A 106,570-nucleotide genomic window follows, 5' to 3' on the forward strand; every position below is an offset into this window, starting at 1 on the left:
GCCATCAGCCCATTCTGAGGTCCTGGTCGCTTTGGATCAGGTTTTCATCAAGGATATTTCCAGCGGTGCGATGCATTGTGCGATGCTTGTAGAGCTGCTATTTTCAAAAGATTTTCAAACATTTGATAACTTGAAACGGGACATTCTGCTATTTACTAGTACTTTTACTTTTAGTATTTTAAGTACATTTTCAAGCCAATACTTTTGTAACGTATTTCTTCATTGCAGTATTGATACTTGTACTTAAGTAAAATATGTTGAGTACTTTTTCCACCACTGTATATTTCTGTTCCATTCTGTTTCATTTAGTTTTATAGGCTAGCCATGCAGGCTATAGCCCTATACATGTATGTCTGGAAATGGATATGAGTAACAAGGTGTCCAATGATATTGTAGTGGTATGGATTAGTATACGGTATATTTACATCAACAATTTGTCACAGACATGGAGTCTTGCCATGTACACATTTGTCCACTATGGACAAATCGATGACCCACTGCTAGCCTATATTATTATTATCAAAATTGATCAAGTCTGAGGGTCATTATTATTCCATACACACACACACACACACACACACACACACACACACACACACACACACACACACACACACACACACACACACACACACACACACACACACACACACACACACACACACACACACACACACACACACACATCCCCTCCATTGTAACAATAATGGCCTAAAAACTATCATGCAAGGTCTAGCCATAATAGGCCTATGTTGCCTTGTTTTCTATCAATTTGGTGCACTGCCTAAATTCACCCCCAGGTGAAGCGGCAAGTAGGCCTACGTTCTCTTCATTATTTAGCAAGTTGGAAGAAAGCCAAGGAACTCAGAGATGATTGTCACAGGGAGATCGACTAACTCCCTGGCCTACCCTGTGTACATGAACAAAGGGTGGGTTAACTTATATGATTCATCATGAAAGATATATCTTCATTAGGGGGAAAGGTTTTTAAACAAACGGTAAGGGGTCGGACGACTCGGACCTATCAGACACCTTCTGTCGTAGGCCTACACATGCAGTGACCTACCGTATTCAATAACATTACAAAAAGTTTTTTCAGTTGCTAGCCCCTCTCGGAACCCTCTGTAAAGTTTCTGAATTTATTTTTTTGCATTTATTCCTTTGTATGTAATCGTGCCGCTCTAACAATCCAAGTCTTACACCTTAACACGTCTGTTTTCCTCACTGTCCGGGGCAGGGGTGGACCGTGTCGCCTGTCCCATTGTACACATGCAGATGAGGTATTGAAATGCTAATCTGGGTGCTTAACCTGCCAGGTAGGTATGGGTATGCATGCATACAGTACTGTACTCTGCTTCTTAGGCTACTTGTTCACAATGAAACCACCACCAGCAAGAACACCCTGGCTGCCAGCCTGCCGTTGAAACCTTCCATCGTCCCAGCGACAAAACACATAATCTGCTGAGACGGACAGGACTAGCCTGCAATCATGGCATTTAAACATGCTCTTCTGTTTATAAACTAAACACTGTGACACATTTAAAAAGTGTTACAAATAAGTGTTTAGAACCTAAACGCTTGAGTTTAGTGTGAAACGAAGAAAAAAAACAACAACCTTTTTAGCGGGGGGAGGGGCGGTGGGCCCCCATGACGATTATAAAAACATTTAGTCTCTGCGTTATGGTACACAGATGTACATAGCCTACCCTCCGTGCAGGCCGTGCTGCAGCCTTTTGGTGGTGGTGAGATGTTTCAAAAGAAGCATAAATCGGCTATAGGAGACAACGGAAACGTGAGAGAAATGTAATGTGGCGCAGAAGCTGTTAAGTAACTTTGTTTGACCGTTTTGGCTGCTCTGAAATTCTCTCTTCCTTCCTTATTGACTTCCCATTGTACCGCCTCCAGCACCGGGACTGGCCTCTGATCTGCTCTGTCTCAGCTAGCCAGTCCCGGTGCGGGAGGCGGTTTTATGCTTCTTTTGAAACATCTCACCACCACCAAAAGGCCGCAGCACGGCCTGCACGGAGGGTATGTACATCTGTGTACCATAACACCTGGAATAAATGCATAGGGACCCTACGTAAAGTAACATTCAAATTTCAGAAACTTTACGGAGGGTTCCGAGAGGGGCTAAGAAGTTGCCAACATGGGTTTACCGGCTTACTTCCTCTTTCTGTGTGACAACAAGATAAGAAGAATGATATAGCTCTGACGTCTGACAACGCCTTATTGCGGTTGTGTGTCGACTTCTAAAAATAGACTGTGTTTGTTTATGACTCATTCAACAAGGGAACAGCAACACACACATTTCCCCCAAACTGTTAACATGCAGCAAGCAAGGCTTGCCCAGTAGAAAGAAAGACAACCCAGAGGAGGAGCACCACCACCATGGCACCAACCAATATGACGTGCCCGCGCAGGTGTGGCTCATGCTCGTCCCCGCCACCCCTCCCCCCAGCTACAATCCCCGGCCGCGCGCTCTCGTCAAACTAATTCATTGTATCGGATTGGAAGCCAGTGCCACACACAGCACAGGGAGCGCGACACGACACCAACCGCTGCTACACCACTACACACATAAACTGCAGGTAAACTACTTCAATTAACCTTTTAATTATGTTATGAACACGTTATATTGGTGATTCACAGATGTACTTTAAATTATGAATGGCCCTAAATTGTCCACGAGCCACTTGGCTTTTAGGCGGACCCGGCTAAAAAGGCTAACTGAGTTAGCTTATTTTCCCCAACCAAACAAGAAACAACCAACCGACCGACCTCACATTTCAACGCCGCTTCCTTTCCTTCCGCACTTCATTAGCATTCTATACGTGTCTGTCTTCGTTACATTTAGGGGTTTCTCTCTTTGAACGGAGTAACGTTAGTATGGATGAAAACGTTCTCGAAAGTCTGTTAAGGACTGTGAAGTCACTATGAAAAGTTGAGTCAATGTTCATAAACTTGTACCGCAAAGATTATAGTTTGCGATCCGAGGCCAGTCAAACAAGGATCTTTTTAACAACGCTTATAAATGTAACGTCTGTTTAGTTACATTTGAACACACAGGGCTAGTAGATAAACACACGATTTGACTGTAGGTCCTGTGTTATAACTTAATTACATAATTACAGTCTGACTTTGTAACAGGAAAAGTGCTATTTTAAAGCTCATTGTTTATTATGTTTGTAAAGTAAACGGAGAGAACCTGGCTCTTCTTGTTCTCCCTTTCTCCGGTGGTGGAAAAATATAAGTTTCTGCCTACCCCCTCTCGTTCTACTATGGTCTATGTGCCAGGAATAAGTGTGTATTATTACCGTATGTGTATATTAAATACGCCGTTTGCTTGCCTTGGGAACGGGGGCCACCCACCCCATTCTTGCACTGCGGACACACACACTAGCCATCTGTTGCCTGTGTGATGACGCCATGTTTGTGGTGGTGACCCACCCAATGCCTAGGTGCTTTTCAAACCACTGTTCTCATGGAAAACAAGTAGCTCCTGTGACTAAAGCCCTTCGTTTGTATTGGGGCGTGTTCTTTGATAGATTATAATATTATACTGTAGATTATAAAATGTACTGTATTTAACATGAAAGTGAACCATATTTCATTCAATTATATTTTAGCCAAGTTCTAAATTAGCCAAATTCACTGTTATAAATGGTCAATGGTCTTAAGGTCCTTAACACACAGGGCTAAGGAAGAATGAGACCGGCTTTCTATGCTTATGGGTCAGCTTTACTGTGAGCTCAGTAAGGTACTAGGGTAATTCAAAATTTGTCAAGACACCATTCTCTAATAAATAAAACATTTAGTATTCTTGCATCTAGGAGGACCTGTATCAAAGTAGTGATTAACACTGAGTGAATCATGTATTGGTACTTTGGTAGGCTAAATTGTAGCCTAGTATGTCACTGTTATGAACTTATGACCTTATGTGTCATTGTGTGTAGCCTATGTGTCGCAACAGGCACCTAGAGCCGCTAGACACATTTTTGTTTGTTTCATAGTAGGCAACTGGCAAGCAGCTTATTGCTGTTATCCAGGTTCAGAATGACATATGACTGCAACAGTTGCATGAGCTTCCATCATCACCAATATATAAATGGTCGGCTGAAAAGAATGTAAGAGGCATAATAAACCAAACACCCACCCCAGACAGAAAAAATCAGACCCGTCTGAAGTGAGTGGTGCTGTACTGTACAATCCCTCCTCCCTGACCTCTGTGTGTTAGGTTGTGCAACAGTGACACTTGGTGGTGAACAAACGCTATAACACTGTTTTCAATTTACAATTTAGGCATTTAGCAGATACTCTTAATCCAGAGCGACTTACATTAAGCAAGAACAAAAAAGCATGGGAATACATCACATAAAAACATTTATCATGACTCTGACACAGGGACACAGCCACACACATAGCTGTCTATAGCCGCAATTTGCAACTCTAGATTTTTTTTACAATGGGCTGAATCTAGAGTTGCAACAACCTCCATCCACTTCATCTTTTTTGGTTTGTGATCTGCTTGTCTTAAACGACGTTAAACTCACCAACATTGCAGCTGCAGTCCAAGCTTGAATTATCCTCTTTCAATCTGCCAAGCTTGTTTTTCATAAAAATCCCCCGTAGACATGTTAAGAGCTACTTTCTGTCCAAAATATTCCAAGAGTGACATTTCCGAGCTGCCATTGTGTATTTTTTCAACGTGCCGTAAAACAAGACTTGAGGGGGAGTGTTTGTTTAATAGAAGGCTGTGCCTGATGGGGCGTCGCACTGCGTCAGCCTCTTCTTTGGGTGTCTTACCTGCGCAGGTAAGATTCTATTAAACAAGCGCTCCCCCTCACGTCTTGTTTTACGGCACGTTGAAAAAATACAAAATGGCAGCTCGGAAATGTCACAATTGGAATATTTTGGACAGAAAGTAGCTCATAACATGTCTACGGGGGATTTTTATGAAAAACAAGCTCGGCAGATTGAAAGAGGATAATTCAAGCTTGGACTGCAGCTGCAATGTTGGTGAGTTTAACGTCATTTAAGACAAGCGGATCACAAACCAAAAAAGATGAATAGGAAGTGGATGGAGGTTGTTGCAACTCTAGATTCAGCCCATTGTAAAAAAAAATCTAGAGTTGCAAATTGCGGCTAAGCTGTCTATAGGAGTGGTTGCACCACATAAAAAAATGGATGGTGAATAGCTGTCATGTGAATGAATGTTTTTTTGTAGACAAAATGTTAACTTGCAAATGGCATACTGCTAATGGCACAACACCATTGAACAGGAACAGGCATTTGTGGCACAGATGGATGTATCCTATACTTGCCAGTCTACACATTGAATCACAATAATTATCACTATCTCTGGGCGTGAATCGGCACAGACTGCTCCAATTATATGTACCCTACTGGGGAAAGCAATTTCTGACAGAGATTGAAGGAGCCATCGTGATATAATTATACTTTGTCATTACAATGACAGTGGATAATTATACTGAGCTGGGAGGGGGGGGGGATCCAATCACTAAATTGGTGGAAAGGCTGCAGCCACCCACCTCACTATGCACCACCTCTCTCTACTTTCTGTTAATATAATATCTGTTCAAGTTGTTCCATTCCCATATCTATCCATCTCGTTCTCTATTCATTCCATCTCACTCTGGTATTTCTTTCATTTAACTCTCTCCCACCCATGTTTATCTTATCTATCATTTTCATCCTGTGCTGTTTGCCTAAAGTTGCTCCCTCATCCTTTTCTCTCTCCATATCCATCTTTTACTCTTTTCCTCCCTATCTGTCTCAGTCCCCCAAATACATTTCTGTACCTTTCCTCCACCCCATCAATAATTTCCCCCTTATCTATCTTAGCTTATATTTTTTGTTTCCTCCCCTCCAGTGTCTCTTCACCACTTAATCTGTCTCTTCCCCTATTTTCCCTCTGCGTTCTTTCTCTTCCATTGCACTTTTGTCATGGCTAGTGCTACTTCTTCTCATTGTGAACAAGTAGCCTATTGCAGAGTACAGACTACAGTACTATGCATACCCTACCTGGCAGGTGAAAACAAGCCACCAGATTAGCATTTGAATGCCTGATCTGCATGTGGACAGGCAACGCGGTCCACCCCCCTGCCCCCGGGCCAGGACAAAAGAGGTGTTAAGGTGCCAGACTTGGATGGTTAGAGCGGCGCGATTACATACAAAGTCAATGCCAAGACGAGAATTGCGCGAACGGTCGCGGCGCGGTACAAACGGGACTGACCGAGGCAAATATATTAATAAAATATATTAGAGTAATGATTATATTCGGGTCTAATTCTTCATGGGGGCTCGAGCCCTGACGCCCCCACGGAGTCTACGTCACTGCCCCACTCAATCTCCCATCATCCCAAATCACACAGGGCTATATCTTGTGCCACCCCTTAACCCTTAATTCTAAACTAATTTGCCATTTTTTACTATTTAAAAACCTTTTGAAATAGTTCAAATAGCCGATCTGCAAGCTCACAATGTCTTGATGTAGATTGGCTAGTTGAACTATTTTAAAATGTTTTTCAAAATAGTAAAACATGGCAAATAAGTTTAGGGATAAGGGTGGCGCAAGATGGAGCCTATATAGTCTCTTTCCCTGTTAATTCTGTCCCTTAATGTTGGTGGACATAATTGTTCAGGTGGGTATTTGTACAGATAGTCCACTCCTTTATTATGATGGATCAGGGGTGAGCGACTGAGCGTGTCACATATGAACATGGGTGTGTTGTTGTTTTTGTTTGCGTTCCTGTTGCCAACAACCTTCGTAAGAAAGATGCATGTCGATGTTATTATTAAAACCTCACAACACCTCGCATCCCGATATGTTGTGAGCTTTTAGATCTGGTATTGTCACTATATATATTTAATCACTAATGTGAAATTATTTGATTTTGAAGAGAGAAATTATTTGTGATTTTTAACTAACTAACTAATCAATTGGCACAGTGACTAAATAATTGTTGGCTGATTCGAGGGTGCAGCAACGTCCTTGGAAACCCTCCTCAAGACGAGACAGGATTCAATTATTCTGCTCATTCACTCACGATCTCTTGCTTTCTTAAATTCTTGTGCTTCCTTGAGGTTAATGTAACATAAGGTTAATGTAACAAACCATTCTGGCCCTGGGTGGATCATGCTTAGCCTTTCATCCAGGACATCTTACAGTGCCATGCATCAATTAATGTTTATTTATTATGCTGGTACTATTAATCAAGCCATTCAATTAGGCATTCTTGCGCTACATGTGGAATTGAACCCATAACCAAAGTGAACCGCTGATATTTAACTATCCAAATCCAATCCATACAAGCGGACACAATTTCATTAGGGTTAAACCCCCTGGAAAGTGTTTTCCTAAATCCTAACCCAGTCCCACGCAGCCTAGACTACGGTGCAGTACCATTTTTAATACCTCTCAAGGTTCATGGTCTTCCCTATTTGTCCCTCCCCAGGTATTATGGCAGCCATCCGTAAGAAGCTGGTGATCGTGGGGGATGGAGCTTGTGGAAAGACCTGTCTGCTGATAGTCTTCAGTAAAGACCAGTTCCCTGAGGTCTACGTGCCCACAGTGTTCGAGAACTATGTAGCCGACATTGAGGTGGATGGCAAACAGGTACAGTGACCATAGTAGAGACTAAGGATTATTAAGCTATTGAGTAATTAACAAAGCAATGTAAGTTGTCATAATTTTTTTAGCCTGTATTAAAAAAACATTTATACAGAATTTGAACGCATGTGCAGCTTAAAGGGATATTTCACTTTCAAACATGTTTGGGGTCATTTAACAGCTACTTGGGCGTTTGTGAGCACCCCAGACAGGTTCAACTTCAAACATGCCCCCTTCCTTTTCAAACTCTGTTAGATTAATTGGTTCTTGGTTCTGGTGACTGATATTATGTGTGGAGGATGTGTTTTAATTATATATTTTTTACGAAGACATTATAAAAAAAGAAATGAAAAAAATATATATATTTCCCACGTCCGACACGGTCGAGAAATGAAAGTTACCGTGTTGCCGCTTTCCGTGCTCGGACAGACACAGGGACGCGCATAGATAAAGTAGGGACACGCATAGCTCCGTAATGGAGCGGAGGCACTGCTCAAAAATAATTGAAAAATTAAAAAAACACGGCTCACCCCTCACATAGGGGTAATGAAGTGTGTTGTCAGAGATCAACTTAGATATTGCATTGGCCACTGCTGTTCATTGGATTGATTCAAACCGTTACTGAATTCTCAACCAATGTTCCAGCGGTTTTGTTTGTTAAACAGACATGTAATTATGATATTGGACAATATCCTTCTTTAGTTGGTAGTCTTTATCATGATGTAATACAACTACTGTAATTTCTGTATAATAAAACTGTATGTCCTGATGAAGATCTGATTGATCGAAACGTTGACGGTAATACAAATATAGCAGAGCTTTTTTTTCCAGCATTACCAGTGTGCAGATTCTACTAGTTTTTGTGAACACCCGAGCACAAGCTAAATACTGGCACAGATCTGCTGTAAATTGTCTGAGCTACCAGCTATTTTAATTGCTGTCCAGCTAAGTCGGCAGAGTACTGATTAATTGTTAAATGTCTATAATACCTGATCTCCCCATGATCGTCTTTCTATCTCCCTAAGTTTCAACCTCTTCCTCGTCTTTCCACGCCCGTGCCTCTGTAAGCCCATATCGACACTCATTCATCCCGTCTTCTCACTCCCTCTTTCTGTGTTGTAGGTGGAGTTGGCTCTGTGGGATACAGCAGGTCAGGAGGACTATGACAGGCTGAGACCGCTGTCTTATCCAGACACTGATGTCATCCTCATGTGTTTCTCCATAGACAGCCCTGACAGCCTGGGTAAGATACAAATCCATTATAACGTCAAACTCATGATAGATTCATCAAACACCATTCCTTTTTTCTGTTGACTGACATTGTCCTAATACGTGAGGGGGTGTGTGTGGGTTTTTTTTCCTTTTCTTTTTGTTTTCATATATAATTATTTTGTTTTAGTTTCCGTCCTCCTTCTGGAGGAGGTTCTTTTACAAAATAATAATAATAAAAATAAATCAACCCACCCCCCCCCACATATTAGGACAATACCAGTCGCCAGTAAAAGGAGTTTAAAGTTATAATGGGCTTATATAGGAAGGGGGTGGACGCACAAAATAATTAAGCCAATGTCATAGAACCATCTGCTTCATAAGACGGCCTCTTCCTGAACCGTGTTTTAATGTTTCTCAGCCACAGTGGCAGAAGGATAAAAAATAAATCGCCAAAAAATATTTTTACAAACTAAAAACGATTTTTAAAAGACGTATGACCATGCAACGCGTTTTGAGCTTCTAGATCGGATATTGTCACATGTCAACATTGTACAACAAAGTATAAAACAGGGCTCAAGTGGTTAATCGGCGTAATTGATTTAGTCAAGTAAAATTTTTACAATTTCCTTTTCTTGAATACTTGAATACACGCTGGGAAAAACGTGCTTCACGATTATCCCATTAACCTAAATGAGCAAGATTAATTTGGTTGTTCTAAATGTCTGTTTCGATATAGTTTTGGTTATTCGCCCAGCCCTAGTATCAGCCATCATTTGAGCTTTCGTGCGTCCATATGTACAATCTTTAATCCCGTGTCCCTGCTGTGTCTGTCCTACAGAAAACATTCCTGAGAAGTGGACCCCTGAGGTCAAACACTTCTGTCCCAACGTCCCCATCATCCTGGTGGGGAACAAGAAGGACCTGCGTAACGATGATCACACGCGCAGAGAGCTGGCCAAGATGAAGCAGGTAAATTGGATCTCTCTCAAAGTTAGATAAGGTGTAAAAACATGACTAATGCATATGCATTAAATACATGCATATGTATTTCTGATATTAATGACTAGCCTCTGTCCCAGCCTTACTCGTATGCAAAGAGAAAAGCCTGGTCACAATGTAAGGCAGAGAGTGCATAGGCGGAAATTATGGGACAGAACATCCGTCAGACGTATTTCCCCAAGATACGATATTTGTTTTGACCAATCACAACACTTTGTAAAGCGTCAATGTCATTTCCTTGAGCGGTACTTCCGTCAAACTCCTGCTACTTCCGCCAAATTTCAGCAATGCACTCTACAGCGTATATTGTTCCCACCGTGGTTAATGACACGCTAAACATCTAATAGAACCTACATTTACTCCTAACCCTAACTTCTTCTTTTAATCCAATAGGAGCCTGTGAAGCCAGAAGAGGGCCGGGACATGGCCAATCGGATTCAGGCTTTTGGCTACATGGAGTGCTCGGCCAAGACCAAGGATGGTGTGCGGGAGGTGTTTGAGATGGCCACTAGAGCGGCACTGCAGGCCCGCCGTGGCAAGAAGAGCAGTAAATGTCTACTGCTGTAAAATGGCCGCTATATTTGGACTGTTTTTTACCCCTGGTTACTTACTGCCTGGGGCTAGGGGAAGGGATGCTGGGAGGGAGGGTTAGAAAAGAGTGCAGTAAATGACTACCGTTGTAAGATGGCCATTCATTGGACTCAATTTAACCTAAGTTGGTCCAGGACTATGGGGCTGGGGAGGGAGGCAAGGATATTGGGATGGAGAAGTGGGTTGGAGATAAGCCCCAGCTACCATCTGGTGAATTCTGGCTTGTGTCTGGGACGTTTGACTGCTCTACTGGCCATTGTGGCACGTAGTCAGCCAGTATTTAACAATCCTGTATAATGTTCTAAAACTATAGTTGAAAAGTGAAAGTGGCTGGTGCAGTTTGGGATGTACTGGCCACCGTGGCTGGTGAAGTTTAAAGTGTAACTGGCCACCGTGGCTGGATGTTGATTTCTTGCCTTGAAGGGGTGGCGTGAATGTTTGGGGATGGGAAATTAGCACAAACATGTACCGCTCCTAATAACCACAAATGGTCTCCTCACTCTAAGTTAGCATACCTGGCTGGCACTATATGGTGGGGTGGGCGGATGGATGAAGAGGGATAGGAATATAGTAATTGTTTGCTGCTATCAATGGCCATGACTGTATACGTTCCAGACAAGGGCAAAAAAAAACCAATTTGGACATTTCACACAGTTTGCTGTGTTGTGTGGTTGTTTTTCTTGCCACCAAATTGTGTTGGAACAGCCTCAACGGAAGAGAAACGACACAATCTACTACTGAAGCTCTCATCCAGTCTGTTCAGACAGACTCCCACTGTCACTTCAATAACTAATCGAACAGCTGTTTCAGTTTACTTTTTGTGGTTTCTAAGGACATGATACTGTAAAGATGTGTCATATATATATATATATATATGGATTGAAAATGACTAAAGGAAAGAGTTGGATCTAAAGTTCTGTACAGACGGTACAGTCGACATAGAATAGGTGACAGTCAAAAACAATAGAGGGAAGAAACATTTATAACAAGGTGAGCTGAGCTCTTCATCCGTCCTCTTCTCAAACTCTCCCTCGACAAACAATTGGAACAGATGACTGACAGTCAGTGAAATAATACAGCTGAGTGAATATTGGAATCAGCCACTGTGGCTGGTAATGAAAAGGAAAAGTATTTTTCCCCCCCTAATATTGTGCTCATCAAACTCATCCACTGGTTCCTTTTAACCTGAAGCCGATTCTAAAAAAAGTAAGTTTTCAGAAGAGCTTATGTTGTCAGTGGTGCTCAACCTTTTTCATGCCCCCTAGAATTATCTGCATTTGGCCACAGACGGTGAGATGGAATGCCTAAAGGTGGCATCTCGATTCACAATTAAACAGAATTGGCTTTTGAGTTGAGTTGAAATTCATACAATCGCTTGACCCTGGAGTATTCCAATATTTTCTGGAATACTGAGATCTGTACATTATCTTGGTACTTCTCATCCTTGTAAACTAATGGACAAATATCTCAACCTGTATATGAGATGCATGCCAGTGTCCTAGTTGTCAGAACAGGGGGCAGTCATATTTGGGGAATATATTGTAATGCATTTTTTTCCTTCTAACAATGGAGAGAATTCACCACTGGCTGGAAGGTTTGAGCGTGGTACATTGACCTTATTCAAGAAATCTGATTATTACATTGAATGTCCCAAATGCTGGCTCCTTGTGACATTGTATGTTGTACTCGTCGTCGTCGTCGTCGTCTTCCTCCTTGTTCTAAGTGAGGAGACTGACTCGGAACCAGAGACTAAAGTTGTTTTGTATGTATTTCCATCCGCTCTCTAAAAACTAATGTATATGTTGTCTTATCAGTATTTAAAATGAGAGGGATTGCTTGTGTGTCTTGAATTTGTTTTTTAATGCTTTACCTGAATTATGGTGATTTACATTTGGTTGTTGCTACCTGTCAATCATCCATGCCAAATGCTGTTATTGGGCAGTCAGGAGAAAGGCTGGCCTCGGCTGCCTGTCTAGAACTCTGCAAGGACCCACCCCTCTCTTTTCGATCTACCCTCCATTACCCAAATTAGATGGATGGTATTTTACCGTTTTATTATTTTTAACATAAATGGGCCAAAATGAATAGGAACTGATTTCCTTGTTTTTTTCTTTCCTTTTCTTTTCATTATTTTTTTTCTTCTTTAATTTTTTTTCATATGAAACATTTGTTTGTAAAAGAACAGGAAAACTAAGCTGTATGCAAAGTCTGTAAATATGAGAAGTGGGTTTGTTTATAATAGCCACGCACACACCACAAACGCAGGACTGGAAACTGTATTTGTAAACTAGCTTTGGTTTGTGTAATAAAATTACTTTATATATAATACTTGGGTTCCATGTTTGTTTTCTGAGCTACTGCTACATATGGGAGTTTGAGTGGTGCAACCACTCCTACATCCAGCAATGTGTACCTGTACCTGTATCATGTATGTATCCGTGAGCACGAGTGGTGTGCGCATGCGTGAAACCAACAATGGCCAGCAATGTCCGCGCGTGTGTGTACAATGCGAGTGCCATGCTGCGTGCGTGCGGTATTGCACGTGTGTGTGTGTAGTGTTTTATTAACGGTTCCCCAAACGGTTCTCATCAGTCGTCATTTAGCTCCGCTGTGTCTGTGCAATGTGCATGCATGCAAGCAGAGCCTGAGGTGACGTCACCCCACCTAAAGGAGTGTGTGGGGTCGGGGAGGATACGCCCACTGGTCTGTGCATTCAGCGACTGCTCACCGCCACGGAGCGAGTGATGTTGAAGAGAAGAGGGAAATGACTCTGAGGCTGAACACGCAAAGTGGAATAAATGTTATGCTATAGTTCCCTGCAAAGGTTGTTGCAACTTGTACCAGTTGCACGTCCACATTGATGAAACAACTCAAAATCAATACGCCTACACGAGTCCACAACTCAGAAGAATAATCTAGGCAAATCGCGTTTGAGAGCCATGCAGAAAGCCCGCATTCCCCGCAGCTCCACCACAGCCGGCGGGGGATGAGGATGATGCAAGGCTGGTTCACTTTCCCCAGGCTAGTAACGTTAGAAAATAAAAACTACTAATGTTTACAGAGCTTTTCATTAGGTGTATTGTACAACTGTTGTTAATGGTGTTAATTTAGAACGCCAATGTCTCGACGTCTTTCTGTCTGATATTTTATGAATCACGCCAAATCAATTTGTCTGCACTTATTTTTTACAACTTAAAAGCAACTCAACTGCTTTTGATTTGGCTCTAAATTAATCGCGTGACTGTTGAGAGCCCAGCGTTTAGGTGCATATACCTCCATAGATTGATTAGCCTACATTATAAACAGTTTGCAGAAAAAAGCACAGGAACGTAGCCTACAGTTCAATACAAGGTCTGCTAAAAGGATTTCATAATCCATCCAATTTGTTTCCATTAGGGTAAGGGGTCCTTCATATTAAATTAATCTGAACATTAAAGACAACATTTGTCACCACAACAATATCATTATTGCAATGTGTACTGTATTTAATATACAGCAAATTGCAATATACAGTACAAATTGCAACAATGATATTGTTGTGGTGGCTAGCTGGTGGTGGTGGTGGTGGTGAAGTTTAAATAATAGTGCCACCTCATAATTGTAAAGTGCATTTTCAATAATTGAATTAATTCATTTGTTTTTATTATGTACTTGGTTAGGTTAGTTATAATATAAGCATAATTTATATCAGAAAAAAAGGGGAAAAAATAATATTAGGATCCGTTAAGGGAACCGTTAGGAACCGGAACCGTTAAGAGGGATCCGGGAAGGATCCGGAACCGTTAAAATCCTAACGAATCCCAACCCTAGCGCCGCCGCAGGCAGGGTGTGTGGGTACTGGAGCTCATTGGCAGACCACTTCTGTCTTGGTGGTGTTGACAGACAGCCCCATTCTGCTGTAGGCCTTGACAACCACAGCAAGGATGGACTGGAGGTCCTGTGGGGAGTGTGCCACAAGAGCACAGTCATCTGCATACTGCAACTCAATGACCTGCTCTGTGGACAGTTTGGTCTTTGCCTGTAGCCTCCTGATATTAAAAAGGTTTCCATCCAGTCTGAAATCCACTAAAACACCACTGCTGGACTCAAGCTCCTTATGGAGAAGATGGGTAACACACATGTCCTCGGGTTGGACAGTACAGTACAGTACAGTACAGTACAGTACAGTACAGTACAGTACAGTACAGTACAGTACAGTACAGTACAGTACAGTACAGTACAGTACAGTACAGTGAACCCCTGGGGACCCCCACACGGTAACTCTGTTTCTCAACTGTTTCGGACGTGGGCGGCCCGCCGGAACCGGGCCAGCGCCCTGGGCTCGTTCCTGTGGGTCTGGAAGTTCCGGGGACCCCCTGGGGACCCACACACGGAGTTGCACCACTCACTTCACACGGGTGTGATTTTAAACAATATTAAACTGGCTGTGTAACATTTTAAACAATGGTAAATACCTATTATGAAAGAGGACAGTTAGTAAAGTGAGGTTCTATGCACACGAGAATAAAACAAATGACAGTATAGAAGAAATTATTTTTAAACTCATTAAAGGCAGAGGCAAACGGATAGCTCTTTGGCTTTGATTTAAAAGAACAGTTGTAGCAGACCAAACAGTGTTCTGGCAGTTTGTTTTTGCTGCATAAAAACGACGCATACGACCTGATATGTCTGGATGGTTCAGGATGTAGCACAAGATCAGAAATGCATTTTGGATCTAAAGTTCTAAACCAATTAATGCTATAAACCAACACAACTACTTTGGAATCGATTTGTCGACAGATTTTATAGAGACCTGTAAAGACACCATTAGTAGCCTTCAGTCACATGTCCAGGTACCCGTAGTCTGTCCTTTGCCTCATTACATCAGAGAAGAGAAGAGAAGGGGCCTGGTATAGAGATGAATGCATCATCACATTTTTCCAAATCCTGTTGACTGAGACATTAGTCCTAGTGTATCTTTGCTGTATTTATCCGTTTTCAGAAAGTTTCAGAAAGCCAGTGTCTATGACGGTGAAGATAAGCCAACAAAATAGCAGTGTCATTAATTGCCCTTCAATGCTCCTGAAATATATCATTGATGGACAGAAGGTGCTGTGAGACATGGTGTATAATGCTGGCAGATACCGTGGGTGGGAACGAACAGGAGCTGCATACAGTAGGCTACATGCAGTGCTGGCAGCCAGCATGGCATGAGAAGCAAAGCAGAGAGATGCGCAGCAGTGTTACAGGAGATACTAGTGTGAACTTGAAGGTTCCTGGGTTGAAACCATGGCTCCTCCTGGAACTGTCTTTGAGTGTCCTTTCAGTGTGAACTGAATGTGTGTGGATGGGTGAATACAATGCACATTTTAAAGTGCTTTAAACCACTATAGATATGCAGACCATTTACTTACTATTTTAGATCAAATCCAGACGTTGACGGCCGTGATCGTGGCACAGCAGATGGTGGAACTGACCAATATAGGCCAGGCTGAAAGACCTGCACTTAACCCATTTAGACCTGAGGACGATTCTAGAAATGTCTTCTAAATCAGTTTAAAAAAAAAAAAAAACTATGTTTCTATGTCAGTGCCTCAGTGGTGCTCAACCTTTCTTTTATTTTTTTAAGGACCCCCAAATATAATTTGCCACCGACCCCCATCTGAAAATATGTTGCTCCAGAAGCAAAGATTTGAGTTAAAAATGTTCGTTCTGAAAGAATATATATTCAAAGATTTGCGCCACATTTTCACGATTTTTCAATAGCTAAAGTATAACATAATGCTTAAAACATCAAAAGGGGTTCCCGCCCAGAATTAAAAGAGGCTATAGGGTGAGTCAGAAGTCTGAGTGGGGCTGATGGTAACTCAGAGGAATCTGGGAAAACTGAAGAGCAAGAAACTCACCAGGCTGTCCTCCTTCGACCCGATCTGAATGCCATCGAGGGAAGAGGTCACTGTACTGCAGGCACGATCAGGGCGGAGCAGAAACTAATCCGAAGGTGGCCTTCACTGCCACTTTGAACATGCACTTCCACTGAGGCAAGGTGTTCCAACTAACCAAATGTCCTGCTTCTGTTCTCTTAAGAAAAGATTCTTCTAAATCCCGACAGTTTTCTGAAAAATGTTTCTATGTCAGTCGTTCACTCGTTCTCAAACATTTTCATGTCAAGGACCCCCAAAAATATATGTAATTCGCCGCCGACCCCCATCTGAAAATATGTTGTTCCAGGGACCCCCCCAGAACTAAGCAAAAAAATTGATTTGAAAACTTTCGCTCTGAAAGAATATATATTCAATGATTTGCACACGATTTTTCAAAAATAGCAAATCTACAAGCTCATAGCGCGGCACAGAGTGCCGCACTATGAGCTTGTAGATCTGCTATTTTTCAATAGCTAAAGTAGAACACGAAAAGGGGTTGTATAGCTATGTTGTCACAATGTCACCAAACAAGGATAATGTGTGTTGTTTGTGTGTGTGTGTGTTAAACATTACACTGACTTGCTTGCATGTGTTTTGTACAACGTATATTATAAGTGACAACTTGATCTATTTCATATGAGTCTGACAACAACCCTGTCTGTGTCATAATAAAGAGTGAACTGGTGGTGAAGCGTCGCTGTTTTAGTTCTCTGTATGTACGGAGGTACGGATAGTCAGTATATCAGTAGAAGGATGCTGAAGTTGGAACTGCCAGGCAGGAGGCGTAGTAGAGGAAGACCAAAGAGATTTATCATGGATGTAGTGAAAGAGGACATGAAGTTAGTTGGTGTGAGAGAAGAGGAGGAGACAGAGGACAGGGTGAGATGGAGGCAGGTGACACGCTGTGACAACCCCTGAAGGAAACGGCTGAAAGGAAAGGAAGAAGCGGATGTCTGTCTGGGACATGTCAGGGTGAGACTGTAGGCCTGTCACTACTAGAGACACACTGCTCACCCATAAAGTCATCAGAGTTATGGAAACATAGGCAGTTCACATTGTTGTCTGAAACATGACAGTGTGTTTGGGTTTTGCTGTGGCTGATGATCAACCAGCAAAGTTGTGCAAGTTGTACATTTTTGTTCTTAGAAGATACCTGTGTGATCGTGATCATCGTACATCATCATATATCATCTCATTCCAGGCCAATCAGAATTTGCGTCCTCACCTTATGTGGCCCCTCAAAAATAAGGGCCTTCAGTCACATGTCCAGATACCTGAAGTCTGTCCTTTGCCTCATTACATCAGAGAAGATGGAATAATAGCTGGGGATCCACAAGCCCAAAAGCTCAATGGTTAAGGATTAACCTGTGATGTCATGCCATACTTTTTATTTGTGCTTTCTCTATTCACTTGGTCATTAAGGTCCACAGAATAAGAGGCCTGCTCTGCCGAAAACATCACGAAAAAATGTTATGGTCATTTTTGTATACCACACCATAGACAACCAATATAAGGCAAAGTTTCCCAAATTTCATCATGCTTTAAGTAGCATGTGACAACAAAAAGTATGGCATGACATCACAGGTCCTGTCCAATTTTGGGCCTGTGGCTCGGGCTATAAAGAGTAAAATATCAAGAGAAAGAATCAACTGAGAAAAGTTTGAACAGCCTTTGGCTTTAATCAAATGGTTATAGGGTTTTCCCTGTTTATTTCTGCCCATGTGTCAAATATGCCAATTATCTCATTAATTATGCACAATACAAAAATGTACATCAAAAATGGATTCTACAGGAGGGGAAAATACATAAGGATCAACTGAGAAAAGTTTGGCACATGACCCTTTTATCGAATAGTTTAATATACCGGGTTTGCCCTGTCTAGCACCATGTGAAACAAACAGGGAGAAAGTGAAAGGAAAAGGAAGGAAGGAAGCCTGTCAGTGCCTCCTCCACCCAGGCCAGCCAGAGACAAGTTGTGCCACTCTTTTCATTTCTGCTGCATCCCTCCATAGTCCATACAGGCACCATACCACGCTGGTGGGGAGAGAGAATGACATGGATGGATGGGTGCATGACGTTTTTATTCCCAGCTAGTGCTTTCCAATATGCGCCTCTCTCGCAGCTTGGCTACCCAATCCTCTGAGTCTGTGATATATATTCGCGTACCGTGCGCCGCCGGAGGAGAAGAGGACGGTGGACTCCGGTGGAGAGGGAGTGGAGTGGAGCGAAGCGCTGGCTTTATATACCAGTCTATTTTTAGCCTCTCGCGAGCCCGACTATTTTTAACCAATAATATGAGCTCATCGGAGGTCGGGATGAGAACTGGGCTTATCCAATGAGAATGAGGGAATGAGTGGAGTGGGCGGGTTACACAATAACCTATGATCTGCAGTAAAAGTAAAACACACTGAGTAAGTGACTTTGTAAGAACTGAAGTATTTTTCCTTCTCTTCTCTTTCACCCCCCCCCCCCCCCCCCCTTCCTCTCCCACGTCCCCCCACCATCTCCCTCCTCGTTTCGTTGTGCCTCTAGTAGCCTACTATCCATCTACCTACCTCCCTCTGTCTGAGGGGTATTTTCGGTCATGCCTTTTCCCCCAAACGTGCTGGTGCTACTGAATGCTGCTGATGACAGACAGGGATTGACCGTGAGTCACCCCACTCCTCCCAGACGCCCAGTACATACACAGTGTTGCTTTCCCAAAACAAGTTCTAGCTCTCATAGTCATACACAACAGTGACAACAGCACAGACGACACAGTAGACTTGCTTACACACACACGAAAACACTGCTCCGACCTATGGCTCCGACCCACACCCAGGCTGTGCACTGCATAGCATAGCTACGCGATTTAAACACTTGTTTAAGCTCCTAGGTACATTTTAAAACATCCGAGAGCCCAGGAGCGACCTCAGGCTTTTCCCTTGTACGATACTGTGTGTAAAATAAAAGGGTAGGCCTACACATTGGCCATATCCAGACCGCAGCCATCTTGCCAGCAAGGTCCTACCTATAGGTGAAAACAGAAACGTCCTCTCGACTCTAATTTTATTAAACAACGTCAAAATCACCAACATTGCAGCTGTAGGGAAAGCTTGAATTATCCTCTTTCACTCTGTAAAGTGTTTGTTTCATAAAAATCACACCCGTGTGAACCGAGTGGTCCAACTCCCCTCTCTCTCCCCCCTCCCCTCTCTCCCCCACCTCGTCCTCTCTCTCTCTCTCTCTCTCTCTCTCTCTCTCTCTCATATTAGCAGGCAACAGTGCCCCTACTGGTACTCATTATATGATGCTCATAGGTGAACGTCACATACAGGTGAACACGGACAAAGCTGTTCCTTGGAGTGGTTGCACCACTCAAAGATCCACCATAGACATTTTATGAGCTACTTCCTGTCAAGAAATTCCTTGCATGTGATTTTTTGGAGTTTGGAATCGCTCGTTGAATATCACTCAACGGCCCATGCGTATTGCGTACCACCCGTTTTGAATGTGCACATAGTGCAGCAGGAGGTTGCTTTACTGATAACGAGCGCTTCCATACTCTGATACTCTGAAAATAATCATCTGCAAGGAATTTAGCTCATAAAATGTCTACAGTGGATTTGTATTAAACAAAAACCTTACAGATTGAAATAGGATAAATCAAGCTTTCCCTGCAGCTGCAATGTTGGTGATGTTGACGTTGTTTAATATAATTAGAGATGACTTTTCTGTTTGGATGAATGGGCTGTCTTTGGGAAGTAGCACCTAGGTATCACCTAGCCCTAGAATGTCTGCTGGTGTTACATACAGTTGGCACAGTATTCCACATACAGGAGCCATAGAACACCCTGATTCATTTCTGGTTGGGGGCAACATGCGCAGCATTAAATGTGATAAATGCTCTGTTTGTACTCACCCATTAAATAATTCCAAAGACGTGGAGTGACATTTTGTCCTCTAGTTTCATATCCATGTGAAAGTTCTGGCCCAAAACGTGTATTTAGTCAATTATCTCCACTTTCTCACGAGATGCACACGGACGTCTTTCTCTCCGGGCAAAGGGGCCCGGAATGACAGCTGGACTTCATTTATCAAAACTTCCTCAACCAATTGACCAGGGAAGCACAAATGTTTGGGACACACAATTGGCAGGTGCCTTGCGATAGATTGCTGGGTAATTAATCACACCACCTGCCAATTGTGTGACCCAAACTTTTGTGTTTCAATGGTCAATTGGTGATGACGTCTGCAGTAAACAACAGGAAGTATTGCTAAAATCAGTCCATCGATCATTCTGGGCCTCTCGCCCGGAGAGAGGCGTCCGTGTGCATCTCGTGAAAAGTGGAGATAATTGACTAAATACACGTTTTGTGCCAGAACTTTCACATGGATATGAAACTAGAGGACCATATTTCACTCCACGTCTTTGGAATTATTTAATGGGTGAGTACAAACGGAGCATTTATCACATTTAGGCCGCGCATATTTCATTTCAACCAGGAGCGGATGGAAGGGATCTATGCCTGTGATACAGAATTTACGAAGTATATGAATGATCACAGACATTCTAGGTCTAGGTATCACCTTGCTGGCAAGATGGCTGTGGTCTGAATATGGCCAGTAGGCCTATTGGCCAATTTTCACCGGTGTGCAGTGCACTCTACTCACCCGAGTGACTCAACGCAGGAGCGGAGGGAGAGGTTCCGATTGGAGCTATCACCAACTCAACTGTAGAATTGTTATTTGTTTTAGAACTATTTACTATTTTCAAGCCCCTTGTGCATTTCTTTTAAATTACATTTTAATTTATATATAGTCTTGTTTGAAACTTGGGCTTGGTCAACTCAACTGTGAATTGCAGGCGGACTTTCACGTCAAGCCCCTCTACTCCAGGACCTGGCTAAGATGCACTTCATTTAGCGGAGACTATCTCAACTGTTCTTGGCTAATATGACCGCTGCGAACAACTTAGGAACTGTGAAAAATTCTCTATCCGGGGCGAAATACCCCAAAAGTACCACGCCCTTTTTAAAATAATCGCCACTTAAAACATGCCTCTATCTTCTAAAACGTTGGAGCTACAGATGTTCTGAGATCTTTCCCCTGAGCAAAGTGTTTTTATTGATTGGCAAATAATGCTCAAAATGTTCAGAATACTCATGTTTGAATACTTAATAGACCATATGCACACGGCGGTCATCTTTCCATAAGTTAATGGCAGGGTGGAAACTAGCCACAATTTGCCAATGACCCATTAAGGCTGTACCCTAGCCCTTGCTGTTTTTAGGACTCGAACTTCGGTAGGAACATCTGAACCATTCATTTCCAATTAATTTAAAAAATAAACTTCGAGCTCCGAACCTTGGTGGGGGGCATACGGTCGTTTCTACTCTGCCACAATGTTATGCTTCCCACACACACGGGCAGATGCAAAAGATAAAGATGCTCACACAGACAGTGTATTTGTAGCAGGCTAGTTAGGCAGAATTTTTGTAAACAAGATTATTTTTACAAATATGTTTAGATTTTTATTATCGTGGGAACGATGGCTTCCATTTTCGCATTGCAACTTCTCAGAAGAAAGCCCGAAGTTTCTATTAGCTTGGATTCCTCATCGATGATGTCACCGGTGGACGGGTTTCTGAACTGCCTACAGCCCTCCTATGAGACACAAACTGAGTAGAAAAAAACACCTGGCATTTTATCATGATTATTAGTGAGGACCTATTATATGAAGATAGGTTGAAAAGTGGTGAAGTGGTCCTTTAAGCAGCAGCATGAGGACGTTTGTTAGCAGCAATTATTGGAGTTTGGAAGTGCTCATTGAATAATCACTCAACGGCCCTGCGTACCACCTGTTTTGAATTTGAACATAATGCAGGAGCCAGCAGGATACTGAAAGGGAGTGCTTCCAAACTCTAACACTTATGTCAACACTTTCTTGACATAAAGTAGCTCATAACATGTCTATGGTGGATTTTTATTAAACAAACACTTTGCAGATAGAAAGAGCATGCAAGCTTTTCGTACAGCTGCATTTTGAGCATCTCAGGAAATCTGTCACAGTTTAGAAGATAGAACCATAATGTTTGAAGTGGCTGTCTGGTGTGGTCATTTCCGGGTATTTCGCCCCGGATAGAGAATTTTTCACAGTTCCTAAGTTGTTCGCAGCGGTCATATTAGCCAAGAACAGTTGAGATATTCTTCTAAATGAAGTGCAGTATATCTTAGCCAGGTCCTGGAGTACTGCTGTTGAGCGCGTTCCCGACCCGCACCTTAGCTTTCCTGAATCCTGTGAGTATTTTAGTCAATATTATACTGACCTCTAGCGGCAATGTCTACTCATTGCACAATGCATACGTCTTTGGAACTCACATTTATATTGTTGTTTATGAACACAAAACACTCTTTAATGGCATTTTCCTACTCGTGAGTAGACAAAAAATACCTGTATTTGAGTGACACATTGTTCATTTTGGTCTGATGGTAAAATCGATGCAACCACAGAGCCTTCTCCCTTCTGGACACAACTAATGAACATACCGGTAATCGAATAAACTGCCACGAGATGGCAGCATAGTCTAACTTTTCAATGGATCCAGATAATGGGTAGATGACTAATATTGTGCATAATAATCTATTCAAGCCAGCATTATTATTAGAGTGGAGGTCAGTCTTAGGAAATGTGTCACTTAATTAGACCACGGTCAGAGCTGAGGTGACGTCAACACCCTATGTAAAGTTTCCTTCAAATAACACCAAAATATTTAGCCAAGGCTACGGATAGCCTACTTTGTCGATTAAATCTACAGTTGATTTAGTCGACTGAAATGTATTTTGGTGGGCCTTGGTGCCGTCGTAATGACTGTTTTTACACTTGCTGAAAATAGCCGATCTACAAGCTCACAACACGATGCGTTGTGAGCTTGTAGATCGGATATTTTCAGCAAGCAACCAATTGTAAAATTACTTATACTGGATCTCTTGTCCACTAGTCCCTTCCTAACAACACTGGTGGTTTCTATGGAATCTCATCTTTTTTCCCCCCTTTTTTTCCTCATTTGACAGAAACCGAAAGAAGGAGAAAAGACAGCAGAAGAGAGCTAGAGCCATGATGTCCTTCAAATCATCTGATGCAAGGAGGTCAGTAGGCTATAACCCTGGAATACCAGACAACTCGCCCCTTTACCAACTCGCCCTCGCCAAAAGTGTTAATGTAGTTAACAGTTAATTTAGTATTTCCCTCCCTCCCCTGAAATCTAAAATTACCTTGTATACAGATTTATTTGATTTTATAGTAGTCGATCTCTATACTCTGTAAAATTAAGGAAGAATAACATGAGACAGAGACGGTGACTTAATTAAGGTGGTTAAGTTAATTTAGGACCTTCTAGCAGTTAATTTTGTTTTATTAAACATATTTCTTCCATATGTAGCCCATGTTTTGTAATGGCATCATGATGCTATTATGCCCATGGATATACAGATTGAACTTAACAATTACAAATGAATATAATACCTTTTTATATAATCACCAACATGAATTTATGTTTGTTATTTTCAGCTAGATAGAGTAGTGGGGCGAGATGGAAAAGGGGCGACCGTACCTGTTACCACCCCTGGGCCCTGATGGGTGCATAGGTTAGGTTGGAACTTGGCTGTTGTCAGTCAGTTACAATACGTCTACACGTAGCCTACACTTCTGAACCGGGCCCTTTAAAAGCAGGGGCATCTACTAGAGAACCTGGGGGTCTTTAAACCATTGTTTATATAATGTATTTCTTTGAAGAAAGGTGGAATTATTTTCTTTCAGCACAAAATGGGCTTCAGTGTCCCACTCACAGCATGCATGTATGTCAAATTGTCAATATAGTCAGTGCTGCCATAGGCAATATTGCCTGGGTGGCCTGTATGGAAGCACTGGCCCTGAATATAGTCGCCTAAATCAACTACGTACATTTTGGACTCTGTTTCATTCGATTATCAAGAGTATTGGTCTTTATGTGATAAGTTATGTGATTTAGCACAATACTGTTTGTTGCATTAGGCTACAATTTACTTACTCAGTCACAACTCAGAAAAGTAAGCCAGCCGTTCTTCATCCAGCCCAAACTTGAACTATGTTTTTTGTTTTTAGATTAGATTAGTTTTAATAGGGGCACGGTGGCACAGTTGGTAGTGCTGTCGCCTCACAGCTAGAAGGTCCTGGGTTCGATTCCTGCTGGGGACGCTGTGGGCACTGGCGGCGTGTTCCCTCCTGCCCATACCCGAGGCGGGGGTTGGCGATAGGGCCTTTCTGTGTGGAGTTTGCATGTTCTCCCCGTGTCCCTAGGGTAGATACCCTCACAAAAACATGCCGTAATCCTGGTCTCTAAAACTACCTCCCCCTGGCCAGCCGGGGCGCCTGATGGAGGGGAAAGGAACTGGTCGGAATAACGTGTCCCTTCCACGCGCTACGTACGGCCGGGGAAATTCCCCTCTGTCAGGTGAAAAGAAGCAGCTTGGATTCCTCATGCATAGAAGGAGGCATGAGGTCAGTCCGCTGCCCCCACAGGTTAGCAGAGGAAGTGTAGCGCCCAGGATTACATTAGATAATTGGCACTGGGTGAAAAGAAAAACTGGGTTACAAAATCGTGGGATAAAAATTTAAAAATAAAAAAAGATTAGTTTTAATAAAAGAAAAATCACCCCCCGTTATTCACACATTTCTGTGTTGTATATCCTACTGACTCTCACCTGCCAGTGAGGAGCCCCCACCAGGACGTAGTAGAGTGAGGAGCCCCCACCAGGACGTAGTAGAGTGAGACCTGCCAGTGAGGAGCCCCCACCAGGACGTAGTAGAGTGAGACCTGCCAGTGAGGAGCCCCCACCAGGACGTAGTAGAGTGCCAGTGAGGAGCCCCCACCAGGACGTAGTAGAGTGAGACCTGCCAGTGAGGAGCCCCCACCAGGACGTAGTAGAGTGCCAGTGAGGAGCCCCCACCAGGACGTAGTAGAGTGAGACCTGCCAGTGAGGAGCCCCCACCAGGACGTAGTAGAGTGAGACCTGCCAGTGAGGAGCCCCCACCAGGACGTAGTAGAGTGCCAGTGAGGAGCCCCCACCAGGACGTAGTAGAGTGCCAGCCCGTATGAATACATGAGTGACAAATAACACCCTCCCTGCTCGCACACAGGCCATTTGTGTTCACATAGACATCAAAGTCGTACGATTTGTCACACATGTTACCGCAGTGAAATTTGTTCCCCGCATTTGACCCATCTCTTGGAGCGGTGAGCTGCAGCCGTGCCGCGCTCGGGAATAATTTGTTTAGTTGATTTGACTCCCCCAATCCAACCCTTTGATGCTGAGTGCCAAGCAGGGAGGCATTGGGTCCCATTTTTACAGTCTTTGGTATGACCCGGCCGGGGATCGAACCCCGACCTCCCAGTTTCAGGGCGGGCGTGTGTGTGTGTGTGTGTGTGTGTGTGTGTGTGTGTGTGTGTGTGTGTGTGTGTGTGTGTGTGTGTGTGTGTGTGTGTGTGTGTGTGTGTGTGTGTGTGTGTGTGTGTGTGTGTGTGTGTGTGTGTGTGTGTGTGTGTGTGTGTAATTATACAATAGCACAAACTGGCATGGACAGCCACTACTGAATAAAATATTTTTGCGCTGAAGATAGAAAAGTCCTGGGAGAAAGAGTCTTACTTGTTCATTTGCACGCAACCTAAATTAATTATTTATCCGGAGAATGAATAAATTGTCGCCTCTAGCCCGTGATTGAACTTGAGCTTGTGTGAGAAATACAGCCCGCAGTGCCAGCAGCTCCTCTGGGTTACACTGTTAGACAAGCTTGTTGATGTGGTTCTCAATAACAATGAAAATGTTAAACCATTATACTACTACACAATGTCAGAGTTTTGTGCCCAAAACCGAGATAGACATGATTTGAAATACCGGTAGTGTCTTACATACACACAATGACGGAGGGCTGTAAATCTATGTGAGTACTGTTTTACACACACACACGCACGCACGCACGCACGCCAGTTTGTCATGGAACATAACAGGCTGCCTGTTCATGTGATGAATGTTTATAGATTTATAGACTTTTATTTATTCATTTCTATGTTAATAATGTATTCATCATTGAAGCGTTGAGTTGTCTAGGTACTTTTGCTCTCATTGGTGTGTGTGTGTGTGTGTGTGTGTGTGTGTGTGTGTGTGTGTGTGTGTGTGTGTGTGTGTGTGTGTGTGTGTGTGTGTGTGTGTGTGTGTGTGTGTGTGTGTGTGTGTGTGTGTGTGTGTGTGTGTGTGTGTGTGTGGACTCATTTAAAATGGATGGTGGGGCTGAGGGGAACGAGAAGGATGGAAGGAAGGAGGAGGGAGGGTGGGGCCAAGAAGAGATGGAGAGAGGGAGAAAGAGAAGGGGGGAGATGAATGGAATATAAAGGAATAAAGATGAAAGCTCAATTGCCACGGTCTTCTTTCCACTTGAAGCAGGTTTGTGTGTGTGTGTGTGTGTGTGTGTGTGTGTGTGTGTGTGTGAGAGCATGTGTGTGTGTGAGAGAGAGAGAGAGAGTTTGTGTGTGGGCAGGTGTAATGACAGCATGAAATAAATAAATAGAGAGAACGGTACAGAATATAAAATAGAGAAACAGTTTGACAGGGGAAGTTAGAGCAAAAGAAAGACAGATCTAGATGGGGAGAAAGTGTGTAGTTGATGGGGAGAGAGACTGAGAAAATGAGAGGGGAGGAGAGACAGAGAGAGAGAGAGAGAGAGAGAGAGGGAGGGAGAGAGAGTGACAGAAATACATAACAGAGTGAAGCACCACAGACAGAGTCACAGAGGAGCTGAGAGGAGGCAGTTTGTGCGTCTAAACTGTCAGGCTGTAAGCAGCAGTGGGTAGTGCCTTGTTTACTTGGAATACGTTCACTTTCAAGCCCACACACACACACGCACACAAACAAACAAACTCACTCACACACACAGGGCAGATGGACTCATACACACACATACAGGCAGTGTGTTTGCGTTTAAATTCAGCACTTACCATCTGTGTTGATCACAGATTAGAAACTTGAAATAGTGTGTGTATGTGTGTGTGTGCGTGCGCTATCCTGGGTTTCCTACACATCAACACATGGACTAAGAGCACATGTGCTGTGCTTCTATTTGGAGTTGGCCTGCGCTGATAGATTTTTGGACTTGACACTTGGAGATCAAGACAGGAGAGCGTTTTTGGGTGTGTTGGAATTCTACCAACGCTTTGGCTCTTCAGTCTCACTCGGGAGCTGAGATTTTTGTGTATGCGTGTTTAATCTAAGTGCACGTGTGTTTACAGTGTGTGTGTGTGTGTGTGTGTGTGTGTGTGTGTGTGTAAACGAAGAGCATGTCGCGGCTAAGGGCAGCAGTGGTCCTACTAGCCCTCCTGGGTAACACCTTAACAACGGCATGGAGAGCTGCTCAACCCAGGTTACAGTTAACACATTCAGGTATGGGATGACACAGTGTTTGTGTTTTTTTATGAATGTTTTGTCTCTCTCTGTTCTTTTTCTAACGTATCTCACACAGTCAGGTTTACACCCTCTCCTTCTTGGACCCTGATGGATATTCTTTATATATCCAATAAAAAATGATCCATTCTGTGTATCTGCCTGTCTTCTGTTTCTCCTCTCTGCTTTATTCTGTCTGTCTGCCTGCCTGCCTGTCTGTCTGCCTGCCTGTCTCTCCCTCTGACAGATTCCCATGTAATCACCTGTATTGAATTAGACCGTCTTCCTTGGCTCTCAGCTTGTCTTGAAGTGTCTCTCTCTCTCTCTCTCTCTCTCTCTCTCTCTCTCTCTCTCTCTCTCTCTCTCTCTCTCCTCAGTGTCTGTTTCATTAGGTTCGGTTCCTCTCCCTCTCTTTCTCCTTAAACATTCTCTCTGATCACCAGTACACTGTCAAATCACAGTGTTCATTTGACTAATTCTCTTGAATCTCGCAAACAGTACATTTTTGTTAAATTGTTACACTCAAACGCTTACTGTGTACTGAATCTGGTCAGGTGGTCTCGTCTCACACTATAAAAGTTAAACTCAGGATGTTACATTTGGTAGCTAAAGAATCCCCCCCCCCCCCCTCTCTCTCTCTCTCCCCCCTCCCCATCTCCCTATGTGGTCTCCATAATGGTGACGCGATTCTTCTGCCCAGTTTGTCTCTCCCACACATTTTAGTAGTTGTCAGGGATATATGCCGGCGGGAGGCCTTTTGATGGTGAAAAGCATTGTGGGAGTTGTGAAATATAGATGTAGATACCATGGGGAGCTATAGCTGTGTTATCTCCCTGTGTATGAAATGCAATTAAATTAATTGACTGGAGGACATGCTTGACTTCTAACAGCCGGTCAGAGGGCGGCATGATGCTGACCAAAACAAATCACATTGCTGTATTTGCGTTATTAAGTATTGCGATTGTATTGATGCAGGTGAACTCGGCTGTGTCTCTCACACATTTCCCTGTTTCAAAAATGGGAATTTAGGGAATATCGATGGATAATATTTGTTAAAGTATCAGATGTAAGAATCCCTTTTTCTGAGATTCAAGGTAATTTGTAGGTATGTGAATGTGGATGACACCAACATACTCTGTAGAGGATATAATCTGAAATTCTTCTCTATGTAAAATGTACAGTATTGTTGGGGTATAGCCAATTGATACCTTTTGAAATGTGTACTGTAAATACACAGCAAAAATCCTGGTTCCTTAGTGAACCGTCAAGGGAATGGAGGATTGTACTGTGTAGGCATAAGAATTGTTCCCTCAGTGATTTCACCCATTATTTATCCAGTGTGGCTTTTTTTTTTTTTTTGCTGTTTCCGCTCTGGTTCACATCCATATACTGTACAGTCGTAGCATTCACACCTGGGAGTGAACTGTACAACCACAGTCCTCCTATTGTTTGGCCCAGTAACCACCGTCCTTTACTGTGGGCCACAGGGAGGTGGCTAGTAGTAACCACCGTCCTTTACTGTGGGCCACAGGGAGGCGGCTAGTGTGCAACCACATTGCTTCATTGTTTACTATTGAGCGGCTCCTCCAGGACAATAAAAGGTCACATGCGTTGCTCAAGAGCACTCTAGTGTAGTGGCTGAGAGAGAGATTAGGGCATTACTCTTTCACTCCTCCCACCCACACTTTCCACAGGGCGTCCGAGAAATCGAACCGCCAAAACTAAACCAATGTCCCGTGGCAAAAATAGCCGATCAACAAGCGATGGTCTTTTTTTTCAGGCTTCACACTCCTCCCACCCAAAACAGTTTTCCCAGGTCGTGTGGGAAAACGAACCGCCAATCTTCTTGCAACGAGCCCCGAAGTTTCTAATCTAGCTGGAAATTATATGAGTGTAATGTGGTGTTGCCGTGTTGATAGAACTGTACATAACAAGAATGTGGATGTTGGTTGAGAATGATGATGACAGAGAGAGGCAGACGGAATATCTGCACATCCAAAGGCAGAATTTACACTCAACATTCAGTACGAGATACACCTTCAAATTAAAAGATTGTTCTGACTGAGGAACTTTTTCCATTAGTTTGCACCAAGACACATTCCATGTTCCTCTCTCCTTCTTTAATCATGTTTATCAAAGAAAGAGACGCATGCACGCAAGCACGCACGCACGCACACACGCTAGGCTAGGGCTTTCACTTCTAGTGATTTTTACTAGTTGTTTAATAATATTTGTACATTTAAAAACTGTGTACATTGGTGACTGTAATATAGCATTCTAGCTGATCTTGAGGCCTACAAAAAAGAAGAAAAATTAACTTTTTCTTCTTATCAACTAGTCAACTAGTACCAACAAGATCGATAGTGGATTTACTAATCGACTAGTTGAATAGTCGCTTAGTTGCTTAAAGCCCTAACGCACGCACACACACACACACACACACACACACACACACACACACACACACACACACACACACACACACACACACACACACACACACACACACACACACACACACACACACACACACACACATACAGTGCAGATTGAGAAAGCATCTGTTACTTACACGCCCTTACATAAGCCAAACGCAGACATTCTGTCAAGTACAAAATGATAAGATTGGATCTGAAGAATCATGACCTAGAAAGTACAAAGAGAGACCGAGGGGGGGGGGGGGGGAGAGAGTGTGTAAGAGAAGGATGGAGAGAGTGAGAGAAAGAGAGAGAGAAGACAGGGGAGAGAGAATATGTTTCAAGGAACTTCTGCTGTGTGTGTGTGTGTGTGTGTGAGAGAGAGAGAGAGAAACCCTCAGAACAGTTTTGTCAGGTGGAATTGGAATATGGCTCCAATTAAGTCAGAATGTAGAGAGCCACTGAAAGAGCTGTGTATGTGTTCCTGAGTTTATTTGGCTGTCATTGGATTTGTTTGTGTGTGTGTGTCTTAGCTGTGTCCATGTCTTTGAACAAACTTTGTGTCATTGTGTGTGTACTTGTGACTGTATATAGTGCATTTTCTGTATGTCTGCATGTGAGGTTGCTGATGATGTTGTGTAGTTAACAATCATACAGCGCTCCACACAAAGCAATGTGTGTGCGTAAGTGTCTGTCTGTAGTGTATATATAGTTTGCATGCCTGTGTGTGTGTGTGTGTTTATGTTTCTATGTTTCATGCATCTATTTGCTTGTACTATTTCACTAGTAAGAGACCACACCTCTACTCAAGTGCGTAATCTCTGGAGCTGACAGCTATCGTTGCTTTACTCTGGATGATCATCTCTGCTCTGTCACTTAGTTACTTAGTTATGTCACCAGAAACAGGGGGTGTGGGGGTGGGGGGAACCAGCCTCTCAGTGGGAGCTGTATTCTGTGGTCACTTCCCTTCTGGTCAGCCCTGAGATCTCTCCATTTTTCCCAGATGCACTAAAGCTGCATTCAGACAGTCAGCCCTGGAGATGCTGGCAAATGACGCTCATTTGACAACTTCAACCCCAGCAACCCAGTCTTCTGGTGGGAACGTTGGGAGGGAACGTGACGAGGTGTGAGCTTGTAGATCTGCTATTTTTGCCAAAGAGATTTGGTGTAGAGGAACCGATTTCATTTGGTGTGTAGAGTGAACCAGCTTACAAGAACAGTTGCAATTTAGGTCTGTTTCACTAAGACTAGAGGGTTTAAATTATTAATGTCTAGTGAACTATAGTTCTACCCTCTGTAATTCACTGTTGGATATGCCAGGAAGAACGTCACATTTCATACAAGACGGACACATAGACAGACAGACAGGGACAAGGTGTGAGAGGTCTGTGATTGACAGAATGAGAGGGGGAGTGGTAGAGAGAGAAGAGTGAAAGAGAGAGAGATGTGGAGTATAGACAGAGGTGTGTGCACTTTGAGATTGATTGAATGTGATAGGTGAAGTGAAACAGTGTCCGCACAGCTCCATGTGTCTGAGAAAACGCCTCCTATACAGACTTAACTACATGCCTGATTACCTCCCGTTCTCTGTCTCCATCTGCAGCAGTCTTTTCAGTCTCATTCGTTTTCACTCTCTCCCTCTCTCTCTCTCTCATGAACACACGCATGCACGACTGCACACACATACAAACGCACGCACGCACGCACGCACGCACGCACGCACGCACGCACGCACGCACGCACGCACGCACACGCACACACACACACACACACACACACACACACACACACACACACTTTCTCTCTTTATCCCCTCCTCTCCTTCCTCTAGCTAGCCTAATGACTAAATTATCCCAGTTATCCACTCAAACTTCATGTCTCCCACATGCAGTTCTGGTCTGGAACTGGACACACACACGCACGCACGCACGCACACATGCACGCGCACACGTGCATCACGTACTAATGAGTCTATGATGGTGGCCATTCAGTGATTGGTGATTTAGTGGTTTCACTGATGGTAAATGGCAGATTGAGATTAGGGTCTGCGCCCCCCCACACACAAAAGAGACATTTTACTACAGGGATTATAGTTGAAATGTATAGTGGTGGTGGGGCACACAAAGGGACCAATCATGTGAAATGACTGGCGGGCCAGACACACCAGACACATGCGCACACGCAAACCACCTGGTCGTTTGGCTTGTTGTTTTCACTTCTGTGTCACATAATGCAAACAGTGGAAATTCAGTGTCTGTTTTCAGTTGTGAAAACAGACACTTGGAAAAGAGTATACGCCGGTATGCTATTTATTAATTGCTTGAATACTTTATTAACAGGCTTTGGGCCAAGCCCCCTAGGGCCTATAGGCTTGTTTCCATTGGGGACTGCCCATAGATCCGAAGTCCCGTTAGTGGTCCTCTATATTATATCGGAATCGGTCAGAATCCGCATCGGCAGATATGACCCTGCAAAAGAAATTGGTCATTATTTTCATAATCGTGCACCCCTAATGCAGATGTAAGTGTGATTCAAAGCTCTGCCCACTCAAGGAAACACGGCATTTGGTGAGCGACGCCATTGGCTGACTATCCATGGTTAATAAATCAATAATCTGGGGTGGGTCCCTGGTTTGCATAATGATGTTTGAGGTCAATCGGTCGTACCGTGCCCGAGTTTGCTCGGGACAGACACTCTCCCCCTCTTCCGTCCTTGTCTCTCTCCCCCAATATCACATCATATAAATGAGAACGTCTTTAAAATCATGTAAACTTTTATAGAGGAATTGATTTTTCATCATTCATGAATTCTATGAGAGCTGTATCTATTATGTATGTAGGCCAGTGTTTTACAGGCTAGGGGCATGGGGACGTTGCTTAGAAATTCACTGTTCTCCAAGGCAGGTTGTTTTGCATAGAAATAGGCTATTCTCTCCCATTAATTTTAATGGAGGCTGTCTATGAAGTTGGCAGTACCATTGCTTGTCACGCCTCAAAGCGACAACTGTTTGCTAGCACCGCGGTAGACAGTATACGCATTCTCATTTAGGACAGTCATTTCCTCTGGAAATCTTATTTTCAAAAGAAAAGCTGATTTTGCAGGCTATGTTTATGCTAATTAGGTAAAATGTGTCATGTTTTGGACCACTAATGGCGGTTCAGTGTTGTGTTCGCCATGCCTTCAGGCTGCCGCTAAAGGATCTTCAGAAGAATTTGTTAATCATGATAACATTCTAGACCTGGCCAGTGGAAGACCCCTGCATGTTCTCCTTACAACTTGCAGATTATAATATTGGTAATCTAGAAACTGCAGTTTATTATTATAGCATATAGTCATATTGGTAATTAAATTATCCAAAAGTTATGTAAAGACAAAACTATTCTTTTAACCTCAAAACAAAAGCAAAAAGAGCTTCCAATTACTTCAGTATATTCCAGAGACCCATGTTAATCATTTTGTGAAGCAACCTATACCATTTAGTCCATAAAGCCAGACATTGGACAACATTCGTCCAACAAAATTCTGCCTCATGGTGTCGGTTCTCAACTTGTTTGAGATATTCTGCTTTGGCAGTGAGGTATGTAGCTGATCTACAAGCTCTCAACGCGTTGTGAGCTTGTAGATCTGCTATTTTTGCTATTTGTACACTCTCTGCATGTCCCTGAGACCCATGTTGCAACTGTATGGCTTCTGGGTTGAGAGAAACACTGCCATAGAGGTTTTCCGCTTGGACATGGAGTGTGAAGGGTTCTGTTATGCCTTGGTAACAACACTCCTATTAACTCCTCTCATGGTGTCGGTTCTCAACTTGTTTGAGATATTCTGCTTTGGCAGTGAGGTATGTAGCTGATCTACAAGCTCTCAACGCGTTGTGAGCTTGTAGATCTGCTATTTTTGCTATTTGTACACTCTCTGCATGAGGTTTTCCGCTTGGACATGGAGTGTGAAGGGTTCTGTTATGCCTTGGTAACAACACTCCTATCAACAGCGGATCCTCCTGGGCTTCCTGCCGCTAACATCACACACTATCTTTAACCACACGACACCACTGTAATTAACCAAAGACCACAGGATTCAAGTTTCACATCTGTTCGTTGAACACAAGCGCAATGCTCTGATGGAGTCACTTTCATGTGATGATTGAAATTAGAGATGTCCCGATACTGTATCGGTATCGGCCCTTATTTGTCATATCGGGTCATATCGGTATCGCTGAACATGCCAGTCTAACCAATGATCTGGCCGACACAGGGGTAAGGGGTTGACACTATGGCATGTAAATAAATTGTTGGGGCATGTGGAGTTTGCTTTGGAGTTGCCCAAACTGCAAAGTGCACATTTGAGTGAGGAGTCTGCTATAAACACAACACGAGATCAACACTGGTATCGGTATTCGGTACCGGTATTGGCTAACACAGAAATTGTGGTATCGGGATCGGGAACGAAAAAAGTGTATCGGGACATCCCTAATATTATGAAATATAGAAATATTACTAAATGACTACTACTGTAGTAAATGACTACTATACTACAGTACTACTGCACTATGGAATTTCATGTACAGAATAGATTTCATGCCGAAATGTTGTAGCACTGAGATGTTGACCCTTTCTCTACCGGTTTCTCGTAATGTATGTTGGTATTGGTAATCAACGTTTCTAGGCTTATCTGTGTTGTCCTCTCTCTGTAAGAGCACTACACAGGCTAGAATGTAAAATGTAAGCATAGCAATACATATTTGTACCATTTTCGACGGCATTATCTTGAAGTTGCTTTTAGGCTTTATTTTTCATGAGTATTACCTCTGTTTCTCTACATTCCTTTCCCTTTAGATCCATAAGGGAATGTAATCCACAAAGACTCACTTGACTTTGTGGCTAGTGGCTACCAGGAGGGAAAAGAGATCAGCAGTATTAAGACAGACTCTAGAACTGATCCACAACCACTCTTGTTGCTCATTACCTCTAGATTAGGAGCTAGTGATTGTCTCCACCAGGCCGAAGGCATGGGGGGAGAGTATGTTTTGCACTCCGTCCGTCCGTGTGTGTGTCCGTCCGTCCGTCCGTGTGTGTGTGTGTGTGTGTGTGTGTGTGTGTGTGTGTGTCCGTGAGCAGCTAATCTCGGCCACCGTTAACCCGGTCGATGCCAAATTTAGCACACACACTCCCTGGATGCCAACGATGAACCTCTGCCCCAAACTTTCCAGAACGGCCTGTTATAGCGCCACCAGGAGGCCGCTTTGTGCAAAACAAGTTTTTGCACAGTACACCTACAGATTTTGTCCAAACATCACGCAAATTGGTACACAGTCTCTCTAGAGCCATTCAACGAAACCGGTCTTTCAGATTTCTCAGACTCCATCCTGATTGGTTAAGATTGGCTTCCAAAGTTCACAGGAGTGCTCAGTTTCAAACAGATGTCCTACATTCCTATCCTGGTGGAGACCTGTGCCCAGAAGGGCACTTTTTCTAGTTATTATTATAATTATTGGAAGGCATTTTGTTTTTAATGATGAGATGCCTTACCTGGTGTCCACGCAGGGTGCGCATGTGTCTGGCCCCAGTGCAGTATATGAATTAGAATTTGTATATACAGATTTTCGTCACATTTTGCCATTGACAATGAAAGGAGAATTTACGTCATATGTGTACGAGCAAATGGACTTTTCTAAACACAGTGCAACTGTTTTAATTCAGCTCGGGGCTTGACAAATGAATTAATGATTAATTATTGGATGATGTACGATGATAAGAGCTCCCCTCACTTCACACGGGTGTGACTTTTTTGGAGATGCGCTGATCCTACTCCCCACACGGCGCATCACACTCTGGGCTCCTGCGATACGCAGAATTAATTTGAAGTCGGCCGGTCCCATATCGGTCGGATCGGCGGTTCTGGACAACCGTATAGCTCCTGCTCCTATAGTCCGGCCTGGTTGATGGTGAGACAACAGAACGGTACTGTTTAACCCATTTAGATTCTACAAATCTAAAAAGTCTTCTAAATCCTGACAGTTTTCTGAAAAACCCTATGTTTCTATATCAGTGGTCCTCAAACATTTCCATGTCAAGGACCCCCAAAATGTTTATTTGGCCGCCGACCCCCCATCTGAAAATATATTGTTCCAGGGACCTCCCAGAAGAAAAGATTTGAGTTAAAAACGTTCGCTCTGAAAGTATATATATTCAAAGATCTGCACCACATTTTCATGATTTTTCAGATCTGCTATTTTTCAATAGCTAAAGTATAACATAATGCTTGAAACACTAACCATTCCCGACCAGAATGGGCTAAAATAGACACCAAAGAGATCTGATCTCTGGCCCTTCCATCATCCCGCTCTCATCTTCTCATGGCTGCGAAGCAAGGGGCGTCTCTTTTTTGACAGCTATGAAAAGATCCCATCTGTACCGCAAAGGGCTTGAAGTCATATTTCCTGTTCCTGTGTGTAAGTGTAACCCGGGATGTTATCGCCAAATGGGAGAGGGAGGATGTATATAGCCTATACAGCGAGAGTGAATGGACAATGGGAAATAGTGGGATCATGGAGAGTCAATAACTCTCATCTACAGCAGTGGTTCCCAAAGTGGGGTGCGGAGACCCCCAGGGGTCCTTGAGGGAGTTCCAGGGAGTCATCAGCTAAATGATAGTTTGGAACCAAATGGACCCTTATGGGCCTGTAACTCAGAGAGTGTACAAATGGAACCAAATGGACCCTTATGGGCCTGTAACTCAGAGAGTGTACAAATGGAACCAAATGGACCCTTATGGGCCTGTAACTCAGAGAGTGTACAAATGGGACCAAACGGACACACGCCAGAATAGTGTCTCCCAGTCCCGGCAGAGTAGTTCCAGAGAGGTTCCAATGGATTGTGTGGCCCTGATTTTTCCCTAATGGGACTGATCGAGGGTAGCTACTGGGACGTAAGTCGGGACTTGATCACCCCGGCTGGGTCACCTGAGTGAGGGGTATGATGTTGGGAGACCCGAAACCCAGATGACCTTGGGATACATCACTGAGGATATGTCCCAGGTGCATCCATGCGGTGTATTTTTGTTTTTGATAGACAGCTGTATAGGAGGCCAGTGTGAAAGGAAAGCAGCAATATAGTATAGTAATAGGACGATTATAAAGATCACAATTTAGGACAACCATCTATTATCCACATGAACCCCATATACCGTAGCGTCCCTATTCTGGGATATAATGGAAAAGCATTCTGTGAAAAAAGGCAGACATTCGGCCAAAATAGGCAAGCTCACGGTCACAACGCGTTTCAATCAGGGGGGCAGTCAGCCAGATATTTCGTGAAGCCTCATTTGAAATCGGTAGTTCATATAATGGCCTGTTGTGGCGCTGGACCGGACCCAAAAAGCCCCATAGCTCCATAGAGGCCCATGTATTTTGGCCCAACTTCACCTAGACTGTATTACCTTAATAAACATGGTCATGAATACTTTCTTCTTCCAGTCACTAGTTTAAAGTCTCATTTCTAATGTCATAATATTCTTTTTGGAAAATTATGGTCCCATTAATTAAAAAAAATGACCATAAAGAAAAAAAAACATCGCGTATGTTCTGAGGGGCGTGGCTACCATTACAGTCTATGATCGGGATTCCCCTCCCACTCGAGTCAAAATAAAAACCAACGGAGAAGAAGGGGGGAAGTCCCGCCTCGTTTTCTGGGCAGCCAATGACCAGCTGGTATACAAAACGGAGCCAGCCAATGGCCAGCTGGTACCAAAGATGGCGACTTACATCAGGAATTAGCATATTATTACAGGCTTCATTTTACGTTCATGTTAGACCCGGGGAACGCTTTGTCCATATTTTTTACAGTCTATGGTTTCAATGCTATGCATTATGGGCTTGTGGATGAGCTATTTAAAAAATTTCAGGGGCGCTATAGCCCCTCCTATATACAGCTTTTCGTACCGTCACGTCTCACATTTGCCATTGACAATGAAAGGAAAATTCGCGTCATATGTGCCTGAAATATGACGTACATTTTTGTGGCAACACAAACATTTAATGTCATTGACAATGACAGGACAATTTACGTCATATGTAGACGAGCAAATCGGCTAACCAATTACATTAATTCAGTTGTCATCGTAAATGATCATGGTGAAAAGATTCGTTTTTTTAAAACATTGTATCATCACGGTTGAAAGATAATAACATAAATTGACAAATTAATTCATGAACAAGTATATTCATTTTTTATTGGATGATGTACGACGACAAGACTAACCTCACTTCACACGGGTGTGATTTTTGACGTACAAGGAAGTATACAGGGTTATAGTGGTACAAGGAAGTATACAGGGTTATAGTGGTATATCAGATGTCAGCACACAGACATCTCATCCATGACTATCCAATCAACAGACATCTCCTCCCATGACTAGCCAATCAACTGATCAAACCAGTTACTCTTTAATCTATCGGCGTAGGCACTGTTGTCTCGACCAACCAGCTCACTGATGATACAGGTCTTGGCTGGAAAAAGGAGCTTGCCCAGTGAACCTTTCCCTGGATAAATAAAGGTAAAAAACCCCAGTTTAAATTAGACTAAAATAGGAGCAGATCTTAATGTGTATACGTAGCTGGTATCCCAGGCTGATGATGATGATTAATCATACGCACATGGAGGGCAGAGGTCAAACTGTACACGTGGGTCTGGCTGGCCTCAGACACAGTCCAGATGCCAGTGTGTGTTTAGATGTAATTGTGTGTGTGTGTGTGCGTGCGTGCATGCGTGCGTGCATATGTGTTTTGCGAGAGGATATAATTCATAGAAGTATGTGTGTGTGCACGTGCGCAACTGTGCATGTGCATACATGCACGTGTCGTGTGTGAGACCAAATGCCTACCAGTGTGTGTGTGTGTCCTCTCTAGTGCTATATGAATCATTCCCAGGAATCCACAACCCTCCCAGTCTAATTGCGACAGTAATTGGTGAAGTGATAACCCCATTTCCACAGGAAATGTGCCCCGGTTTCCGTGTTCCCCCTGTAGCGCAGCCAACTAAGTCTTCCCCCTGGGAACACCAGTACCAGACAGCTAGAGTACCCCGAGGCTCCCCGAGAGAGGAACAGACAGGCAGTCAAAAGGACACACACACACTGTGTGTGTGTGTGTGTGTGTGTGTGTGTGTGTGTGTGTGTGTGTGTGTGTGTGTGTGTGTGTGTGTGTGTGTGTGCGCGTGTGCGTGCGGCGCGCAGAGTGACTTATATAATAATGTCAGCTTGGGTTTAAAGTTGAGCTCAAATGGTATACAGACTATAGAGCATAGCAGTGGGTATGGATTTCTGGACCCACTGAAAAAACTGCCATTCATTTTTCCCATAGAAGAATATTAATATCAATTATTTTGAACGTAGAATTAAGCCACCCAGGATCCTGGTGAATCATGACCATAACACCTTTGATTCTGTGAATAATAATAATAATAATTAGTTATATCATTATAATCGGATCGGCCCTTATCGGGTCATATCGGTATCGGCGAATATGCCAGTCTAACCACCGATCCGACACAGGGGTAAGGGGTTGACACTATGGCAGGTAAATAAAATGTTGTGGGCATGTGGAGTTTGCTTTCGAGTTGCCCAAACTGCAAGTGTATCGGCTAACACAGAAATTGTGGTATTGGGATCAGATCGGAAGATCTGCCTGAAGAAGGTCAGTAGACCGAAAGCTTGCCAAATAAATACATTGATTGTGTGCAGATCTGAGTGTGTGGAGCTTCCCTTTATTTCTTTCATAGTCAAACATAAAACAGCAGACAAATATGCAGCCAAATCAGTTTTATTTCATTTTTACTGTAAAAGACATTACTTTAAACGGGCCTGCTCATATAGCCCTGACAGGCCTCACCTCACACGTCGTCTCGCTACAAGCCTCCTCTATAGCCTGGAGCTGTGTGACCCGGCCGGGCTCGGTTCTGTTCATAAACCTCCAAGCTGAAAAGAACTCCTCAATGGGATTCAGGAAAGGAGAATGTGCTCCTGGAACCACTCGCACTTGAGCAGACCAGTGGAAGCTCACATTGACAGCAACTTGCTCAAAAGACCTGAATGTTTAGAGATTTTAATATTTGTGTGTTGTACTTTGTAGGTTGATGCTTTGAGATTTTAAGTGTGTGCAACAACTGAACACTGTGTGCAGTGTTTGGACAATAAGGTGATAGGCTGATTGACATCAGAGTGTAAAGAAGGAAGGTCAGAATCTAATGCAGTAAAGGGAGTGTGATGTAGTGCAAATTGATAGAGTGATTAGGTACATGAAGTGAAGGTTGTGCAAATTGTGCCAAAAGTGTGTGTGTGTGTGTGTGTGTGTGTGTGTGTGTGTGTGTGTGTGTGTGTGTGTGTGTGTGTGTGTGTGTGTGTGTGTGTGTGTGTGTGTGTGTGTGTGTGTGTGTGTGTGTGTGTGTGTGTGTGTGTGTGTGTGTGTGTGTGTGTGTGTGTGTGCGTGCGCGTGTTCGTGTTTGTGTGTGCGTGCGTGCGTGTGTGTGTCTGGTGATGCAGGAATGTTCTTAGCTGTATCACACGCCACACATTTGTTCTAATCACATCCAGGTCCATCTGAGCTCCCATGACCGGTAGGGTCTAATTTAATGTTCACCAGCCAGTTAGACTGACTGACTGCAGCATGAATACAAATACTTAGCGCTAACACTTCAAACACACACACGCACGCACGCACGTGCGCTGTCACACAATAGCAAACATACATTGACTGTTTCAATGTACACATGTACACACTAGTGTCAAAATACTGCTCGCGCCTTCTCACTCACTCACTCACCCCTTCTTTTGATCTCTTTCTTGCATGCATATAGAGACACACCCTGCTGTGTGTGTGTGTGTGTGTGTGGGTGTGTGTGTGTGTGTGTGTGTGGTGAGAGAGAATAGTTCTCACACATTCATCTCTCTCTGACTCTCTCCCTGGTCATGTTGTGTAGCTTTATTAGTAGGTTTCTGTTCATCTTATATATGTTTTCACCGCGTTCCCTTTGATTCACAGTGACAGGGGTCAGGGGGCAATTGGCTGGGCCTTAAAGGTCACCACCCTCGTTGACCTCTCCTGTCAACTTGAACCTGACAGGCATGGCTGCACACAGCAGGCGCGTGTTCCTGTGCGTTTGGGCATGCATGTGCGTGCGCATGTGTGTATGTGAGAGACTAAGAAATGGAGAGAGGAGAGGGAGTGTGTGAGAGAGAAAGAAAGAAAGAAAGAGAAAGATCTTGTATTACAGGAAGACGAGCCCTTATTATGGTTCCCTCTATTTAGACTTTCATATAAAATGAATACCTTTCACTGTTGCCAGACTCTTTCATATAACCAATTTAGGACCTGAGGCCTCCTAAAACCTAACCTAAGGTTTTCTGAAAACCTTCAAATTCGTATCCGTTACACCAAGGTCTAAATGGTTTAAAGCAGTGGTGTTCAACCAGTGGTCCGTGGACCACCAGTGGTCCTTGAGGGGGTTCCAGGTTGTCCCCAGCTAAATGATGGAGATCTGGTAACCAAATGGACCCCTCTAGTTTAACCTTTATATATTTTTAACTCTTGAGAGCGTAAAATAAAACCAAATGGACCGACCCTCTCAAGCTAAACTATTTTTAAACAAGCAGTCTACACAATTAGAGAATGTAGAAGAATTGTCATCGTTTGCCTGTCATCTCCTACCTAGAGCATGGAATGTGGACAAAATCATATCCAACATCACATCACATGGTGGTCCATACGTGGCTCAAATGCTGAATAAATAATGGGCCTTGATATGAAAAAGGTTAAAAACCACAGATTTAAAGGAGTAATAAATTATTACTCTTAATAATGACATTATTTCTATTGTTTACTGTGATGAAGAAAATGGCTACTTGAATTGATGTAAAACGGTTGGTTCCAAAACAAGGTTCACAGTCTCTCATATAGTAAGCCTTGCCGAGCCATGAGGCTCTTTGACCATTTGCAGACCGCGGCCATCTTGCCATCAGAGTTTGGAACTTTGGAAGCACTCGTTTTCAGTAAAGCAATGTCCTACTGCACCACTTAGAAAAAGAATCACCTGCAAGGACAGAAAGTAACTCATAACATGTCTACAGTGGATTTTTATGAAACAAACACTTTGAGGATAGAAGTAGAATAATTCAAGCTTTTTGTACAGCTGCAATGTTGGTGAGTTTGACGTTGTTTAATACAATCAGATAGGACTTTTCTGTTTGGATGAATGGGCTGCCAATGGGAAGTTGCATCTTGTTAGCACCTTGCCATTAACTTATGGTAAGATGGCCGCGGTCTGCATATGGTCCATAGGGGCAGGAGCCTATATCTCCTGTTTCTGTAGCATGAGGCAGCTTGATGTACAAGTACACCCCCTGGACAACCCCCAAGGCCCAACCCTTGATGCTGAGTGCCAAGCAGGGAAGCATTGGGTCCAGATATTACAAGTCCCCTATAACTGGGTGAACGTGTCCATTAAGTGTGATAATATAAACACACTATATCTGGAAAACTGATGACCAGCTCTGAGACAATAGCTTCTCTGTGGCGTGTGTGTGTGTGTGTGTGTGTGTGTGTGTGTGTGTGTGTGTGTGTGTGTGTGTGTGTGTGTGTGTGTGTGTGTGTGTGTGTGTGTGTGTGTGTGTGTGTGTGTGTGTGTGTGTGTGTGTGTGTGTGTGTCATTCAGGCTTCATTACGTAATTTATGGTCTTTGAGGCTGAAAGCAGACATTGCACTGTTTTGGCGAGATGTGTGTCTGCCCAGCGTGTAACCACGTATGTCACACTGCATTAGTCTGTGCATACATGTTTCCCTTCGCCATTATGCATGTGTGTGTGTGCGCGTGTGTGCGCCTGTGTGCGTGTGAAGAAGCCAGGCCAAGAGACAACACCTACCTATCCCCACTCGCTTCACAAATTCTGTTGGCATGGTTGCCGTTGTCAAGGCAACTGCCCCAAGAGTAAGGGTGTGGTGGGCTTGGTCTGATGTTTCAGGATTCAGTAAGTCAGGATGAGCGTGCATGCCTGTGTGTGTGTGTGTGTGTGTGTGTGTGTGTGTGTGCGTGTTTGTGTATGTGACAGGAATGTATTTTTTTGCCACACTGAATACAATGTGAAGTTGAAATGGTCCAAACCCCATGACCAGACTGACAGATTGTAATGTCTAAATATGTTGCTGACTCACTGGTCATGCTTGCTTGTGTGCATTATGTGCCATTTTGTGATTTGCGTGCGTCTGTACATTTTATTTCATAGTTAGTTTATCGCATTATCTGCACCTTTATATATCTGTGGATGTCTGTCGGCATTATGCTTAATGTATACTATACTGTTGTTGATAAGCTATTTTCAGCAGAAAGTTAAATCTGGCTTCAGTCTTTTCACAAAGCTGCTTTTATTTCTCATACCACGTGGTCATCACATCATCATCAGCCACTTTCCTGTTCATAATGCTGATCTCATCAGCTTTCAGGAGCACATGCTTTGAATGCTGTTGGTGTGTTTTTGATTGCTAAGGAATGGTTCATGTTCAATTTAGCTGAGCTTGACCAGTTATGTCAAATTGAGCTGAGTCGAGCTAATTCTGGGGGCATATTATGCACAGATGTAAGCAACTATTTAGAAGTCCGGCTATTTCTAAATGCACTGGTGCTGCACTACTGCTTGACCCGAAAGAGGAATTGCTTGAAAAGTACTTAAATACTACTGTATGTATGCACTATATTATGATGCAGGGTGGAGGAGGATATTATACTGTACTAATGGGGGATATATGAGGACTACTCTATTCTATTTCAGTTGTATTTTCTATTCTAAAGGTCCTACTGAGTTTGGTTTTAATAGGATATCTCCCTTTGCAGCATAGAGTGCTGTACAGTATATACAGAACTTTATGTCTCTGTGGTAGTTTTTCCCTTCTCTGTTTCACATTAGAATTTCCATTTCCACTGACTCATGTCTTCCTCTCGTTAGCCTCTCTCCTCGTTTTCCTCTATCCTCTGGCTCATCCATCTCTCCGGTTTTAGCCTGTATGTCATTGTGCTGTGGTCTCTTCTCTTCTCTTCTCTTCTCTTCTCTTCTCTTCTCTTCTCTTCTCTTCTCTTCTCTTCTCTTCTCTTCTCTTCTCTTCTCTTCTCTTCTCTTCTCTTCTCTTCTCTTCTCTTCTCTTCTTCCTTTTCACTCTGTCTAATTATCTTACTTCCATCCATCCTTTCTTTCGCCACCTGGCTCTTGGTCTCCTTTATGCCTTTATTAACAGGGAACAGTATACTGACAGCAAAGGGGGAGAGAGATGGGCAGAGTAAAAGGCCGTCGGGCTCGGGAGTCGAACCCGCGGCACGCTGTCCGGCTATAGGCAGCCTATAGGTGTCCAGACGGTTGAGCTAACCGTCCGGGCCTGTACAATACAAATTCTACTCCCTCATTATGTTCCAGATTTCTTTCCACTCCCTCACTACTCCTCTTTCTCTCCTAATCATCATCATCCATCAAATGGTCGTTCATGGTCTGTCAATGCACGGCAGTCCTCTCAGTCTCTATCACTTCCACCGTTCCTGTCGTGTTGTTCTCTCATTCCCACTGTCTTCCTCTCTCCCTAATTCATCCTTCATCCCATTACAGTATGAGGTACTTCACTCACTCATCTCTCCCTTCGTCTCTGTCCTGTCCATCCATCCATCTTTCCTTCATCCAGTCTGACACCTTTCTGTTCATAATCCTCTTGTTATATATCCAGTCCTGCCATCATGCCACATGGTTCCTCTCCCTGCAGTCACGTCTCATTTCTCTGTCAGTCACTCGGATCAATCACATCTCAGCATTTCACTTCTCTATCCCACTGTGTCCATCTGTCTGTCTCTCCCTCACGTCTCTCTCTCTCTATATATATCTTTAATTGTTTCATCCCTCTCTCTGCTTCTCAGTCTATGTAGTTTTTTCTTTCTTCTTTCCATCTCTATCTCCTATATTCCTTCCTTTCTCTCTCTTTCTGTCTGACTTTCGCTTTCTCTGCTGCTCTCTCATTCTGACTTTGTCCCTTTTCAGTCCAGTCCATCCATCAGTGTACAGTATGCCCCCATCTTGTTCCTATTCCTCTCAAAACCACATTTCTCTTACATCTTGAGCTAATATACAGTATTACTGTATATATAATGGATCACATATACTGTAGCAGAGGTTTTAAAGTAGCTCGTATTGATGTTTTGTTACTGGCGTGACCTATAATAGTATACTAAGCTCAAAGACGGCACATCTGCTGCAGCTTGCAGAAGTTGCCACGCTCCTGTCAGACAGCGTAGCGCTGGTTCCACAGGCAAAGTTTGTCTAGAACATCAGTCAAGATTCTGGGCTTAACAGCTGGTATTAATTTAGGTTTGGCATTGTTTATTGGCACTATTAGAAACGCATTGTTAATGTTGACTATGATACTACAGTATGTTTACGGAGTTCAATGTCTCCTAATACATTCAAAACTGGTTTAATAAGGGGTGTCCTTTGTAACGTTGCTTTAAGTTAACAAAGTTCACACGTTGCTGGTTTTTGCATTTCATTCTATTTCTTGTCTTACTTCAGACCTCAATTTCCTGTCATAGGCTATATGGGTCGGCAACCTTATTGACATGAATTGTTTTTCTCCTTCTTATATGTGTTTGTTTGTTTCACATCAGAACATTCATGTAATGTAATTCATGTAATACTAAGAGCAATAAGCCCAATTTGCCTCCCCAGCCAGGGTTCAGAGTTTGAATGAATATAGAATTATGTGCAGGATGTAATTTGCATACAGATATTTTATTTGAAATAAAAAATCACTCTTATGCCTCATATATAAATATATATTATTTTTTTCCAGTAGGTGCAGGTGAACAGTCTGATTTTCTCTCCTCTCTCCCAGCCATCGCCCGCACCATAGCTCTCATAGTTTACATTGTGCAACAGTGTAATCATCTGAAAATACATTTTATCTATCCGCGTGCTATCTGTGGCCTCATATTCACCCATAATCATACCATCTGTCTGGAGATGTCGTGTGTGTGTGTGTGTGTGTGTGTGTGTGTGTGTGTGTGTGTGTGTGTGTGTGTGTGTGTGTGTGTGTGTGTGTGTGTGTGTGTGTGTGTGTGTGTGTGTGTGTGTGTGTGTGTGTGTGTGTGTGTGTGTGTGTGTGTGTGTGTGTGTGTGTGCGCGCACGCGCGCACTGTGGCATGTCTCCAATAGATACTCATTGTTTGACGTGAGTGTTCAGGACGATAAGAGTCTGACGATTAACTGATAGACAAACTCACCTGTGCTCTGAGTGAATTACAGCAATTATAAAGGACAGAAAATACATCACGGGAGAGGACAGGCATTCTGCAAATTAAATTATGATTATCAATCATAACATTATGATTCATTTTAATTAGCCAGCTTTGATGATAATAATGGCTTAATTAAGTGCACTGAGACTGAAGAAGCTCTTTGACAGAAACATTCTCGAAATAACAGCACAGTTCAGCTAGTGTACAAAAGAATAGTGTGCTGGTATTTAAAAAAAATCCTAAATTGTACCGATTAATGTTTTTGTATACTTAATTCTTAGCTCGAAACCCAAAAGAGAAAATGTATGTCTCCCCGGGACCCAAATTAGTGAAAATAGCAGATCTAACGCAATTTTATAGAACCCCAGCATCTCCGCCAGAATGAACGCCACAATGATAATATTTACACTGTCATGTCAAACTGCACCACCTGTCTCTCTCTCTCTGTCTGGTATACTGTTATGTCAAACTGCACCACCTGTCTCTCTCTCTCTGTCTGGTATACTGTCATGTCAAACTGCACCACCTGTCTCTCTCTCTCTGTCTGGTATACTGTCATGTCAAACTGCACCACCTGTCTCTCTCTCTCTGTCTGGTATACTGTCATGTCAAACTGCACCACCTGTCTCTCTCTCTCTGTCTGGTATACTGTCATGTCAAACTGCACCACCTGTCTCTCTCTCTCTGTCTGGTATACTGTCATGTCAAACTGCACCGCCTGTCTCTCTCTCTCTCTGTCTGGTATACTGTCATGTCAAACTGCACCACCTGTCTCTCTCTCTCTGTCTGGTATACTGTCATGTCAAACTGCACCACCTGTCTCTCTCTCTCTGTCTGGTATACTGTCATGTCAAACTGCACCACCTGTCTCTCTCTCTCTCTGTCTGGTATACTGTCATGTCAAACTGCACCTGTCTCTCTCTCTCTCTGTCTGGTATACTGTCATGTCAAACTGCACCTGTCTCTCTCTCTCTGTCTGGTATACTGTCATGTCAAACTGCACCTGTCTCTCTCTCTCTCTGTCTGGTATACTGTAATGTCAAACTGTAAACTGGCCTGTGCGACGTCCGTGCTGTGCAGTTTTGGGGGTATACTAATCCACCAGTTGGCTACAGAGGTTTATATTGTATATATATTTATTATATAATAATCTAATTTTTTTTCTTTGCCCCACTTCTCTTCTTTTGCTCAGAGTTGATCCAGAATGGTCGTCTGCTGACACTGCCCCTAGTGGCCGGGGACCTGCACTCCATCTTGCTTGATGAGGACAGTAGGCGCCTGTACGTGGCCATGAAGGACAGCCTGCTGTCAACCAGCCTGGAAGACATCACACAGAACCCACGCAAGGTTAGAAACACTGTGGAAGACATCACACAGAACCCACGCAGGGTTAGACACACTGTGGAAGACATCACACAGAACCCACGCAGGGTTAGACACACTGTGGAAGACATCACACAGAACCCACGCAGGGTTAGACACACTGTGGAAGACATCACACAGAACCCACGCAAGGTTAGACACACTGTGGAAGACATCACACAGAACCCACGCAAGGTTAGACACACTGTGGAAGACATCACACAGAACCCACGCAGGGTTTAGACACACTGTGGAAGACATCACACAGAACCCACGCAGGGTTTAGACACACTGTGGAGGACATCACACAGAACCCACGCAGGGTTTAGACACACTGTGGAGGACATCACACAGAACCCACGCAGGGTTTAGACACACTGTGGAAGACATCACACAGAACCCACGCAGGGTTAGACACACTGTGGAAGACATCACACAGAACCCACGCAGGGTTTAGACACACTGTGGAAGACATCACACAGAACCCACGCAGGGTTTAGACACACTGTGGAAGACATCACACAGAACCCACGCAGGGTTTAGACACACTCGTAACCTTTACGACGTTTAACCTGCTGGCCCAACATACCCTATATATATAACTAACCACAACCAAGAGAGATTCAAGATGTTTATTGTCACACAGATGTACAAGTACATGCATTGTGAAAAACTTAGGTTGGGGGTGCTCCACAATACACAATAAAACATAAATTACAGTGCAACCCCATTAAAACGTTATTTAAAAGGTTAAAACAACTCAGATAAAACCCATTAAAAGGTTTTAAAAGGAACACAGACAGCACACAAGGCCTTAATACATACCACAACCTTAATACATACCACAACCTCAAAACTCTAAAACTAACCAACATTAACACAATCAGTCCCGGGATTCCTTCAAAATAGGAGCTCTGGGGTGCCGGGAAACCATGGCTGCTTTTACTCTGAACCCCCCCCCACACACACACACACACACACACACACACACACACACACACACACACACACACACACACACACACACACACACACACACATACGCATTCTACTGATACTTGCTTGCTATTAAGGGTTAATATGTTCTACAGTTCTTTCCCTGTTCCTATTTGCGCTTCTGTTGCAGTCAGTCACACAGCTGGTGTCCATAAGGGCCGTTATTAGATTGCCACACCGACAGAAAAGTAGCCAACTAACTAGCAAATAAGATAGAAAAAGAGACATGCACGCAGACAGACAGACAGACAGACAGACAGAGAGAGAGAGAGAGAGAGAGAGAGAGAGAGAGAGAGGTAGACATAAACACAGAGAACCACTCTGTTGGCCAAGTCACCAGCCTGCCAAATATAGAAGGGTCATCAGACATGCAGCTCCATGTTTCAGGACAGCCTAAAGGCAGACAGACATCCAGAGAGACAGACAGACAAATGGATCGTTCTGCAGACAGACAGGTCCTCCAGTCTCCCTTCAGGCAGGGCAGATAAACTGACAGACAGCCAACTATAGCTGACCAGCCAGCTGGTCAACATATACTGTGTATTTCTATTAGTCCAACCTGAAACCTATAATTCATGCTTGGGGAAAAAGTGGTGTGTGAAAATATGTATTTTTCTAAGTCAAGTCAAATGTATTTACAGTACAATATTGTCCATTTAAAAACAACCGCAGTTGACCCAAAGTGCTTTCCAAAAGACAAGAGCAACACATAGACCTTAGTCTATTCACAAAGCAATACTAAAGGCATCAAAGGTTCGTGAAGTGTTGATGCAAGTCTCTTTTTCTCTGTTGAAAATGTTTATGTCATCGATACGTATCACGATACATGGTTGATGATACGATACATGGACGTTATTGGTTCATAATGACGATACGATTCAATGATTTGAAATCGATACAGTAATAATTTAAAATACAATGACATTATTTTAAACTAAGTAATTAATCCCCTATTTTTCTTTAATCTTCAAAAAATTGCTAAACACCACGCACAAAAATATAGTACTGATACAATCGATTATTTGCATAGCAAAACGATTCGATACCGATTGTTTGCATTGCAAAACGATACGATACATAGTCAATGTTGCCGTTTTCATTTCGATATACTTCGATTCATGAAATTAAAGTCGTTTTTTTCGATGCAGTTACTATATCAATACACCCTATAGTCATCGACTATACACGTGACACATCATGTCACCTGTTTGGCCAAAGCCTCAGTGAGGCTGGAGGCAATGTATAACAGTAGGCCTATAGTCTTGTTTCTTCTTCTCTGATCAAACCACAGCCCCCTGGAGGCATTCCTTATGTCTGACGATCCAGCCTGCATCCACATCACACACTGCCGCAGAGGGTCACCCTGTGTGTGTGTGTGTGTGTGTGTGCGTGTGCGTGTGCGTGCGTTCGCACGTGTGCGTGCGTGTGTGTTATACTTCATTCATTCCAGCCACAACCACCCATATCCCTTTCCTCACCCCTCTGCTCCATATGCTTGTGTGTATACAGCATCAAAAACGGCCTACATTCCTCTCCTTCTCCACTCTTTCTCTTAATCTTCACCAATTGACTCCGTTGTGCTCTTGAAACAAAGCCTCTCATTTAGCCTCAAATATCATGTAATGACTGGTGTCAGGGGTCCGTCTGTGGCGTACCGCTTAAGACCCCCTTCCTCCTCCAGACACACATGTACCCCAGGGCTGCTGCTGGTCTCTCGGATATAGAATCCCACACCACAGTCTTCCTCTCGCTGCCATGTCTCTCCCTCTCCACTTTCCCTCGACTGTCCACCTCAATAAAGGACACACAATGGAAGAGTTGACCGCCCAGCTGTAAAGAATAGCTCACTGACGGGGCTTCTGTATGCTCGTAATGCCATGGTATATGGTGTTTCTCTTTCATTTCTCCTTCTCCATTGTAAGGACCGTCAGTCGACATATTCGTCACTCGCTGCAGTGAAAAGGCATTGAAAAAAAAAATAACATTGCTATAGGATTATCAGCATGACGTGAACGTGCGCGCACACACACACACACACACACACACACACACACGCACATACATTAAGCAGCGCCATTAACAACAGGTGCACCTCATTATTGGTCACCGTCTCCCTGCAGGGCACGCCTACAGCCGGCCGTTGGAGACCCTGGGCTGTCACTGAAAGGTTACAAGTTCGATTCCAGACCCGCCTGAGCTTCTTCTTCATGCTCGCTCATTATTATAGAGAGAGAGAGACGTGCACGTGTGTGCTTACATTACAGTATGTATGTGTGTGTTCTCTCTAGCGGTGGTCCATGTGAGTGTGTTTTCTGATAAGGGAATGCAGCAGGCCTCTTATCTCATGTGATCAGCTCTACCATGCTCTGGGCTGTGGAGCAATGACTGTGTAACACAAAGATTACTGCATGTTAGAATGGAGGCATTCCAGAGTGCATGTACTAACTACAGTACATATGGTTCAATACATTCCAGAGTGCATGTACTATTAAACTACAGTACATATGGTTCAATACATTCCAGAGTGCATGTACTAACTACAGTGCAGATATGGTTCAATACAGGCTGTCCCTCCCAGTAGGAATGGAACCATGGCCACAGGGAATATAGAACCACTAGCGGCCTCATTCCAATTTAATTCTAAGGATGTCTGGAGACGTCTTGGGTGGTGATCTGTCCACTTAGCAGCACGCAGTAAAATCCTCAGTGTTAAGTTTAGTTGTATAAATGGAACCAAGTGGAACAGTATAAAGGTCCATGTCGTTCCATTAGTACACTCTTATAGAAATGAATAAACTAGAAATGCACTCTGTCGAGGTGCCAACTTGCGCCTTGCACACAAGTAGGCCATGTGCACAAGCAGAGCGTGCAAGTACTGCTACTAACTAATGTCTATTACACCTGCTGTTCTAAATCCTTTAGACCTGTTATTGACCTTTTACCAACCTTGAAACGTACCGTAGTTACGTCACAGCCAACAGCCAATAAGGGACCACCATTCTTACCCCGACATACATACATACATACATACATACATACCCATAATACACTTGCAAAGTTTGACTGACAGACAGACAGACAGACACAGATACGTATTGATGACGTTACTGTGTATACAGCACAGTACTAGACACACAATACTTTGAGGCAGTGTAAATGACAGTCACATCAACTGTTATAAGTAGAGTCAGCACATGTTCTGTGGGAAAATGTGCCATTTTCTCAGTGCTTTTCTCAGTGCTATACAGAGATAAGTGTGTTATCTAATCAGATGATCTGTGTGCTGTATGTGCACTGCCCTGGTCTGTGAAGGTATGTCTGAGTCACACAGCCATTACTGGACATGGTGGATACACGCACGCACGCACGCACGCACGCACGCACGCACGCACGCACGCACGCACGCACGCACCAACCAGCTGGCACAACTCATCCCTCTTTCTCCTTTTCATTCCTTTTCTGTCATATCTGCTTTCATTTTCTACCCCTATTTCTTTCTTAGATTCGTTGTTTCTTTCTCTACTTGCTCTTTGTCATTCTCTCTCTTCTTCCCGCCCACTTAAGTTCTGTCAGTCTCTCTCATTCCCTTGCTGTGACAGTGTTTTCTTATTAGACTCTGCCTCCATGTGCACGCTAGATTGTTAGATAGAGTGTAGTCAAACTAGTCATGCAGTACCCCCGCCCCAACGGCCACCATGACAGTATGAGTTGTCATAAGGGCATGAGATTGATAATAATGTCAGATTAACTCCCACCGGACCGCCCTCAGTGCTTTTAACAGGTGTCAAGTGTGTGTGTGTGTGTGTGTGTGTGTGTGTGTGTGTGTGTGTGTGTGTGTGTGTGTGTGTGTGTGTGTGTGTGTGTGTGTGTGTGTGTGTGTGTGTGTGTGCATGTGTGTGCATGTGTGTGTGTGAGAGAGAGATTGTGTAACTGTTTTCAGCTCCACTTTCCAGACCAGTTCAGAGCAATCCATGCTAAAACGCATTACAAAGCAATTATAACATAACAGTGATGTTTGGATTGGATTGGATTGTCTTTCTATTGCACGCCGCTGCATGTTATTTACATATTATATAAACTTTATTACAAGCTCGTGGCCCACAAGGTAAGACAGTACATCACATATACGAGAATACAAATAAAATAAAATACAGTACATTTACCCAGCCCCACAGGTTACTACTCTATGCGAGGCACTCATGCCAGTGTCCTCTGATGGTAGAAGTGTACCTTACAGAACTACGGCCAGGGTCTGTCATCCGTCCAATGAGTCTATTCAGTGAGCGATCCAGCCTGCTCATGAATTTGAATGTCAAGTTCCTCAACAGAGCCATGAATGTGGTGAGACCCAATGAACAGAAAAGCCCACTGGCTCTAGTGCTCCTGGGATTTTTTAACAGAATACGAAGACAGTCATTATAGGCTACTTGCGGTTTGTGTAAGCTCTCCTTCTTGTACTTCACCCACAGTGGAGCTGTGTAGAGAGGGGTGCAATAAGCTCTAAAGAGGTTTACCTTAACATCCGTAGTACAATGGTGAAATTTACGGACCAACATGTTGGCTTGTACATATAGCATTGTCCTCTGTCTAAACATGTCCTCGTCATACATACATACTGTGCCGAAATGAACGGTTCCAGGTTTACTGTAACGAGCCACCTGGAGCTAGAGCAGGGTGGGCAACTTTGACGATGGAGAGGGCCACTATATTTCCACACTGACTCCAGAGGGCCACTATAGTTACACACTCACTCCAGAGGGCCACTATAGTTCCACACTCATTCCAGAGGGCAACTATAGTTCCACACTCACTCCAGAGGGCAACTATAGTTCCACACTCACTCCAGAGGGCCACTATAGTTCCACACTCACTCCAGAGGGCAACTATAGTTCCACACTCACTCCAGAGGGCCACTATATTTCCACACTCACTCCAGAGGGCCACATTGCATATTACTGTCGTAGCAAAAATAACCGATCTACAATCAATTTTTTTCTATATTGGAATTGAAATCCTGGAAATCAACATTTTTATTTTCTTTCAAATGCATTTAGTTATACTTACATTGACTTTATGAATTTAAATGCAAATACATTGGACGTAAAAGAAGACAATACTAATACTAGTCATTCAGCTATTAATATAGACTGAAGTAATTAAAGTGCGTCATGTTTGGAATTGTAACAGCTGAAATCAATAATATATCAGTATTCTGATATTAACCTTTGGGCCGCATGAAGTGTAGCTGGGGCCCTCATGTGGCCCCCAGCTAACATCAAGTACACTGCAAGATATTGTCAATGGACTAAACAGCCTATTGTATGCCAGACCACTGGTATTAGTCCTTTAACACCCCACCGTCTCTGTCTGTCTCTGTCTGTCTCTCGGTCTGTCTCTCTGTCTGTCTCTGTCTGTCTCTCGGTCTGTCTCTCTGTCTGTCTCTCTGTCTCTCTGTCTGTCTGTCTGTCTGTCTCTCTGTCTGTCTGTCTGTCTGTCTCTCTGCCTGTCTGTCTGTCTGTCTCTCTGTCTGTCTCTCTGTCTTTATCTCTCTTTCAGCTGTACTGGCCAGCCAGTCCAGACCGTGTCCAAGAATGTCTCATGGCAGGGAAGGATCCAGAGGTGAGATGACACACACACACACACACACCGATACGCGTCAATACATGCACGCACGCACACACACACATCGTTGCATTTAAAAATAAACAGCGTATACCATATGTCGTAACTCGTAACTGCAGTACGTGCATATCTGACGCAGAAAATCATGATCAAAATCATGTCATCTGGTTTCATGCACCGATATTAACATTGTTAAGTGTGAAACAGTCGTGCATGCACAGATATTTCACATATTATATATGATATTTCACAACGATCGCTCCATCTCACAGAAAGTGAGATTTATTTAACTTGGATTATATTTCCTATTAAAGCTGATGATCTTACTGTGTGTGTGTTAATGCAGTGGTTCCCAAACTCTTTCATGTCAAGGACCCCCAAATTGACACTCATTAGCCCGCGGACCCCCATTTGAAGAGATAGGCCAGGGACCCCCATAAGAGAAGATGTTTACGGCTCTAGCAGTGATTCTCAACCCGTTTAGACTCCCTATTTATATAGTAAAATCTATGTTGATTTAACTCTGAGAGTGTACGAATGGAACCAAATGGACCCGTTAGGGTCCATTTGGTTCCAGACTATCATTTAGCTGGGAACTCCCGAACCATTGTGTTAATGTGTCTTTCTCTTGGTGTTTGTGTGTGTGTGTGTGTGTGTGTGTGTGTGTGTGTGTGTGTGTGTGTGTCTGTCTGTCTGTCTGCGGATGCAGTTGGAGTGTGCTAACTTCCTGAGAGTTCTGCAGCCGTACAACCAGACTCATCTGTACGTGTGTGGCACGGGAGCCTTCAACCCCCGCTGTGCGTTCATACCCACCACTGTCTTCCAGCAGGTAACGACACTGTCCATAATCATCCTCTTGGTGATTGGTCTAGACCAGGGGTCTCAATACGTTGAGGTATTGCAGATGTGGTCCCTGACCATACATTTAGTAATGTAGGATTCGTTGAACTTTCTTTCCATTAGTTGAGAAACCGTGAAGTGAACGACCTGGTGACCTACACTACAGTATGATGACCGTCCATGTAGTCATTTACTGACAAGTTGGAGGTCAAGAAATTCAACAGAAAAAGGGAGTTAGAATCTCAAGAAAGGGAAGTGCACCGGATTGTCTGGTTGAGTCATTATTATTAGGAAATTATTAGTTAATAAAAATAGACCATTGGTTGAGAAACAGTGGGATGTATACATACACATGGGATGCATAGCAAGTGTTACAAAAGCACTAATCTTAGCCCATATCCCCATCGAACACAACAGTGGTCCCCATGTTGATTCTAATTCTAAGTCAAGGTGGTGGTCCCTCGTTCTCAATCAGTTTGCAAAACCCTGTTCTAGACCAGTGGTTCCCCAACCTTTTAGCCTGTGGCCCAAAAGAGAAATTAGATGTTTTCTTTAATTTTATTTATTTTTAATGATTCAAAACAAAATGTAGGAAATACATACACAAATAAAGGGACCCATAGTTAATTATCATAGTGTTTGGGAACCACTGTTCTAGACACATGCACGCACGCCACGCATGCATGCACACCCGCACACACACACACACACACACACACACACACACACACACACACACACACACACACACACACACACAGACACACTTAGTTGGTCATGAAACAATGCTTAGTAGGTGGTCTGTCTATGAGAGCCATTGGAAGGGAAAACATTGGACCCTGATAACAGCAGGGTACAATGCTGTCCTGTCTTCATCCCCTATTGGCTGGCCTATCAGCAGCTTAGCCATCAGACACCACTGTGTGTGTGGTGTCTGCCCCTATGCCCATATATCCAACACGGCCTGGCCCATCCTATCGGTTCAGCTCTGCCTCCAGATCTTGACAAGTTAAGTCTGCCGGATTCTGTGACTTCCAATTCCTGCCTATAAACTCTCTTGATTCCTAGTTAAACTATTGATTTCTAGCTCTTCTCTTGGTTCCTAAAATCCTCATTGCTCCAGCTAAACGCTTCTCTCAGTTCCATCCAGACAGCAGTAAAAGCTGTCTGTCTGAATATTGCCTGTCTGTCTCTGTGTCCTGCATGTTGCAGTAAAAGCTGTCTGTCTGAATAACGCCTGTCTGTCTCTGTGTCCTGCATGTTGCAGTAAAAGCTGTCTGTCTGAATAACGCCTGTCTCTCTCTGTGTCCTCATGTTGCAGTCAGAGTACCAGGTGATGTCCTACAGCCAGACAGAGTGTGGGAAGGGCAAGTGTCCATATGACCCTCATCAGAGAACAGCCTCTGCCGTCGTCGGTAAGAACTGTTCGCTCAAAAGTGCTGCTGTGGTTTTTTGTGGCTGAGAGACGTTATATAGTTCAGTTTTTGACAAGGAAGTCAACTTAATAAATAAAGGAAGAGTCTGCACTCCCCCCACGCACCAAGGAAACCTGTACTGAACTGTACTTGGTCTTTGTCAGGGTGTGAGGTTGAGACTCCCACATCAGGGCCCCAGATGTTATTAATAAGGCTGTACCCTAGCCCTGTTTATAGGACTTGAACCTTCGGCAGGAATTTTCGAGCGAGCCTTCGAACCATTCGTTTCTAATTAATTCGAAAAATTACCCTCGAACTCCGAACCTCGGCGGGGGGCGGTCTCTAGACATGTTCAGGTTCATTTTAGTTATAGAAATTAGACAAACGTACCAGTTTCATGTGAACTTAATAGTCCAAAAACAGGCTCCGAATAACTTTGTGTGTGTGTGTGTGTGTGTGTGTGTGTGTGTGCGCGTCCAGACGGAGAGCTGTATGCCGGCATCACTTCAGACTTCATGAGCCGAGACTCCGCCTTCTTCCGTAGCCTAGGCAACCGCCATGTGATCCGTACGGAGCAGTACGACTCCACCTGGTTGCAGGGTAAGTCTGACCCTCTGAAACCCTGACCCCTTAAACCCTATGACATCTGACCCCTGAACCCCGAAGATTGACCCCTTTTAATCCCACTCCGACTGTGAGAGTTTTGCAAATACGTCCAAAAATAATAATAATCACTATTATGGGTCCATAACACATTTATTCAGCTCTTTTGAATGCATTAACTGCATACACTATTCGGTGATATATTTTCTGCCTATTCGGGCCGAAACCGAATAGGCAGAAAATTCATTTTTTGCCATTTTTGCCGAATATTTTCTGCACCTGACAAACTTCATTAGACAGATTGAGTGTGCTCGTTTTTTGTTTGTCTAATCTCTAGACAAGCAATTGTTACCATAAAAAAAAAAACCTTTGTTGGAAGGTGTGCTTTTGACGTTTGTTTGTGTGTGCCTTTTGGCACGCCATCAGATATATGTTTGTTCCAGACGCCGGGTGGTAGAATTGGCTGTGCCATCTGCGGAATGATAATGACATGGGGAGCTTAACACAGAGAGCTCAGAATGGCTGTTCTGTGGCTCAGTATTTCAAGAGTCGAGACACATAAACGACATAGATCAGGGGGTTTCAACTGGTGGTCCATGTATTGCGTGTGTGGCCCCTTACCATGTATTTTGTCATGTAGGAAAGTGAAGATTTGTATATTTATAATTTTTTTATCGACCACTAGTTGAGAATCAGTGAACTAAATGACCTGGTGACATATGATGACACGTCAATGTTGTCATATTACTGGGAAGTCAAGAACTTCCACAGAACAGGGAGTTAGCAGGTTTCCTTGTTGAGTCATCATTATTAGGAAATGTGCCCAAATAACCAGTCGCATGTGTCTGCTCGCTCATACATATACATTGCAATGAACATGAGTTTAATATGGAAGGTTAAGAGAACGGAATAGAACAACTGCTGGAAAGGAATAGATCAGTGGTTTTTGAGCTCTGGACCACTAGCATTATCTTAACGACTGTTAGCGCTTGATTTGATTCACCTGAAATTAACCACACCCATACAGTCTCCCTCTCCCCCCTACACCACACCCATACAGTCTCCCTCTCCCTCTCCCCCTACACCACACCCATACAGTCTCCCTCTCCCTCTCCCCCTACACCACACCCATACAGTCTCCCTCTCCCCCCTACACCACACCCATACAGTCTCCCCCTACACCACACCCATACAGTCTCCCCCTACACCACACCCATACAGTCTCCCCCTACACCACACCCATACAGTCTCCCCCTACACCACACCCATACAGTCTCCCTCTCCCCCCTACACCACACCCATACAGTCTCCCTCTCCCCCCTACACCACACCCATACAGTCTCCCTCTCCCCCCTACACCACACCCATACAGTCTCCCCCTACACCACACACATACAGTCTCCCTCTCCCCCCTACACCACACCCATACAGTCTCCCCCTACACCACACCCATACAGTCTCCCCCTACACCACACCCATACAGTCTCCCTCTCCTCTCCTGTCTCCAACTCCCAGGGTGCACCAGGAAATTGTATGCACAACCAGATACAGATTGGTTAAAATAATGTAATTTTATTTGTTAAAATAGGTCCCGGATTGTAGCATTAAACAGCTTATCAATTGGGTTGACCCGATAGGCGACGGGCGTCATGAATGAATGAATGCATTTTATTCTTATAGCACCTTTCCAAACACATACAAAGTTATAAAACAATAATCATAAAAACATAAAAACAACAAAACATCAAAACCTCAGAAACAATAAAACTTGAAGAAAATAACAGGTCAATAAAACAATTAAAAACAATATTAGGAAAAACACTTGGCATACAGATGTGTTTTTAAAAGTCATGGCCATTGATGAATGTCACTCCCCTTCTTTCTCTGTGTTCTCTCTCTCTCTCTCTCTCTCTCTCTCTCTCTCTCTCTCTCTCTCTTGTACCTAGTAAAGGCTCAGAAAATCCCCCAAATATCATTAAACAGCTCATCGATTGGCGTTGTATTGGAGATCTTCACTCAAATGAGGAGGTTATAATAAGAAACATCTGTAGAAAAAACCTCAGTAGGATTGTCTCATGGAATCCCTGGGATCATTACAGTGACCACAGAAGTCAGTACATTAAGGTCCAGATACAGTATACCCACTTCAACCATCGTGTTCATTTTCTGCCTCTTTAATCTATTCTTTTTAGTGCATTCAAGCACGTCCGCGATGGAGTTAGTGATATATTTGCTTCCTTTTCAACAGCCACGCTCCCTCATTTGTGCGTGTGTGTGTGTGTGTGTGTGTGTGTGTGTGTGTGTGTGTGTGTGTGTGTGTGTGTGCGTGTATGTGTGCGTGTGCGTGCGTGTGTGCGCGTGTGTGCGTGCGTGTGCGCTCGTGTGTGTGTGTGTTGTTTTTGTCCACTAAAAATAAGACGAAAAATGTTCGACGACTACCTTTTTTCAATGACGAAAACTAAATGAAAACTAAGCTATGATGACTAAAACTAAGACTAAATGTATTGACAATTTCGTCAACAGATTAAAACTAGACTAAAATGTTAGGGAGGGACTAGTGGACAAGAGATCCACTATAAGTTATTTTACACTTGGTTGCATGCTGAAAATAGCCGATCTACAAGCTCACAACGCGTCACAGCACGACACGCTGTGAGCTTGTAGATCGGCTATTTTCACGCGTGCGTGTGTGTTAATGAGGGCCTGTGTTGATGTCTGACTCTGATAAAACAAGATACATGTTGGCCTCTTTCTCTTCTTTGTAAACTCCATTGTGTTTCCTCATGTCTCCCTTCTCTCTTTCGCTCCGTTTTTTTGTGTGCCGTCTTCCATTTATAATGGCTATATCACTTCTGGCTGATTCTGTCTTTTCCTCCCTCATCCTCTCATTTCTCCCTGCCTCATTGTTCTCTGATTCTGTCTTTTCCTCCCTCATCCTCTCATTTCTCCCTGCCTCATTGTTCTCTGATTCTGTCTTTTCCTCCCTCATCCTCTCATTTCTCCCTGCCTCATTGTTCCGTTCTTCTGTCTGTCTTCTGTGATTCTGTCTTTTCCTCCCTCATCCTCTCATTTCTCCCTGCCTCATTGTTCTGATTCTGTCTTTTCCTCCCTCATCCTCTCATTTCTCCCTGCCTCATTGTTCTCTGATTCTGTCTTTTCCTCCCTCATCCTCTCATTTCTCCTGATTCTGTCTTTTCCTCCCTCATCCTCTCATTTCTCCCTGCCTCATTGTTCTCTGATTCTGTCTTTTCCTCCCTCATCCTCTCATTTCTCCCTGCCTCATTGTTCCGTTCTTCTGTCTGTCTTCTGTGATTCTGTCTTTTCCTCCCTCATCCTCTCATTTCTCCCTGCCTCATTGTTCTGATTCTGTCTTTTCCTCCCTCATCCTCTCATTTCTCCCTGCCTCATTGTTCTCTGATTCTGTCTTTTCCTCCCTCATCCTCTCATTTCTCCTGATTCTGTCTTTTCCTCCCTCATCCTCTCATTTCTCCCTGCCTCATTGTTCCGTTCTTTCCTCTGCCTTCTCTCTGTGTGCTTCCAAAACTGCCCCGTGCGTCTCTCGTTCTTTCTCCCTGCACAGACATCTTCCTTTATCTCCATTATCACGTATTCTCATAGATTTTCTCTCTCCCTCCTTCTTCTCTCTTCTTTCACCCTTTCCTTCTTTCAAATGCCTAGTTAGGCCCCCAGTGTTGTTTTTGGCAGCAAATTTAGATTTTAGTTTATAGTCATAGTCTTTTGAATAGCTTTCATTTAGTTTTAGTCACATTGTACTAGTCACCTGGAAGGTTTTAGTGTTAGTCTAGTTTCAGTCTGACTAAATATCATAAGATTTTAGTCGACTAAATCTACAGTTGATTTAGTCGACTAAAATGTATTTCGGAGGGCCTTCATGACCGCCGTAATGACCTCCCTCCCTCTCTCCCCCTCTCCCCCTCTCCCCATGCAGATGCTCACTTCGTGCGGGTAGCGTCGTTGTCTGAGACTGATAACCCAGAGGATGATAAAGTGTACGTTTTCTTCACGGAGCGCGCGCAGGAGGCCGAGGGGGCTGCCGGGAAGATCATCTACTCCAGAGTGGCCCGCGTCTGCAAGGTATTTGGTGTGCGTGTGCGTGTGCGTGTGTGTGTGTGTGTGTGTGTGTGTGTGTGTGTGTGTGTGTGTGTGTGTGTGTGTGTGTGTGTGTGTGTGTGTGTGTGTGTGTGTGTGTGTGTGTGTGTGTGTGTGTGTGTGTGTGCGTGCGCGTGTCTTTTAGATCAATCAATCTCCTCCCGTTTGGTTTACATAGCTTGGAGTTGGTGTGTGCAGGTGTGTACGTGATGGCGACAGACAGTGTGCGTAGGTCTAACGTTGCCTGCATGGCTATGTTTATGTAACAGGATGAACCTGTGACAGTACGTGGTGTGATGGATCTGTGTGTTTATGTTTACGTTTGTCACGGCCACTGTCGCTGTCTCCTCCGGCGATAACATATAATCTCTGGCCTAGTGTACGTGCATGGTTGGGTGCACACGAATGTATCAGTAACTGTGTGTGTGTGTGTGTGTGTGTGTGTGTGTGTGTGTGTGTGTGTGTGTGTGTGTGTGTGGCTGTGCACGTGCCCACGCCACACAGATACTTAAAGTGCGTGTCTGTGTCTTTTACAGTCCACGGCGCATACATGCCTGCAGGGCCTGTATACGAGGTTGATGAAAATTTTATTTTGTTTAATGGGATTACAGGACTAAAAAAAACTATTATACAGACATTAAATCGGATTATAGAATTGAATGAATTTGATTAAAAAAAAAAATTGAGGATAAGTATAGGCCCCCTAGACATAACCATTTCTCTTCCATTGTCTTTCTTGTGTGTGTGTGCGTGCGTGCGTGCGTGTGTGCGTGTGTGCGTGCGTGTGTGTGTGTGTACGTGCGTGTGCATAGAATGACATAGGAGGCCAGAGAAGTCTGGTGAACAAATGGAGCACATTCCAGAAAGCCAGAATGGTGTGTTCAGTTCCTGGGCCAGACGGCATACAGACACACTTCGACCAACTCCGTGAGTATACAGAAAAGAAACATACACATAAATAGTGCTTCACGGTGTGGTTTTGACATACTGGTATGTATGTGTGCTTTGAGTCAACCAGAAATTATACCTGCAGAAGCTGGCACACGTGCGTGTGTGTGTAGTGTATGTGCGCACGCACGCACGCAGGCATGCACACACACACACACAGTGACACACACAGTCACACACACAATAAAGCAATAAATATAGTAAAAAACAATAGTAGCAATGCACAAACTGTATAGAGATAGGTCATGTTGATGTGCGTTTCGCCGTACTCTTGGTTCATACAATTCTAGATGTTAACTGTAAGTGTGTGTGTGCTATTGATCAGCTCTTTGATATAATTCTCGAAGCCTTTTCACACTATAAGTGTGGGTTCTACACTGAATGTGTTAAGACATTCATTTTGGTCTTTGGTTAGCTTCTTCAACTTTCTCCTGTAGTAGTGAGGGAGTCGCAGGTCGCGACGTGCGTGGCTGCGTGGCTGCGTGGCTGCATGGCTGCGTGCGTGCGATCTTTTGGACTCTATTACTTTCCACCCTGTGGCCATGTGGTCACCGGTGGTTGATTGGTTACCATGGTGATGGACAGCCTTGTCGGTCACCTTGGCTTTGACTCCATGCCTCTCAGCCTTCATAACCATGGCAACTGGCCTCAACATTCTATTGCCGTGGGTTGGTTCATTATCGAGGATCCATGCCAGTGTCCTCCGCACATACTGTACATGCGTGTGCACGTATGTATGTGCGAGAGAGGGAGCATCTGTGTGTGTCTGTCTACTTTGTATTGTGTGTGTGTACGGTGTATACAGTGAATGTGCATGTGTGTATTCAGAGGCTGTGTTATGTACTGTAGGTGGGTGTATTTGAACGCTCCTACAAAGTTAGTCATTGATATCTTGGTACAAATGGGCCCTAACAGGTCCATTTGGTTCCATTTGTACAGTCTCAGAGTTAAATTGGGGGTCCCAGAGATAGAAATGCCTTTAAAGGGGGGTCCGTAGACTAATGCATGTACAAACTGGGGGTCCTTGAAATTAAACGTGTTGAGAATCACTGCTATAGAGCTGTAAAGTCTTCTCTTATGGGGGTCCCTGGCATATCTTTTTAAATGGGGGCCTGCAGTGCCCCCATTTTAGTGTCCATTCGGGGACATGTTTGGGAACCACTGCTCTATACACACCAGTGATAGCTATAGTGGCTAACATGTAAGACTCCAAGTTCACACAGCAAACACGGCTGCAGTGTTCATTTTGGCCCTCAGAGATGTCATAGTTTATGGGCTGTATTCTGTTAAATATTGGAGGGCCCATTGTGATATGTTATTATGGGGCTCAGGATTCCAAGTGGCTTCCATCTTGTACATGGATAGATGACTTGAAGGAATGGTGCTTATACCATCCAGGATCATCCACTCCTTTTGTGTTGCATTTTTTGCATACATATTTGTATTGTTTGTGTTTTCGCTTGCGCACAAGCTAGTCTACTGGCAGTACAGATTATATGGGCCATGGTAAGAGATATCAGTAGGAGAGATGGTCATAGATAGAGAGAGAGAGAGAGAGAGAGAGAGAGAGAGAGAGAGAGAGAGAGAGAGAGATATATATATACACACACAGAACTAGAGGGTTGGAGAGGCGGGAAGACAGAGAGAGGAATAGTCAAGGGATATTAATAAAATCTGGGAATGAATTTCTTTCCAAGAATTTTCTTCACCTAATGTGTTTGTAAGGCTGTCTACTAACACATGCCACACTTATATTCAACCACCCTAGGGGAATGTTTGACAGCTGCTGAATGTTGGGGTACCATCAACAACCAGGCAAAATGTTCTACATTTCATTATACTTTAAGTAGCATGAGAGAGAGAGAGAGAGAGAGAGAGAGAAAACATTGCTAGCGAGAGGGTTAGAGACACAACTAACTCCTTATCGAGTGTGTCTGTGTAAACAGAAGTCTCTGAAGAGTAAACAGCCTGACTCCTCTCTCTCACACACACACACACACACACACACACACACACACACACACACACACACACACACACACACACACACACACACACACACACACACACACACACACACACACACACACACACACACACACACACACACACAGTACACTGCATCTATGCCTGCATACTGTATGCAGGCAGCATATTTGTTTGTGCACAAACTTTGATCACAGACGCACGCACGCACGCACGCACGCACGCACGCACGCACGCACACACACACGCACGCACGCACGCACACACACACACACACACACACACACTTTTTCTGTATACATAAAGTTGTGAGTTGTCAGGATCATAAAATCTCAACCAACCTGCCTGCGGACATGTGATACAATACTCACATACTGTACACATAGCAGATGATTCACATGTGCTGCGCACAGCGCACACGCATGCGCACGCACGCACACACACACACACACACACACACACACACACACACACACACACACACATGCGCGCACACGCACGCACACACACAGAGGAAGAAAGTCAATCAGGCTAAAAACACTACAAATCCCATCATTCCATAGCAGTCTGCAGGTCCCTCATAGAAGCTTCAGGGTGTCCAACAGCAGTGGTTCCCCTGGGAAATCATCACCAATAATGAGGTGCACCTGTTGTTCAATGTGCGTGCGTGCGCCGTGCATGTACTCGCCCGTGTGTGTGTGCATACGTGCAAGTGAGAGAGAGAGAGAGTGACTGTATCAATGTCATCTATCACGCAAAACAGAAGCTAAAACAAGACTATTTGGGTTAGCGGTCTTGTCAACTCCACAATGGCCGTCATTGTTGCTGAGGTCAGGTTGTTTATACAGGTGAAGAGGATCAGGTACCATGTGGGACCAATCTGTCTGTTTCTGTATCGGATACTGTATGTCCCAACAGACACCACTGGCCTTTTATTCACCGCTTACTGTATATAAGGAAGACTATGTTTATGAGCCATATCTAGAAGCTTTTTCTTTTCATTTTCCGGTGACTTTTTGTTTCGTAGGTCAGTTAATGTGTGCATCCTTTTGCATATTATTATTTCTTATATTTTTGACTGGTCCGTAGGTCCATGATTAGAGTTATGCTACTGCTGATGCATGGCCGGTTAAGACTGAGTGTAACTGCTGCAATTATTCCTAATTTGTTTTGTATTTAAGTTATTTGCTGCTCATGTTTGCTTACTCAATACATGTCCAAGTTGGACCGGAAGTGCCATTGTTTGGCTAATGCGGAACCCTTTATATGGCCTTCTGATGTCGGGTAGACGGGAGACATGGTTGCACACCTGTCATTTGACAGTGTGATGCAGAAGTTAAGTTTGTGTCGCTGTGTTCATGGCATGGACACTAGTGATCTTCTCATTCCCTTATGCTTGTAAAGCAGCCAGTAAGGTATGTTGAATACTGTTTGCATGTTATTTGACTGTATTTTCTTTATTTCATTCATGCTTTTATGCTGTATTGTTTATGCCATGTTATTCTAAGCATTTGTGTATATTTTGTTGTTGTTTACCAGTTCGACGTTGGTTTGTGTGCTTCACAATAAACCCATCAGTATGCAGAACAACTGACTCGTTTTTGGACAAGAGCAGAGGGAGTGATACTGAGGTTAGGGGACTTACGTGGCCGGTTAAGACTGAAGTTAGGGTACTTACGTGGCCGGTTAAGACTGAAGTTAGGGTACTTACGTGGCCGGTTAAGACTGATATGAGGTTTAGGAGACTTACGTGGCCGGTTAAGACTGAGGTTAGGGGACTTATGTGGCCAGTTAAGACTGAGGTTAGGGTTAGGGTTAGAGTTAGACGTTAGACGTCTCTGTGATTCCTAATCACAGCCAGTCGGCGAGCCTGCTGTCTTCAATTGCATTCGAGTGATAAGTAACCTACCGGTGATTATCGGTTGAATTTCATATGAATCCGTCATCTCCAATAGCTCTGTCTTCCCAGATGGAAATCATACATCTAGTACAGTGATTCAAACTTTTTCACGTCAAGGACCCCCAAATGGACACTAATTAGCCCGCGGACCCCCATTTGAAGAGATATGCCTACAGGGACCTCCATGAGAGAAGATGTTTACGGCTCTAGCAGTGATTCTCAGAGAGACCGCGAAATGCCTTCACGACGTACGACGTACGTCGCGACGTATATTTTTCCGTCGCAACGTATATTCGAGTACGTCCTGGCGTAAATATCAATTCGTCCCGGCAGAACGGACTCGTCGCGGCTATATCTACCCGTTTGCGACCTAGTAGTTTGACTATTCTTTTACGTCGCGACAGAACGGGACACGTCACGGCTATATCTACCCTTCTCGACGTAAAAGGTAATTCGTTGTGGCGTGTGTGGACTCGTCGCAACAGAACGGAACTCGTCGCGGCTATATCTACCCGTTTGCGACGTAATAGTTTGACTTTGTTATATGCCCGGTGCGCGGTGCCCTGCGCGGTGCCCTGCGCTGCCCTACGCCCACCGCGTGCACCTTGCCGGTCCGCCCTGCGCCCTGTGGCCTGGCACGTGTGCACGTGTGCCAGGCCACCGCGTGCACCTTGCCGGTCCGTGGAGCCCTTCGCCGTCCCCAGGCGACCCTGCGTTCCAGAGCTGTCACCCATGCCCACCGAAAATAGCAGATCTACCAGCTCCTCTCCTACATACGGGATGGCCCGACCCGCGTCTGTGGACCCCTGGGGGGGTGTGTGTGTGAGCGTCTGAGCTCCTATCTGTGTGCCTCCCCCCCCCCCCCACCCCATGTGGACCCTTGCAGGGGGGGGGGGTCGGGGGGTCCCCCTATGCACTTTGTGTAGATGCTGCGTATCGCCTCATACTGAAAAAATTACTATTTTACGCACAGCGCAAGGCAATATGTGATTACGATCGTCCTTCTGGGGGGGGGGGGGGGGGGGGCTGGCCTACACAATAGATAACCTACCCTGGCCAACACAATAGATAACCTACAAGGACATATGAATTTAATTTATATACACGGCTATATTAATTTAGCCGATCATCAAAGCTCACCGCGCTCGTATAGCGCATTGACTGTCTGTCTGTCTGTCTGTCTGTCTGTCTGTCTGTCTGTCTGTCTGTCTGTCTGTCTGTCTGTCTGTCTGTCTGTCTGTCTGTCTGTCTGTCTGTCTGTCTGTGTCTCAATGACTTGCCTTAGGCGGATAATATAGACTACAAGTACTTTATTAAAGTAAAGTAAAAGAGTGAGTTCTCATTGCGTTCTCTGCGTCGTAGCGCATGCAGATAGGCAGATAGGGGGGGGGGCAGTTCTATAGGCAAGGGCAGAAGGTTCCTATAACGACAGTGGGTGCGTGCCCACCTTAGAGTAGCCTATATATTTTAAGGCACCCGCCCCGCAACTTATTATTATTGGCTTATTATTTTGCCACCAGCGGAGTTGACGGTTGACGCCGTTGTCTAGTATAGACTATAGGCCTGTGCCAGGATGATTTTAAATAAATATGTCTCTGTCTCTGCGTCTCTAGAGCTATAACATATATACTGTAGCACACATCATGTGTGACACATGTGCACACACACACACACACACACACACACACACACACACACACACACACACACACACACACACACACACACACACACACACCGAGTACTAAGTATAAGTAGCATATAGGGTACGGCTCTAAAAACATTAAATACTGCGGGAGCATTACACTAAACAAAGTTGGATTTGTACATTGCAGAAACGTAACATAACGTAAGTGTTCTTATTATTGTCCGTCTGGGTTTTATAATGCAGTGTGAGTCCGCTCCGCGATTGACAGTGCACGTGCAGCAGCTACTGTATAAAATTATATTTAAGTAGGCTACTTTTTTGTGTGACGTCTGTGTGTTATTGACTTCTTGTTCCTTAATGTGCAGGTTTATCAGAGCGATATAGTGCAGCTGTGAGTGAGTAGGCCTATAGCTGCTGCTGCTGCGTCCGTGCACCAATAGAGCGACCGCGGCAGCGGCACGTATGCTTGAAATATTAAATAAAAATATGTTGGGCTTCCGGGCGTCCGTTTCTGGACTGTACCAACGGGCTTAGGGCCGGACGGTCCCTTAACTCCACGGGCCCCTATATTTTAGGCCCGTGCAGGGCTCTAGTGTGTGTGTGTGTGTGTGTGTGTGTGTGTGTGTGTGTGTGTGTGTGTGTGTGTGTGTGTGTGTGTGTGTGTGTGTGTGTGTGTGTGTGTGTGTGTGTGTTAAATGTGGTCATTTAAATGTAGGCCTATTATATACACGCACCATACAAGCACCTATATTATATAATGTGTTATACAAATGGGCAATCAACATATAGCAGCACCCCCCACCAGCAGATGTATATAAACATGGAATTGCGCTATGATATTAAAATGGACTGAGCTGTGATTGTGCCGTACTGCGCCGGCCGGTGGCCACTGGCCTATTCTGCCAGTATAAATGCATTATCATGCCTGTTGGTGAAATATAAACATCTAAAATGGTTCAGTAATAATTAGCATAAGTTATTATTAACGAAAAACATCTAATACTATTTTAAATTGGTCTAATAAAGTTAGTAACTAATCAGAAGCAGCAACCATTTTGTTTCAAACAACTATAGACCAATAAAATAGTAGGCTAGTATTTATGTTTTTCGTTAATAATAATACATGCTAATTATTATTGAACGGTAAGTACGCTGGTATGTACGCTAAGGTACACTATAAGCTTGTAGATCTGTTTATTTTAGTCAGAATCTCGTGTGTGTATGTGTGTGTGTGTGTGTGTGTGTGTGTGTGTGTGTGTGTGTGTGTGTGTGTGTGTGTGTGTGTGTGTGTGTGTGTGTGTGTGTGTGTGTGTGTGTGTGTGTGTGTGTGTGTGCGCGCGCACACACATCACATGTGCACACATGTGTGCTATATGTTATAGCTCTAGAGACGCAGAGACAGACATATTTATTTAAAATCATCCTGTCTCGCACGGCATATAGAGCCAATGAACGGAGCATACACCCCCCCCCCCCCCCCCCCTCTCTCTCTCTCTCTCTCTCAGCACACGCTGTGCTGTGATATCAATCAGACGCAAATGATCATTGAGTAACGTTAGCTCTGACTCGCACATTATGTGAGATCACATAAAAGGCCTTTAATATAGCCACAGATCATATAGGAATAGGCTTGGGCACTACCCTACCATCTCTCTATAGTGGGGCACCGACGATCTGCAAGCTCACAACGCGCTGCATGTGGACGCAACACTTGGAGCTTGTAGATGCGCACCACAGATCATACAGGGCGTGTGTTCCAGCTAACCCTATAGCATAACACACACACAAGCAACAGTATAGACATCTATTCATCATTATTTATTTCAAATCAAAATACAATGTAATGCTGCACCACTGTCATGAAGTTCGCACGCACACGCACACGCGACACACACACACACACACACACACACACACACACACACACACACACACACACACACACACGTTTGCTTTCATTCGCTGTATGATACATTAGGCGATATAGACCCGCTGCGGCCCAGCGATAATCAACCGCTGTCCGCTGCGATGCGTGAGCTTGTAGATCAGATGCCGACAGACAGACAGACAGACAGACAGACAGACAGACAGACAGACAGACAGACAGACAGACAGACAGACAGACAGACAGACAGACAGACAGACAGACAGACATGAAATGAAATGGTTCAATAATAACACACACGAGATTCTGACAGAATGCGGCGGCATGCTTAAAATAAACAGATCTACAAGCTTATAGTGTACCATAGCGTATACATACCAGCGTACTTACCGTTCAATAATAATTAGCATGCATTATTATTAACGAAAAACATAAATACTAGCCTACTATTTTATTGGTCTAGTTCAGTTGATTGAAACAAAAGTCATGGAATTCAATTGCCTACATTCAGTATAGGCCTGGTTTTGATATAATGATGCAGGGAGATTTTCTGAGCCAGTCCGTGCCATGTCATTTTTTCAGATTAATATTTAAATCTTTAGTTGGAAGAATGCAATAGCATATCATAAGTGTTGACCATAATGGGACGGTTGGAACCAAATGAACCCCCGACGGCCGGCGCTATTCAGCTATAAGGCCTATAAACGATATGGCCATACAAATATGGTTATGTGGTGGTCTGTGACATGTCTGCGTGCGTGCGTGCGTGAAAGAAAGACAGAATACGACGCAATGACATGTCAAATTGTCAATTGTAGATCAGCTGCTTGTTATTTAAGTAGGCTAATATGAAGGCAGCGTCTCCGCAAACGTGGACACCCGTGGCCCCCCTTGATCCAAGGGTCCACGGTGACCCGTACCGCCCGGGGGTCCCCGGACCCGTTTGGGCGGCCCGTCAGGTGGTTTTCGAGCTTGTGGATTTGTATTTTTAATATGCTTGTCAAACGTTTAAGGCATATAGCCTATTTAATCTGATTGGTATAGCTCTGCATGGTTGCTGCTTCTGATAGCCTACTAACTTTACGCACGCATGCGACACACACACACACACACACACACACACACACACACACACACACACACACACACACACACACACACACACACACACTAGAGCCCTGCACGGGCCTAAAATATAGGGGCCCGTGAGTTAAGGGACCGTCCGGCCCTAAGCCCGTTGGTACAGTCCAGAAACGGACGCCCGGAAGCCCAACATATTTTTATTTAATATTTCAAGCATACGTGCCGCTGCCGCGGTCGCTCTATTGGTGCACGGACGCAGCAGCAGCAGCTATAGGCCTACTCACTCACAGCTGCACTATATCGCTCTGATAAACCTGCACATTAAGGAACAAGAAGTCAATAACACACAGACGTCACACAAAAAAGTAGCCTACTTAAATATAATTTTATACAGTAGCTGCTGCACGTGCACTGTCAATCAGCGCAACGCGTTGTGAGCTTGCAGATCGGCTATCGCGGAGCGGACTCACACTGCATTATAAAACCCAGACGGACAATAATAAGAACACTTACGTTATGTTACGTTTCTGCAATGTACAAATCCAACTTTGTTTAGTGTAATGCTCCCGCAGTATTTAATGTTTTTAGAGCCGTACCCTATATGCTACTTATACTTAGTACTCGGTGTGTGTGTGTGTGTGTGTGTGTGTGTGTGTGTGTGTGTGTGTGTGTGTGTGTGTGTGTGTGTGCACATGTGTCCACATGATGTGTGCTACAGTATATATGTTATAGCTCTAGAGACGCAGAGACAGAGACATATTTATTTAAAATCATCCTGGCACAGGCCTATAGTCTATACTAGACAACGGCGTCAACCGTCAACTCCGCTGGTGGCAAAATAATAAGCCAATAATAATAAGTTGCGGGGCGGGGTGCCTTAAAATATATAGGCTACTCTAAGGTGGGCACGCACCCACTGTCGTTATAGGAACCTTCTGCCCTTGCCTATAGAACTGCCCCCCCCCCCTATCTGCCTATCTGCATGCGCTACGACGCAGAGAACGCAATGAGAACTCACTCTTTTACTTTACTTTAATAAAGTACTTGTAGTCTATATTATCCGCCTAAGGCAAGTCATTGAGACACAGACAGACAGACAGACAGACAGACAGACAGACAGACAGACAGACAGACAGACAGACAGACAGACAGACAGACAGACAGACAGACAGTCAATGCGCTATACGAGCGCGGTGAGCTTTGATGATCGCTAAATGAATATAGCCGTGTATATAAATTAAATTCATATGTCCTTGTAGGTTATCTATTGTGTTGGCCAGGGTAGGTTATCTATTGTGTAGGCCAGCCCCCCCCCCACCCCCCCCCAGAAGGACGATCGTAATCACATATTGCCTTGCGCTGTGCGTAAAATAGTAATTTTTTCAGTATGAGGCGATATGCAGCATCTACACAAAGTGCATAGGGGGACCCCCCGACCCCCCCCCCCTGCAAGGGTCCACATGGGGTGGGGGGGGGGGGGGAGGCACACAGATAGGAGCTCAGACGCTCACACACACACCCCCCCAGGGGTCCACAGACGCGGGTCGGGCCATCCCGTATGTAGGGAGAGGAGCTGGTAGATCTGCTATTTTCGGTGGGCATGGGTGACAGCTCTGGAACGCAGGGTCGCCTGGGGACGGCGAAGGGCTCCACGGACCGGCAAGGTGCACGCGGTGGCCTGGCACACGTGCACACGTGCCAGGCCACAGGGCGCAGGGCGGACCGGCAAGGTGCACGCGGTGGGCGTAGGGCAGCGCAGGGCACGCGCAGGGCACCGCGCACCGGGCATATAACAAAGTCAAACTATTACGTCGCAAACGGGTAGATATAGCCGCGACGAGTTCCGTTCTGTTGCGACGAGTCCACACACGCCACAACGAATTACCTTTTACGTCGAGAAGGGTAGATATAGCCGTGACGTGTCCCGTTCTGTCGCGACGTAAAAGAATAGTCAAACTACTAGGTCGCCAACGGGTAGATATAGCCGCGACGAGTCCGTTCTGCCGGGACGAATTGATATTTACGCCAGGACGTACTCGAATATACGTTGCGACGGAAAAATATACGTCGCGACGTACGTCGTACGTCGTGAAGGCATTTCGCTCCACCTGGATTCTCAACCCGTTTAATTTCAAAGACCCCCAGTTTGACATTCATTAGTCTACGGACCCCCATTTAATGGCATTTATATCACTGGGACCCCCAATTTATATTGTACTACTCTCTGAGTTACAGACCCATAAGGGTCCATTTGGTTCCAAACTATCATTTAGCTGCATGGGACCCCCTGGAACTCCCTCAGGACAACTGATCTAGTAAACAGGAGACACATTGTCTGACTCATCGGACCGGCTTGGTCAGATAGTAAATAGTTGACTTCAAGTCATGCGATGAGGTTTTGAACCAGTACTTGTGGCTACTTGTGCTGTCTTTAAACTCAAACACAAATACAATATACTGGTAAATCAATGTCCTACTATTTCCTTTATGGTCTCTTTTTATGGACTGCATGGTCACTTTTATGGCTCCTCCGTTTCATACCCAGTATATAGTCATGCCTTTTGGGTTTGAATTTGGACTCTTAAAAATCCCCACACATTTGAGTTGACGACATAAACATGACTCAAAAGGATCTGGTCTGGTCATGTCTTATAGGAGGCACTCTTCATAGAATAAAGCCTTTGATTAAAGGCCAGACCATAATAAGACAACTGCACACTCCAACGTGTTTCAACCCTAGCTATACATCATCCGAGAGGAAACCAGTTAACAAACAACACAACATATAACCCCAATACAATGTTAACCTATTTAGACCTACAAAATGCCTTTTAAATCGTGACAGTTTTCTTGAAAAGATCCATGTTTCTATGTCAGTGGTTCTCAAACGTTTTCATGTCAAGACCCCAAAAGTATATGTAATTGGCCGCCGACCCCCATCAGAAAATATGTTGTTCCAGGGACCTCCCCCAGAAGCAAAGATTTGAGTTAAAAACGATCACACAAGGAGAGGGAGTTGCACCACTCAGTTCACACGGGTGTGATTTTTTTTATAATGTTTGTGTAATATTTCCCACTACCGCACTTTTAGTTTAGTTTAGTTGCTTTAAGATGAGAGATTTTCTGCTTGCAGCAGCTGTGCCATTTTCTTTTAGTAGTATTTGTTTTGGTAAACATGTGCTTTTGCTTCATATAATTATTTATGATACTATTCTTTTCCATGACATACATTGTTTGTGTTCCCTGGGTTGTATTTGTTGTGGTGTGTGTAGTTTGTTATTTCTTTTTGTTGTTGAGGTTGGTCACGCCATGGGCTTCATAAAAGAAGGGCTTTATTTGTGCTTTTCAAATAAAATAAAAAAACAGATGGAAATCTATTAAATCTCTGAAATATATGTATTTGATGTGATTTCACTCTTAGTCTAACTTCCGTTTTCATTTTTTGTAGTTTTAAATATATATATTTTAACATTATAAAACTTCTATAGTACAGATGACAGATGACTAGGGGGAAGGTACTGTGGAGATGTGGAGCAGCTAAGATATGAGTCCAAGGTCGCACTATAATGCACTTTTGCTGACGCTGCTTGTTCATGTAATGAGTTCCCTGTCTCTAGTGCCTGTTGGGATCAGGTCTTTTGTAATGAGTATGTTGAATGTCGTTTGATGTATGTATTCTTACTATTACCTGGCTGCAAAGCGCTCAAGCACTGCAATCGTCTTTTCAGTAAAACAAGATATTTAATTTCTGAATATAAAATCATTTTCTGACGAGAAACTGCGGTCTGTCACTTTCCAAGTGTTACTTTTTCCAAACGGTTGAGATCCCTACACACACACACAGAGAGTCTGTTATACATTATTTATAAGCCAAATATGTCTTAACTCATTTACTGCCAGAGTTTCTCTAGAAAAGTCTTCAGCTACAGCCAGCGTCTTTTGAGAGTTTTTTTAACCAATCTTTCAAGACAGACAGAATATGTTGTTCTATTACGATGTAAACGCCAAATATCTCAAACGAAAGACCAGAGTCTCTACTGTCATCGGGAAGAAAACGTGTGTTATTGCAATGTTCTGTTCTCTAGTTATTGGCAGTTGAATGTAGCTTGTTTTTCTAAAATAGAAAAACATATTTAAGGTGTTTTTAATTTGACATTTTAGTTATAGAGGGTAATTATACCCATTCAGGACGGGAACCCCTTTTGGTGTTTTAAATATTATGTTATACTTTAGCTGTTGAAAAATAGCAGATCTACAAGCTTGTAGATCTGCTATTTTTGAAAAACTGTGAAATGTGGCACAAATCCTGAATCTTGAATACCGGTACATATTCTTTCAGAGCGGACGTTTTTAACTCAAATCTTTGCTTCAGGGGGGGTCCCTGGAACAACATATTTTCATATGGGGGTCTGCGGCCAAATACAGATAATTCTGGGGGTCCTTGACATGAAAAAGGTTGAGCACCACTGACATAGAAACATGAGGTTTTTCAGAAAGATGTTAGGATGTCTCAGTCCTAAATAGGTTCAGATATCTCATTGTGGTTATGCAGCTTTCTTTGTATAGTGGAGCTTCACCACTGCACTGTTGTTTTGGCAGCACATTTTAATTTAGTTTTAGTCATAGTCTCTTCAATAGTTTTCATTTTTTTAGTCACAATGTCGTCGTAATGACTGTTTTAAAATTTGCTGAAAATAGCCGATCTACAAGTTTACATCGTGTCGCAGCGCGATGCGTTGTGAGCTTGTAGATTTTTTCAGCATGCAACCAAGTGTAAATTGACTTCTACTGGATCTCTTGTCCACTAGGACATTTTAGTCATTTGTTGATGAAATTGTCAATATATTTAGTCTTACTTTTAATCATCGTAGCTTAGTTTTTATTTAGTTTCATTTAGTTTTCGTCAGTGAAAAAGGTATAGTCGACGAACATTTTTCGTCTTATTAGTCGACGAAAACAACACACAACGCAACTGAACACTGCAATACATTTTATGTGACATCGCTCGATATCTGAGAGAAAGGGAGGACATCTGTCACTATTACTGAAGGATGTGTATAGCTTTGCTGCAGGACAGCTCATAGAACAGGATTCTCTGCTATTTACAAGTGTGTGTGTCTGGCATTTGTGCAGCATGTTTGTTGTTTGGGGAGAGTCAGGCCATGGGCTTTTTTGGCACAGGAAAGAGACAGATAGCTGTGGTCAGCAGTTGGTGACAACTGGGAACACTGGGGAGACTGAGGTCTTGTAAAGTTTATAGTTTTAACTGTCATCGTCAGTTTCAATGAGGCTTATTTAGGGTGCGCACGCGTGTGTGCGTGAGTGCGTGCGAGCGGTGGATGCATCAATGCTTTTGTGTGTGCACGTGTTTCTGGTTTCTGGCTCTCTGTGTGTGTGTGTGTGTGTGTGTGTGTGTGTGTGTGTGTGTGTGTGTGTGTGTGTGTGTGTGTGTGTGTGTGTGTGTGTGTGTGTGTGTGCGTGCGTCGGTATGAGCACAGCAGTTCCGAATGCAAGACAGTGCCCACATCCTTGTCACTTGATCACCCTGCACTCATAATACGGGAGAGGAAGAGAAGGGAGGAGGGGAAAGGACAAACAGGGCAAGAAGACAGAGAGAGTGTTTTGGACAGGTTGAAGGAGAGAGAGACAACATTTATTTATTTGACAGAATGTAGATCAGAAGAAGAGTATATACTGTACGTAGTGATAGGAGGGAGGGAGAGGAGGGGGGAAGAATGCTGTTGAAGTGATGAGGACATCTGTGGTCAGAATTAGACGTGGACAGACGAACAAGAATCAAGAGGGATATATACTCTTACAGATACAATTAAGCAGCAAAATGTTGGTGCGGGACTGCAGAGACTGTTACTAACACATAAATACAATTACATGTTCACACGCATGGACAAACAACCCGTTGGGTTTTGCTGTGTAGAGAGATAGAGAGGCTGTAGCTGGAAGGCCAAGAAGACGTGAGGGAGGATTGGAGCGAAGGAGCATGATTATTAAGGCAGGGGTTTTTTTTTTCCTCACAGGCCTTAATTGATTTTCCTTTTGCATTTCAGGGCAGTAAAATGTTACGATGCATCGTTTAAAACAATATAACTCAATTAATGACCCATGCAACGATTTGCTTGGTTTTATTATTAAATTCACGTCATCACAGAGGCATCTTGGGGGCCATGAGGCTTAATGTTGAACCACTTGTCATAGACGACTTGGTGCACAGCTCTCTCTCTCTCTCTCCCCCCTACATACACACACACACATACACACACGCGCACATATAATAAACTGTTTTCAAGGACGCATGGTCCATCTTTGAGGGCATTGTTTCCCATGAGGGAGGAAAGGCTTGTGTGACTTACTGTAGGGGGGGGGAGAGAGAGAGAGAGAGAGAGAGAGAGAGAGAGAGAGGAGAGAGAGAGAGAGGAGAGAGAGAGAGAAGAGAGAGAGAGAGAGAGAGAGAGAGAGAGAGAGAGAGGAGAGAGAGAGAGAGAGAGAGAGAGAGAGAGATGAGAGAGAGAGAGAGAGGAGAGAGAGAGAGAGAGAGAGAGAGAGCTACACAGAAATGAAGGGACGGACTGAAGAGAGAAAGAGGAGGAGAGAGGAGACAATCGCCACAGGTGGCATGATGAGGGCTTTGATCTCTGAGGAGAGGAAGAGGAGTAGAATTACTATGCTGGAGGGCAAGACGATGGAGAGAGAGAGAGAGAGAGAGAGAGAGACACACACACACACAGAGACGAGAGAGAGAGACACACACACACACACACACACACAGAGAAGGAGGGAGAGATAATAGGGGTTATGGCGGGTGAAGGCGGGAACGACAGAGCGAGGTAGAAACGGAGAGAGGACATAATTGAGGGGGTTTGTGTTGCATATATGGGGGAGGGGGGGGAGTCTAAGATTAGACAGAGAAAATGAAGAGGGGAACGAGAGGGGAAGAGAACATCAGAATGAAGGATGGAAAGTGGAGAATATTGATGTCAGCACAATTTGGCTCGGGAGCAAAGAGAGGTATCGATGAACAAAAGAGAGAGCAGCAGTGACAGGCGGAGGGGAGGGTGGAGAGAGAGAGAGAAGCAAGTGAGGGCAAACAAAGGAGATGGAGAGAGAGAGAGAGAGAGAGAGAGAGAGAGAGAGAGAGAGAGAGAGAGAGAGAGAGAGAGAGAGAGAGAGGTGTAGAGAATGTGAGTGTCGGTTGTTATTATTAATTCAGAGGCGACACCAGCTGTGTTACATCAACACGTCTTCATGCAGTGTGGCATTGTGGGGAACACATTAAAATCCCTCAGTGTTAATGCTGGGTAAATTTGTAACTCTGAGAGTGTACCTACACATGTAACCAAATGGACCCTGAAAGTGTGAAGCGTGTGGCCCACACACACACACACACACACACACACCGTGCGGGCCATGCAGGACAATGCAATGCTCACTCACAACAGATGAATCTCACTATAGAACATGTAGACGAAGTGATTGAAAGAATCTTGAAAATTGCTAATTATCTTATATCATTTAAGCAATATTACACGACAGGGATGCAGTCAGGAACGAGACGAAGTCGAGTTCCGCAAGCATCACTGAAGTGGCAATAATCACGGTAAACCACACCCTCGAGTGTAATAGCAATTCTACAATAAACAGTTACCCTTAAAACTAAGAAAATCGCTGAAAGATATATTTTTTAATGACAGATGTAGTCACTACGACCACAAATGTAGTCACTACGACCACAAATGTCCCAAGAAACTAGCTAGCCTAGCCACGAGTTTGCTAGCGTTCTGGGAGAACAGAGCAGCTGAATCTTTGTTTTGATTAGGTGGTGAATGGTGCTGGTTTACCCACGGCTAGAAGGCTGTTTCAACCAATCAGATTGCTTCCTCGAATGACCTGTGGTAGAATGGGTGTTCATTTCTGTGTGAGTATAGTGCAGACTGTTTGGGATGGTTCAGGGCAGTCCTGGGAGGACAGAAGGGATGAGAAACGGGAAAGAAGGATAAATGAGGAGGGTATAACGGGAGCGCACTGGGACCCCCGAAAGACAAGGAGAAGGAGGGCATGCATGCAGGGGCCAGAAGGCGGAGAATGGACGACAGCTACAGGGCCCGTCCGTGGTCAGAAGAAAGACGACGTTGGAAACATTATGCAGGAACGAGGGAATAGAGGAGAAAGTAGGATAGTGGTTGTAGCCTGAGGGGAGTGGCCTCAATGAATGCAGGGGGGGGGGTTGTTGGGGGGGTGGGCACAAGGGGGAAGAATAGGAGGAGGAGAAGAATGAAGATGGAGATAAAGAAAGAGAGGGATGGATATAAGAGAGAGATGAAGAAGAGGAGAATCTGTGGTCTGAAAGGTGAGAAAGGGGTGGCTACTGTGGCTCGGGAGGGAGGAGAAGTCTGTACCCTGAGGGGTGTGGGTCAGACAAGGAGGAGGAGGGAGGGGGAGGGAGGCAGAGAGGAGAGGAGGAGGAGGAGGAGGAGGAAGGACACAGACCAAAAAGATGACAAAAGGAAAGAGCAGGGGTTGGGCACCAATGGACCGGTTTGTAAGAGCCGACCGCATCAAAACACATCTCAGATAATAGTTCCTGCAAAACCGTTACCAGATTTTTCATCGCTCTTTAACCACTTAAACCATATATACCGGTAGGCTTACTTAACCCATTCCGAATGGGAACTCCTTTTGGTGTTTGAAGCATTATGTTATACTTTAGCTGTTGAAAAATAGCAGATCTACAAGATCATAGCACGGCACCGAGTGCAGCTCTACGAGCTTGTAGATCTTTTTTAAAAATCTTGAAAATGTGCCGCAAATCTTTGAATATAATCAATATATGTACTTTCAGAGCGAACGTTTTTAACTCAAATCTTCGCTTCTGGAACAACATATTTTCAGATGGAGGTCGGCGGCCGATTAAATATAATTTCTGGGGTCCTTAAAACATTTAATAGACATTTTGTAGAATCTGGTCTCAGTCCTAAATGGGTTAAGTGACTAAATCATAACTAATCATAACTAAATCATTTCCAAACCAAACAGACAAAGCTTGTCTATACATTTGTGCTCAATAAAATGTATAATGAAGGGCAGAATTATATATTTTATTCAATCAAGGAATGGGAATGGTTAAGGAATGGGAATGGTTAAGGAATGGGAATGGTTAAGGAATGGGGACCGTTAAGGAATGGGAATGGTTAAGGAATGGGAATGGTTAAGGAATGGGGACCGTTAAGGAATGGGAATGGTTAAGGAATGGGGACCGTTAAGGAATGGGGACCGTTAAGGAATGTGGACCGTTAAGGAATGGGGACCGTTAAGGAATGGGGACCGTTAAGGAATGGGGACCGTTAAGGAATGGGGACCGTTAAGGAATGGGGACCGTTAAGGAATGGGGACCGTTAAGGAATGGGAATGGTTAAGGAATGGGAATGGTTAAGGAATGGGAATGGTTAAGGAATGGGGACCGTTAAGGAATGGGGACCGTTAAGGAATGGGAATGGTTAAGGAATGGGAATGGTTAAGGAATGGGGACCGTTAAGGAATGGGAATGGTTAAGGAATGGGAATGGTTAAGGAATGGGAATGGTTAAGGAATGGGGACCGTTAAGGAATGGGGACCGTTAAGGAATGGGGACCGTTAAGGAATGGGGACCGTTAAGGAATGGGGACCGTTAAGGAATGGGGACCGTTAGGAGTGATTGCTGCGGTATTAGTATCATAAAAAAAAACAAAAAAAACAAAAACAAAAGGGGGTCAGAAAGTGAAAGAAAGTCGACAAAACAATTGTGAAAAGAGGAGGATAGGGGTTGTAGCCAGAGGGGAGTCATGGGCCAGACGTTAAGGAGGGGGAGGGAGAAGAGGGCTGCATGCAAGTCAAACAAGACCACCTCCCCCTCGGGTAGTGAAATTACTTAACAGAGAGAGAGAGACCTATACTCCCACACAGAGTAGGGATTTGCTTCAATTAGAAAGTGGTGACTTTGAGAATTAAGATGCTGTTGACAAGATACCTCTGCATGTTGTCAACAGCATCCTAATTATTTTAAAGAGAGAGGGATTGAGAGTCCTAATATCTCTTTCTTGTCAACTAGTAGTTGTCGGTGGTCCAGAGCTGGGAGACCACCGGCATCTACAGTTGTTTTAGACTGGAACCCACCTATGCTTTATAGGGCATAGGCAAGAAACTAGGCACAGCTGCTGGACATGAGACTAATTCATTAGATCGACAGAGAGAGTGAGAGAGAGAGAGGAGAGAGAGAGAGTGAGTGTGTGTGTGTGTGTGTGTGTGTGTGTGTGTGTGTGTGTGTGTGTGTGTGTGTGTGTGTGTGTGTGTGTGTGTGTGTGTGTGTGTGTGTGTGTGTGTGTGTGTGTGTGTGTGTGTGTGTCACTTTAACAAAGGTGCAGACAATCAGAAATCAGCAGAGAGTGAGCAACGTTTGTGCTACTGTATGCCGAATTGAATTTATTTTTTTCTCCCTGGAAATAAAAACGTCTGGGTTTCCGAGGCTACAGTTGTGTTGACTATAGGATTGTATTAACATATACTCCACCACCACAGTGGGTCCCAAACGTTTCAGGTCGAGACCCAAATTCCAGCCTGATAAGCTGCTACAAGCGCACAAACGCGTTGCTTCTCGCCGAGCTGCAAGCTTATAGAAGGGCTATTTTCACCAGGCCTACTTTATTATTAAATAATTATTCTTTTGTATTTATGGAATTTCTTAGATTTGTTTGTTTGAGGTTCGGGGGCCGTTACGCTGAATGACGCACCTTTCAACCAATCACCGTGCAGATTCTGCAGAATGACACACCTTCCAACCAATCACAGCGCACGGGCCCAGAATTCAGCCAATCACAGCCCAGAATGACAGACTTTTCGGCCAATCGCAGCGCAGAATGACACACTTTTCTAACATCTCAATTGTATAGATTATTTTTATATTAAAAAATATATATCCTTTGAAATATATTTTTTTAAAATTTTACCCGAACCACATTTGTTCGTGACCCACAAATGGGTCCCGTATACAGATCCGTCTGTACCGGATAGATTTTTTACTGAAATGAAAAGTTCCATGTTGCGTTAATTTAACCCTGACAGTGAGAGAGTATAAATGGACGTAGGCTTGTCGTCTACAGACATTATAGCTTTCTGTTTCACTTGTTAGGCTGCATGAAGCAACAGTCCCCTCCTCGTGACCTTCCTCTTTTCTTCTTCTCTATGTTATTCCTCTAGTTTGCTTTGTTTTCCTCCATGACTTTAGACACCGCACTAAATAATGTTACTGTGAGACGTTGTGGATTAACGTGTCCTGTAAATGGGACATAGATCACACTGTGCAACCCAGCAGAAATACCATAAAACGCAGACGAGACGACGGTGGCATGATGAAGCTGTGTTTTGTTCAAGAGAGGGGGATGAAGGGCCGTACGTTCTGTTGACGAGAGGAGGAGAGGGGGAAAGACACAGGGACAGGACCACGGACCACCTGATTGTAGAGCTAAAAGGAGAGGAGATGAAAGACACAGGGACAGGACCACGGACCACCTGATTGTAGAGCTAAAAGGAGAGGGGGAAAGACACAGGGACAGGACCACGGACCACCTGATTGTAGAGCTAAAAGGAGAGGAGATGAAAGACACAGGGACAGGACCACGGACCACCTGATTGTAGAGCTAAAAGGAGAGGAGATGAAAGACACAGGGACAGGACCACGGACCACCTGATTGTAGAGCTAAAAGGAGAGGAGATGAAGACACAGGGACAGGACCACGGACCACCTGATTGTAGAGCTAAAAGGAGAGGAGATGAAGACACAGGGACAGGACCACGGACCACCTGATTGTAGAGCTCTAAAAGGAGAGGAGAGGAGATGAAGGCAGTGATAGATAGACCTACATGTATTTGAAAGAGGCATTCTGTGGGAAGGAGAGCAGCAGAGAAGTAACCAAGACCTCCATTATGCTTTAGAACAGGACAGAATGATGAAATGGGAAGAGATGAAAGGAGCGATATATTGAAGGAGGGATGAAGTATATGAGAGCTGTGTAGGGAGAGGGTCACTGAAGTAACGCACTTAAAAAGAAAGAACGGAGGAGAAAAGACAGTGGGAAACAAAGGGATGATATATGTAAATGTAATGGATGAACGGAGAGGAGAGCATTCTGTGCATGGCAGATGAAAGCAGGGGAACAATAAAAGCAGAAAGGATGACTTTAGTCACGACGACGTCTTCCAAAACAGAGGGAAGAGAAGAGGCGGTGTGCGGTCGAAGGATGAAAGGAGTAAAATATTGAAAGAGGGTGTAGAGAAGGGAGGATGACTAAGACTTCCTAATGTAAGGAAAGAGAGGACGATTAGATCGGGTAGGCGATGATGATGGGATGAGAGGACTGATTTATGAAGGGGGAGATCGAAGGTGAAGAGATGAGTGCAGGGAAAGAGACGGGTGGCTTAAGTAACCAAGGAAAACAAAGACAAGAAATGAATAGAGGAAAAGAGGGGGATGATGGACTGATACATTGAAGGAGGGAGTGACACACAGAGAGAGAGAGAGAGAGAGAGAGAGAATATAATGTTAATGTGGCAAATAATTGTTGGGTAGCTAACTCAATTTAAATGAGGGAACCAGGAGAAAAACAGAGGAGAGGGAGAGCAAGGAAGAAAGATAGAGACGTTAATGAGTGATAAATGAAGGAGGAACAGAGGGAGTGAACGTTGTCTGCACTGCAGGCAGCAGACGTACCATACTCGCTTCTGTTATATGCCCTGACAGGCCTGCTGATTGGCCACACTGTGATATACAGGTGCGTGCGTGCGTGCGTGCGTGCGTGCGTGCGTGCGTGCGTGCGTGCGTGTGTGCGTGCGTGTGATGAGATGAGATTAGATGTCCAGCAGGGATGTTGTTGTATAGCAGACCACCTGAAGCAGCAATGACAGGAATGTGGGAATGCTGATACGCTTCAATATATCTACCAGCACAACACGTCTACCTCTCCGTGTGTGTGTGTGTGTGTGTGTGTGTGTGTGTGTGTGTGTGTGTGTGTGTGTGTGTGTGTGTGTGTGTGTGTGTGTGTGTGTGTGTGTGTGTGTGTGTGTGTGTGTGTGTGTGTGTGTGTGTGTGTGTGTGTGTGACTGTGTGTGTGTGTGTGTGTGTGTGTGTGTGTGTGTGTGCGTGCGTGCGTGCGTGCGTGCGTGCGTGCGTGCGTGCGTGCGTGCGTGCGTGCGTGCGTGCGTGCGTGCGCGCGAGTGAGAAAATGAGACGGAACGGGGGGTTATTGGGGAGAGGAACGTAGACAGACAAGTGGAGAAGAGAGAGAAAAGCCTAATTTATATCAAATATATTATTTAGGCCTACTGTAATATATTACATTTTTCTCTCCACCAGGCCGAAGGCATGGGGAGAGAGTATGTTTTGCACTCCGTCCGTGTGTCCGTCCGTCTGTGAACAGCTAATCTCCGGCACCATTAACCCGGTCAATGCCGTTAACCCGGTCACACACACTCCCTGGATGCCAACGATGAACCTCTGCCCCACATTTTCCAGAACGGCCTGTTATGGGGAGATATGGGATGGAGGGAGAGGGGAGGAGGGGAGACAAGAAGGGAGGAAAGGTGAACATGGAAGAGAGGAGAGGATTGCTAATGCTTATGTCTCTAAATCTCCCATGAATCCTTGGTGAGGTCTGCTGTGGTCTTAAAGTGATTGTGAGATATATTTTTCTTATTTTATTTAGGTTTTCTGAGCTCAATTGCACCCAAAAAACCCTGAACGTTTAACATCCAGTAGATTTTCTGTGGTCTGGGGGTTTTCTGGCTCAAACAAGTGCTCTTATTTTATATGACTATAATGGGATTGGCCCAGCAGATGCCACTGTCGAGGGACATCTGCCTGTTGTCTATCTATTGTTTTTGCCTATTATGACATGCCTTAAATATACCCATACCCGGGTTAAAGTGTGTTTCACCCATTTAGACCTGAGGACGATTCTACAAATGTCTTCTAAATCCTGACAGTTTTCTGAAAACCTATGTTTCTATGTCAGTAGTTCTCAAACATATATGTAATTGGCCACCGACCTCCATCCGAAAATATGTTGTTCCAGGGACCCCCCAAGAAGCAAGATTTGAAAGAATATACTGTATATATATTCAAAGATTTGTGCCACATTTTCAAGATTTTTCAACAATAGCAGATCTACAAGTGCATAGTGCGGCACTCGGTGCCGCGCTATGCGCTTGTAGATCTGCATCTACATGTAGCTTTGAAAACTAAGGGGGGAAAAAAGTGTGAAATCCAAAGTTTTCACACACTTTGAAGACTTTAGGAGATGGAATTGGAGTGGTGGTCTAGAGAGAGAGAGAGAGAGAGAGAGAGAGAGAGAGAGAGAGAGAGAGAGAGAGAGAGAGAGGGAGAGAGAGTCAGCAGATGCCGTTGTGTTGTAAGTGGACAGGTGTCCCACTGTGTGAGGTTATTAACAGATTTAGACCCGAAAACGATTCTACAAATGTCTTCTAAATCCTGACAGTTTTCTGAAAAACCTCATGTTTCTATGTCAGTTGTTCTCAAAACATTTTCATGTCAAGGAGCCCTAGAATTGTATGTAATTGGCCGCCGACCCCAATCTCAAAATATGTTGTTCCATGTTCCAGAGACCCTCCCCTAGAAGCAAAGATTTGAGTTGAAAAACGTTCGCTCTGAAAGAATATATATTCAAAGCTTTGCGCCACACTTTCACGATCTTTCAAAAATAGCAGACCTACAAGCTCGTAGAGCGGCACTCGGTGCCGCACTATGAGCTTGTAGATCTGCTATTTTTCAACAGCTAAAGTATAACATAATGCTTACAGCACCAATAGGGGTTCCCGTTCTGAACGGATTAATGGATACAGGTTCATTAGACCGAGCCAGTCAGCCGTGCTGCCAACCTCACCAACACTATTAGTCACACAGCCAGACACTGAGACACACACACGCAACGAGACGTGCAAAGACATGTACGTGCATGCGCACAAACACACGCACACGCGTACACACACACACACACACACACACACACACACACACACACACACACACACACACACACACACACACACACAGAAAAAGACACACGCTGAAATACCCTCACACACAGGCAGGCACATAGAACGCGTATGCAAACATGCATCTTAAAGTCATGTGATTCATATAAATCAGCCCTCTATAATACAACTATAATGTCTATAATGATCATTATTATCATGCAGTTGCTAATCAATGTTGTGGCCCTTCTCTTTCCCCACTCATTCACTTTTGTTCTCTTTTTTTTCTCCATCATTCTCTCCGTCCAGAGGACATCTTCATCTTGCATGGTAAAGACAAGAAGAGTCCTCTCATCTATGGCCTGTTTACAACATCAAGGTATGTACTGTACATACTAACAGAATTACATTACAATCAGAACTGCAGCCTCACTCCCAATCTTCCGCTGTAGTCTGAAAAACCCACCTCTTCAGACTCCACCATGGCCCGTAGCACTTGCCCTAGCCCCTTGCTCTAGCCTTACAGGCATATGCAAAGGCTCAACTTATGTAACTTAGATAGCACTTTATGTAGACTTAGATAGCATTTTATGCAGACTTCTAGCATTTTATGTACACAGCACTAGAATAGCATTGTATGTATAGCACTTTAAAGTATATATATATATATATATATATATATATATATATATATATATATATATATATATATATATACATACACACAGTATATATATAGTGTTAATGTGGTCCTCATTGAGTTGAACTGTAAGAACACAGTTGTGAATGAATAATTGGGGCTTATGTCACCATCTGCTCCGTCCCTTAGCCCAGGGGTTCTCATCGTCTTTGGCCGGGGACCCCCGGAAATGCTTTGGCAATGTCTCGGGACCCCCGCCCCACCCCCTCCTGACCCCCAATATAAATTGACTGCTACAATAACCTTAATAATAGAGACAATACACCATAAATAAATACTGAAACCAGATATAATCATTAGGGAAGGTGTATGCATGTACTATGTGTACTATATGTAAACTCTTCATTTTCACTTTCCAGCCATTCAGTTGCAAAAAATAAAAGATGAGACACATACTGTAGTAAGTATAGAGAGACATGTGGAAAACACATGGCATTAAAAAAAAAACCTATGATACGAGAGACGATGTGAATACTCCCTCCCTTGAAGTCGTGCAAAAAATTATACCGCAATTATATTTCAAAATGTAGTTGACAGTTGACATGGTTATCTGGAATGACTCTCAATAGAGAGTGCAGGGAGGGAGTACAGTCAAGCCACCAATATCACCCCATGACTCATTATAACTGCAAAGAAAGAACATCTTGGAAACACCACAACAATGCAAAAGAAAAGTCTAGGACGGTGATCAAAGGGAAAGGCTTTTAGCGGTCTGTGGGCTTGCTCTCTCTTGCGTTGTGGCGGTGAATAATGGCACTGCAGTCAGGGAGAGTTCATTGTCGTAGTGTTTTAAACGTTGTATGTCGTATTGTGGCATTGTACTCGATGAAATACTGTAATAGATGGTGACGGATGGTGAGGGGAAATATTTATAATAGCCACTAACCCCCCCCCCCCCCCCCCCCCCATTAGAGAGGGATCATGTGAGCGTCCATGATGTCACCATGATGTCATGCAGTATTGTACTCTGTGTGGGTCAAGTTCTTCCTTTGTGTTCGCCGTGGTCTGGTCTGGTGACTGGGGTCCTCTATGCGTCACGATGAATTGTATAATCACGTCGATTTTTGGGGTTTCTATATACAGCTTATGTCCCCACAAAATGTCTGCAACATGCCATTGACAATGAAGGGGAAATGTGCGTCATCTTGTCCCTGCACGTCTTATATTTGTCATCGACAATGAAAGGAGAAATTAGTTGAAATGTCCGCCAAATATGACATAAATTTGTGGCAACCAGCAAGAGGCATTCCGATTGGCCAGTATGAGATGATGCATGATGATGTACGATGATAAGAGCGCCCCTCACTTCACATGGGTGTGATGTTTAACATTCAGGGTGGGAACGCCTTTTGGCGTTCTGGTTGATATGTATAGCAAAATATATACTATGGCCTCTCAGTCCTAAATGGGTTAACCCATTAAAACCGGGAAAGCATCTGTGTCATTTTAGATGTTTTCAAAAATAGCAGATCTACAACCTCACAAAATCTGTAATATTTTTTGAACATTTTTGAAAAATCTTGAAAGTGTGAGAACTACTGATTTAGAAGGGATTTGTCTTAAAGCTGCTATAAGCAATAATATGTCAAAAATGTAATTACTGTTTGTTTGTTTTTTCTTTTTCAGACAGCCAGCAATAGGTAAAACACTCCCCAAAAAATGCAGTCTCGGTGACACATCTAGGGCCCGCAATCTGCATTCAAAGATTTTCCTAGAAGCTTTGTCATTGGTCAATTTGGTCTACTTCCTGATTCATTTCGACCAGGGTTTTTTTTCGACCAATGACAACGCTTCTAGGAACATCTTTGAATGCAGATTGTGGCCCCATGATGTGTCACAGAGACTACTTTTAGACATGTGATACACATCCTCGTTGACTGCTGATTGTTAGGGAAAGACAATTATGATTCACTTCACTGCCCTCACCGCAAACCTACACTAGTAAAGGAAATATATGGGACATGCATGCAATGAATTGGACAATCATTAAATCCTCTTTATATCAAAGTCTGCTATTCACCATGGACACATTGCTTTAATATGGACTCCATGTGTTAACTGAAATACTTGCAGATGCTTTTAAAAGTTCTTCTAAAGGATCTCTCATTTTTGAAGGTTCTATTCCAAAACATTATACTGTATGTGTGCAATTTAGAGGAAGAGATCATTAGCTGATCTTAGTTATTCAGTGTCTCTAAAATATGCATGAATGCAGGATGTGAAAGTGTTAGCATTTTGCCAAGTAAGGACTTAAGTTATCTGCTGTCCTTTAAACTGCACCATAATACATACAAAAAAATTGTCTACCAATGATTTTGAGTTTGTGTCCCAGTTTTCAAGAAACTAATATTAGAGAAATTGTCTTCATTTTTATTCAGGGATTTGTACGATTCTAAATATTTAACCCATTTTGGGCGGAAACCTCTTTTGGTGTTTTAAACATTATGTTATAATTTAGCTATTGAAAAATAGCAGATCTACAAGAGCTTGTACGTAGGTCTGCTATTTTTGAAAACCTGCGAAGATGTGGAGCAAATCTTTGAATATAATCTTTCAGAGCCGACGTTTTAAACTCAAATCTTTGCTTCTGAGGTGTCCCTGGAACACCATATTTTCAGATGGGGGTCGGCGGCCAATTACATATATTTTTGGGGGTCCTTGACATGAAAATGTTCGAGAACCACTGACATAGAAACATGGGGTTTTTCAGAAAACTGTCTTAGACATTTGTAGAATCGTCCTCGGGTCTAAATGGGTTAAACTATCACCCGCTGTATTGTACTGTACAATATCATGTAATTTATGATATGGGCGCAGGCGCTGTTAATTTCTGCCTTATGGTGAACACATGCATGAAGACCACAGCCCTCTGTGAAACATACCGTATACTGAATGATGTCATGATGCGTGGTGTTTTATTGGGTGTTCATCTGTGGCACATATTGTGTCAAACACAACTGCACTCCCTTTTATTACAAAATGCAGGTCAGTAACTTGTTCAATGAAGGACGGTGACCCCTTTTCCTCTTCCTTTTCACTTGTTCCATACACATATCACATAATGTCTCCATCATCTCTCTCTTTTGTACATGAGACTGAGTGTCCTGCTGATGTTATAAATAAGTGTACCATTGTTTTGTGTGGTGTCTCTCTTCAGTTCGGTATGGGGCAGGGACGTGCAGAGAGTGTTAGGCAGGGGCTGAACTCCCTTAAAGGACAACTTTAGTTTTTTTCAACCAAGGTTCATGTTTTAGTTTCTTATTAGAGAATGTAAAATATGAGTGTTAATCTTTTTTCATTTGCTGCTTTCTTTCGTTTTAGGGATTTTAGCTGTTTTTGACAGGGGGGCGGGGGCATTCGAGCATGGGTCTAAATATGTATTTTTTTACACAATTTTATGGTGATTTATTTTTTTATGGTTTACTATAGTCCTAATAAACTTCAGGAAATTACATCTGGCCACAGAAGATCACAGGATCTACTGAATGTGAAGGTAGCCTACTGGGGGAAGGCTTATACTGTGTGTGTATAGGCTCAATATGTCAGTTTGTCACATTCAATAGATCCTGTGATCTTTTGTGGCCAGATGTAATTTATTGGGGTCTAGTAGGACTATAGTAAATAATAAAATAATAAATCGCCATAACCATTTGTAAAAAAAAATACATATTTAGCCCCATGCTCGAATGCCCCCGCCCCCCTGTCAAAAACTGCTAAAATCCCTAAAACGAAAGAAAGCAGCAAATGAAAGAAAATGAACACTCACCTTTTAGTTTCTCTAATAACAACCTAAAACATGAACCTTGGTTGAAAAAAAATTAAGTTGTCCTTTAAAAGGACAACAATTTGACAAAAAGACAGCTTATATATCAGCTATTTTTGGGGCGCAACCCAGCACTCTTTAGCTAGTGGAGATGCGGTGTAGCGACATGGATTTCTAAACAAATATGTTCAACGCATCATACTGCGTTCAAGTTCAGGAGACTTCGGGGTAAAAAGGAAATGCATGGCATTTGGCATTTCTTTCACCATTAGTAAATGCTGCATTCGTGGTCTGGAGAGGGCAGTTGTCTTACAGACGGGTAAAAGCCGGGCAGGGGCTGAAGCCCCCTTTGATGTCTATGTGTTCACGTCCATGTTATGGGGCACGTACCGTTAACCAAACCCCTCTCTGTACAGCCCATAGTGAACATACTTTATCACAACAGCACAAACACTGCAATGGAGGGTCTCCATTTTCACTTCTGGGAAGAATACAACTTGCATATTTGAAAATGAACAAACGCACAACGCACTCACACATACCATCTTTTATATGCAAACGGACAGTGAAAGTAAACATCTTCCTGACATTACATAGTCATCATGACTTTGAGTGGTATATACGTTCTCTACTTTCAGTTGTGGGTTCCATACAAGACCCACAGACCGTCTCTGTTATGAACTTATGATTGATGGCATACACATACATCCATGCTGAGAGACATACACGGAGCTCATGTGAGCATCCATCACTAAGCTGGCGTCACCGGGACTAGCGTTGCATTGTACTGTTTTGTCTCTGTTGTAGAAGTGTGTTGACATAAGTGTTTTATAGCGCTGGCTTAATATGATAGTATAATAATATATGTGTTTGCTGGTCTGGAGTTTGGCCAAGTGTATCAGTTTTACTACATAATAGAATATAGAGATAGACAGGGAGTGCAGTGTGTGTGCGTGCATGTGAGGGAGAGAGAGAGAGACAGACAGACAGACAGACAGACAGACAGACAGACAGACAGACAGACAGACAGACAGACAGACAGACAGACAGACAGACAGACAGACAGACAGACAGACAGACAGACAGACAGACAGACAGACAGACAGACAGACAGACAGACAGACAGACAGAGAGAGAGTAATGGAGATACAGCAGCATTTATACAATTAAATTAAATCTATGCTGTGTTTCACATTATTTTGAGAGCTTCTTCAGAGCATCACCTGCAATATGATTCAGTCATATAGACAGGCAGGTAAAAAATAACCAATCCCATTCTAATCATTGGCAGTATGCAATTCACATACTGTGAATTCACAACTTTATTTTCGGAAGGACTTGTGGCCAGCAGGAAGATTTAAAAACTGACATTAGGCCTCATATTGTCATGTGTGTGTGTGTCCCATCCCTATGGTCCCATCCCATCCCTGTGTGTGCATTTGTGCAATTACTCTACTGTATGTCTCTGTGTTTGCGGTTATGTTTTATGTATTTGCGTCTATGTATGGGACATGGGGCAGAGTTCACCACGGGTCATCAGCTCGGCGTACACAGAGAGAGTGTCTGTCTGCATGTATGGACTGAGACGCTTTTATGACGTCCAACACGCTCTCCATTACAGCCTTTACACAATGTGCCCGTGTGTTGGGATGACTGGATGAGACAGCATGAAAAGTGAGAAAACAGTATGTCATTTAAAACAGAAAGAAAGGCATTCACAGTCAAGCACACAGTAAAATCCTGGGTGTTCATTTAAGCACTTTCAATCCGGCGTCCCCATTAGGTGATGTCACATTAGGTGAAAATTGTGAGAGTAGAGCAGCTATTTTCCAATAGCTGATCTACAAACTTACAACACGTTACGTTGTGAGCTTGAAGTTGTAGATCGGCTATTTGTAGATCGGCTACTATTTTCTGAATAAAATGTACTCTGATACAAGTGTCCAAATGGAACCACAAAGGGTCCATTTGGGTCCAAATTATATTTTGACACTAGTTACAGGATTTTACGATGTGTATAGTGTGACAGACGTCACGTGACAGACGTCGTAAACTATTCTGACAGACATTTGAAGAGACAGGCAGACAAACATACATAAAGTATCAATAAGACAGATGAGCACATGCACACACACACACACACACACACACACACACACACACACACACACCAGGGAGATACGTACAGTTGGAAGACTAACACACGCAGTGATGCCGACAGGCTCAGATTGATGAGAAAAAAGCTGATTATAATGAGCCAAATTTGTGAAAGCTTCAGTGAATACGGCATAGCAAACTGACAGCATGCCTCCTGCAGCTGTCCTGGAAACGTGACAGCTTCTCAGAATAGCCCCCCGTCTTTTAGCTGAATTCCAGACTTCCACGGTAGCAGCAGAAAGTATGACATGCACTTGGCACTGACGAGCAGGGAGTTGGTCGACTTCTGGGGTTTTGGAATGGGGTGTGGAATGTCCGCCTGCTACGGACAAACTTCTGAGGTAGCACCCAGCAGGGTGGGGCCCCCGGGGGCGGAAACTGGAACACATGAAAAGGTCAAGAAACATTGACATGATGAAAAATGAAGTGTATATCTCTACGTCTCTAAATGTTCTGATGAATTGAAAATGGTGGACCCTGTTGTAAACAAGTGTAATGCTTTATCAGTGTGTCGTCCACAGTAACAGTCTCTGAATTGAGTTGTGCTTTCATTTGAAATGTACCCATTCTGCAAGCTGTAAATAAATACTTCAATCAATCAATCAGAACAAGGCTCTCGGGTGGGGCTACCATGACCTGGTCAAACAGGGTGCGTAGCGTTAGTCCGACGTCCCAATATTCCGACATTACTGACCCTAATCCTATAACCGTACACGGAAGTGACGGGTGTTAGGCCACGTATGTCTGCCTAACACTCGCCCCCCCGGTCAAACATGCCTTTGGAGTGGACTGCCAAAGCTTTGCACATGTTGCATGTTGGGTACAGTATATTTAATGCAGTGAGTCCTATTTTGATGATGTTTGGGAGACAAGAAACACTTTCCTGGGGTTTTATGAGGGTAATGTGTGTTTTTAGATGGGCTCCATGATGTCATGGACACTGGGCTCACTTATTTCCTGGACTACATCTAGAATGAATAAGAAGGATAGTGCACTGAGGCACGGCCTAGGCTCCTGCGGGAGGTTTGCACATGCTCAGTGTAAACAGGATGCGATGATGGAGTGTTCCAGCAGAGGTGCTAGATAGAAAGCTCATAACTTGTGATGTAAATAATGAGATCCAGAACAGTTTAATGAACAGTATCCATGTTCCTTTGTCATTTCACAAAAATAAAAGTTTGAACATGAAAAATCCACAAAAGAAAATATACAAAAACATTAACATTTAGTGAATGTACTTGTCCTTTATCTTTCAGTCTGTTATACACAACATTTTTTCCACAGTTATGAAATTGATATACTTTTTAAAATAAAAACAAAATCAACTTTGTACTATTCTCTTTTTGTGATATCCTTTTTATTATTTCAGTTCAGTGTCAGCAACTCTCATGCACCTCTAGCACCTCTGTTGGAACACCTCATCATCGCAGTTCCTGTTTACACTGAGCATGTGCAAACCGCAGGAGCCTAGGCCGCGCCTCCGTGCACCATCCTTCTTATTCATTCTAGGACTACATGTTGTCTCAGCCCTCCCCCTATCCACAAGGAGGAGCAGTGGACCAAAGCATTATGGGAATTGTAGTCCAGGACGAAAGTGAGCCCAATGTCCATGACATCATAAACACTTTGAAATACTAAAATATCTTTATTTTCTCCAAAACATAATTAAAATAAGATCTGGTTGCAAAAGGGGTGAAGTGGCGCTTTAAATATCTCAGCTCATGAATACATGGAAGACACTGAAAGCCACTTTAATATTGTGGCATTTTTGTATGGAATATGAATATATGATTACTAACATCTATTTCTCTCTCTCTCTCTCTCTCTCTCTCTCTCTCTCTCTCTCTCTCTCTTCACCCTTCTTCTTGTCTCCGTCTGGTTGTCAGTGATATTCTGAATGGATCAGCAGTGTGTGTGTACAGGATGGAGGACGTTGTCCGGGCCTTCAAAGGCAACTTCCTGCACAAGGAGGGGCCTCAGTACAAGTGGGCGGAGTTTACAGGCAGGGTGCCCTACCCACGACCTGGAACTGTAAGCTTTTACTTCCATTATTCGTTTAAGCAATATTACACGAGAGGGTGTAATATTCTGCCATACACTGCATGCAGGCGAGTTCCTATACAGCACCACAGGCGTGCATGAATGACGATAAAGAACACCCTCGAGTGTACTATTGCAATTATACAACAGTTAAAACTAAGATAATCGCTGAAAGATAATACATTTTCAATGACAGATGTAGCAACTACGACCAAGAATGTACCAAGAAACTAGCTGGCCTAGCCACGAGTCTGCTGCGGGCACTCTGAGAGAAATGCACGGCTGAAATCTTTGTTTTGATTAGCCGTGCCATTATCGTGGTTTAGGCACGGCTAGAAAACTGTTTCAACCACTCAGATTGCTTCCTCGAAACGACCTGTAAACTTGTTTCATTGTCTTGACAATATATATATACTGTACTGTATGTGGTGCAATATAGTCACTGTGTGTGACTGCACTCTTTAGTGGTAAATAATTAGGTTGGTGAACTATGAACTTAAACACCAGTGTACAGGGTACCCCAGGGTGGAATTCTTTCTTCTTCTTTTTTACATTACTACCCAGATTTAGAGGAATATGTTAAATGAACACTGGGAATCTAGGATTATACAAAAAATCACACCTGTGGGAAGTGAGGCGCTTTACATATGTCATATGACAGTCATATGACATCAATTTAACATCACAAAATAGCAGTTTATAAGAATCGTGGTCCCTTATTGGCCGAGGTTATCCTCTGACATGCATATGCCGATTTGCTCAGTGACAGACAAAACAAACATTAAACTCTACTCATTGTAAATGGCATTTAATGTTTGTGTTGGAGACAAAACAAACATTAAACTCTGTCCATTGTCAATAGTGTTTTTAATGTTTGTCTAGACAAGACAGAATGAAGAAAAAAGTGGAATCTCCGCACACGATATAGTTCTGCTCCCCCCGTCTTTTTTATTTCAACCTAAATACAGCAACGTTTCGCCCCTCCAGGCTTTTGGGATGTGGGATGTGCAAATTGTGCATATCGTTTTCCTTCTCTACATATGTCTAGACAAGACAAACATTAAACCTTTGTATAGGAGGGACAATATAACTCTACAAACATGATGAATTATGAGCAATTTAGCATGTATTATTACTCTACAACCTCGTTGCCCTGATCATGAGGCATATTGACAGAAGAGCCACAACAACTCTGAGCCTACAGTATATGATATGATTTGTACCTGTCCTTGACTATGGATTTGTATCATGATGACTATGGATTTGTATCATGATGACTATGGATTTGTACTCTATGGATTTGACTATATGCACGTGCCTGGTGTACAAATAATATCTCTCTGTCTCTGTCTCTCTCTCTGTCTCTCTCTCTGTCTCTGTCTCTCTCTCTGTCTCTGTCTCTCTCTCTCTCTCTCTCTCTCTCTGTCTCTGTCTCTCTCTCTGTCTCTTTCTGACTCTCTCTCTCTGTCTCTCTCTGTCTCTCTCTCTGTCTCTCTCTCTGTCACTCTCTCTCTCTCTCTCTCTCTCTCTCTCTGTCTCTCTCTCTGTCTGTTTCTCTCTGTCTCTCTCTGTCTCTCTCTGTCTCTGTCTCTCTCTCTGTCTCTCTCTGTCTGTCTCTCTCTCTGTCTGTTTCTCTCTCTCATCCCCCCACAGTGTCCCAGCACTACCTATGGTAGTTACAGTAGCACCAGAGAGTACCCTGATGACGTCATCTTCTTCAGCAGGACACACCCTCTGCTCCAGGTTCCACTGACATTGCACTTTATTCAAATATACTGGATTCATTTTTCTGTCACCTACATTGTGGCATATGAAGGGATATTTGTTTGCATTAGTCCTCAGTACACACACCTCAAGATGTTTTTTTATTTTTATAAATAATATAAATCTCAAGAGAACTCAGTGCAGACAAATAATGAAAAGACTGTTGTTGAGCAAAACATGCCCCTCCCAGACAAAAGAAAAAGTCCCAATTTAGTTAAGCCAATTCACAATTCCCCAGCCTCTCTATGAGTACTCCACCTCTCCTAACCCTCACAATAAGTAATTGGGAGGGTGAAGATTAGGATTGGAGCTTGTACATTTTTATTGATAACGAGCACCTAATCGATCAGGCTTATCGGGCCGGGTTCTTCTCGAGACCACTATCGAGCATTTTCTATAATGTTGTGGAAAGACGGGAGACAATACATTCTGAACAGAACCAGTATCTTTTACCAGGGCCTTTTCTAACAGACAGAACCGCATGCTTTTCCTACAGGAGAGTGTGCTGCCGTTGGGTGAACGCCCCCTCCTGGTCAGAGTGGGAGTTCACTATAAGTTCAGCAAACTGCTGGTGGACAGAGTGGAGGCTGTGGACGGAACCTACGATGTACTCTTCATTGGCACAGGTAGAGAGAGAGAGAGAGAGAGAGAGAGAGAGAGAGAGAGGTGTGTGTGTGCGACTGGGCGTGCGTGTGTGCGTGCGTGCACATGTGTTCTTTTAAGCGACACCATCGCGTATAGTATAAATTGAGCTTAACCGTGAGCATGTTTTCTTGTTCTAAACAGTGTCTGAATGTCTCTCCTACACTCTCTGTCTGTCAGACTCAGGGCTGGTGTTGGAGTCCATCTATCTAACCAGTTCTCTCTGTCTGTCAGACTCAGGGCTGGTGTTGGAGTCCATCTATCTAACCAGTTCTCTCTGTCTGTCAGACTCAGGGCTGGTGTTGAAGTCCATCTATCTGCCTAGAGACCATGGACAGAGCCAGGAGGTCACACTGGAACAGCTACAGGTCTTCCAGGTATATAGCTGTAACTGCGCTATATCAGTGGTTCCCAAAGTGGGCCAGGGGTCCTTGAGGGAGTTCCAGGGGGTCCCCAGCTAAATGATAGTTTGTAACCAAAATGGACCCTTATGGGTCTGTAACTCTTGAGAGATACGTACACTCTCAGAGTTAAATTGAAAAACAGTGATTTTACAATATAAATTGGGGTCCCAGACAGAACTGGGGGTCCTTGAAATTTAACGGGTTGAGAATCACTGCTAGAGCCGTAAAAATCTTCTCTTATGGGGTCCCTGGCTTATCTCTTAAAATGAGGGTCCGCGGGCTAATTATTGTCAATTTGGGGGTCCTTGATATGAAAACGTTTGGGAACCACTGCGCTATATACTGCGCTGTATGTACACAGTATGTTTCTAATAGTATACACTGCACTGTTTCCCAAACCATATGTGGGTCACGGACCAATTTGTAATGGGTCGTGAGTAAATATTCCCTTTATGTATTGTTTTAATCTCCTACATTTTGTTTTTAATTATTTCAAATTATGTTAAACGTTAAATGTTGGCTGGGAGGAGGAGTGGAAAATAGCCGATCTAGAGATCTGCTATTTTCACTAGTTTGGGTCCCGGGGAGACATCACATTTCTGTTTTGGGTCACGGGCTAAAAAGTTTGGGAACAACTGGTATACAGCATAAACACAACATGCTAGTTCAAATTATAGATGTCATTTTGTGACGATTACAATAACAATTGTTCTTAATGCCTCAGTAAAAATGAATTCTCCAGTACATCCATCCATCCATTATCATTACAATCCTGTCACACGCATGCTGCATTCAAGTCATGTTGGATATTATGAAATGTAACAGTAGATGCAGATGGCCCTCAAAGATTTGTCAGTGTCAGCACACACAAGAAAACAAGTATATGTTGGGTCCGTTGGCACGCAATAGCGTTTCATGCTTTGCAACAAAACCATGATTCCCATTATGGAGGAAATAGCACTTAATTGGTGTGGTTGTTCTCCCCCCCAGTGCCACAACTCAGTGCTGCTCCACACAAACAACTGTGCCTGTGGTGAAGTGCTGCTGCGTTGTTGTGCTGCTTTGCATTTTGAAATGTACAAGTGTTGTGAACACATCCACATCCAATGTGAAATGATTGGCTGCTTGGTATGCAAGGCTAAAGAAATTCAGACCATGCAGTCTTTTGGTTTCTTTCTCTGAATGTGTGTGGGTGAATCCTTTTTTTTTTATACATTATGCCTCGTCTTTTTGGTTGAGAGACACAGCAAAATATATTTTCTATAAATTCTAGGTTGTTTTTGTCTGTCTGTCTGTCTGTCTGTCTGTCTGTCTGTCTGTCTGTCTGTCTGTCTGTCTGTCTGTCTGTCTGTCTGTCTGTCTGTCTGTCTGTCTGTCTGTCTGTCTGTCTGTCTGTCTGTCTGTCTGTATCTTGTTTTAGTGAGAGACAACCTCTCTTTCTGTTTGAGTGAAAACTTCCTCTCTGTTTGTCACAAACTTCCTCTCTGCCTACTTCTGCCTTGCAGCACAAATCACCGGTGACAGCCATGACTCTTTCAAAGAAGAAGGTAAGAGAACGCACGCGCACACACACACACACACACACACACACACACACACACACACACACACACACACACACACACACACACACACACACACACACACACACACACACACACACACACACACACACACACAGTCACACACACACACACACACACACACACACACACACACACACACACACACACACACACACACACACACACACACACACACACACACACACACACACACACACACCTCATTTAACACTCATCTCTCCACCTCGTATCTCCAAGGAAAACTTCATCACCAGTTGCTATGGTTACCTAGCTGAGAGCGATGATGAGAGACGTTGTGTGCACACACACATGCATGCATGTACACGTACATACACACAAATGGCGGAAATGCACCATGTGTTGTTAAGGGTGTCTGCATGGCAGCCATGGATATTAAAAACTAAAGAAACTCACTCTCATACATAAATGCGTGCTTGGGTGTGCTCGCACGCAGGCACACACACACACACACACACACACACACACACACACACACACACACACACACACACACACACATGTATGAACACATGTTTGAACACATGTTTGAACATTCATGCACACACAACCCATTCAATGAGAATCCAATCTCCCATTTATATTCTCAGTCGCACGCAGTCGCACGAGCGCACACACACACACACACACACACGCACACGCACACGCACACGCACACGCACACGCACACGCACACGCACATGCACATGCACATGCACATGCACATGCACATGCACATGCACGCACACACACACACACACACACACACACACACACACACACACACACACACACACACACACACACACACACACACACACACACACAAACACACAAACACAACACACACACACACACACACACACACACACACACACACACACACACACACACACACACACACACACACACACACACACACACACACACACAGTCACACACAAACACACACCCTGGACCTCTATAGTCACACAGTTGAGCTGTGTGTTCTATGCACTGTATGACTTGTTGGATAGATCTTGTTACTGACTTCCTCCTTCCTCCTCCCTCCCTCCCTCCCTCCCTCCCTCCCTCCCTCCCTCCCTCCCTCCCTCCCTCCCTCCCTCCCTGTCTGTCTGTCTCTCTCCTACACCTGCCTTCCTCTCTCACTCTGACCAACCGTCTCCCTCCTACCAGTGGTTGTTTGTGGGTTCCAGTGAGGGTGTGTCCCAGCTGGCTCTGTACCAGTGTGAGCTGTACGGCCAGGCCTGTGCAGAGTGCTGCCTGGCCAGGGACCCTTACTGCACCTGGGACGGACACGCCTGCAGCCCCTACATGCCCATCGCACGCAGGTGAGGAGTCCAGACAAGAATATATGTTAATGACGTTTAGAAGATTTAGAACACTTTCCTGGGGTCTTTAGAACTACTCCGTTACAAGTAAAAGTCCAGAATTCAACATGTACTTGAGTAAAAGTATGGAAGTATACGGGCGTCAAAATGTACTTCAAGTGCCAAAAGAGGGGAACAACATATTTTCAGATGGGGGTCGGTGGCCAATTACATATATATTTTTGGGGTGGTCCTTGACATGAAAATGTTTGAGAACGACTAACATAGAAACATGGGTTTTTCAGAGATACTGTCAGGATTTATAGAAGACATTTGTAGAAAAGTGAATGTACTTAGTTACTTTCCACCACTGACAGCGACCAATATCCTATCCCTCATTCACTAGCCTAGTTTGATATCTAAAGACGGAGTAAAGAAATCACTTCTTCTACTTGGAACCAGCGGTGGTTAACTAGTACGGCCACTGGCTCTTGGCAGGCCGTCTGGGCTCTACACTTTGGACCTTTCACTGATCCATGCAGTGTAGTATGCCATGTGACCACATGACTGAGTAGACTGCAAAGTTTTGCATCCCTTCCTGAGACCTCAAAATAGGATCCAAGCCCCAAGTGGCGATGTGTGGGAGATATTTTTATTTTGAACTTAGTTTGCGCCAATCGACTTCAAACATTCCGTTTAACACAGAGCCAGGTGCCGAGTAGTAGGCTACTCTGCCAATGCGTCCTGCAGAACCGAGGGGCATGTGTGCCCAACATGCATCACCCTAGTAAAATAAATGTTGAATATTTCAAAGAATATAAATCATATTATGTGAAAATAACTTCCAATGCCAACTATCAGCGTGCACAGAAGAGGACCTCCAAATTGACACCACTTAGCCCGCGGACCCCCCATTAGAAAATATATGCCAGGGACCCCCATAGCTTTTAATTTCAAGGACCCACAGTTTGATGTGCATTCGTCTACAGACCTAGTGCATTAGTCTACAGATTTAATGGCATTTCTATCTCTGGGACCCCAATTTATATCAATTAATTAATTTATAATCAATGTTAATTTAACTCTGAGAGTTACAGACCCATAATGGTCCATTTGGTTCCTAACTATCATTTAGCTGGGGACCACCTTGGAACTCCCTCAAGGACCCCTAGGGGTCCCCGGGCCCCACTTTGGGAACCACTGCTATATAAAGGATGTATACACAGGGTGTGGGATAGTGTAGGCAGTGCTGCTTGTTGTCATAGCAACACTAGACCATGCTTCTGAATCGGACCCAATGTGTGTATTGATCCCATTCACATACTGTACATCATGCCATGTAGAGAGTGGAGATGCAACATTGCAAATCTCTTTAAAGGTTTTCATGAGATTAATTTTCATTTATTTTTATGTTTTGTTTTTCTTTTCGGTTTTATGACCTCAATTACACCCAAAAACCCTGAACTTTGAACATTTTCATCTGAATTTGTTCAATCAAAATGTACATATGTTTTTATTAAACATGTGGGAAGATGCTGACATAGCTTTGACTTTGTTTTATTCTTGTTCAAAAGCGTTATATTAACAACACAATGTTTCAGCATGTACAGACCATCTGGCTTCTGATTATAACCACATTAACATCTCGCCGTGCAGACATTGGCTCTATCACAGAACGCATGTGCGCACCATGCGTCTTGAACGTCCTTTGGATGCTTAGCCATTGCAGTCGCAAAGCTCCTCACACATCTGACAAAGTCTGAAATGCAATTAAAACATTATGTATTCATTGCTAGAACTGAAATCGGTAGCCTATAACGCTGAATTCACACAGCAGTGCCGAGCGCACATTCGACAAATGCAAAAAAAAATAACCAATCTTGTAAAGGAGCGAGTCGTCAGAGCTCTGGTGGTCCGAGCAGATCAAAGCCAGCAGCTGCCACTCGCTGGGGGGGTCTTTAGCCATTCCCATTCCCCCCCAGTGCTGGTGGCAGACAGAGCTCTGTCTGTTGACAATCTATTCACCCAGGACTCTGTCTGTCTGTCTGTCTGTCTGTCTGTCTGTCTGTCTGTCTGTCTGTCTGTCTGTCTGTCTGTCTGTCTGTCTGTCTGTCTGTCTGTCTGTCTGTGTCTGTCTGTCTGTCTGTCTGTGTGTCTGTCTGTCTGTGTGTCTGTGTCTGTGTGTCTGTGTCTGTGTCTGTGTCTGTGTCTGTGTCTGTGTCTGTGTCTGTGTCTGTGTCTGTGTCTGTGTCTGTGTCTGTGTCTGTGTCTGTGTCTGTCTGCAGGAGGAATGCTCGTCATCTGGGCCAGGACGATGACCCTCTGACACAGTGTGTCAGGCAGGGAGGTAAGACTATAGCACATTTTGCGTCTATCCGGTTCATCAGTGCACTGTTAAGATAAGGAGAGACTGCAGGGAATAGGCATTGATTGGCTTTATTACGACCTGACCTGAGTAATGATCAGGCCAACGATACAGGGCCGTTGATCATCAAATTATACATCTATTGTATAGCAATGTGCTTAACACTACAAAGATATAAAACATAACGAATGGTAAAATATGAGTGAACGTACAGTGATGAACACAAGGACATTTTGTCATTCTGTCTCTCTCTGCCACTGTCTGTCTGTCTCTTCGCTCTCTCTCTCTCTCTCTCTCTCTCTCTCTTCCTGTCTGTTCCAGCTGGTTTGCAGGTGGAGGCCGAGCAGAGGGTGATGATGGTTGCCGAGGGCAACAGCACCTACCTGGAGTGCCTGCCGCGATCACGCCACGCCACTATTACCTGGTACAAGCAGGCTGGGGAGAACAGCCCTGAGTTACACCAGGTACACACACCCAAATCCAGTTGAAATAGGCGTTTGAAGGGGGCATGGTGGCGCAGTCGTCTCACAGCTAGAAGGTGTCGGGAACTCCACACAGAAAGGCCCTTTCTGCGTGGAGTTCCCGAGTTTTCATGTTCTGTCCCCTATAGGACAGAACAGTGTCCTAGGGGACACTCCACGGGAAGTGGAGGGAAAAAAACAAGAGGGAAAAAAACAAGGAAGGAACAACTAATTTCCCCATCCATCCCGTATTCCCCCTCAGGTGGTGTCAGGTGAACAGGTGGTGGTGATTGAACGGGGCGTTCTGATTCGCCGGGCCGAGCTCGTCCACGGCGGCGTCTATCACTGCCAGCTGGAGGAGCACGGCTTCCATTGGACGGCCGTCACCGTCCACCTGTCCGTCTGGAGCTCCTCGGCCAATCACGTGCCCAGCGCCACCTGGCCCGGATCGTCCGTCGCTCGGAGCGCGGGGACCCAGCCGTGGTACCAGGACGTCATGGCGCTCATTCACCCGGGAAACCTTGGCCAACACTGCCGGGCACTCGGATACCGGCCTCCGCACAAAAACCGCAAAGGGGACGGTCAAAGGGGCGGCGAGAGGCACAACAAGCACGGTGGAGGAAGAGGAGGAGGAGGAGGAGGAGGAGGAGGAGGAGGAGGTGGAGGTGGAGGTGGAGGAGGAGGAAGAGGAGCGGGGAGGAAGAGCAGGAGCAAGCCACAGCTAAGGGCTCCGAGGAGCGCTTAAATGAAATACAACGCGGGAAGAGCGTGTTTTCAATGACTGTTGCACACAATGATCTACACACACATACAGTACGCACACACACACACACACACACACACACACACACACACACACACACACACACACGCACACACTGAAACTGTATATACCCCCACATACAATACACATTGAGCAAGCAGATAGATTGAGACAATTACACACCTCCTTCGTTGGAGAAACATTGGGTAACTGTTGACTTCACAATGGCCTTATATTCTTTGTGTACTAACTTGAAAAGTACTACACAATAATATCCACGTATTGGGTTGTACGTACAATTCTATACTGTAGTAAACTATGACAAAATATACAGTAAAACTAATGAGTACTTAATGAAAACTGCATTGTTTTGGAACCACATTACGGAATATTACGTGGAAGATTTTCATACTTCATGTACTTTTACCGAAATGTATACACTGGAATAATGCCATGGTGAAGTGTTACCTACAGTATATAGAAAGCTACATATTGTACAATAGCTATACAGTCTGCACACACATAGGCTATGAACTTAAAACTATATGTCTGATAAAAGACAGTAAAAAAGACTTTGGTAGAAGACTTTAGTTTGAATTATAGCATGTTGAATGAAGGATGCACACACGCAGCATGTACAAACCACAGTGTTTAAAATGCCATTTTGTCGTGAAGTGGACTTCTGTGGCGGCTGATTGGGAGGACAGTGTCTCACGTCGCTCGACAAGTTGTGTTCCACTGAGTGAGCGTATGAACGATATACTTCCGTTCCTCATCTGATTATTGTCATTGACAATAAGACATTATACGGACATATAGCAACATCATGCCAAACTGCCACCGCAGGGGTCATCACCATGTTGGCTTGTGGTGGACATTTTTGTCAACCTAATTTTTGTGCCACGGACAAACAAAATAAGTGGACAATAATATTACCAAGAAACACATAAATAGATCGCCCTGAATGACCATAACAGGTCTGTAACTCTGAGAGCGTTCAAATGGAACCAAACGGACCGGTCCGTTGGGTTCCATTTGAACGCTCTCAGAGTTACAGGGGTCCTTGAAAATGAAACATTTTGAGAACCACTACTAGTACTAGTGGACTCCTAATGTGCCATAGTGTCATTATAAATAATTCTGGAGAAAACCTGGAGACTTTGACATTCAGTAAAGTGCGTGTTGTGATCAAAATGAGAACATTATAATGTATGTGTAAAACAGAAAACTTGCCATACGGACAAGACCAAGTCCAAGTCCAAAATGTGTCCCACGCGGACACATTTTGTCCGTGTACGGACATGTTGGTGCCCCCTGTGCCACCGACATACAGGTGGGCAGGAGTCACTGAGGAAGACATACAGGTGGGCAGGAGTCACTGAGGAAGACATACAGGTGGGCAGGAGTCACTGAGGAAGACGCAGAAAACGGGACCAGATGGAAAAAATGAACCGCCTGTGGCGACCCCCGATGGGAATTAACCAAACAAAGAAGAAAGGAGACCATACGAACATACACCAAGCCGTTTTACAAAATGTGTCCCAAAGAAACCAAAACCGTGATGCGCTAAATCTAAATTAATTCCAAATTCTTAAATGACAAATTACAAAATATCTGCACTGCAGACATTGAAGTTAAAGTAACCATCTTTATGGAATTGTTCCAATAATGTCATTAACTTTTCATGCAGGTCATTTCAAAACAAGAAAATCTAACAATGATGCCATGCGAGTTGATCCATAAAGATCCAAAATATGACTCACCATAACAGAGAGAGAGAGAAAGGGAGAGAGAGGGAGGATAAAAGGCATAGTAGAGGACTTTGATGTTGATGAGGTCACAGAATGGACGTGACACGCCCATCTATTTTTGAGTGTTCGTTTGGCTTTCCTGGAGTCTAGTTTGGGCGTAGTAGCAGTGTCCACATGTAGTAAAAATGTAAACCATTCATGTAAGCCAGGCAAGTCCAGTTGTTCTAAAATAAATGTTCTATGCTGCTGTGAGATAAAAAAAAAGGAAAATTCTGATATCCAAAAACGAATCCTTTCATTAATTAGGAACGGGGGAAAAAAGCTACACTGGTCAATGGTATTATTTATTAGGGTCTATTCACATGCCTATTGATGTTTGGGAAAGGATAGCTCATACACAACAAATTGTGTAAGTTCTTAAAGCAACACATGTGACTACCTAATGAATAACTACTACATATACGTACGTACAAGGGTGTAGCAAAACAATGTAAATTCAAATAGAACAGTATACTTTATTTATGTAGCCTATTGTACTAACTGTTGCAAAACAACCAGCTCATTAGTTAATGTATAGGTTACTGCAATGAGACCATTGCAAACTGTAGTATTATTGCACCATAACAGTTATTGTACATTCAATGCCCATGTATATTTCTGCGTTTGTTTTTACATGTTTCTTTGGTTCAAGAGTGTAAACATTACTTCCTGCTTAGAGGACCACATATCTGTAAACTTTTTCTCTGAAGCTATAGAGCCATGAATAGAGCTCCCACAGAACATTTTAATTTGATACGGTAGGAAAGCAGCCTATGAAGTATAGACGTCACCCACCTAATTGATGTATTGAGTTATGTCAGTAAACTCAGTATACTGTAGTACATACTGGTTTCTCAAACTGTAGTCCTGTGCCCAAAATGTTT

The 106,570-nt window shown here is 43.8% G+C and overlaps 2 protein-coding genes across 3 annotated transcripts; both read left to right on the top strand.

Moving 5' to 3' along the window:
- Positions 1–2,406: 2,406 nt before the first annotated feature.
- Positions 2,407–12,760, top strand: rhoab (ras homolog gene family, member Ab). Its single transcript, XM_083770194.1, has 5 exons — positions 2,407–2,588; positions 7,476–7,636; positions 8,753–8,873; positions 9,681–9,811; positions 10,235–12,760. Exons 2-5 carry the CDS (start codon positions 7,481–7,483, stop codon positions 10,406–10,408), a joined length of 582 nt encoding a protein of 193 aa, XP_083626320.1. The 5' UTR covers positions 2,407–2,588; positions 7,476–7,480; the 3' UTR covers positions 10,409–12,760.
- Positions 12,761–27,136: 14,376 nt separating this feature from the next.
- sema3h (sema domain, immunoglobulin domain (Ig), short basic domain, secreted, (semaphorin) 3H) lies at positions 27,137–103,940 on the top strand. 2 transcript variants are annotated; one of them, XM_083769589.1, is made up of 19 exons: positions 27,137–27,786; positions 47,706–47,860; positions 54,428–54,490; positions 55,203–55,322; positions 56,655–56,748; positions 57,229–57,348; positions 61,301–61,446; positions 62,274–62,388; positions 86,254–86,323; positions 94,451–94,595; positions 96,258–96,347; positions 96,865–96,994; positions 97,299–97,387; positions 98,920–98,961; positions 100,174–100,328; positions 102,593–102,654; positions 102,994–103,136; positions 103,396–103,747; positions 103,784–103,940. In XM_083769589.1, the coding sequence occupies exons 1-19, from the start codon at positions 27,684–27,686 to the stop codon at positions 103,876–103,878; spliced, it is 2,289 nt and encodes a 762-aa protein (XP_083625715.1). In that variant the 5' UTR covers positions 27,137–27,683; the 3' UTR covers positions 103,879–103,940. The 2 variants fall into 2 exon arrangements, with proteins under 2 accessions (XP_083625715.1, XP_083625714.1); XM_083769588.1 differs by having other exon boundaries at positions 27,137–27,536; positions 27,681–27,786; positions 103,396–103,940.
- The last annotated feature ends 2,630 nt before the right edge of the window (positions 103,941–106,570 follow it).

The sequence above is a fragment of the Protomyctophum parallelum genome (genome assembly GCF_964188405.1).
Source record: "Protomyctophum parallelum genome assembly, chromosome: 7".
Taxonomy (NCBI): Eukaryota; Metazoa; Chordata; class Actinopteri; order Myctophiformes; family Myctophidae; genus Protomyctophum; species Protomyctophum parallelum.

Coding starts and splice junctions, on each gene's coding strand:
- rhoab (XM_083770194.1), top strand. CDS start 7,481: ATGGCAGCCATCCGTAAGAAGCTGGTGATCGTGGGGGATGGAGCTTGT. Junction 7,637..8,752: donor TTGAGGTGGATGGCAAACAG/GTACAGTGACCA, acceptor TCTGTGTTGTAG/GTGGAGTTGGCTCTGTGGGA. Junction 9,812..10,234: donor AGCTGGCCAAGATGAAGCAG/GTAAATTGGATC, acceptor TTAATCCAATAG/GAGCCTGTGAAGCCAGAAGA.
- sema3h (XM_083769588.1), top strand. CDS start 27,684: ATGTCGCGGCTAAGGGCAGCAGTGGTCCTACTAGCCCTCCTGGGTAAC. Junction 55,323..56,654: donor CCACCACTGTCTTCCAGCAG/GTAACGACACTG, acceptor CTCATGTTGCAG/TCAGAGTACCAGGTGATGTC. Junction 96,995..97,298: donor TGTACTCTTCATTGGCACAG/GTAGAGAGAGAG, acceptor TCTGTCTGTCAG/ACTCAGGGCTGGTGTTGAAG.